The sequence below is a fragment of the Salmo salar genome, chromosome ssa17 (genome assembly GCF_905237065.1).
Source record: "Salmo salar chromosome ssa17, Ssal_v3.1, whole genome shotgun sequence".
NCBI classification, from domain to species: domain Eukaryota; kingdom Metazoa; phylum Chordata; class Actinopteri; order Salmoniformes; family Salmonidae; genus Salmo; species Salmo salar.
The window spans coordinates 14,383,103-14,527,281 of NC_059458.1; the positions used below are offsets into that span (position 1 = coordinate 14,383,103).

The 144,179-nt window shown below is 44.0% G+C and overlaps 4 protein-coding genes across 5 annotated transcripts; all 4 read left to right on the forward strand.

Annotated features, from left to right (window-relative positions):
- Window positions 1-21,099: 21,099 nt before the first annotated feature.
- dph3 (DPH3 homolog) lies at window positions 21,100-21,968 on the forward strand. The gene is given in 3 exon segments (NM_001141662.1): window positions 21,100-21,293; window positions 21,378-21,452; window positions 21,652-21,968. Coding segments are annotated over 3 exon segments (258 nt in total). The 5' UTR covers window positions 21,100-21,185; the 3' UTR covers window positions 21,727-21,968.
- A 1,437-nt stretch (window positions 21,969-23,405) lies between these two features.
- LOC106575249 (cytoplasmic protein NCK2) lies at window positions 23,406-80,863 on the forward strand. 2 transcript variants are annotated; one of them, XM_014151641.2, is made up of 4 exons: window positions 23,406-23,620; window positions 69,985-70,223; window positions 78,483-79,237; window positions 79,533-80,863. In XM_014151641.2, exons 2-4 carry the CDS (start codon window positions 69,998-70,000, stop codon window positions 79,725-79,727), a joined length of 1,176 nt encoding a protein of 391 aa, XP_014007116.2. In that variant the 5' UTR covers window positions 23,406-23,620; window positions 69,985-69,997; the 3' UTR covers window positions 79,728-80,863. The 2 variants fall into 2 exon arrangements, with proteins under 2 accessions (XP_014007116.2, XP_014007115.2); XM_014151640.2 differs by having other exon boundaries at window positions 23,408-23,620; window positions 69,982-70,223.
- A 2,495-nt stretch (window positions 80,864-83,358) lies between these two features.
- otos2 (otospiralin 2) lies at window positions 83,359-88,003 on the forward strand. The gene is made up of 4 exons (XM_014151643.1): window positions 83,359-83,516; window positions 83,825-83,897; window positions 85,748-85,780; window positions 87,206-88,003. The coding sequence occupies exons 2-4, from the start codon at window positions 83,834-83,836 to the stop codon at window positions 87,397-87,399; spliced, it is 291 nt and encodes a 96-aa protein (XP_014007118.1). The 5' UTR covers window positions 83,359-83,516; window positions 83,825-83,833; the 3' UTR covers window positions 87,400-88,003.
- Window positions 88,004-97,320: 9,317 nt separating this feature from the next.
- LOC106575251 (augurin-B) lies at window positions 97,321-103,850 on the forward strand. Its single transcript, XM_014151644.2, has 4 exons — window positions 97,321-97,507; window positions 99,517-99,564; window positions 100,712-100,872; window positions 103,299-103,850. The coding sequence occupies exons 1-4, from the start codon at window positions 97,438-97,440 to the stop codon at window positions 103,446-103,448; spliced, it is 429 nt and encodes a 142-aa protein (XP_014007119.1). The 5' UTR covers window positions 97,321-97,437; the 3' UTR covers window positions 103,449-103,850.
- The last annotated feature ends 40,329 nt before the right edge of the window (window positions 103,851-144,179 follow it).

Here is a 144,179-nt window from a genome sequence, read left to right on the forward strand (position 1 = left end):
AGAGTAGGGAGGGTGTAATACTGTCTGATGGGAGGTGTAGAGTAGGGAGGGTGTAATACTGTCTGATGGGAGGTGTAGAGTAGGGAGGGTGTAATACTGTCTGATGGGAGGTGTAGAGTAGGGAGGGTGTAATACTGTCTGATGGGAGGTGTAGAGTAGGGAGGGTGTAATACTGTCTGATGGGAGGTGTAGAGTAGGGAGGGTGTGATACTGTCTGATGGGAGGTGTAGAGTAGGGAGGGTGTAATACTGTCTGATGGGAGGTGTAGAGTAGGGAGGGTGTAATACTGTCTGATGGGAGGTGTAGAGTAGGGAGGGTGTAATACTTTCTGATGGGAGGTGTAGAGTAGGGAGGGTGTGATACTGTCTGATGGGAGGTGTAGTGTAGGGAGGGTGTAATACTGTCTGATGGGAGGTGTAGAGTAGGGAGGGTGTAATACTGTCTGATGGGAGGTGTAGAGTAGGGAGGGTGTAATACTGTCTGATGGGAGGTGTAGAGTAGGGAGGGTGTAATACTGTCTGATGGGAGGTGTAGAGTAGGGAGGGTGTAATACTGTCTGATGGGAGGTGTAGAGTAGGGAGGGTGTGATACTGTCTGATGGGAGGTGTAGAGTAGGGAGGGTGTGATACTGTCTGATGGGAGGTGTAGAGTAGGGAGGGTGTAATACTGTCTGATGGGAGGTGTAGAGTAGGGAGGGTGTGATACTGTCTGATGGGAGGTGTAGAGTAGGGAGGGTGTAATACTGTCTGATGGGAGGTGTAGAGTAGGGAGGGTGTAATACTGTCTGATGGGAGGTGTAGAGTAGGGAGGGTGTGATACTGTCTGATGGGAGGTGTAGAGTAGGAGGGTGTGATACTGTCTGATGGGAGGTGTAGAGTAGGGAGGGTGTAATACTGTCTGATGGGAGGTGTAGAGTAGGGAGGGTGTAATACTGTCTGATGGGAGGTGTAGAGTAGGGAGGGTGTAATACTGTCTGATGGGAGGTGTAGAGTAGGGAGGGTGTAATACTGTCTGATGGGAGGTGTAGAGTAGGGAGGGTGTAATACTGTCTGATGGGAGGTGTAGAGTAGGGAGGGTGTTATACTGTCTGATGGGAGGTGTAGAGTAGGGAGGGTGTGATACTGTCTGATGGGAGGTGTAGAGTAGGGAGGGTGTAATACTGTCTGATGGGAGGTGTAGAGTAGGGAGGGTGTAATACTGTCTGATGGGAGGTGTAGAGTAGGGAGGGTGTCATACTGTCTGATGGGAGGTGTAGAGTAGGGAGGGTGTATTACTGTCTGATGGGAGGTGTAGAGTAGGGGGGTGTAATACTGTCTGATGGGAGGTGTAGAGTAGGGAGGGTGTAATACTGTCTGATGGGAGGTGTAGAGTAGGGAGGGTGTGATACTGTCTGATGGGAGGTGTAGAGTAGGGAGGGTGTAATACTGTCTGATGGGAGGTGTAGAGTAGGGAGGGTGTAATACTGTCTGATGGGAGGTGTAGAGTAGGGAGGGTGTAATACTGTCTGATGGGAGGTGTAGAGTAGGGAGGGTGTAATACTGTCTGATGGGAGGTGTAGAGTAGGGAGGGTGTAATACTGTCTGATGGGAGGTGTAGAGTAGGGAGGGTGTGATACTGTCTGATGGGAGGTGTAGAGTAGGGAGGGTGTGATACTGTCTGATGGGAGGTGTAGAGTAGGGAGGGTGTAATACTGTCTGATGGGAGGTGTAGAGTAGGGAGGGTGTGATACTGTCTGATGGGAGGTGTAGAGTAGGGAGGGTGTAATACTGTCTGATGGGAGGTGTAGAGTAGGGAGGGTGTGATACTGTCTGATGGGAGGTGTAGAGTAGGGAGGGTGTAATACTGTCTGATGGGAGGTGTAGAGTAGGGAGGGTGTGATACTGTCTGATGGGAGGTGTAGAGTAGGGAGGGTGTAATACTGTCTGATGGGAGGTGTAGAGTAGGGAGGGTGTAATACTGTCTGATGGGAGGTGTAGAGTAGGGAGGGTGTGATACTGTCTGATGGGAGGTGTAGAGTAGGGAGGGTGTGATACTGTCTGATGGGAGGTGTAGAGTAGGGAGGGTGTAATACTGTCTGATGGGAGGTGTAGAGTAGGGAGGGTGTAATACTGTCTGATGGGAGGTGTAGAGTAGGGGGGGTGTAATACTGTCTGATGGGAGGTGTAGAGTAGGGAGGGTGTAATACTGTCTGATGGGAGGTGTAGAGTAGGGAGGGTGTGATACTGTCTGATGGGAGGTGTAGAGTAGGGAGGGTGTAATACTGTCTGATGGGAGGTGTAGAGTAGGGAGGGTGTGATACTGTCTGATGGGAGGTGTAGAGTAGGGAGGGTGTAATACTGTCTGATGGGAGGTGTAGAGTAGGGAGGGTGTAATACTGTCTGATGGGAGGTGTAGAGTAGGGAGGGTGTAATACTGTCTGATGGGAGGTGTAGAGTAGGGAGGGTGTAATACTGTCTGATGGGAGGTGTAGAGTAGGGAGGGTGTGATACTGTCTGATGGGAGGTGTAGAGTAGGGAGGGTGTAATACTGTCTGATGGGAGGTGTAGAGTAGGGAGGGTGTAATACTGTCTGATGGGAGGTGTAGAGTAGGGAGGGTGTAATACTGTCTGATGGGAGGTGTAGAGTAGGGAGGGTGTAATACTGTCTGATGGGAGGTGTAGAGTAGGGAGGGTGTAATACTGTCTGATGGGAGGTGTAGAGTAGGGAGGGTGTAATACTGTCTGATGGGAGGTGTAGAGTAGGGAGGGTGTGATACTGTCTGATGGGAGGTGTAGAGTAGGGAGGGTGTAATACTGTCTGATGGGAGGTGTAGAGTAGGGAGGGTGTAATACTGTCTGATGGGAGGTGTAGAGTATGAGGGTGTAATACTGTCTGATGGGAGGTGTAGAGTAGGGAGGGTGTAATACTGTCTGATGGGAGGTGTAGAGTAGGGAGGGTGTAATACTGTCTGATGGGAGGTGTAGAGTAGGGAGGGTGTGATACTGTCTGATGGGAGGTGTAGAGTAGGGAGGGTGTGATACTGTCTGATGGGAGGTGTAGAGTAGGGAGGGTGTAATACTGTCTGATGGGAGGTGTAGAGTAGGGAGGGTGTAATACTGTCTGATGGGAGGTGTAGAGTAGGGGGGTGTAATACTGTCTGATGGGAGGTGTAGAGTAGGGAGGGTGTAATACTGTCTTATGGGAGGTGTAGAGTAGGGAGGGTGTGATACTGTCTGATGGGAGGTGTAGAGTAGGAGGGTGTAATACTGTCTGATGGGAGGTGTAGAGTAGGGAGGGTGTAATACTGTCTGATGGGAGGTGTAGAGTAGGGAGGGTGTAATACTGTGCGATGGGAGGTGTAGAGTAGGGAGGGTGTAATACTGTCTGATGGGAGGTGTAGAGTAGGGAGGGTGTAATACTGTCTGATGGGAGGTGTAGAGTAGGGAGGTGTAATACTGTCTGATGGGAGGTGTAGAGTAGGGAGGGTGTAATACTGTCTGATGGGAGGTATAGAGTAGGGAGGGTGTAATACTGTCTGATGGGAGGTGTAGAGTAGGGAGGGTGTGATATTGTCTGATGGGAGGTGTAGAGTAGGGAGGGTGTAATACTGTCTGATGGGAGGTGTAGAGTAGGGAGGGTGTAATACTGTCTGATGGGAGGTGTAGAGTAGGGAGGGTGTGATACTGTCTGATGGGAGGTGTAGAGTAGGGAGGGTGTAATACTGTCTGATGGGAGGTGTAGAGTAGGGAGGGTGTGATACTGTCTGATGGGAGGTGTAGAGTAGGGGGGTGTAATACTGTCTGATGGGAGGTGTAGAGTAGGGAGGGTGTAATACTGTCTGATGGGAGGTGTAGAGTAGGAAGGGTGTAATACTGTCTGATGGGAGGTGTAGAGTAGGGAGGGTGTAATACTGTCTGATGGGAGGTGTAGAGTAGGGAGGGTGTAATACTGTTCGATGGGAGGTGTAGAGTAGGGAGGTGTAATACTGTCTGATGGGAGGTGTAGAGTAGGGAGGGTGTAATACTGTCTGATGGGAGGTGTAGAGTAGGGAGGTGTAATACTGTCTGATGGGAGGTGTAGAGTAGGGAGGGTGTAATACTGTCTGATGGGAGGTGTAGAGTAGGGAGGGTGTAATACTGTCTGATGGGAGGTGTAGAGTAGGGAGGGTGTGATACTGTCTGATGGGAGGTGTAGAGTAGGGAGGGTGTAATACTGTCTGATGGGAGGTGTAGAGTAGGGAGGTGTAATACTGTCTGATGGGAGGTGTAGAGTAGGGAGGGTGTGATACTGTCTGATGGGAGGTGTAGAGTAGGGAGGGTGTGATACTGTCTGATGGGAGGTGTAGAGTAGGGAGGGTGTAATACTGTCTGATGGGAGGTGTAGAGTAGGGAGGGTGTGATACTGTCTGATGGGAGGTGTAGAGTAGGGGGGGTGTAATACTGTCTGATGGGAGGTGTAGAGTAGGGAGGGTGTAATACTGTCTGATGGGAGGTGTAGAGTAGGGAGGGTGTAATACTGTTCGATGGGAGGTGTAGAGTAGGGAGGGTGTAATACTGTCTGATGGGAGGTGTAGAGTAGGGAGGGTGTAATACTGTCTGATGGGAGGTGTAGAGTAGGGAGGGTGTAATACTGTCTGATGGGAGGTGTAGAGTAGGGAGGGTGTAATACTGTCTGATGGGAGGTGTAGAGTAGGGAGGGTGTAATACTGTCTGATGGGAGGTGTAGAGTAGGGAGGGTGTGATATTGTCTGATGGGAGGTGTAGAGTAGGGGGGGTGTAATACTGTCTGATGGGAGGTGTAGAGTAGGGAGGGTGTAATACTGTCTGATGGGAGGTGTAGAGTAGGGAGGGTGTGATACTGTCTGATGGGAGGTGTAGAGTAGGGAGGGTGTAATACTGTCTGATGGGAGGTGTAGAGTAGGGAGGGTGTGATACTGTCTGATGGGAGGTGTAGAGTAGGGAGGGTGTAATACTGTCTGATGGGAGGTGTAGAGTAGGGAGGGTGTAATACTGTCTGATGGGAGGTGTAGAGTAGGGAGGGTGTAATACTGTCTGATGGGAGGTGTAGAGTAGGGAGGGTGTAATACTGTCTGATGGGAGGTGTAGAGTAGGGAGGGTGTAATACTGTTCGATGGGAGGTGTAGAGTAGGGAGGGTGTAATACTGTCTGATGGGAGGTGTAGAGTAGGGAGGGTGTGATACTGTCTGATGGGAGGTGTAGAGTAGGGAGGGTGTAATACTGTCTGATGGGAGGTGTAGAGTAGGGAGGGTGTAATACTGTCTGATGGGAGGTGTAGAGTATGGAGGGTGTAATACTGTCTGATGGGAGGTGTAGAGTAGGGAGGGTGTGATACTGTCTGATGGGAGGTGTAGAGTAGGGAGGGTGTAATACTGTCTGATGGGAGGTGTAGAGTAGGGAGGGTGTAATACTGTCTGATGGGAGGTGTAGAGTAGGGAGGGTGTAATACTGTCTGATGGGAGGTGTAGAGTAGGGAGGGTGTAATACTGTCTGATGGGAGGTGTAGAGTAGGGAGGGTGTAATACTGTCTGATGGGAGGTGTAGAGTAGGGAGGGTGTAATACTGTCTGATGGGAGGTGTAGAGTAGGGAGGGTGTAATACTGTCTGATGGGAGGTGTAGAGTAGGGAGGGTGTGATACTGTCTGATGGGAGGTGTAGAGTAGGGAGGGTGTGATACTGTCTGATGGGAGGTGTAGAGTAGGGAGGGTGTGATACTGTCTGATGGGAGGTGTAGAGTAGGGAGGGTGTAATACTGTCTGATGGGAGGTGTAGAGTAGGGAGGGTGTAATACTGTCTGATGGGAGGTGTAGAGTAGGGAGGGGTCATACTGTCTGATGGGAGGTGTAGAGTAGGGAGGGTGTGATACTGTCTGATGGGAGGTGTAGAGTAGGGAGGGTGTAATACTGTCTGATGGGAGGTGTAGAGTAGGGAGGGTGTGATACTGTCTGATGGGAGGTGTAGAGTAGGGAGGGTGTAATACTGTCTGATGGGAGGTGTAGAGTAGGGAGGGTGTAATACTGTCTGATGGGAGGTGTAGAGTAGGGAGGTGTAATACTGTCTGATGGGAGGTGTAGAGTAGGGAGGGTGTGATACTGTCTGATGGGAGGTGTAGAGTAGGGAGGGTGTAATACTGTCTGATGGGAGGTGTAGAGTAGGGAGGGTGTGATACTGTCTGATGGGAGGTGTAGAGTAGGGGGTGTAATACTGTCTGATGGGAGGTGTAGAGTAGGGAGGGTGTAATACTGTCTGATGGGAGGTGTAGAGTAGGGAGGGTGTAATACTGTCTGATGGGAGGTGTAGAGTAGGGAGGTGTAATACTGTCTGATGGGAGGTGTAGAGTAGGGAGGGTGTAATACTGTTCGATGGGAGGTGTAGAGTAGGGAGGTGTAATACTGTCTGATGGGAGGTGTAGAGTAGGGAGGGTGTAATACTGTCTGATGGGAGGTGTAGAGTAGGGAGGTGTAATACTGTCTGATGGGAGGTGTAGAGTAGGGAGGGTGTAATACTGTCTGATGGGAGGTGTAGAGTATGGAGGGTGTAATACTGTCTGATGGGAGGTGTAGAGTAGGGAGGGTGTGATATTGTCTGATGGGAGGTGTAGAGTAGGGAGGGTGTAATACTGTCTGATGGGAGGTGTAGAGTAGGGAGGGTGTAATACTGTCTGATGGGAGGTGTAGAGTAGGGAGGGTCATACTGTCTGATGGGAGGTGTAGAGTAGGGAGGGTGTAATACTGTCTGATGGGAGGTGTAGAGTAGGGAGGGTGTGATACTGTCTGATGGGAGGTGTAGAGTAGGGAGGGTGTGATACTGTCTGATGGGAGGTGTAGAGTAGGGAGGGTGTGATACTGTCTGATGGGAGGTGTAGAGTAGGGAGGGTGTAATACTGTCTGATGGGAGGTGTAGAGTAGGGAGGGTGTGATACTGTCTGATGGGAGGTGTAGAGTAGGGAGGGTGTAATACTGTCTGATGGGAGGTGTAGAGTAGGGAGGGTGTAATACTGTCTGATGGGAGGTGTAGAGTAGGGAGGGTGTGATACTGTCTGATGGGAGGTGTAGAGTAGGGAGGGTGTGATACTGTCTGATGGGAGGTGTAGAGTAGGGAGGGTGTGATACTGTCTGATGGGAGGTGTAGAGTAGGGAGGGTGTAATACTGTCTGATGGGAGGTGTAGAGTAGGGAGGGTGTGATACTGTCTGATGGGAGGTGTAGAGTAGGGAGGGTGTAATACTGTCTGATGGGAGGTGTAGAGTAGGGAGGGTGTAATACTGTTCGATGGGAGGTGTAGAGTAGGGAGGTGTAATACTGTCTGATGGGAGGTGTAGAGTAGGGAGGGTGTAATACTGTCTGATGGGAGGTGTAGAGTAGGGAGGGTGTAATACTGTCTGATGGGAGGTGTAGAGTAGGGAGGGTGTGATATTGTCGGATGGGAGGTGTAGAGTAGGGAGGGTGTAATACTGTCTGATGGGAGGTGTAGAGTAGGGAGGTGTAATACTGTCTGATGGGAGGTGTAGAGTAGGGAGGGTCATACTGTCTGATGGGAGGTGTAGAGTAGGGAGGGTGTAATACTGTCTGATGGGAGGTCTAGAGTAGGGAGGGTGTAATACTGTCTGATGGGAGGTGTAGAGTAGGGAGGGTGTGATACTGTCTGATGGTAGGTGTAGAGTAGGGAGGGTATAATACTGTCTGATGGTAGGTGTAGAGTAGGGAGGGTGTAATACTGTCTGATGGGAGGTGTAGAGTAGGGAGGGTGTAATACTGTCTGATGGGAGGTGTAGAGTATGGAGGGTGTGATACTGTCTGATGGGAGGTGTAGAGTAGGGAGGGTGTAATACTGTCTGATGGGTGGTGTAGAGTAGGGAGGGTGTGATACTGTCTGATGGGAGGTGTAGAGTAGGGAGGGTGTAATACTGTCTGATGGGAGGTGTAGAGTAGGGAGGGTGTAATACTGTCTGATGGGAGGTGTAGAGTAGGGAGGGTGTGATACTGTCTGATGGGAGGTGTAGAGTAGGGAGGGTGTGATACTGTCTGATGGGAGGTGTAGAGTAGGGAGGGTGTGATACTGTCTGATGGGAGGTGTAGAGTAGGGAGGGTGTAATACTGTCTGATGGGAGGTGTAGAGTAGGGAGGGTGTGATACTGTCTGATGGGAGGTGTAGAGTAGGGAGGGTGTAATACTGTCTGATGGGAGGTGTAGAGTAGGGAGGGTGTAATACTGTCTGATGGGAGGTGTAGAGTAGGGAGGGTCATACTGTCTGATGGGAGGTGTAGAGTAGGGAGGGTGTGATGCTGTCTGATGGGAGGTGTAGAGTAGGGAGGGTGTAATACTGTCTGATGGGAGGTGTAGAGTAGGGAGGGTGTGATACTGTCTGATGGGAGGTGTAGAGTAGGGAGGGTGTGATACTGTCTGATGGGAGGTGTAGAGTAGGGGGTGTAATACTGTCTGATGGGAGGTGTAGAGTAGGGAGTGTGTGATACTGTCTGATGGGAGGTGTAGAGTAGGGAGGGTGTGATACTGTCTGATGGGAGGTGTAGAGTAGGGAGGGTGTAATACTGTCTGATGGGAGGTGTAGAGTAGGGAGGGTGTGATACTGTCTGATGGGAGGTGTAGAGTAGGGAGGGTGTGATACTGTCTGATGGGAGGTGTAGAGTAGGGAGGGTGTAATACTGTCTGATGGGAGGTGTAGAGTAGGGAGGGTGTAATACTGTCTGATGGGAGGTGTAGAGTAGGGAGGGTGTAATACTGTCTGATGGGAGGTGTAGAGTAGGGAGGGTGTAATACTGTCTGATGGGAGGTGTAGAGTAGGGAGGGTGTGATACTGTCTGATGGGAGGTGTAGAGTAGGGAGGGTGTGATACTGTCTGATGGGAGGTGTAGAGTAGGGAGGTGTAATACTGTCTGATGGGAGGTGTAGAGTAGGGAGGGTGTGATACTGTCTGATGGGAGGTGTAGAGTAGGGAGGGTGTAATACTGTCTTATGGGAGGTGTAGAGTAGGGAGGGTGTGATACTGTGTGATGGGAGGTGTAGAGTAGGGGGGTGTAATACTGTCTGATGGGAGGTGTAGAGTAGGGAGGGTGTAATACTGTCTGATGGGAGGTGTAGAGTAGGGAGGGTGTAATACTGTCTGATGGGAGGTGTAGAGTAGGGAGGGTGTGATACTGTCTGATGGGAGGTGTAGAGTAGGGAGGGTGTAATACTGTCTGATGGGAGGTGTAGAGTAGGGAGGGTGTGATACTGTCTGATGGGAGGTGTAGAGTAGGGAGGGTGTAATACTGTCTTATGGGAGGTGTAGAGTAGGGAGGGTGTGATACTGTCTGATGGGAGGTGTAGAGTAGGGGGTGTAATACTGTCTGATGGGAGGTGTAGAGTAGGGAGGGTGTAATACTGTCTGATGGGAGGTGTAGAGTAGGGAGGGTGTAATACTGTTCGATGGGAGGTGTAGAGTAGGGAGGTGTAATACTGTCTGATGGGAGGTGTAGAGTAGGGAGGGTGTAATACTGTCTGATGGGAGGTGTAGAGTAGGGAGGTGTAATACTGTCTGATGGGAGGTGTAGAGTAGGGAGGGTGTAATACTGTCTGATGGGAGGTGTAGAGTAGGGAGGGTGTAATACTGTCTGATGGGAGGTGTAGAGTAGGGAGGGTGTGATATTGTCTGATGGGAGGTGTAGAGTAGGGGGGGTGTAATACTGTCTGATGGGAGGTGTAGAGTAGGGAGGTGTAATACTGTCTGATGGGAGGTGTAGAGTAGGGAGGGTGTGATACTGTCTGATGGGAGGTGTAGAGTAGGGAGGGTGTAATACTGTCTTATGGGAGGTGTAGAGTAGGGAGGGTGTGATACTGTCTGATGGGAGGTGTAGAGTAGGGGGTGTAATACTGTCTGATGGGAGGTGTAGAGTAGGGAGGGTGTAATACTGTCTGATGGGAGGTGTAGAGTAGGGAGGGTGTAATACTGTCTGATGGGAGGTGTAGAGTAGGGAGGGTGTAATACTGTCTGATGGGAGGTGTAGAGTAGGGAGGGTGTAATACTGTTCGATGGGAGGTGTAGAGTAGGGAGGTGTAATACTGTCTGATTGGAGGTGTAGAGTAGGGAGGGTGTAATACTGTCTGATGGGAGGTGTAGAGTAGGGAGGGTGTAATACTGTCTGATGGGAGGTGTAGAGTAGGGAGGGTGTAATACTGTCTGATGGGAGGTGTAGAGTAGGGAGGGTGTGATATTGTCTGATGGGAGGTGTAGAGTAGGGAGCGTGTAATACTGTCTGATGGGAGGTGTAGAGTAGGGAGGTGTAATACTGTCTGATGGGAGGTGTAGAGTAGGGAGGGTCATACTGTCTGATGGGAGGTGTAGAGTAGGGAGGGTATAATACTGTCTGATGGGAGGTGTAGAGTAGGGAGGGTGTAATACTGTCTGATGGGAGGTGTAGAGTAGGGAGGGTGTGATACTGTCTGATGGGAGGTGTAGAGTATGGAGGGTGTGATACTGTCTGATGGGAGATGTAGAGTAGGGAGTGTGTAATACTGTCTGATGGGAGGTGTAGAGTAGGGAGGGTGTAATACTGTCTGATGGGAGGTGTAGAGTAGGGAGGGTGTGATACTGTCTGATGGGAGGTGTAGAGTAGGGAGGGTGTGATACTGTCTGATGGGAGGTGTAGAGTAGGGAGGGTGTGATACTGTCTGATGGGAGGTGTAGAGTAGGGAGGGTGTGATACTGTCTGATGGGAGGTGTAGAGTAGGGAGGGTGTAATACTGTCTGATGGGAGGTGTAGAGTAGGGAGGGTCATACTGTCTGATCGAGGTTATACTCTCTCCCCCTCTCCTGCTCCTCCTGGTATAACAGAGATCCTCAGCACCTGTCCTCAGGGCTTTGTCTGCGTCTCACATGGCATTTCACAGAGTTTGTGGATCTTTACCAGGCCTGGGGGGTCGGGACCTTGCACCCATCATCAATTAACACACAATTTCCAACAGCAAAATGTGTCTAAATTTCCCCCATTGGTCTGTGGTGTCAATATCTAGTACTAGTCCACATGCCATGTTGACTATAGTCTACAATAAGCAGCCAACCACTGACCATTCCTCACAGTAATTCATTCATTCACTGTGACGTTGCTCAGACCATACTGAACAGTCCCTTTGTGGTGTGTGTGTGTGTCTGTGCAATGTTTATATTAGGGCCTTTACCATATGAACATGGGTTAATGATAACCAACCAATACAGATTGGTTTAACTCCAATACGAACACATGATTACATGGAATTTGTCAACTGACATTGAATGCTTCCGGGGACCCTAATCCAAACTGAAGGGCTTTTTTATTTTTTACAACATTTTAAATCCAACGTTAATCACATTTCATGGTTTTATACCTTGTTAGTCATGCGGAACCCATTAAGAGCTGTTTCGTAAACAGGCATTACATAAACATTATGTGTCTTATTATCAAATGAAGGTTTTTGGCCCACCTTCCGAAATTCTTCTCTGCCTTGGGACGTTCACTCCAACAATGTTAAATGGTCCTGGGTGCAGCGAGATTTTTCTCCTCCTGTTTAAATGTCATCTAGCACTCATGATCCTGGAGAAACCCAAACCATGAGGGTGGTTCCAAACATAGCCTGGACCTAATGTGATAAGGGGAACGTTAGAGTCGTGACACAGATAAGCTTTGAGAGCGACAGTGCGTATAGACTTGTATGACTCTAGACAGTTCCTTGGCCTTGGAAACATCTATTGAGGAAATGAAAGAGAGTGACTGAGTGAGGACATGTTGTGACTGCTGGCCTCTTCTCTTTGCAGTGAAGTGCTGTCTTGTCAACACCTACAGCGTAAACAGATTTGGGACCAGGCTAGTGAAGTGCTCCTAGATGACCCCTCAGTGTAGTATGTACTTTGCATTTTGGCAGCGCTCCTATACAGGTAACTGCCCAAAAAATGGAAACACTTGAGTAAATGAGGGATACAAAGTATATTGAAAGCAGGTGCTTACACACAGGTGTGGTTCCTGCGTTAATTAAGCAGTTAACATCCTATAATGCTTAGGGTCATGTATAAAAATGCTGTGCAGGCCATTATTTTGGCCATTATTTTGCTACCATGGCTATGCCCCCATAGCATGACAATGCCCCCATCCACAGGGCACAAGTGGTGACTGAATAGTTTGATGAGCATGAAAACAAGGTAAGCTATATGCCTTGGCCGACTAAGTCACCAGATTTCAACCCGACTGAACACTTTTCTGAGACTCTGGAGCGGCGCCCGAGACAGTGTTTTCCACCACCATCAACAAAACACCAAATGATGGAATTTCTGGTGGAAGAATGGTCTCAGATCCCTCCAATAGAGTTCTAGACACTTGTAGAATCTATGCCAAGGTGCATTGAAGCGGTTCTGGTTCGTGGTGGCCCAACGCCCTATTAAGACACTTTATGCTGGGGTTTCCTTTATTTTGGCAGTTACATACATGTACATGACCCATACATTAAGTGCATACATTTCACCCATACGAGGTGTTGGCAGAGGCCCATGTCACAGCCTGGCATCTTATAAGCACTGCCTGATGGGTAGCCTGGTGACAGATATGTTTGTTCCAAAGTGTGACAATGACCATATGGCAAGAGAGTACAAACAGATCTGAGACCAGGCCAGCTGATGGGAGCCACAGTGAGTGCCTGGCCTGCCAGGCTGCCTGCTCTCCCAGCATGGCCGCACCGGCTAGATGTAACATAGTAAACGTACATTTGTATCCCTCCAATTACTATGATATGTTTGATTTGGTATGGTTACGTAAGACAGAAGGTTTCTTAAGCCAAAAATGAAAGGAAGGACATTGGTAGGGGAGGATAGGTGGGTTTATAAGGCAAACTTCTAGCAACCCAAAAGGTTACGTGTTTGAATCAAATCCATAGACATTAAAACCAGCAGCTATAACGATAGTGCCGACGTCATCCACGTAGTCCTATGGAAAACTCCTGATGGCGTATGAAGCCGGGAGTATTTGAATTTAAAGCGTGCCATATTGCTGAATGGGGCTGAATGGCACCAAAAAAATTGCACAGGTTAATGGTTTAAAGTGGCCGTAACAAGCAAAGGATCATGGTCGATGTAATCGTTTTCATCCTGCCTGAGCGAGTCAACCCCCGAGCCTCCTCGTAGCCTGCCGGCCCGTGATTGGTCTGTGTCAGCATGTGTGATGGCAAATGTAGTAGTCAGAATGGATCACTATTTCATTAAATATCTCCAACTTTAAAAATAAATCACAGTGGGGATTGAACTTGATCATAATAAACACATTTTAGACCCCAAAACGTCTGTAAAAATTCTGCCGATCGATTCTGGCGATCGTAATTTACATAGGCTTTCTAGGGCAGACCAGGGCTTCTGGTACCGCTAAGTTGCTATGCAGTAGCCAACCAACAAAGCTGGTGACTGCCCACTGCAGACCAGACACTGGGGGCCTGATCGAATCACAGACAACTTTAGCATTTTAGGTAATTAGCAACTTTGTAACCACTTACTACTTTTAAGCTACTTTGCAACTACTTAGCATGTTAGCTAATCCTTCCCCTAGCCCTAACCTTAAAACTTAACCCTAACCCCTAGCCTAGCTAACATTTTGCAAATGTGTAAGATATCATATGAATTGGAATTGGTAACGTATCATACGAATTGAAGAACGTAATATATCATACCAAATGGATGATGGACATCCACAAATGAAAACATATCATACTAAATGGAGGAAGACAAATGTACATTTACTATGTTACTTTGACCCCTGAGTCTACGCTGGCTTTCCACAGCAGCTGATAAGGCCTCTGGATATAGAGTGCAGATTAGACTACCAGAACTTAATACTTGCACCTCTGATAATTTACAGAGAAACAGGCCTGGTTAGGGTAGAGCAGTAAATCATTTACACTGGAAAAAGATCTGTAGCCAAGGCTGGATTAATACTGTATATCTACACACTAAAAACAAATGGTTCTATATAGTGCCAAATAACATTTCTATGGCTCATAATGAACCATGATCATATGGTTCTAAATGGAACCTTTATAATGATATAAAGAACCCTTTCGTAAGGTTCTATAAAGAAAGAAAAAGGTTCTATATAGCACCAAAAAGGGTTCCACTATCATCATAACCCACGACTTCAACACCATCATTAAGTTTGCTGACAAAACAACAGTGGTAGGCCTTATCACCGACAACGATGAGACAGCCCATTGGGAGGAGGTCAGAGACCTGGCCGTGTGGTGCCAGGACAACACAATAAGCTCTCACAAAGCTATGAGGAAAAGCATGTTTGGTAAGTGTTAGGTGGGTTCCCGAGTGGCACAGCGGTCTAAGGCACAGCATCTCAATGCTGGAGGCGTCACTACAGATCCAGGTAAGATTCCATTCTGTATCACAACCAGCCGTGACTGGGAGTCCCATAGGGCGGCGCCAACTGACCCAGCGTCGTTAGGGTTTGGCCGGTGTAGGCTGTTATTGTAAATAAGAATTTGTTCTTAAATGACTTGCCTGGTTAAATAAAATAAAAGGTGGATCAGGGCAACAGTTATCTTTTGTGTTGGTGAGTGGAGTGCATGCCAGCTTGTGTTCTGACGCACTCGCTCAAGAGGCCAGCCAGCACAGAGCTATGCCAGGACGCCAGGACAGAGTCCCTGTAGGGAATAGACTGTCGACTTGAGGGGCCTGGGCCCCTGCTCCAGTAACTCCCCTGATCCCACTGCCACTTAAAACTGTGCTACACCAGTCCAGGGGTAGCCATATCAAAGGACTGACTTCCCATAATGTTACATGACCCACTGTCTAAGTGCCCTGTTCTTCTGATGATGAACATACACTGAGTACACCAAACATTAGGAACACCTTCCTAATATTGAGTTGCAACACCCTTTGGGTGGTGGACCATTCTTGACACACACAGGAAACTGTTGAGCGTGAAAAAGCCAGCAACGTTGCAGTTCTTGACACAAACCGGTGGCACCTACTACCATACCCCGTTTAAAGGCACTTACATTTTTTTGTCTTGCCCATTCACCCTCTGAATGGCAGACATACACAATCCACGTCTCAAGTATCTCAAGGATTAAATATCCTTCTCTAACCTGTCTCCTCCCCTTCATCTACACTGATTGAAGTGGATTTAACAAGTGACATCAATAAGAGATCATAGCTTTCACCTGGAATCACCTGGTCGGTCTATGTCATGGAAATAACAGGTGTTCTTAATGTTTCATATACTCAGTGTATGTCAAGCATTCTACTAACAGTTAGACCCAGTCCAGAAAACGGACTCCGGTCCGGAACTACAACTTTCCTAGGGGACTAGGGACTAGGGGTTGTTAATGTACAGGACCTCAGTTCAGATAAGGCAAAGTATTGTCATTTATAAACAAATCTGTCAACAGGGTAAGTAAACTGAGGCTAATTTGTAGTGGTTAAGGTTATATTTTTATTTTATTTTATTTATTTATTTTGGGGGGGTTGTGAGTTTTTTATTGGAAAGCTCAGTTGAACAAAACAGACAGTCAAACACACATTTAAATGGTCCTCAGTCGTCAGCTGGAGTAGGATGAAGTTGTCTCTGATCTAAGGCCAGTTTTACAATCCCCTTCATCCTCATGGTTAGGGTTTGTGGATGGTAAACTGATCCTAGATCAGTAGAGCCAGCTGGTAGAGCAGCTAGTGTAGCTACAAAGCTCCTCAGGTTTGAACCACAGGTTGATCTCTGTGTTGGCACTCTCTATTGAGTCACTGCCATGGATGATGTTCCTGCCCACTTGGATGCAGTAGTCCCCTCGGATGGTGCCGGGTTTGGAGTCTGCAGGGTTGGTCTCTCCCAGCATTACTCTGCCTGTCTTGGGTGAATCCTAAATGGCACCAGATATCCCTTTCTAGGGCCACGGGTTTATGCAAGGCTGTGTCTAGTCTTGTCCACCAGCCGGCTCCATAGCAATTAGCCTGGGGACGAGGTTATGCTGGTAAAAGTAATGTAGTGTATAAGGAATCGGGTGCCATTTCGTGTGAAGCCTTGGTTCCCTCATCTGAACTATCCTTTTCAGCGGTAATCCAACGCATCTCCCGTTTGTATTAGCATTAAGTGTCTCTGTAGAGGTGATGTAACAAAAGAAGAGAATGCATTCTCAGTCTAATTTCCTGGTCACAAAAAGAGTTTGATACAACATACAGATGAATCACAGTATATTGAATTTCCTTAAAGAAACCCATGTTGGGTTTACATAACACTTAGGCCACTAGAACCAGTGATTCGGTGATGAATGGCAACCACTGGCCAGCTGCCTGAACATTCAAAGTTCACAATACTGATACAGACTAAGTCAACTTTAATTTGCTGGAAAAACAAGTTCAAAGTGTCCCAATTGAATCTCAGTCTATCATGTGTATACTCATCCCTTTTAGAATTTGGGATGATGTTTTTCCGTTGAGCGTAGTTGAGCCTTCTCAAGTCTTAATTGACATATCCACTTAATTCACCCTTGCTGACTCTGCTTATGCAATTATCATCTCCGGGTTTGTTGTTTACGACTGATGATCACATGAGGCTGGTTCTCTTGTTGTTTCCCCTATTCATGTGTTCATCCTTCCTCACGAGTTCCATCCAGCCTCATAACATGAATCGTCTTATTTCGTAGTTCCACTCCGCCAGCAAATATCTTAGGGCTTTGTGCACTGATCTTCCATCAAAAGTTCTCAGAATCAAAATGCATCGTGTGTGTGTTTTTTTTTAACTGACTTGGCATTCTCTGACTGGAAGACATTCTGATGAAGCTTGTGGGACTACAGTGCTGACATTAAGTTTCTAATGGGGTTGACTTAATTCATTGTGGGTAATGTGTAAGAGGTCATGTTCTTTTGGGGATTAAAGGTCGCTGAAACATAACCCTTTGACCAGCTGGTGGGCAAAGACAAGTTGTAGGAGTAATGATGAAACCATTATGTAGCCAAACCCGAGGGTCTGTTATAATCTAATTGACCTCCTATGTACGAACTTTGGGTCCTTGAAAAAAATGGTATTTTCTTCTTGAATGCTTGGATTCATGTATTCAACAACGTGACTAGAATTTGAAACAAGAAATCATTCGACTTCATAAGCGTTTCGACAATGTATTTTTTTTCTCTCTCCCTGTGCAGGCAGGTGCTTATTAATCTGTTATGACGTAACCCATAAGCTTTGTTAGTCAACTAGGTAACATTTACATTGATAAGTTAAAGCGTTTATCCACTGAATTATTGCACACAGGAGGTATTTCAGAGACAATATCCAATTCCTATGAATTTGTTTTGTCAGGTGTGACATCTGAATTTGATTAGGATGTAGATTACTGGATCACACTCACATAATCACGGCAGATACAGACCATTCTATTCTCAAGTCCCAATTAGGAACATTGGCATATAGTGCATTCGGAAGTATTCAGACCCTTAGACTTTTCCAACATTTTGTTACTTTACAGCCTTATTCTAAAATTGATTCATCAATCAGCAACTTTCCCAAGCCTCCCCCATTTCTCCTTCACCCAAATCCAGATAGCTGATGTTCTGAAAGAGTTGCAAAATCTGGACCCCTACAAATCAGCTGGGCTACACAATCTGGACCCTCTCTTTCTAAAATTATCCGCCGCAATTGTTGCAACCCCTATTGCTAGCCTGTTCAACCTCTCGTATCGTCTGAGATCCCCAAATATTGGAAAGCTGCCGTGGTCATCCCCCTCTTCAAAGGGGGAGACACTCTAGACCCAAACTGTTACAGACCTATATCTATCCTACCCTGCCTTTCTAAGGTCTTCTAAAGCCAAGTTAACAAACAGATCACCGACCATTTCGAATCCCACCGTACCTTCTCCGCTATGCAATCTGGTTTCCGAGCTGGTCATGGGTGCACCTCAGCAAAGCTCAAGGTCCTAAACGATATAACCGCCATCGATAAAAGACAATACTGTGCAGCCGTATTCATCGACCTGGCTAAGGCTTTGACTCTGTCAATCACAACATTCTTATTGGCAGACTCAACAGCCTTGGTTTCTCAAATGACTGCCTCGCCTGGTTCACCAACTACTTCTCAGACAGAGTTCAGTGTGTCAAATCAGAGGGCCTGTTGTCCGGACCACTGGCAGTCTCTATGGGGGTGCCACAGGGTTCAATTCTCGGGCCGACTCTTTTCTCTGTATACATCAATAACGTCGCTCTTGCTGCTGGTGATTCTCTGACCCACCTCTACGCAGACGACACCGTTCTGTATACTTCTGGCCCTTCTTTGGACACTGTGTTAACTACCCTCCAGATGAGCTTCAATGCCATACAACTCTCCTTCCGTGGCCTCCAACTGCTCTTAAATGCAAGTAAAACTAAATGCATGCTATTCAACCGATCGCTGCCCACACCTGCCCGCCTGTCCAGCATCACTACTCTGGACGGCTCTGACTTAGAATAAATACGTAGACAACTACAAATACCTGGGTGTCTGGTTAGACTGTAAACTCTCCTTTCAGGCTCACATTAAGAATCTCCAATCCAAAATTAAATCTAGAATCGGCTTCCTACTTCGCAACAAAGCATCCTTCACTCATGCTGCCAAACATACCCTCGTAAAACTGACTATCCTACCGATCCTTGACTTCGGCGATGTCATTCACAAAATAGCCTCCAACACTCTACTCAGAAAATCGGATGCAGCATATCACAGTGCCATCCGTTTTGTCACCAAAGCCCCATATACTACCCACCACTGCAACCTGTATGCTCTCGTTGGCTGGCCCTCGCTTCATATCCGTTGCCAAACACACTGGCTCCAGGTCATCTATAAGTCTTTGCTAGGTAAAGCTCTGCCTTATCTCAGCTCACTGGTCACCATATCAGCACCCACCTGTAGCACGCGCTCCACCAGGTGTATATCACTGGTCACCCCCAAAGCCAATTCCTCCCTTGGCCGCCTTTCCTGACAGTTCTCTGCTGCCAATGACTGGAACGAATTGCAAAAATCACTGAAGCTGGAGACTCATATCTCTCTCACTAACTTTAAGCATCAGCTGTCAGAGCAGCTCACAGATCATTGCACCTGTACATAGCCCATCTGTAAATAGCCCACCCAACTACTTCATCCCCATATTGTTATTTTTTTTCTCCTTTGCACCCCAGTATCTCTATTTGCACATTCATCTACAGCACATCTATCACTCCAGTGTTTAATTGCTAAATTGTAATTACTTCGACACTACGGCCTATTTATTGCCTTACCTCCCTAATCTTACTTCATTTGCACACTGTATATAGATTTTTCTATTGTGTTATTGACTGTATGTTTGTTTATTTCATGTGTAACTCTGTGTTGTTGTTTGTGTCGCACGGCTTTGCTTTATCTTGGCCAGGTCGCAGTTGTAAATGAGAACTTGTTCTCAACTGGCCTACCTGGTTAAATAAAGGTGAAATAATAATACAATAAAAATAAAAACACACAATACCCCATAATGACAAAGCAAAAACAGGTGTAGAAATGTTTGGACATTTTTCATTAAAAAAAACGATATATCACATTTACATAAGTATTCAGACCCTTTACTCAGTACTTTGTTGAAGCACCTTTGGCAGTGATTACAGCCTAGAGTCTTCTTGGGTAGGGCTCTAAAAGCTTGGCACACCTGTATTTGGGGAGTTTCTCCCATTCATCTCTTCAGATCCTCTCAAGCTCTGTCAGGTTGCACAGCTATTTTCAGGTCTCTCCAGAGATGTTCGATCGAGTTCAAGTCTGGGCTCTGGTTGGGCCACTCAAGGACATTCAGAGACTTGTCCCGAAGCCACTCCTGCATTGTCTTGCTTGTGTGCTTAGGGTTGTTTTCCTGTTGGAAGGTGAACCTTCGCCCCCAGTCTGAGGTCCTGAGCGCTCTGGAGCAGGTTTTCATCAAGGATCTCTCTGTACTTTGCTCTCTTTCCCTCGATCCTGACTAGTCTCCCAGTACCTGCCGCTGAAAAACATCCCCACAGCATGAAACTGCCACCACCATGATCACCATAGGGATGGTGCCAGGTTTCCTCCAGACATGACACTTGGCATTCAAGTGTCATTCAGACCAAAGAGTTCAATCTTGATTTCATCAGAACAGAGAATCTTGTTTCTCATGGTCTGAGAGTCTTTAGGTGCCTTTTGGCTAACTCCAAGTGGGCTGTCATGTGCCTTTTACTTAGGACTGGCTTCTGTCTGACCACTCTACCATAAAGTCCTGATTGGTGGAGTACTGCAGAGATGGTTGCCCTTCTGGAAGTTTCTCCCATCTCCACAGAGGAACTCTGCAGCTCTGTCAGAATGACCATCGGGTTCTTGGTCACCTCCCTGACCAAGGCCCTTCTGCCCCGATTACTCAGTTTGGCCGGGCGGCCAGCTCTTGGAAGAATCTTGGTGGTTCTAATCTTCTTCCATTTAAGAATGATGGAGGCCACTGTGTTCTTCATGACCTTCAATGCTGCATTTTTTGGTTCCCTTCTCCAGGTCTGTGCCTCAACACAATCCTGTCTCAGAGCTCTACAGACAATTCCTTTGACTTCATGGCTTGGTATTTGCTCTGACATGCACTGACAACTGTGGGACCTTATATAGACAGGTGTGTGCTTTTCCAAATCATGTCCAATTGAATTTACCACAGGTGGACTCCAATCAAGTTGTAGAAACATCTCAAGGATGATCAATGGAAACAGGATGCCCCTGAGCTCAATTTCGAGTCTCATAGCAAAGGGTCTGAATACTTATGTAAATAAGGCATTTCTGCTTTTATTTTCAAATACAGTTGCAAACATTTCTAAAAACTGTCTTCACATTGTCAGTATGGGGTAGTGTGGATTGACGATTTTTTTTTTTTTATTGCATTTCATGTGATCCATTTTAGAGTAAGGCTGTAACATAACAATATGTGAAAAAGTCAATGGGTCTGAACACTTTCCGAACACACTACGAGCATAACCATCTGTAATTGCGAAGGTGTAAATGCCCATGCCAACAATACTGTCCTCAGTTGAGGATTCACGACTCTATGGTACCCCCTGATGGTCATATTTGGCATTACTTTTAATGACGACATGATGTGCGACTGCGCAGAGATGGTACATCACACTTTCGCTTAACAGAGTAATGTCGTCAAGTAGTTAGCTAGCTGGGTACGAATTAAATAATTGTACTGTAATAATGTCGGTCTATCACGACGAAGTTGAGATCGAGGACTTTGAATATGACGAGGATGAAGAGACATACTATTTTCCCTGCCCATGTGGCGACAGATTTGCCATAACCAAAGTAAGTACAGCGTGAGAAGATCCCCTGCGAGGCACGTTGTGCCAACTAGCCTGTGACGGTTGTATTTAATCTCTCTACTTGCAGGAGGATTTGGAAAATGGTGAAGAAGTAGCGACGTGTCCGAGCTGCTCGCTCATTGTTAAAGTCATCTACGACAAGGTTGGTGTTTAGATAGCCTTGGTGTCTCATGTTCTGATCGAGTCAACGAGACTAAACGAGAATTAGGAGGCCTCGCGAGACTAGTGCATTGATGGCCCCACCCTACTAGCTACTTGTCATTTAATAGATTTATTTTTATCTTTCTCTGATATTGTAACTATTGTGTTCATGATGTCTAATGTATTTCTCTATTAACCAGGAGGAATTTATGTCTGGGGAGATAATCGAAGCACCGACTACAGAGAGTAGATTGGAACTGACTCAGTCCTCCTGACAGTGATGACACACCTTCAGTTTCTCATCTCCCATCAGTAAAAGTGGACCCTGTTGCATTTGTATGTGCTCCCACACAACACAAAGACACATTATGAACGATATGCTTCACTGGTGAGGTCTGGGATGGAGGATTCTCAGCATTCATTCACATGTTCCTGGCATTGATTTTGCAGAGTTACATAAAGGACCCTTAACTACTACTATTTGCACAACGTGTTTGAATAAATCCTTTATTCTTTTAAGTCTTTCACTCCCTTTTTTATAAACATGTTATGTATTTTTGTTGATTTTTATTTTCTTGTTAACTGCTTGTAGTTTTTCTGTTTGAACAGCAGGGGGGGCAGATGTTCAAGGAAAAATACAGGCCTACTTACTGTACAGGGAATAAATAGAGTGCAGTTGGAAAAAATGGGTCTATAAGACTTCTCTCTATTCTAACCTACAGATACTATCCTTTGGATTTCTGAGATTGTTTAAATTTAAAAGCTATGAGCTGGTGTAAGATGTATGGTGGAAACTCTTTAGCCTATGCTTAGACCAATCTTACATAGCCTTACATACCCTTTACTTGAACATATTTCAACAGTGTAGTGCTCTGCCATTTGTAATGCCATGTTTTAAAACAAAGGGATTTGGTTTCGGTGGTTATGTGCGAGCCAGTGATCTTCTTGACCCTTACATTTTAATCTATGAGTCATACGAGAAACATGAATTATTCATATTGGCTGTTCATTATGATGTGTATGTTATGGATGGACAAGTTGCTGAATTACAATTCCCTATTTACCTACCCTTCTCTCCCCCTCATGGATTAAAAAAAAAGCATTGGATCGGCGTAAGCTGGGTCTAGCACGCAAGTTCTCACCATACTTCTCATACACAAGTCCATTCCTTTAAATCCAGGAAGAGTACAGAATCGTCCCTCAGCCAATACAATAAAGTGACTAATTCCAAAGCCCCACATAACCATATATTACAATATTGACTGATACTGTGTCAGCGTAGCTACTGTTTCACACCACCAGCTCTCCTTATTGGCTCCTTCGCAGCAGGGCCTGACCTGTCAGAGAGAGGAGCTTCGTGTTCCAAATGGCAACCTATTCCCTATATAGTGCACTACCTTTGACCAGAGCCCTATAGGCTCTAGTCAAAAGTAGTGCTCTATGTAGGGAATAGAGTGCCATTTGGGACAAATCCAGGGAGAGAACATGATGGTGTCCTTCACATGATATTGAAGGCCCTGCCTGTCTATTTATCCAATATCCAGTTAGCTCTGTGGCTGATGCTGTGGCGAGGGAGGAGGCTGAGCACGAGTCAATACGTCTAACTGCATCTCCCAACAGGGGGGCCACAACAGCGGCAGACAGTCATTGACAAACACACCAGCACTCAGTCAAAGGAACCTCACAGAGCAGGTCACTGCTGACTGAGAGAGAGTGTTAGAGCACTGAGCAGTAGCGTTCATGATGTGGGGATGTTTGTGTGGTGTGTGGATGGTATTATGTACTGTTACTCCCTCACATCTGGAGGAAAATAGTCATTATTCATGTGATGATAATCAGTCACAAACAGTCATGAATTGCTCTGTTGAGAGGGATATACATTATACAAGACAATGCAAATGTGATGTAATGTGTGTACAATAATTGTGTTGTGCTCTGTGCTCCCGACCCACTCCTTTTGGCAGGCGTGACGTCACATTTCAAGGCAGTTGGTTGAGCTGGAGGTAGAGGAGGAGACGAGCAACCCAGCGAGTTGGAAAAAAAGAGAAAAAAGATAACCAAACGTATTGGTTTTTAAACGTCAACTTTTAGACCTCGAAAGTGAATATCGAAGACTACTTTTGCAAATTCCCCATCTGATAATCAGATTCAACTGGAGAAACCACCAAGGTAAGAACACAACGAAACGCTGACGAACTGAGAGCAAAGTTATGGTTGCTTGCTTGACGGGAGGTGCGGTTGGTAATAACTGGCATTTGTGGATTTTGGTTAATGACACCGTTACGAGCGGATTCAGATAGTTATTTTTTTTTAGATGATAAAAATACAACAGTCAGAATAAGGCTCGTGGATTCGGCGCTGAGAAAGTAGAATAGTATTGTTGTGTTTGTCCATGCGGTTTTCTGTCTCCTCCGTGGCTTTGTCAGTGGCAGTACAATACAATAAGCCCATTCCCGCTTGGTAGGCTACGACAGACATGGGTGTTTGCGCTTTTGCTAATATTCTTTGCAACATTTGTATTAGTTGTTTCAAACTTTAACATTTATATCTGTTGAATAATACACTCCGTTCCGATTTTCATTCGTTTTGCATACTGTAGTTAGACGGTCTTGGTGAGCAACATGTAGGCCTATTTGCAATAAGCGTTTAAAAAAAAAAAAATCTGTAAAACGTGCTCATACATGCCCTGTGTAGTTGTTGAACTACAAACCCAATATAAAATATAATACATTCTGCCTATCGGTTTCTGTTGTTTTCACATTGTGAGGTGATAGTTTTTTGATGGCTTTGATAAGATGTGGTGTACCTGTTTTTGCTCAACTGTAACAACCTGAAAAACTGTGGCGATGAAGAAGATACAAACCATTATTCTCTCTATGTCAGAGGGTGTAGGCTTGCAAGATGGGACTCAAACCTTTTCGTGCAGTGAACACCTTCAGATCTTAGGCCTACATTTTCTTTGGCCACACCTAAACCACTGGAGGCAGTGAATTTCATTAAAATAGTAAAACATTAAAAGTGATCATTTTTAGATAAAATTGTAAATATAGTCATGTCACCAAATAATTGATTAAACACACTGTTTTGCAATGAAGGTCTACAGTAGCCTCAACAGCACTGGGGCGGCAGGTGGCCTAGTGGTTATAGCGCTGGACTAATAACCAGAAGGTTGCAAGATCAAATCCCTGAGCTGACAAGGTAAAAATCTGTCATTCTGCCCCTGAAAAAGGCAGTTAACCCACTGTTCCTAGGCTGTCATTGAAAATAAGAATTTGTTCTTAACTGACTTGCCTAGTTAAATAAAAAAAACTCTAGGATAGCACCACGGTGTAGCTGGAGGACAGCTAGCTTCCGTCCTCCTCTGGGTACATTGACTTCAATACAAAACCTAGGTGGCTCATGGTTCTCACCCGCTTCCATAGACTTACACGGTAATTATGACAACTTACGGAGGATGTCCTCCAACCTATCATGTTGTCCACCCAATCAAAGGATCAGAGAATGAAAGCAAAAGCTACAGCTATCTAGTGCTGCAGTGCATAAAATGTGAACAGTTTTGAACAAATTCATTTGTTCAAAAATGAAGGAAAGCTATATATTTTTTTTCTTCTCACTTTCACTTACTTAGCTAAAAAAATGCAGCTAGCTAGTTTAGGCAACTCCAGTCCTTGTGGGTCTGATTGGTGTCAAACTTTTTCTCCATCCCTAGCAAACACAGCTGATTAATCAAATTGCATTCTAAACTGAAGATCATGATTAGGTGATTATTGGAGTCAGGTGTGTTAGCTGGGGCTGGGGCAAAACTGTGACAACAATCAGGCCCTCGAGGACTGGAATTGCCCACTCCCTGGCCTACTCAAACACCCGGCTCAAACAGAGTGATGCTATGTTAGCTAGCTGGCTATGACTATCCAACAGATAGTCATAGCCAAGTCAAGGTAAGCTTTTGGTTTTACTAATTTATTACTAAACTGTTTACTGACCTGCTTACTTACTGTACACTGTAACATTACTTCATGATTGTAGCGGGTTTGCTGTTAGTTCTATTAGGTGTGTTGACTATGACGTTACTTTAGCTAATATGGTGACACCGATGTAGGCTGTGTGTAGAGGTTATGATATGGTTTGGCTTGTAAAGGTTTTTTTGCCTGGTCACACAGCTGATGTGTTCTGCATTGAAGTCCACAAGCAAAGGGAAAAGGTGAGAGGAGGAGAGCCCATAGATGAGAAGGAATACAACGTGGCTGCTATGAAAGTGAACTGTGTGTACGTGTGATCAGGGCTGTATTCATTCTGACGATTCTGTTAAAACGTTTCTTAAATGGAATGAAATGGGGATAAACATACCTGAATTTGTCCAATAGAAACTCTTGCTTGCAACTGTTGGACTAATGATTACACCCTAGATCAGCTAGATGCAGGCAAGAGTGTGCAAGGCAGTGTTGAATGTGTCACCGTCTGTCACCTCAAATCTTTCTTTCAAACTGTGTGCACCTATGTTGTAAACTTTCATTCCTAGGCTAGTTTGTAGTAACCTCATGATGGGTATAGGGAAAATTAGAATATCATGTAGTAGCCTAAACCTATCGATGATACATTGAACTGGGTGAATGGAATGTGAATGACAGTCATAAAATATGATGTAATAGAAATAAGGCCATGCTCATGAAAAAAAAAATGTCCTCCCTCATCTTAAACGGCACCAACCACCCAGCTGACCTAAACATAACAATTTTTTGGGGGCCACAACCATGTCATCACAAAGGAGTGACAAACATACAGCTTGTCCTCCTGACCAGCATTTAGGAAGCACTAACCTATACTAACCTCGTTGTCTGTTCAGTCAGTCTTGATCTTAACTAGCTCTATATAGGAGACTTAATTTGCACCACTATGGCAGCATTTGTACAAGCTGCCCAGTTTTTATATTTCTTTCCCACTAATTGATCTTTTGACCCGTCACATAAGATCTTTTTCAGAGCTGATCTGATTGGTCAAAAGGCTAAGTGGAAAAAAATATCAGAATAGGGCTCCCTGTGTAAACGCAGCCAAGGAATCTTCTGCACCTGTGCTAGAGATTCCAGAAACTCACTCTCTCAGTTCTTCTCACTGCACATTATTTCCTCTACCTGCGCAGGACTAACTTAGAGTATAGTAATATCCTTCACAGACATACTATTTTCATCTGTCTGCTACAATGGATAATTGAAATCCAATAATTCATGAATTAGTTATGTACCACATAGGGTGGTGCGAAATGTCACTGGTAACATCATTTGACTCTCAAATGCATTCCAACAGTTCTGCTTCAGTTCTCATGCTGCTATTAAAAGCAAATCAAAATAGCAGTCTAAACTATAAATAGAGAGAATTAGTCTTTTGGATGTAGACTGACTAGTTGTTGAATGACCTATGAATGTAGGCTAGATGAATCATGAAATGATTATGGTTAAACTTGGTCAGTCATAGTATTTTTAAACATAAATAATGATATGACTCTTAGATGGATATTTTGGAAATGGGGCCCTTTATGTACTTCCCCAGAGTCAATAATTTTTGTCTTTGTGTGTGGTTTGAAGGAAGTTGCTAGCTAGTGCTAGCACATTTGCTCATTAGTGCTAGCATAATTGCTAACTATTGCTAATAACTATTGCTAACTAGTGCTAATAACTATTGCTAGCCCAATTGCTAACTATTGCTAGCCCAATTGCTAACTATTGCCAGCCCAATTGCTAACTATTGCCAGCCCAATTGCTAACTATTGCCAGCCCAATTGCTAACTATTGCCAGCCCAATTGCTAACTATTGCCAGCCCAATTGCTAACTAGTGCCAGCCCAATTGCTAACTAGTGGAAAATACCCATAGACTTCCAGTCATTGTGCTATGCTAGTTAGCAATAGCTAACGACACTACGTCAAACTTCCTTCATACTGGACACAGAGACATAAAAATGATATCAAGCTCCAGGTTTGAAATGTCTCTCTGCAGAGCGTTTAATTGCCTGTAAAACGCCTCCTCTTGAATGACGTTAGCTGCCTCTTGACTGTGATATTAGCACCCAGTCTAGTTAAGCGTTCAGCTAGTTCACAATGTGTCAACTTAACAGGCTACAGTAGACGGCACATGTTTCACAAAATGGACTGGTTCCAACTCCCAAGAGCAATATTGTTAGAACTTCATTAGCTACATAGTTGTAGCAAAGCAATTACACTCAACTGGCTTGCAAATTTTGTGTAGTGCAAAGTCCATGACCAATCCAAGCCAGCTCACAGCACAATCAGGCAGGCCATTATCGATAAGAAGGCCTCCCTCTACTCTGCTTTATTTCCCCAACAGTTGGGTGAAGCAGAACGAGAAGGAGAGTGATGTTGATGGAGGTCTGGAATAAGTCTTTTTTTTTTATTATTAGAGGTCGACGTGGAAAAAGTAGCCTTTTAATATTTAATCGCTGTGCAGTGAATCATCGATGCCATGAACAAGGATGAGTGAGAGTAATGGTACTTTAAAGTATTGGAGGAAACTTTGACTTTACTTTTACATGAGGTAAATGTTATCCAGCACATAAAGCAAACTCCTGTGCCAGCGGTTACTGAGACAGAGCTGTAATACAACCTTAATGCTCAGGGTCTGCACTATGTAGGGAATAGGGTGCCATTGGGGATGCGGCCAGTGAATCCAAGAAAACCTCGGGCTGAACCACATCCTGGTCAGTATGACCCAGAACTAACCCAATGGTAGTCCAGATTTTGCACAGGGCATTTGATTACCCTAGTGCACTCAAACATGGTTTCTTTCGTCACATGAGAGATTATCCCAATAGCGTGCTGTAACCTCTGAACATGAGGAGGCATGGTCAGGGGAGGCGCAATAATCCGCTCTGTTTGGTAGTGAGGGCTGACGCACTTCCCGGACCCTCATGTTGGGAGCATATGTCTAGCTGATTTGGATGCGGAACTGCTAGTTCCCCTGGCAGTAGTAGGATAGTTCTGTGTGGCCCCACTTGCTCTATCTTTTCTCCATTGCAAAGGGGTTCATTTACGTGGCTTGCAGTATAACACTAGTTACCGGACCTTATGTTACCGGACCTTATGCCTGGTCTTTATTTCCTTCCTCTCTCTCCATTTGTCCTTCACCTTGGAGAATGTAGTGTGGTAATATTTGATGTGTGCATACGCTATATTGTGTATATACCTCACATGCAATTAATCTATTAAAAAGTATATCTGACTCCGTAAAGATTATTTAGCAATATGCAAGGTGCTATGTAGACCATGTGCAAGTATTATGTTTTCTAAGTGTATTTCATTACTTTGTAAAAATGAACAATACATTATACAGGGCATAAAGCTTAAGTTACAAAGCATTACAAGACACTGTTCTAGGCATGATCAGAGGGAGAATCTCACCACAGCAGGTCAGGAACAAAAAAGAGAACCAGACAATGAATCTAAGACCTTTAATAACATCTGAGTTGGTTGGATTCAAAATCTGAGTTGTTGACAAATAGCATTACTGTAAAGTTAACGCCCAATCAGATATCAGACCTACGTGATGTAATCACAACAGAACCTCAGCTTCTCAGAGGTGTGACAATGGGGGTTGGTGAGATCAACACAGAGAAGGCTGAATTCCTGAGAAGATGATAGTAGCTTTTGCATAGAGTGTTAATAAGAAGAGTCACTGCAGGGGCTGCTCTACAACAATATTCTCTAGCACTTCTTACTAGAGGAAGGAGTTCAACTTCCTCTATCTTTCAGAACACCATTTGAACCAGTCTTTGATTCTGCCTGTGGGATCTTGGTAGTGCGCTAACTTTTAGGGTAGCTGTAAAACATGTCACTAGTTGGCGAGGAGCAGTGTTGCTAATTTGTTATGAGGATTGTTTACCGAGTGAGTTTTTAACCCAGTTCCAGTAGCCAGGAATATTTCCAGTATCGGGGCTAGAGTTGGAGTCTCGCCTCTCGAGTGAAGGTGCTATTTGAGCATTCTCCATTTTGGAGTTGAAGCGGGCAAGCATAGACAGTGCATGTGTTGGTGTAAGTGAATACAACTGGGTTTGAAACATAAAACCTTGGGATGCTTGTGATCTTGAGGGCTGCTTGCCGGAAGAGAACATTGTGTTGGGGAAGAAATCCTCACCGCTCTTTCTTATCGTGTGAAAGGGTCCTATCGGGGAGTTTCTGCTTGTAGACAGGTAACAAAAAACGCAGACGCTGGATTTACTTGGCTTCTAGTCAAAGCCAGTCAGGAAATCCATGGGCTGTAGTGCGTAGGCAGACCAAAGGGCTGTCAAGGGGAGGCCACTTTTTGGATTATGAAGGCGTCTGTAGCTTAAATATGATAGCCTAATTGCAGTGTGTTTGCATCTGCATCTTTGGTCTGCCCTGTTAAGCCTGAAGACAGACAGTGTTCCTCCACCCCGGAGCTCTGAGATTGGTAGTCATTAGGGAACTCTGATACATCGTGGTTCCTCTGCTTCATGCGCCGGCTACATAATGATGTCGTTGCCGCGTCCCCACAGGGCCACAACGTTGCTTGTTCAGGTGTGCCAAGACAGAGACTCATCCAGAGAGGAAAAACAGAACAGCAGAGGGAACCTTTCGACATAACAAGAAAGGGTTGTTCCTTTTTCGAGGGGAGCAGATTCCAAGAGAAAAGGGGAATCTACAACATTGACTCTCCAGTGAATCAGAGTCAAAGTGAAAGAGGATGTTATGTAGCCTAACAACGTAAACTAGTGTGTATGACTAAGTAAGTAAGCCGTATGCAGATAATATATACACACCCCGTTCCGTTTCCAGTTTGTACGCTTCTTTGTGTTGACCTAGACTAGAGCAGGCCTCACAACAGGCTGGATGACACTGGGATTACTCTACCGTGGTAATGTGAACTGCAACAGGAGCACAGTATAACGCAGGGACATTTTTCTGTTGCGTAGAGTGTGCGTGTCAGAGTGGTTCTGTCAGAGTAGGAATTTTACACTCCGAGGTCAAAGAGCAATCCTATCAGTGAAGCAGAGCCTGGTGTCACCAGATCATAATCATTGTCACAGAACACCTTTGTCACTTGTGACTCTGGCTGTCGATGCTAAATGGGACAAAGTGAGGGAGGGAGAGATTGAGAGGGGGAAAAAGGCGAAGGGAGAGAAGGAGAAACAGCCCCTGTAGAAATGTCTTGTCTAACAAAATCTGACAGTTACCCAAAAGTTGGCACGTTTGGCAATTGATCCCTTTAAGATGTGCTGACCTCAGAAGCATTATTCCTTAATTGGTCTGCGCTAATAAAAGATTTTCACTAGAAGATGGCTCATGGGTAGGTTACAGTGTCTCTGGGAACCTCGTTGCTAGCTTGCACTGTTTCCTCTACTTTCATGTGGTGGTGGAAATGTCAGTTGTTGTGTTTTGATAAGAAGTCATTTGAAAATTCTCCATCTGTTCTATCTTCCACCGGTATGTTTGTGAAATGGTTGATTTTCCCATCTGTGATTCTCTGAGACGTACGGCATCTGCTTCTGTTCTGTCTCTAGGCGAATAGTAAGGACTCCTCCGACTCCACCAATGTGAGATATTTGAATATTTCATGAGTATGTCTCTTTACCTGCTTTGTCCCACTTTTCCTCTGAAATATAGATTTCGCAGTTTCTCACCGTCTCTGTTTTCTAAGCACCTCAGGTCAGAATGACAGATTTTAACACCATTTTGGAGGCGGTTGCTATCACAACAGTCTCAGGATGTGCAGTGGATGCCAGATTTCCACAGCAATCACGTCACTTCAAATCTCAACATCTTAGTTCGTACCTGGGAGAGTGACTAGAGTTTTTCAGAAATTGGGGCCAAGACGAATTCCCCAACATCTATTTTGTTACCTCACGTAAATCAGGTTTACACATGCAGATTTCAATCACGGGAGAGATCAATGAGAACCTGAAGATGCCTGTCAGTCAGACGGCCACAGTCTCTGCTAACCCAGTATACTGGCAACAGAAATGCTTCGAGCTCCAGTTCTTTCAGTTCAGGTTCATTTGATGAATACTAGAGAGTACAGGGGCTTTAACTCCAAACTGACCGCTGTGTGCAGTCAAATGAGGGATTCCTCTTCTAGGAAACGTCAGGATGGTCCTGGTCATCACCAAAACAACCTCTGTCTGGCCGAGGCATCCACAGCGTCCTGCTATGATGGCCAATTGCACAGATTCATGTGGACTTTCATAATGGCTTTTAAAACAAGCCCTTTCTGAGCTTGTTTTTAGGCTAACTGCTGTGGAGATGGGATGTTAGATTCCACTGCTGTGTCATTTTGAATGAACTTAAAGGATCTGAAAAGCATAATCTTGCTAGCTACCCTTCATAGCAGCCGCCAATTCAAGTTTAGGCTAATACACTAATAGCACACATCGTAATTACTTTTATTGCCACTTAAAAGCCTTTTCGCTCAAAGTTATTCAGAGATTTTGCAGTCATTGACCGCGGCCCCAACATGTAGATTAGGACTACCCTTACATTTGACATTTTAATAATCTAGCAGACACTCTTAACCAGAGTGACTTACAGAACCAATTAGGGTTAAGTGCCTTGCTCAAGGGCACATTGAACTTTTTTTTTTACCTAGTCGGCTCTGGGATTCAAACCTGCAATCTTTCGATTACTGGCTCAATGCTCTTCTGAAGTTTGAGCCACGAGGATGGCAAATTCACTTTTCAGATGCAGCACCTGACAGCACACACTACTTTTAGATGGTTGTTTTGTGACTATGGACAAAGAAAAATACTTTGTAGCATGCTTGTCATAGATGAGAATAGGCCTACGTCGTGACCTGCGCCTGACCTCATGAACTATCCATTCGATCACGATGAGTCATGAGTCTGACCTTTAACGGAATGTCAGAATGCCTCATGGAACTGGTCATCCAGTGTTGAGCAGATGGGATGCTTGCTGTGAAAATTAAACTGGGGACATTGTTCTTGTAGGTATGTTACCTGATGGCTCTAATAGCCTACTGTGCTCATGACACTAATACCCCGACTACACCGCTCGCGTCACGTGCGCGAGCGTTGCAAAATAAATGTAGGAATCTATGTTATTCAAAGATTGCACCCACAATGCCAACGAGCGTCTGCGTTGCCAAGGGCTAAAATAGAAGTGAGTTCTATTTCTGACGCAGATCGCGCCGCAAGTCCCGCCTCTCCCATCTCCTCATTGGTTTATAGAAGCAGGTACCCACGTGCCATCTCCTCATTGTTTATACCCATGTGGGTGATTGAAAGACGGAATGTTTTGCCGGTTGTCGTGGTAACACTATGAAAGTGTAGATGCCAATCACCATATAAGTTCAAAGATGAAAAAGCCTGGAAGGAAGAGAGATGACTAGAAACGATTCGGTTGGCCGTTTTATGTTTGGATTAATTGTCGGAGTAGAGGACCTTGTGCATTTCAGGTAAAATAACAACTCAATGTTTATATCCCAGGACAAATTAGCTAGCAACAGCAAGCTAGCTGAATAGGACAAATTAGTTAGCAAGTGCAAGCTAGCTAGCTAGCTAAATTGCCATAAATGTTTAATGCTTTTCTACCTATTCCCAAATTAATGTCATTGGTTCAGAGTTTGTTTTGATATTTTAACCTGCGTGTCGTGATCGCGTTTGGTGTAGGGGGACAAAATACATTTATGCACGATAGCGCACAATGGCGCATGCGCACAGCCGGTTTGGGTTCCGTGTAACAGTGTGATAGTGTGTTATTTTGGCCATGGAAGAAGCTAAATCGGACAGACATCAAGATTACATTTTGGTCTACTGTTGGAGGCTATAACGAAATACTTAGTTATGTTTCTGTTTGTGTGCCACCATGCCTCACTGTCAACAGAGGCAGCAGGGTAGGGTGAGGCAGAGCCTGCCTCTGAGTCTAACTGTGGAGTGATTATTTCCTCTAGAACGTTCTAGAGCTGTCTCTCTCTCTCTCCCTTTCCCTCTCTCTCCTCTTACCCTCTTTCCCTGTCTATCTCTCTCTCTCTCCACTCTATCTATGCACTCTCTCCACTCAAACCTCCATTCCGAGCAGCTCTTTCCAACAGAAGCATGTTACAGTGCTATTTTTACTAGCTAGCAGGGAGGGATATGGCACAAGCCGTGGACAGGCTGAACAGGAGTCGGGACCACATTTGAACTGAGAAGTGGTTCCGAAAGGTTGGTTATGTAAAAAAAATATCTATATTTATTGGAAAGGATTGGTTTATGTAAGAGAGCTTGCTGTTGTTGATGGGTCAATATGTCTTTTCCCACTGGTTTCTAAGAAGGGCAGGATCTTCAATTCAGCAAGGCAGGCTCTTCTATTCAGAAGGGCAGGATCTTGCTCCCTTGCACTTTCTGGGCAGACCCTGAGATGTTTTGTCCGCTTTGCTGTTCAGTCTCCATGTTCTTCTTTTCATAGAATAAAGATGGGTTTTCTTTGAATGAGGCTACTTTCTCTGCTCTTTGTATCTGCTTCCTGCAAACCCTTTCCCGCACCAGACAGTGAGTGCAAAAAAAACATTGTTTCTGAATATCAGGCCTAGACTCTCTCCTCGCTACTGAATGAGAGCCTTGGGGTGAACCAGACTGCTGCAGTGTTCTGTCTCTCTCTCCTCACCTCTCGCTCTCCTCACTGGGGAAATAAGACGTGTTATACATCCAATAAGACTAAAAGTATGTGCTCTAGCAGCAGACGTGAACGTTGTCACACTGTCTAAAGGTCCTTCTAAAGCTCTCAGTATGCAGACCATGATCTGGAGCCAGAGACTTCACTGGAAATCCAATTTGAGGAAAGTGGAGACTGAAGGGGCAGATTAGGGCATTTAGGATGACGAGGTGAAGTGGAGGGTGTAGCTGAGACTAGGGTTGCACATTTTGGGGAATATTCAGAGGTGGAAACTTTCTGTGGGAATTAACGGGAATATATGGGAATTAACTGAAATGTATGCAAATTAATATTAATACCATTTAAATGTAGATGTTTTTTTGCATTGGATATAGTCACCATATCATATGGAGACAGAAACATAAACCTTTTACTTTATCATAAGTAGATACAATTGCAAATTAAATCTTTCCAATTGAAATAAAAAAACAAACAATTTAGTTACGAATTTAACTTTAATTAAATGATTTGACTCTTCACATGGGATGGTTTCACTGAACAACAAAAGAAAGGGAATATTGAATGATCCCCAATGATCCATCGCATCTCCCAAAAACATTTCCAACCAACATCTGTAAAACCATAGTCTAGAAACTAAAGCTTTGGTTGTCTTCCTCTCAGGCTTCCATGTCTTCTCCCTGGACCTCCTCAATGTCCACCTCTTGAACATCAGACTCTGAGGCTTCATCTTCACTGTTACTTTCCAACCTTGTTGAGGATGGCTCGTTGTCAGGCTCAAAAAGCCTCAAATTTGCCTCGATGGCCACCAATTTTTCAACCCCTGTATTGGTCAGCCTGTTGTGTGCTTTGGTCTGTGTGTTCCCAAACAAGGACCAGTTGCGCTCTGAGGCGGCTGATGTTGGTGGGATTTGGAGGATGATGGAGGCAACAGGGGAAAGAGCCTCAGATCCACAAAGACCCTTCCACCAGGTGGCTGATGAGATATGTTGGCATGACTGCCATATTGCTCTCTATCCCAAAGCCCTTGCTTGGAAGTATACTTCACCAGACTGCCAAGAACCTTGCCCTCATGCAGGCCAAGGTGGCGAGACACGGTAGTGATGATACCATAGGCCTTGTTGATCTCTGCACCAGATAGGATGCTCTTGCCAGCATACTTGGGGTCCAACATGTACGCTGCAGCGTGTATGGGCTTCAGGCAGAAGTCTTCACACTTGTTGATGTATTTCAGAACTGCAGTTTCCTCTGCTTGGAGCAACAGTGAAGTAGGGCAGGGCAGTATGGATTTCTTCTCTTACATCTGCAGGCAGAGTCTGAACATCAGACTGGCATTAAATGGCATTGTCTCCCTCAATCCGTGCAATGGCTACTGCTATAGGTTTCAGGAGTTTCAGGCTTCTTACCACTCTCTCCCAAAATACATCATCCAGGAGGATCCTCTTGATGGGGCTGTCCATATCAGCAGACTGTGATATGGCCATTTCTTGGAGAGACTCCTTCTCCTACAGGCGACTGTCAAACATGATGACAACACCACTCCCAATGGGTGTTGCTGGGCAGCTTCAATGTGGTGCTCTTATTCTTCTCACTTTGCTTGGTGAGGTAGATTGCTGCTATAACTTGATGACCCTTCACATACCTAACCATTTCCTTGGCTCTCTTGTAGAGTGTATCCATTGTTTTCAATGCCATGATGTCCTTGGGGAACAGAATCAATGCATGAGCAGCATAGCTAATGGGCGTGATGTGAGGGTAGGACTCCTCCACTTTAAACCAAGCAGCCTTCATGTTCGCAGCATTGTCTGGCACCAGTGCAAATACCGTCTGTGGTCCAAGGTCATTGATGACTGCCTTCAGCTCATCTGCAATGTAGAGACCAGTGTGCTTGTTGTCCCTTGTGTCTGTGCTCTTGTACAATACTGGTTGAGGGGTGGAGATGATGTAGTTAATTATTCCTTGCCCACGAACATTCGACCACCTATCAGAGATGATTGCAATACAGTCTGCTTTCTCTATGATTTGCTGGACCTTCACTTGAACAAATTCCAGGGCTTAACTTCCCATGGAAGAATTCAGGAAATTTACTGGAAAGTTTCCTACCCCTTTGCAACCCTTGCTGAGACAGAGGGGGTAGTCAGACATTTTGACATGCACCTGCCTTAATTGCTCTCATAATCTCGTGTGGACATAAATGGTACCGTAGAGCTGTCACGATACAACCGGATGCGTGAGGTAACGAGCAGCATTACTTCCGGTGCTTTGGACAAATCACAATTTCCAAGGCAAATTCTGAAAGGGGAGGGGACGTTTGATCAATAGACTTGCAAAGAGAGATGGTGGAGCTCTTCCTTCCGGTTCCGATCCTCATTCTATCTCTTCTTTTAACCTCTATGGGCTAGGCGGGACGAATTCGTCCCACCTACGTAACAGCCACTTGCAGCCTGTGGCGCGATTTTCAAAACCTTAAAAATCCTATTACTTCAATTTCTCAAACATATGACTATTTTACAGCTATTTAAAGACAAGACTCTCGTTAATCTAACCACACTGTCCGATTTCAAAAAGGCTTTACAACGAAAGCAAAACATTAGATTATGTCAGTAGAGTACCAAGCCAGAAATAACCAGACACCCATTTTTCAAGCTAGCATATAATGTCACCAAAACTCAGAAGACAGCTAAATGCAGCACTCACCTTTGATGATCTTCATCAGATGACAACCCTAGGACATTATGTTATACAATACATGCATGTTTTGTTCAATCAAGTTCATATTTATATCAAAAAACAGCTTTTTACATTAGCATGTGACGTTCAGAACTAGCATACCCCGCAAACTTCCGGGGAATTTACTAACAATTTACTAAATTACTCACGATAAACGTTCACAAAAAGCATAACAATTATTTTAAGAATTATAGATACAGAACTCCTCTATGCACTCGATATGTCCGATTTTAAAATAGCTTTTGGTGAAAGCACATTTTGCAATATTCTAAGTACATAGCCCAGGCATCACGGGCTAGCTATTTAGACACCCGGCAAGTTTAGCCCTCACCAAAATCAGATTTACTATAACAAAAATGTTCTTACCTTTGTTGTCTTCGTCAGAATGCACTCCCAGGACTGCTACTTCAATAACAAATGTTGGTTTGGTCCAAAATAATCCATCGTTATATCCGAATAGCGGCGTTTTGTTCGTGCGTCCCAGACACTATCTGAAATGGTAAATCAGGGTCGTGCGCATGGCGCAATTCGTGACAAAAAAATTCTAAATATTCCATTACCGTACTTCGAAGCATGTCAACCGCTGTTTAAAATCCATTTTTATGCCATTTTTCTCGTAGAAAAGCGATAATATTCCGACCGGGAATGTCCATTTAGCTAAACTGAGGAAAGTAAACAAAGCTTTCGGTCGACGCGGGCACGCGCCTGAGTCTCACAGTACTGTAACCAGCCACTACCCAAACGCGCTACTTTGTTTCAGCCAGAGCCTGCAAAGCCACGATTCAGCTTTTTGCCGCCTTCTGAGACCCTATGGCAGCCGTAGGAAGTGTCACGGGACAGCTAAGATCCTCACTCTTCAATAAACAGAGACAAGAAGAACGACACCTTGTCAGACAGGCCACTTCCTGCCTGAAACCTTGTCAGGTTTTTGCCTGCCAAATGAGTTCTGTTATACTCACAGACACCATTCAAACAGTTTTAGAAACTTTAGGGTGTTTTCTATCCATGTGTAATAAGTATATGCATATTCTAGTTACTGGGTAGGAGTGGTAACCAGATTAAATCGGGTACGTTTTTTATCCAGCCGTGTCAATACTGCCCCCTATCCTAAACAGGTTAACATGTATCGACCCAGTCACGACACAGGAAGTACAGGTTCCCAGGCCTCTTCCGTTAACCGTATGGTTTAGTTAACATATAGGCCTATGTTAATATGCATGTCCAGGTGTCTTTGCTGCTCCAATAGCCAGCAACAGTCTCCAGAGAGAGGCCTGAGGAGCCTGTACTTCCTGTATTGTGGTTATACTATGGGAGAGAAAGGGACATTTCTTGGCCCCTGAGGCTCCCTAAGGCACAGTCTCCAGCTGTTGTGGTAACCTTTGACCCCTCCTCCTTCCTGTTTAGGTCATGGATCTCGTCCCTCTTGCCTCCCATTCCCTCCAGACAGCTGATCTGATGTGATAGGCCTGTTCAGTCATGCTTTCATGCATATTTCATCTCCATGTTTGAGCGGTAGCCGACGTCATCAGTTCTTGTCTGTTGGAAAGAGCCGTTCTGTGAACATGATGGATCCCACAACTTTCCATTTCTGGTGGCTTCACTATCTCATCATCGCTCTCTGCTAGACCAGTTGAGGAAGCTGGAGATCACACGAGAAAGACCCAGTCTAAATATGGACTATGTGTTGATTGAATGTGGTCTCATTTGAAACCCTCAGCTCTCCAGCCTGCTTGGCAGAGACCGATAACGGAGATTAGCATAAGGACTGGTTGTATTCTCTTTTTAACGCAGCTGGCAGCTAGCTCGTCCATAGGATGGGTTCACTCTGAGGTGTGGGTGTCACCAGGCCCCTCTGAGCAAATCAAGTGGAACGCAATTACCGTATGCATCCTCGTTCTGATAAGGCTTTTAAAAGCTTTCTCTTTCCCTCGCTCTAGTCTTTTTCTCTTGCGCTCTCTCCCTCTTTCCTTTCTCTCTCCTTCCATCTCTCTCTCTCACCCATCCATCACTCATCTACGCTGTTGCACGCCCAACAGAATTACCAAGGATTCATTGTTTCATGTCTTTTAGTTAGGGAACCTGTCACCCTTGACTGTGTAACTGACAACACGGAAAGGCCCAGTGGAAGCCTGTGGTCATCTTACTGCTCTACCAGGGCTTGACCATCAGTCAGCAGTTAAGTCACGATATGCTTTATCTGATCTAGGGCCGACGTCTGGAGCAAGTCGTGCACAGCAGGGATATTTGGCTGCTCCGAAATATCCAAGCGGGCAGGGAAAAGGATGGCCGAAGATGACATCATTCCTTGCTCACACAGTGTGTGCGTAGGAGTGTGCGTGTGTGTCAGTCCACCGTTAGTGTGGCATTGCGCTCCGTCGTCTATTTAAGGAGAATAGTCCGTCTCCCGCCTGGGACCGTGCTGTGTTGTCAGAGAGCCTAGTTGGATGATTAGACCTAGACGGTAAGTTGGCAGTCACACAGACGCACACACTCGTCCCTCGCCCACTGTGGGCCGAGTCCAGATCAACAGATGTAGCTGGACCAGCTCCCCTCCCTCTCTCTCTCTCTGTGCCGTGACTCTTCCTGCACTCTAGTTTAGCCTCTAATACAGATGTACAAACCAGACTGTCACTGCGTGGGTACAGTGAGGGTCACGATGTGTATACTCCTAGCGCTGACTCCCACTCAGCAGCAGTAGCAGCAGCTCCCTGGTCCGTACTGACTACTGAAGGAACCGAAATCACTAGCACTATGCTAATGCTAATATTGTCCTCTTTCAATAACAATCAATGACCATGTGATCTCTTTAATGAAAAACTCCTTATTTCACTTAAGATTGGACACTACAAAACCCCTGAATGTATTAAGCTATGCTTAAAATATCAAAGATAAAAATAAAAAAAATCTGAGTAATTGGAATGGATTGTGTTCAGTTTAATTTACTTTTATAAGCTGAGAGCAACTGTTTAACTGTTGCAAATTCCCCTGGCCCTGTCAGCCAATAGGCTAATTCAATTATCAGTGTTTACGTTCCTGTCTGTAATAAGTAGCAACGTGTGTCCTCCGGCTTGTATATCACTTCATTCTGCTCCCTTTGTCAGGCTGCCTCTTCTGCCTCCAATTATCTGTACTCTATTCTCTCTCCTTGTTTCTGGAACATTCCACATCAGCCTGGACCTATTGTTCAACTATTGAGGAGAAACATTGGGAAATACATATTGTACGGGGTTGTGTGATGTGATGTTGTGATGTGTGATATTGAGCAGTGAGATGTTAGCTTGAGGGGACAAACATCATTGTACATTCTTGCAGAACAGAATGTTACAGCTGTGACTTGTCTTGCTAACAACACAGAGTAAGTCTACCTCTTCACCTCCCCATCATAACCTCCCTATGTGGCTCTGGGGCAACAGTGGGACACTAGTCATATTAGGAACACCGAGCAAACCGACAGACAGAAACCGAGGCCCAACTTTGTTGTGTTTTAGCCTTGTGTAGCCTATTTTCTTGGATTAAAGTGATATCTCACACAGGGTACTTTTTGTCAAGAATATGGCTATTCCAAGTTGCAGGCAACAAATGGGCTCGTATTCAGTTGGACGACACAACCATTTCCAGAACAGACATTGTGTGTGGGAGAGTGTTAGAAAGAGGCAGAGAGAAGAAAGACGCAGAGGGAAAAATGACCAAAAACTTGTCATTTTGGATTTCTTTTAAATGACGTCCTTAGCCAGGATAAACATGGCTCACTCTCTGGGCAGAATCTACAGTAATTGAAAAGGAAGGAGGAGGTAATGCTGAATCTGAGAGGGGGCAGAACAGAGGCCTACATTTTCAGTTGTATCCTCTATGGGCTATGTGGGACGCAAGCGTCTCACCCCTGGTACACCCTATCAACAACAGGTGAAATATCAAGAGCGCCAAATTTGAAAACAATTAAATGTCATAATTCAAATTTCTCAAACATACAACTATCTTACACCCTTTGAAAGATAAACATCTCCTTAATCTAACCACGTTGTCCGATTTCAAAAAGGCTTTACGGCGAAAGCATAAAGTTAGATTATGTTAGGAGAGTACATTGACAATAGCTGTGTGTAATGTTTTGTCAATTCAAAGACAGGCGTCACCAAAAGCAGAAAACCAGCTAAAATTATGCACTAACCTTTGACAATCTCCATCAGATGACACTCCTAGGACATTATGTTAGACAATACATGCATTTTTTGTTCTATCAAGTTCATATTTATATTCAAAAACAGCGTTTTACTATGGTGTTGATGTTGAGGAAATCGTTTCCCTCCAATAACCGCCAGTCAATCAGCACAACAAATTAGATAATTACTATTCGAAAACATTGGTAAAATATTATATTGTCATTCAAAGAATTATAGATTTACATCTCTTGAACGCAACCGGATTTGCCAGATTTAAAAATAACTTTACTGGGAAATCACACTTTGCAATAATCTGAGCACTGCGCCCAGAAAAATACGCTTTGCAATACAGACTAACCGCCATGTTGGAGAGAGTATTTTCGATTTTAGATATGTAAATAATCCATTACCTTTGATTCTCTTCATCAGATGTCACTTCCAGGAATCCCAGGTCCATAACAAATGTAGTTTTGTTCGAAAAAGCTCATAATTTATGTCCAAAAAGCTCCGTGTTGTTAGCACATGATCTATGCTCGCCGGACTTCTCTTCATGAAGCAAAACATTAGATGATGTCAGGAGAGTGCCCAGCCAGAAATAATCAGACACCCATTTTTCAAGCTAGCATATAATGTCACCAAAACCCAAACCACAGCTAAATGCAGCACTAACCTTTTATGATCTTCATCAGATGACACACCTAGGACATTATGTTATACAATACATGCATGTCTGTTCAATCAAGTTCATATTTATATCAAAAAACTGCTTTTTACATTAGCATGTGACGTTCAGAAAAAGCATACCCCCTGCAAACTTCCGGGGAATTTACTAACAGTTTGCTAAATTACTCACGATAAACGTTCACAAAAAGCATAACAATTATTTTAAGAATTATAGATACATTACTCCTCTATGCACTCGATATGTCCGATTTTAAAATAGCTTTTCGGATGAAGCACATTTTGCAATATTCTAAGTACATAGCCCAGCCATCACGGCTAGCTATTTAGACACCCGGCAAGATTAGCCTTCACCATAATAACATTTCCTATAAGAAAAATGTTCTTACCTTTCCTGTTCTTCGTCAGAATGCACGCCCAGGACTTCTACTTCAATAACAAATGTAGGTTTGGTCCCAAATAATCCATAGTTATATCCAAATAGCGTCGTTTTGTTCGTGCGTTCTAGACACTATACGAATGGTAATCCACGGTCGCGCGCATGGCGCATGGCGTGACAAAAAATGTCTAAATATTCCATTACCGTACTTCGAAGCATGTCAACCGCTGTTTAAAACCAATTTTTATGCCATTTATCTCGTAGAAAAGCGATAATATTCCGACCGGGAATCTGCAATAAACTAAACAGCCGAATTAAAATACTCCACGGGGGCTAATCGCGCACGCGCCTCATTCCATTGTCACCTAATGGGACACTTGGATAAGGTGATAATCTGTTTCAGCCTGAGGCTGCCTCGTCAACCTTCATGATTTTCCCGGGTCCTGAGAGCCTATTGGAGCCCTGGGAATTGTCACGTTACAGCTAAGATCCTTACTCTTCAATAAACAGATGCAAGACGCACGACTCCTTGTCAAACAGGCCACTTCCTGCATGAAACCTTGTCAGGTTTTTGCCTGCCATAGGAGTTCTGTTATACTCACAGACACCATTCAAACAGTTTTTGAAACTTTAGGGTGTTTTCTATCCAAACCTGAACAATAATATGCATATTCTAGCTTCTGAGTTGGTGTAGGAGGCAGTTAAAAATGGGCACATATTTTTTCCAAAATTCTCAATACTGCCCCCTAGCCCAAACAGGTTAAAGGTAATTCAACACATCAGGTATCCACTTCCTGTCAGAATTTGTCTCAGGGTTTTGACTGCCATATGAGTTCTGTTATACTTACAGATACCATTCAAACAGTTTTAGAAAATTCAGAGTGTTTCCTATCCAAACCTGAACAATAATATGCATATTCTAGCTTCTGAGTTGGTGTAGGAGGCAGTTAAAAATGGGCACATATTTTTTTCAAAATTCTCAATACTGCCCCCTAGCCCCAATTAACCTCTTACATCTAGACGTTCCGCTAGCGGAACACCTGCTCCAATATCCAATGATAAGCGTGGCGCGAATTACAAATTCCTCAAAAATACAAAAACTTCAATTTTTCAAACATATGACTATTTCACAGCATTTTAAAGACAAGACTCTCCTTTATCTAACCACACTGTCCGACTTCAAAAAGGCTTTACAGCGAAAGCAAAACATTAGATTATGTCAGCAGAGTACCCAGCCAGAAATAATCAGACACCCATTTTTCAAGCTAGCATATAATGTCACAAAAACCCAGAAGACAGCTAAATGCAGCACTAACCTTTGATGATCTTCATCAGATGACACACCTAGGACATTATGTTATACAATACATGCATGTTTTGTTCAATCAAGTTCATATTTATATCAAAAAACAGCTTTTTACATTAGCATGTGACGTTCAGAACTAGCATACCCCCTGCAAACTTCCGGGGAATTTACTAACAATTTACTAAATTACTCACGATAAACGTTCACAAAAAGCATAACAATTATTTTAAGAATTATAGATACAGAACTCCTCTATGCACTCGATATGTCCGATTTTAAAATAGCTTTTTGGTGAAAGCACATTTTGCAATATTCTAAGTACATAGCCCAGCCATCACGGGCTAGCTATTTAGACACCCGGCAAGTTTAGCCTTCACCAAAATCAGATTTACTATAACAAAAATGTTCTTACCTTTGTTGTCTTCGTCAGAATGCACTCCCAGGACTGCTACTTCAATAACAAATGTTGGTTTGGTCCCAAATAATCCATCGTTATATCCGAATAGCGGCGTTTTGTTTGTGTGTTCCAGAAACTATCTGAAATGGTAAATCAGGGTCGCGCGCATGGCGCAATTCGTGACAAAAAAATTCTAAATATTCCATTACCGTACTTCGAAGCATGTCAACCGCTGTTTAAAATCAATTTTTATGCAATTTATCTCGTAAAAAACGATAATATTCCGACCGGGAATCTCCTTTTCGGCAAACAGAGGAAAAATCACAAAGACGGGGGCGGCCAGGGCACGCGCCTAAGCCCACAGTCCCTTGATCGGCCACTTGAGAAAGGCGATAATGTGTTTCAGCCTGGGGCTGGGATGACGACATTCAGGTTTTTCCCGGGCTCTGAGCGCCCATGGAAGACGTTGGAAGTGTCACGTTAGAGCAGAGATCCTTTGTAAAAGATAGAGATGGCAAAGAAGTTCAAGAAATGGTCAGACAGGCCACTTCCTGTAAAGGAATCTCTCAGGTTTTGACATGCCATTTGAGTTCTGTTATACTCACAGACAGTTTTAGAAACTTTGGAGTGTTTTCTATCCAAAGCCAATAATTATATGCATATTCTAGTTACTGGGCAGGAGTAGTAACCAGATTAAATCGGGTACGTTTTTTATCCAGCCGTGAAAATACTGCCCCCTAGCCATAACAGGTTAATGAGATTGGGGAATGAACCTGGTAGTTCAGAAAAACCTCTCTCTTTCTCCTATATTGAGTAATGCTGGAATGTTCTCTTAATTCTCTTTACATATAACCCTTATTTAACTAGGTAGGTCAGTTAAGAACAAATTCTTATTTACAATGACGGCCTACCCCGGCCAATACCGGACAACGCTGAGCCAATTGTGCGCCGCCTTATGGGACTCCCAATCACGGCCGGATGTGATACAGCCTGGATTCGAACCTGTAGTGACGCCTCTTGCACTGAGATGCAGTGCCTTAGACCTCTGCGCCACTCGGGAGGCCCATTCTACGGGTGTAGAAAGACGGTGTCTTCTCTGTCTGTTTCTGCATAGTAGTTGGATTGCAAGATTAAACCAATGAATACCAATTAACAATCAGCAATTGCTCAAATGGAGCCAATAGCATAATAGCATTCTAATGAGATTCAGATCTGTTGCAGAATCACAAGATAAGGAGATAACTGTTAGAATTGGCCTAGCTTCTGGGAACAGTTAGAATTGTCCCAGCTTCTGGGAACGGTGGTAATTGGCCCAGCTTCTGGGAACGGTGGTAATTGGCCCAGCTTCTGGGAACGGTGGTAACTGGCCCAGCTTCTGGGAACGGTGGTAATTGGCCCAGCTTCTGGGAACGGTGGTAACTGGCCCAGCTTCTGGGAACGGTGGTAACTGGCCCAGCTTCTGGGAACGGTGGTAACTGGCCCAGCTTCTGGGAACGGTGGTAACTGGCCCAGCTTCTGGGAACGGTGGTAACTGGCCCAGCTTCTGGGAACGGTGGTAACTGGCCCAGCTTCTGCCACTTGGGTGTTCTGTCATGTTTTGGGAGAACAGCTGCATTTTACGAGATGTTGTGTGAAGCTCTGGATCTGCTGACAGCGCACACACACGCCTGCAATATAATCTCACGGGAGATGCTCGTTTTCTTGCACAACAGCCCGTCTCTTCTCTTTTCGCTCAGGGCTAGGCTAGGGATTTATTGTGATGGGCCTGGAAACAATACTGCTGTATCCGTGCCAGTCTCTCTCAGGCTAATGATTGCCTGCCGACGGGCCCCGGCTCCCCCGGTCCTTGCTTGTAAATGGATGCATGTTCACAACAAGTGAACGCTCTATGGAGTGTTTCATTGTGTCCCTGGCTGCCTGCGGCCATGCGTCTCCCTGACAGTCACGATCTGCACTCTCAACGGTCTGTAGGTACATTAATGATCTGGCCGGGGTCTGATCTACCTTTTTAATGGTGTCAGTGTGGATTAAAGATGCAGATGCTTTGAGTCGTAGGGAAAATACGCTGACATTAAAAAGGAGTACTGACCACTAGCTTATCTGTGTACGTGCAAGGACAGGATACATATCCCCTTTTAAAGCAGGGGCCAAAGGGTGTGTACAAGTTCACCTTTTTCCCGAAGAGTGGGCCATTCAAGGTCTGTGGCTTAGAATTGGAACTAGGTCCGTGTCCCAGGTGAGTGAATGAGAGCCTGTAGTCAAGGCCACCAGGAGGAGGAATGCCCAGTTGTTTTGACAAGTGCTTAGCTTGCTGCTACTGTAGCGGGTCATTTTTGTGAGCTCTAACTGAAACCAGACGTCGGCCCAGAGGTTTAGGGGAAGAGAGAGCGCACTGGAAGCACATGCTGCTGAGAGAGAGGGAGAGAAAGAGAGGTCAAAAGAGACAGTAGACACACTTTGTGTTCAGTGTTGATGAATTAAGGAGACACTTTTTAATCAACGTGCGCACATGTTCATGGTGTGTGCGCTTTCCTATTTTGTGTGGAAGGAGCACACCTATCGCTCTCGCCTATATTGCAGGAGCCTGATTTTAATGTGGTGGAATACCGCAGGCATCTGCATAACCGAGAGTAGTAATGGTTGGACTTTATCATCATGAAGGGTACCGGTATCAGATCCACGAATCCCTGTACTGACTGGAGCTTTGGACGAAGTCGATAAGCACGGAGGTAAAAAAGTAGGCTTTCAAGAAAAGGTTTGAAGGGTTTTGTTTGAATTCGTTTTTTCTCTCAAGTACGATGTATTAATAATTCTGGTTAGTTCACTTTTCATGGCCCAAGATGTATTTATACCTTGTATATCCTCTTCCAGCTGCTTCTAGTACCAATGCCGTCCTTAGACTAGGCAACTCAGACCGCGGGCCAGGTGAAGTCAGGAGTATTCCACAAACATAGTTCTGCAATCTGCATAGAATATTTACAATGCCCGGAGAACAGTTGAACGTCTCAAGAACCAGATCAATATGATGTGATCAATCATTTATGTACCCCCCCCCCCAAAAAAAACCACTTCCAAAACAGACCTGATTTAGTCATAAAAATGCATCTGCAGCAGCAGCTTTGACAGAGTTATTTTAATGCCATTGCGGTGGTACTGGGTCAGAGTCACACACGGTGTTGAGGGAGGGAGAGAGAGACAGAGAGCTCTGCCACTGAGGGTGAATAGCATTGACTGTGCAAGCCTCTGTTTATTATAATAATCATAATACATTATTTATTCAACTTTTTAAAGTGCTATTCATTAAAATAATCTCAAAGCGCTTGAAAGCAACAACAAAAGACAATCAATTTAGAAAAACCACATCATTCATGAGGTGGAAGGTCATGAGAGGGTCAGGAAAGTTCATCGGAGGGAAGTGGTCGTAAGGGGGAGGAGCGAGCAAAGCTGGTCTGTGTCATCAAGGTGTCTCGCTGTCCCTCCCCTCTGTGTGACTCGGAAGAAGTTTGAGCTCAACCGTTTCAGTTTGTGGACTCCGGAGTAGGTCTAGGCTAGCTGCCCCTTCACTATGACCAAAATGAAGCACCCGCTTGGGTGAAGATACGGCAGTCAGCTGGCACCAGAAAGCACACCACATTTAAAATACAATTAAAGAGTAGCGTTAGTCCTCTCTACAATCCTCATCACTCCACACCTCTGCTGTGCCATCTTGATTTCGGGTTCAACATCCTCAAACTCAGGACACTGTTTATGAGTACTGTGTGTGTTTATGAGTACTGTGTGTGTTTATGAGTACTGTGTGTGTTTATGAGTACTGTGTGTGTTTATGAGTACTGTGTGTGTTTATGAGTACTGTGTGTGTTTATGAGTACTGTGTTTTATGAGTTCTGCCTGCGTCCGTGTCGGAGAGGAGAGTTAGACTGAGGAAGGACAGTTACAGGGAACATGAGGTACGACAGAGCCAATAATGCTCTGTGCGTCACAAGTTGCGAGCAGCTCCTCCAGATCAAAGACTAACACTTAGGGGCATTCAGGGAAAGCGAGAAGGGGAGGATGGGCAGGGGAGGAAAGAGATGGGGGGGGGGATTTTGGGCCAAGCAACCACTGACTGTACTTGGAGCCCTGGCAGTAAAACTTGAATGATTTCTCTTTTCAAACAGGGTCAGCGTGGACATGTTTGTTCTCCTTGTATTTTTTTTGGGGGCTTGAAAAAAACTTTTAAAGCATCCAAAAGGTTTACTAGGGTGTTTTTGTTGTTGACTAGCCTACGTGGTTCTGTCTAGGGCTGGGCGATATGACGATATATATCGTGTGACCATAGAAAAACCTCTATTGTTTCATATTATGCTCGATCGTTTATTTCGTCGTCGCAAATCACACTTTACGGCAATATTTTTCGTCAATTGGACGACGCTTTGCGTTCTTCCACACGGCACTTTGCAACACAAACAAACATGGAGCACAAAACACGGAGACACGGCGCTCGTACCTAAAAGAGGGGCTACTTTGGTCGCATGGACGTGGTTTGGGTATGAAAAGTCTGACACGGACCAGAAAACCGTCCTCTGCAAAATATGCCGCAGGCCGGTCCCGACAACAGGCTCAAACACCACTAACCTCTTTTACCACCTACGCAAGAATCATGTGAAACAGTACGGAGAGAGTCTACGGATGAGACCTAAAAAAGTACAGTTGAGTGCTCAAAACAAACTCCCGACTCAGACGTGGCAAGAGGCTTTTGCCCGCGGCACACCATATGGCAAAGAATCAGGAAGATAGGAGATAACAGCTGCCGTTACAACTTGCATCTGCGAAGACATGGCCCCAGTTTCCACGGTCGAGAAACGGGGGTTTCGTGAGTTGGTGCTGACACTCGACTCAAGGTACTAAATGCAAATTGATATGTGACACGTATTAATGCCAAAATAATATGCAAAACAGGCAAGCCCCCCCTAAAAATATAGATATTTTAGGCCTATATTTATTTTGTTTGCAACTATAGTTGAATTGTTCTCTATTTAGCTTTTTTCGATTTTATACATTAATATTTATATTTTGTTACATGCTTAATTGAAAATTTGCACAAAGGTTCTAAATAAAAGGAGAAATAATAAAATATGACTAAGTACCTTTTTATTTGTTGAGTATAATTCAAAATATAATAAGAAATAGTTGATATAAAATTACCACATGTAAAGGCCTATTTATTAATTGAATTTACAGAAAATGTGCTATATCGTGATATGTATTGTTGTCGGGATATGAAATTACCTATATTGGGATATGAGATTTTGGCCATATCACCCAGCCCTAGTTCTGACAGCCACTGGGACGCTCCTGTCTCTCCTCAACACTATGACCCCTGACCCCTAACCCCTAGGTCCCTTCACTCCCATTCTATTTTTACCCAACAATCCTCCTAACTGTTGCTCTCATCCCAACAGGCTACACACACTGTGGTTTGTCAATGCTAATCTTCCCACAGCTGCCTCAGAGATCTGTTTGGGATTAAATGGCTGTTTCCTCAGAGCCACCAAGGTTTTCACATGTCCTCAAATGGCTTGGGTGAAATCTGAAATGTGGGACAGGTCAACATCATTGGGGTCTGATAGGCTCCTATGTACTCAATCTCTTACACAAATGAATGATTTGTAGGCTAATAGTGAAATGAAGTGATGCTTACCATTAGGGCAGCACAATTAATTTAAATTGCATTATTGAGATGTGCAATATCCATATCGCACGGGGCTGCAATTTTTTTAAATGCCATGAATGTAACATTCAAATGTAATAAGGGTCCCCTGGGAAACTGACCAAACACTTTGGTTCCTACCCTGTCACAACAACTTCTACTGTGCCTGGCTTTGTCATTAGTTATCATGCCAAACAACACCAACCATAGAATCAGAATACACATTTTATGTATTTGATTACAACAGTTCATCCAAGTGTTTTAATATAAATCGCTGGTAAAATCACAATATATGGTTAAAAAAATCTCAATTGTAGTGCAGCCCTACTTACCATGTTTAATGGTAGCCTGATGGTCCCAGATCTGTTTGTGTTGTCTTGCCAACTCACGTATGGTCATTGTAAAGCCAAACACACAACAGATTTGGAACCAGGCTATAGTTAAGTGGGTCAAGCTTTAGGGTTGCAAAGGGTCGGAAACTTTCCGGGAAATTTCCTGGAATTCTTCCGGAAATTTTTCATGGGAAGTTAAGCCCTGGAATTTGGGGAATTTTGCTTAAATTCATCAAAAAAGTTAGCTTATAACAGTGAACCTTTTTTTGTGGGATACACATAAGACAATTCTAGGTCTTGTGGCATATTTTGGTTAAACTATCCCCAATTCAATGGAAGTTCAACCCTCTGCATGCACAGTGCACTCTTCCATCACATGTACAGCTGATTCTCAAGATCTTGCACACTAATGAGATGCTATTGAGCCCACATTACTACACTGTCTGAGCCAAGGACTACATGCTTTCTGGTAAGTTTTCATTACAATACTGGGTGGGGTGAATATATTTTGTGACATACATGATTTTTTTGTTAACTAGTAAATAGTAGCCTAGAGCAAAGTGTGTTTAAATCATTTCTAACTTGTTAACCATTTATATCTAGTTAGTTTTTGCTACCGTGTGGGTTTTAACTTGCTTGAGCCTGCTAAGTGAGGAGTGTTAATTCATGGAATTGTATTTTTTTTAATTTTTTTCCTTATTTTTTTCTAATCTTTACAGGAAAATGCCACAGGCACTATCTGATGTGTGGAGACATTTCACTGCAGCTAATGTAGAAGGAAAAACTGTGTACATTTGCAAATACTGTGCCAAATCATATGTCAAGTGCATAAAGTTCCCTCAGCGTTCACACCAAGCAACCTCTGACAAAAGTCCCTGTACTTCTATTCCGGGTGAAAATGATTAATCTTATCGATAGCAGCAGATCATGGTCCTGCAATCACAAGTTCTTTTGACTCAATGGAGGAACGTAGTCAGAGAAATGCTGATGAATATCTTTCTCGAGCTGTGTATGCAACTGGTTCACCTCTGATGCTCACAGGCAATGTGTATTGGAAGAAATTTCTGAATGTTCTTCACCCAGCATACACCCCTCCAACCAGACATGCTTTATCTAGTTATTTGCTGGATGAAGAGTTCAACAGAGTTCAAGTGAAGGTCCAGCAAATCATAGAGAAAGCAGACTGTATTGCAATCATCTCTGATAGGTGGTCGAATGTTCGTGGGCAAGGAATTATTAACTACATCATCTCCACCCCTCAACCAGTATTCTACAAGAGCACAGACACAAGGGACAACAAGCACACCGGTCTCTACATTGCAGATGAGCTGAAGGCAGTCATCAATGACCTTGGACCACAGAAGGTATTTGCACTGGTGCCAGACAATGCTGCGAACATGAAGGCTGCTTGGTCTAAAGTGGAGGAGTCCTACCCTCACATCACGCCCATTAGCAATGCTGCTCATGCATTGAATCTGCTCCTCAAGGACATCATGGAACTGAAAACAATGGATACACTCTACAAGAGAGCCAAGGAAATGGTTAGGTATGTGAAGGGGCATCAAGTTATAGCAGCAATCTACCTCACCAAGCAAAGTGAGAAGAATAAGAGCACCACATTGAAGCTGCCCAGCAACACCCGTTGGGAGTGGTGTTGTCATCATGTTTGACAGTCTCCTGTAGGAGAAGGAGTCTCTCCAAGAAATGGCCATATCACAGTCTGCTGATATGGACAGCCCTATCAAGAGGATCCTCTTGGATGATGTATTTTGGGAGAGAGTGGTAAGCAGCCGGAAACTCCTGAAACCTAGAGCAGTAGCCATTGCACGGATTGAGGGAGACAATGCCATTTAATGCCAGTCTGATGTTCAGACTCTGCCTGCAGATGTAAGAGAAGAAATCCATACTGCCCTGCCCTACTTCACTGTTGCTCCAAGCAGAGGAAACTGCAGTTCTGAAATACATCAAAAAGTGTGAAGACTTCTGCCTGAAGCCCATACACGCCGCAGCATACATGTTGGACCCCTAATATGCTGGCAAGAGCATCCTATCTGGTGCAGAGCTCAACGAGGCCTGTGGTATCATCACTACCGTGTCTCGCCACCTTAGCCTGGATGAGGGCAAGGTTCTTGGCAGTCTGGTGAAGTACACTTCCAAGCAAGGGCTTTGGGATAGAGATGCAATATGGCAGTCATGCCAACATATCTCATCAGCCACCTGGTGGAAGGGTCTTTGTGGATCTGAGGCTCTTTCCCCTGTTGCCTCCATCATCCTCCAAATCCCACCAACATCAGCCGTCTCAGAGCGCAACTGGTCTGACCAATACAAGGGTTAGAAAATTGGTGGCCATCCAGGCAAATTTTAAGCTTTTTGAGCCTGAGAAGGTTGGAAAGTGACAGTGAAGATGAGGCCTCAGAGTCTGATGTTCAAGAGGTGGACATTGAGGAGGTCCAGGGAGAAGACATGGAAGCCTGAGAGGAAGACAACCAAAGCTTTAGTTTCTAGACTATGGTTTTACAGATGTTGGTTGGAAATGTTTTTGGGAGATGCGATGGATCATTGGGGATCATTCAATATTCCCTTTCGTTTGTTGTTCAGTGAAACCATCCCATGTGAAGAGTCAACTCATTTAATTAAAGTTCAATTCGTAACTAAATTGTGTTTTTTATTTATATTGGAAGGATTTAATCATTTGCAATTATGTCTACTTATGATAAGGTAAAAGGTTTATGTTTCTGTCTCCATATGATATGGTAAATGTATCCAATGCAAAAAAAACATTACATTTTAAATGGTGTTAATATTAATTTGCATATATTCCCGTTAATTCCCCCAGAAAGTTTCTTCCTCCTGAATATTCCCCAAAATGTGCAACCCTAGTCGAGCTTGAAGAAAACTTGGGGAGGTAGAATTTTTTTTCGGGAGATAGGATAGGCTTGTCCCTGTTTGCTGGAAGCCTTGTTAGCTGGATGGATGCCTGGCGGTGTGGAAGCGGACAGACGGTGATTCCAAACTACCTTGATCTCCACTGTGCTGCCGTACTGTAAACGCACCATCATCCCAGGCTACACAGGATGTTTCTCCCGTAGCGCCTCGCTCCCATAAACATTCTCTCTCTCTCTGTGTGGAGGCATGACGCAAGCCCAGCTCAACCCTGTCACACACACACACACACACACACACACACACACACACACACACACACACACACACACACGGGGACACACACGGGGACACACACGGCACGTACGCACACACACACATACCTGCAATAATTCATTCCTATCTGCAGGCATTCTGCCTTCAGATGTGTGACAACTGCTCAGTGGGCCAATTCACACTGAACAAAAATATAAACGCAACACGCAACAATTTCAAAGGTTTTACTGAGTTACAGTTCATATAAGGATATCAGTCAATTGAAATGAATTCATTAGGCCCTAATCTATGGATTTCACATGACTGGGAATACAGATATCCATCTGTTATTCAAAGATACCTTAAAAAAAGGTAGGGGCGTGGACCACCATTTGCCTCATGCAGCGTGACACATCTTCTTCACATCGAGTTGATCAAGCTGTTTATTGTGGCCTGTGGAATGTTGTCCCACTCCTCTTCAATGGCTATGCGAAGATGCTGGATATTGGCGGCAACTGGAACACACTGTCGTACACGTCGATCCAGAGCATCTCAAACATGCTCAATGGGTGACATGTCTGGTGAGTATACAGGCCATGGAAGAACTGGGGCATTTTCAGCTTCCAGGAATTGTGTACAGATCCTTGCGACATGAGGCAGTACATTATCATGCTGAAACACGAGGTGATGACGGCGGATGAATGGCACGACAATGGGCCTCAGAATCACATCACGGTATCTCTATGCGTTCTAATTGCCATAGATAAAATGCAATTGTGTTCGTTGTCCATAGCTTATTCTTGCCCATACCATAACCCCACCATAGGGCACTCTGTTCACAACGTTGACATCAGCAAACTGTTCGTCCACACACCATACACACTGTCCGCCATCTGCCCGGTACAGTTGAAACCAGGATTATTCCGTGAAGAGCACACTTTTCCAGCGTGGCAGTGGCTATTGACGGTGAGTATTTGCCCACTGAAGTCGGTTACGACGCCAAACTGCAGTCAGGTCAAGTCGCTGGTGGGGACAACGAGCACACGGATGAGCTTTCCTGAGATGGTTTCTGACGGTTTGTGCAGAAATTCTTTGGTTGTACAAACCCACAGTTTAATCAGCTATCCATGTGGCTGGTCACAGACAATCCGTCAGGGGAAGAAGTCTGATGTGGAGGGCGTGGCGTGGCTACATGTGAGGCCGGTTGGACGTACTGCCAAATTCTCTAAAACAAAGTTGTAGGCGGCTTATGGTAGAGAAATTAACATTAAATTCTCTGGAAACAGCCCTGGTGGACATTCCTACATTCGGCATGCCAATTACATGCTCTCTCAACTTGAGACATCTGTGGCATTATGTTGTGTGACAAAACTGCACATTTTAGTGGCCTTTGAAAGTCTCCACCACAAAGTGCACTTGTGTAATGATCATGCTGTTTAATCAGCTTCTTGATATGCCACACCTGTCAGGTGTGATGTCGTTCTTGCTGCTGGTGAGTCTCTGATCTACCTCTACGCAGACGATACCATTCTGTATACTTCTGGCCCTTCTTTGGACACTGTGTTAACTACCCTCCAGATGAGCTTCAATGCCATACAACTCTCCTTCCGTGGCCTCCAACTGCTCTTAAATACAAGTAAAACTAAATGCATGCTCTTCAACCGATCGCTGCCTGCACCTGCCCGCCCGTCCAGCATCACTACTCTGGACGGTTCTGACTTAGAATATGTGGACAACTACAAATACCTGGGTGTCTGGTTAGACTGTAAACTCTCCTTCCAGACTCACATCAAACATCTCCAATCCAAAGTTAAATCTAGAATTGGCTTCCTATGTCCCAACAAAGCATCCTTCACTTATGCTGCCAAACATACCCTCGTAAAACTGACCATCCTACCGATTCTCGACTTCGGCAATGTCATTTACAAAATAGCCTCCAATTCCCTACTCAATAAACTGGATGCAGTCTATCACAGTGCCATCCGTTTTGTCACCAAAGCCCCATATACTACCCACCACTGCGACCTGTACGCTCTCGTTGGCTGGCCCTCACTTCATACTCGTCGCCAAACCCACTGGCTCCAGGTCATCTACAAAACCCTGCTAGGTAAAGACCCTCTTATCTCAGCTCACTGGTCACCATAGCAGCACCCACCTGTAGCACGCGCTCCAGCAGGTATATCTCTCTGGTCACCCCCAAAGCCAATTCCTCCTTTGGCCGTCTCTCCTTTCAGTTCTCTGCTGCCAATGACTGGAACGAACTACAAAAATCTATGAAACTGGAAACACTTATCTCCCTCACTAGCTTTAAGCACCAGCTGTCAGAGCAGCTCACAGATCACTGCACCTGTACATAGCCCATCTATAATTTAGCCTAAACAACTACCTCTTCCCCAACTGTATTTATTTATTTATTTATTTTGCTCCTTTGCACCCCATTATTTCTATTTCTACTTTGCACTTCTTCCATCTACCATTCCAGTGTTTTACTTGCTATATTGTATTTACTTTGCCACCATGGCCTTTTTTTTGCCTTTACTTCCCTTATCTCACCTCATTTGCTCACATTGTATATAGACTTATTTTTCTACTGTATTATTGACTGTATGTTTGTTTTACTCCATGTGTAACTCTGTGTTGTTGTATGTGTCGAACTGCTTTGCTTTATCTTGGCCAGGTCGCAATTGTAAATGAGAACTTGTTCTCAACTTGCCTACCTGGTTAAATAAAGGTGAAATAAATTTTTAAAAAGGTGGATGGATTATCTCGACAATGGAGAAATGCTGACAAACAGGGATGAGAAATAATATTTTTGTGTGCATGGGACATTTCTGGGATCCTTTATTTCAGCTCATGAAACACGGGACACAACACTTGACAGGTTGTTTATATTTTTTGTTCTGTATATAATCATTTCTCCACAGTGGCAATTTGAATGGCTTATACTTGTTCAGCCTCACAGTGGGATAACAGTAAACTCCCTTTACGTCACTGGATTACCTCCTTTTAAGGGGATACTGCTGCTTTCACCCTCAAAGTATAGCCGGATTAGCCATCTTTTAAGCGGCTACAACTGGTCAGGCCACATGGTCATGAAAAACTATCGGTCTTGGTTTTTGGTCCCTGGTGTAAAGAAATCATGGGAATGCTGTGACTCCGAGTGGGAGACAGAGATGGAGAGAATTCTCTTTCCCCTCCGCTACCCTAGAGCACGATATAAGACAGAGTCCACGGTCAACTTATTTGGGTTTGGCAGCGGTTTGGACAGCACTGTACAATGATAGACAGTCTGTTCCTCAAACGAGCTGGAACTCTGTCTGTTCCATTGAGGTTGAGGGAAATGGCATTGGCTGGGTTGTAAAATCAACTCAAGGCACAGTGAGATTGATCACAGAGGAGCTGGCGGCTGGCTGGCATGCAAACAAATGTCCCCAGCTTTAGAATTGATTTGCCTCTTGGCAGCAATGCTTTCACTCCTACTAAAGGATCTTTGTCATTAAGGAAGCAGGCAAGTGAGGCAGCGAAGCCGAGAACATTCCTCAACACTTACAGTGAGATCAAAATGTGTGTTATGTGTCAAAAGTTATTACATCCCTTAGTATACTTCTGTTTCTGTTTAGATACTAGATGTAGAAATATGTGTAATCTCGGCTCTTTTAATTTCTGTGCCTCTTCAATATTACGATAGAGGTCAAATGAAAGTGTGCACGCTTGTTTTAAACCACAGCTGTGCCAACATGGGATAGGCCTGGCCATATAGCAGCCAATGTGTGTCAGCCAGCCTCTTCTGGTCTGTCTTCTGATATTAGTGGGCTGCGTTTAGCCAGGCAGCCCAATTCTGATCCTTTTTTTTTTTTTTACCGATTCGGTCATTTCACCAATCAGATGAGCTCTTAAAGATCTGATGTGTGAAAATATGATGTGATTGGTCAAAAGACCAATTAATGGAAAAAATATCCAAGTTGGGCTGCCTGTGTAAACAGTGCCGTGGTGTCAGTTTGCACTGTGCTCTCTTGGCCCAGGGTCAAACATGTGACACCTGGCTGCCATGAACCAGCTGCTGGGAAAGACCTGACCCTGGAGGGAAGTAGGGATTCATTGGAGGAGGGGAGGAGACGACCCTGGGGAGACAGGAAGTGACTGTGGCAGCAATACAAGCGGACCTCTGCACACAGGAAGTCAGAAACATGACCTCGGTGACCCCAGGTCCAGAGAGCACCATGGGAGCTGTCATAACACAAACAGCCTCTACAGACCAGTGCTATCAAGGCAGGCACCGACAGATAGACAGGGTCACTAAACAGCAACTAAAACAGTTGTCAGTCTGCGGGTGGCGCAGCGATCTAAGGCACTGCAACTCAGTGCTAAAGGTGTCACTACAGACCCTGGTTCGATTGCCTAGTCAAATTAAAAAATAAAATTGTCTTGAACCAGCCTAGTGTTGCGATATGTTGGCTGTGTCTGATCAAACAGCCTCGGCAAACTAATATTACAAAACAGCACAATGTAGCCTCTAAAGGAAAATTATTAATAAAAGAATAACAATTAGAATCAAGCCATACATCATTTGTTAAATTGCAGTCTTCGGCCTTCCTCTTATTCAAGGACAGGCTTTAGAAAGTCAAAGAGAATCGGCGAGAACCGAGAACAGATAAGACCTTCCTATTACAGCTGGTAGTGAGATCCATATCTTTAATAGACTACAACTGAGTAAGGCAAATGGGAGCGCTCAGAGACATTTATGGGTTATAAAAGCCAAACCGAACCTCACTTCAATTAAGAAATTGCTGCGCGGTGAGGAGAGGGAGGGAGAGAGAGGGAGAAAGAGAGGAGCTGTATTAAAAATGTTGACCTTTTAAAAAAGCCATTCAGCATGGTACTGTGGGCTAAGTGGAACTGAATGCTGTTGGACCATCACATTACTTATTCCTCATCCTTTAAAACTGTCTGGTCTCCGGGTCTCAACTGCATGGGGAAATGTAGTGATTTTAGCAGGTCAAAACTTCTCTGAGTCCGAACACAACTGCCTCTCTTAGGGAAGTGCAGTTTGGGAGCAGTGCTCATGGTGCAGCAGTGAGTATAGGGACGGTTCCCAGTCCAGTCACTGTAAGCCAGCACAGAAATAGCCTGCACTTAAATCTGTATTCACATGAATGTCGAATATTAAACAACCCTTTTTAAATCTGTAGTATCACATCAATCCATAAGAGTCTGTAGAGTTTCAACCATGTGAGAACGATAGAGAATGTGTTTTACCGTCCAATAAGACCCGGTCTAATGCTTCACTGAGTCTCTCAGTGGTGGAGTAGTCTCTAACTCAGAGAGCAGCAGGTCCATCTGCACAAAGTAATGAACCACTCAACACCTCCATCGGTGCCTAAGTCTGTGTGTGTGTGTGTCCATGTGCATGTCCAAGACTAGCCTTCCCTACGTTAGCAGGTATGTCCCTAGAGTACGGTACTTTGGGACGTGAGGAAAAGTTTTTAGTGGACTAGCCTACATGAGTGCAGATGTAGGTCTGACTCTTCCCAGAGTATTTATTTTGTCTGTTGACACTCATGCCAACAACCGTATTAATGTGCTGAACATCACAGTCTGCACACACTTACCCCTCGTACCTACACTAAAGCCTGCAGCGTGCAGCAGCAGCACACCGGAGTGAACCGGTCTGTCTGCTCCTCTGTGAACCAGAGCATGGCTAAACCCGGCTCTCTGTAGCTCTTCTAGACTGGGAAGCCACAAGCTAGTGCACACCACTCTACTACTGTGGCCTGCACAGCAAGAATACGCAGACTTAAGCCAAATCATCAAACCTTTTATCAAGACAGTTTTGGATAAGGTCCAAGTCCTGTTTATGTAAATAGTACAGTTAACTTGTAGGCTAGCAGCTGATTCCACTCACATAGGGTTGTCGTTCCCCTCCCCCTTTGCCTTGAAGAACCAACATTTTGATAATTTGTAGGCCTTCATCTTTATTTTTCAAATTGGAGGGATGTACAGTTGAAGTCGGAAGTTTACATACACTTAGGTTGGATTCATTAAAACTCGTTTTTCAACCACTCCACAAATTTCTTGTTAGTCAGTTAGGACATATACTTTGTGCATGACACAATTTTTCCAACAGTTGTTTACAGACAGAGTATTTCACTTATAATTCACTGTATCACAATTCCAGTGGGTCAGAAGTTTACATACACTAAGTTGACTGTGCCTTTAAACAGCTAGGAAAATTCCAGAAAATTATGTCATGGCTTTAGAAGCTTCTGATAGGCTAATTGACATAATTTGAGTCAATTGGAGGTGTACCTTTGTATGTATTTCAAGGCCTACCTTCAAACTCATTGCCTCTTTGCTTGACATCATGAGAAAATCAAAAGACATCAGCCAAGACCTCAGAAAAAAGAATTGTAGACCTCCACAAGTCTGGTTCATCCTTGGGAGCAATTTCCAAATGCCTGAAGGTACCACATTCATCTGTACAAACAATAGTACACAAGTATAAACACCATGGGACCACGCAGTCGTCATACCGCTCAGGAAGGAGACGCGTTCTGCCCCCTCAAGATGAATGTACTTTGGTGCGAAAAGTGCAAATCAATCCCAGAACAACAGGAAAGGACCTTGTGAAGATGCTGGAGGAATCGGTTACAAAAGTATCTATATCCACAGTAAAACGAGTCTTATATTGACAACCTGAAAGGCCGCTCAGCAAGGAAGAAGCCACTGCTCCAAAACCACCATAAAAAAAGCCAGACTACGGTTTGCAACTGCACATGGGGACAAAAATGGTACTTTTTGGAGAAATGTCCTCTGGTCTGATGAAACAAAAATAGAACTGTTTTGCCATAATGACCATCGTTATGTTTGGAGGAAAAAGGGGGAGGCTTGCAAGCCGAAGAACACCATCCCAACCGTGAAGCACGGGGGTGGCCGCATCATGTTGTGGGGGTGCTTTGCTGCAGGAGGGACTGGTGCACTTCACAAAATAGATGGCATCATGAGGAAGGAAAATTATGTGGACATATTGAAGCAACATCTCAAGACATCAGTCAGGAAGTTAATGCTTGGTCGCAAATGGGTCTTCCAAATGTACAATGACCCCAAGCATACTTCCAAAGTTGTGGCAAAATAGCTTAAGGACAACAAAGTCAAGTATTGGAGTGGCCATCACAAAGCCCTGACTTTAATCCTATAGAATTTTTGTGGGCAGAACTGAAAAAGTGTGTGCGAGCAAGGAGGCCTACAAACATGACTCAGTTACACCAGCTCTGTCAGGAGGAATGGGCCAAAATTCACCCAATTTAAGCTTGTGGAAGGCTACCCAAAACGTTTGACCCAAGTTAAACAATTTAAAGGCAATGCTACTAAATATTAACTGAGTGTATGTAAACTTCTGACCCACTGGGAATGTGATGAAAGAAATAAAAGCAGAAATAAATCATTCTCTCTACTATTATTCTGACATTTCACATTCTTAAAATAAAGTGGTGATCCTAATTGACCTAAAACAGGGAGTTTTTACTAGGATTAAATGTCAGGAATTGTGAAAAACTGAGTTTAATGTATTTGGCTAAGGTGTATCTAAACTTCCGACTTCAATTGTTGTGTCAGATGTGTTTGATTTTGTAATCTACACACGTTCTGCTAGCTTATCCATTTGCATCTTCATATTAGATATACACAACTACACATTAACCCCTCGACGGGATTGTGGACCCGTCTGGACAGCAGAGCAGAAATGAATTCATCACATCCCAGTCTGACATATCCACGGGTATTTATTATTACGATGATGACGATGGGGATTACTCTGTCTGCCTGGGCATCAGCACACTCAGCCTGTCTAAATGTCATTTCCCTCATGCTCAATGGACATTTATGGATGGAGGATATTTTTCTCCGTTTTTCTCTTCCTCTTTCTATCGTTTCCCCCCCCCCCTCGCTTTTCCAGATGTAGAATGATCCCTCTCTTTGCCCTCCCCCAGTGCAGTGTTTTTGGCTGCTGTACACCACGCTCTGAGCATTATGTTGCTGTAATAAAAATGGAAGCCGCCTTTCGGGCTACTGCCGTGTTCAGCTCTGGCTCTGCATATCTCATCCTTCTGTTCTGCTGGTCTGTGTAGACTCTAGCTGTAGGCCCGGTGTTTGAACAGGTGTTCAGACCCGGTCCTCCAGGACCACAATCCTGTTTTTTTTGTTGCTCCCAGGCAAAGTGTAAATGTAGCGCTCATTCAAATGCAATAAGGAAAGGTAGCAAACTCTGGCCCTCAAGGACATGAGTTATTTATCCTTGTGTTGAGAGAGGCCCAGAGAAGCTTAGCTGGCTTCTACAGGGCTATCTGCAGGGGTTGATGGGTGGCTCAATGTTTCAAATGGGTTCAACATGTCTGTGTAACTGTATGGGGAGTAGTGGTGTGCTTGAAGACTCTACTTCACCTCTGGTGTCCCATCAGACATGGTTGCTGCAGGATACCTGTTGGAGATCAGAGGATGACAGAGTAGTTCATGTAGTGGTTGTGAAAGAGTGGATCCTAGGGACTACCTGTCTCCTGTTACACACAACCGGGTTTTCAGTTAGGAAAATGTGGCCGGCGGCATTTTAATTTACCGGACTCGTATGCATCGGGTGTGTCATCTGATTGGGGCGTCCACCCACGGTGCTCAGCATCACATTTGAGATTATTGTAATTCACATTAACAGAACATGCAAGTCTATAGGATTCAACAATGTTCGGTCCTCCTTACCAAATTCTGATTCGCACTTTGACGATTTTAGAATAATTGTGCACGTTTACTTTTCCTCCGCCAACAAGATGAGTAACAAACTGCAAAATCACAAGCCTATTTTTAATCTACTATCCCACGTAGTAGAAAAGTTGACGTATTCTATTGGTCAGCTTGTTGAGAAAGAAATGGCCTATTCCAAACAGACTCTGGGACAGTTGTGGCATGATAGATTCCAAAGTCATACAACCAGAAGGCCCAGGCGACATAAATGCAACAGATCAGAACGTTTAGCATAAAATGTTGATAAACTATTATTTCTATACATTATAAGCGCAGCAATGCGCACAAAGCATAATGCAATTAGCGGGAAAACACCAGTCACCACCGCACGTGCAAGCAGTTTCATGTGACAGATGAAAATATCAGTTCGAAGAGGGGAGATGTAATATGTAACAACTAACATGGGTTGCTAATATGACTAGGATTGTGCCTTTGCCTACTGGATAATGAAATAAAGTTGATATAAAATAATTGACTCCATGGATATGGTCAGATTTTTGGCTCGTTGCTACATATTATGAGGAAGCAAGGTAAGGCATGCCTCATAATATGTAGGAAAACGTTCAGGTTTCAAACATATAAGTATATGTTTTGAAAACGCCTACTCCATCCAGCTCATTGCAAAGTGGTGTGTGACGTGCTGAAGAAGCCTGCCTTCCGTTGCCTGTGCATTTGCTGTTTTGAGACGGTGTAGCAGCAGCTCTCGCGCTGTCTGACAGATTTTTCCGCTCAAAGACTCTGAATGCTGTATGCATGAAATAAACGAGATGCGTAACGAATATACTGTACACGCGCACCAATTTAATACCACTAAATGATGCTAATGAACCTATAGACCAATAAGCATGACCAGTCAAATGTATTTACACTGACTAGTATTTCCATCAATCAATAGGATAAAAACCATTCTTTCACAATGGGATTTTTTCTTCTTCTCCTGGACAATAGGCCGGTGCCAATTTTGTTTAGCAGCTTTTGTATTTTTTTGCTATTACAGGTTTACAGAAACCCTGACACACACACACACACACACAAAATGAGTCTATTAGTTCCACACTTGTCACATGCCCTCCCCTTGGCATGGCATGACATGGTACCCTGGCAGTGGTCCCTGCTGTCAGGGCTGGTTAGGCCTAGGTGAGCTGAGACATGCCACCCAGCCAGCAGGGGGGTTGAAGGGGAAGCAGAGAGCACAGCTGGCACTGGGAACTGTGCTGAGCCTCTGTGCCTTACTGGGCCTCTGTGTGCTCTGCCTGCTTTTATAACCTCTAATCCAGTCGGGACTGGAAGCTCTGCACTGCATCCCGGTCTGGGTCCACAGGTTTCCTGTTTGAGGTCGATGTCTTTATAGCACTCTGCAGCTCTCATACTGAGTCATACAGTGGCATGGTGACGAGCCTCTCTTCCAGGCTCTCTCCCATTGATCATCATTGGTCCTCCTGTCCTCCTTTCTCTAATGAAATACATCACTCTTTCTTTCTCCCTCTCTGTCTTTCTGCCCCCTCTCTATCCCTCTCCCTTTGTATTACTCGCTCCAACCTTCTCTCTCACCTCCCCACCCCATCTTTCTCTTAGTCTCCCCCGCTCCTCCCCTTCTCTCCTGGTTCTCAGACGAATGAAAAGGATCCTCAAATTGGATTACAGAGCTAGGTGAGATGGGGATGAAGGAATTGGTTAAGTTGGGCCTGGTTAAACTTGTTAGGAATCTCTCTCTACAGGCAGCTCCGACCCTGCTGCACATTTATGCAATTACACTGAAAACTGGTCCACATCCTGTCCCCTCCAGGGTAATCTCTGCTCTCCTGACCTCCATAAGCACTCTCTGCTATTGGTTAATACATGCTTTGTGCCCTAATGATCTATTGAAGACTTTAATAATAACTTTAAATAATACCTTCTTAACCTTCCTCTCAGTTCAGTATTATATTTGTGGAAATGCACAAGATGCACAATAAGAAATAGTGATTTTTGTAGACCAGTGTGTGTGTGTTGTGTGTGTGTGTGTGTGTGTGTGTGTTTAGATGAGGCTGAGATCTTGACCGTCTGTCTCAGTTCTCTTCTGAGATGCCAGTGCAGGTCACGATCTTCCAAACCCTCCTGAATAAGCCTCGGACAGCTTGTCTCCATCTTCTGAGAAGAAAATGCACTATAGTTATTTCTCCATGTTGTCAGATTCCTATACTCTACCATAACTGTTTTGACTGATTTTAAGGTGTGAGAAATGTTCTATTTCCCTGTTATGAAATATTACATCTCCTGAAGAACGTGCCACGGCACGATGCAGGCGTTCCACTGCAAACCGAGCTGAACAGGGTCTGAACAGACGGAGCAGAGCACTGATGGTACAAGACGACAACCTGTACGTCTCAGGTCAAAACATGGATAGCCATTGCTATCCATAACGATCATTTTGAAAAGATTGTCAGTTACATGATTACTTTAGAGAGGAAAAACGACCGTTATGGATGTTACGCCCTCCGTTATGGATGTTAGGCCCGCCGTTATGGATGTTAGGCCCTCCGTTATGGATGTTAGGCCCTCCGTTATGGATGTTAGGCCCGCCGTTATGGATGTTAGGCCCTCCGTTATGGATCTTACGCCCTCCGTTATGGATGTTACGCCCTCCGTTATGGATGTTAGGCCCTCCGTTATGGATGTTAGGCCCTCCGTTATGGATGTTAGGCCCTCCGTTATGGATGTTAGGCCCGCCGTTATGGATGTTAGGCCCGCCGTTATGGATGTTAGGCCCGCCGTTATGGATGTTAGGCCCTCCGTTATGGATGTTAGGCCCTCCGTTATGGATGTTAGGCCCGCCGTTATGGATGTTAGGCCCACCGTTATGGATGTTAGGCTCTCCGTTATGGATCTTACGCCCTCCGTTATGAATGTTAGGCCCGCCGTTATGGATCTTACGCCCTCCGTTATGGATCTTACGCCCTCCGTTATGGATGTTAGGCCCTCCGTTATGGATGTTAGGCCCTCCGTTATGGATGTTAGGCCCTCCGTTATGGATCTTACGCCCTCCGTTATGAATGTTAGGCCCGCCGTTATGGATGTTAGGCCCGCCGTTATGGATCTTACGCCCTCCGTTATGGATGTTAGGCCCTCCGTTATGAATGTTAGGCCCTCCGTTATGAATGTTAGGCCCGCCGTTATGGATGTTAGGCCCTCCGTTTTGGATCTTACGCCCTCCGTTATGGATGTTAGGCCCTCCGTTATGGATCTTACGCCCTCCGTTATGGATCTTACGCCCTCCGTTATGGATGTTAGGCCCTCCGTTATGGATGTTAGGCCCTCCGTTATGGATCTTACGCCCTCCGTTATGGATGTTAGGCCCTCCGTTATGGATGTTAGGCCCTCCGTTATGGATGTTAGGCCCTCCGTTATGGATGTTAGGCCCTCCGTTATGGATGTTAGGCCCTCCGTTATGGATGTTAGGCCCTCCGTTATGGATGTTAGGCCCTCCGTTATGGATCTTACGCCCTCCGTTATGGATGTTAGGCCCTCCGTTATGGATGTTAGGCCCTCCGTTATGGATGTTAGGCTCGCCGTTATGGATGTTAGGCCCTCCGTTATGGATGTTAGGCCCTCCGTTATGGATGTTAGGCCCGCCGTTATGGATGTTAGGCCCGCCGTTATGGATGTTAGGCCCGCCGTTATGGATGTTAGGCCCTCCGTTATGGATGTTAGGCCCTCCGTTATGGATGTTAGGCCCTCCGTTATGGATCTTACGCCCTCCGTTATGGATGTTAGGCCCTCCGTTATGGATGTTAGGCCCTCCGTTATGGATGTTAGGCCCGCCGTTATGGATGTCTATATATAGACATTGAAATCTTAAAGATTTCTTGGCTCAAAATCTATCTTAACGCATTTGTCATTTTGAGGTTTTAAAAAAAAATCTGCAGTAGGCATAGTACATCATGATCGTATAATTACAGGCAGTCTGAATATAGTGTTCAAGGCCAGGCACCACAACCTAATACATTATCTTTTTTTCTCTTCATCAGTATGATTTGTATCCAAGATACTGCCAATCCACTTTTCTGGACACTGAATGAAGTCTTTATATTTTGGGGTGCTTTCAGTTGAAAAGTCACACCAGGGCTTTTCACAGATTATTGATAAATACTCTTCTCATCGTTCTGTCAAAAAAAAGCAGTACTGCCATGTATGAGAAATGCACTTCAGCATATATTTGGCAAGAGAATCTTAGCTAGAACACATACATATTCAAGATATCAAAAATATTCAAGATATCAACAATTTCAAGATATCAACAATTGCTTCAGGAAAAGTCTGTAAAGACTACTTCTCAGAACCGGCACACTAAATCTGGTGACTGCAAAAGCTTCTGAAGCTAAGATATCACATCAATAGTGATGGGGAAAATTGATGCAGTTACATATCGAGAATACTTTTGACGATATATTGTATCGTTTTGACTATCGCAATATTCTTTTTGCTAGTTGACTGAACCTGAACCAAAATGTCTGTTTTTCCTTCATAGCTTTTTCTCCATCTTATTTTTTAAATAGAGAGCCAATTTGTTTTCAGCACTTTTATTTCCATCAAAACTGGTTTTCTCAGGGCTGTCTCTTGTCCATCTGCAGCAGACATATGGTGAACAATATGTTTGGACCGTGGAATCGCAATAAAATCACAGTATTGACTCGCAATAAATATAGAATTGTGAGATTTGCAATATCATATCATATCATATATGCACCTAAGTATCGCGATAATGTCATATATTTACAAGACAGAAGAACACGCAAACAAAACTCAGAACACTTACATTTGTTCTGTGTTGCTTCATGAACACTTCATATCCATAACTAACACTGGGTGACAGCTGTGAGTGGAAAAACAAGCTCTGTGAGCCCTTTCTAAAAGCCATGATATACAAAAGTCAACAAACCAAAAAATTTGAGACTTGGCCTTCATGCAATTTCCTCATTTAAACTGGTAAAAAAAAAAAAAAAAATGGCGAACTGCAACGTTTAGACCTTAAGCATAATTGTGAATGTAGTTTCGTTTAGAAATGCCTAACTTTATTTATATATGCTTAGGTTGACTTTCCCACGGAGTCATCCAATGTTTGGGATAAAACCAGAAGGTTTTTTAAAGAAAAGGAGCTTAGGGTTAAATCAGACAGACATCTAGTTGACTAACTAAAACTGTATAATCGATAAAGATGGTTTAATATGCGTTGAGGCAGCTTCTGCTTGAAAAGAATGTACTATGTTTGTGTCTTTAACCCTGCCAGTTGATGAGAGTAGACTGACAGCATTTATCAGGCTCTTCCTGCCCTACGGTCATGGATGAGAGAGGAAAGAATTCCAGTAGTGTGACATCATCACTCTCAGACAATGGTGGCTTTCTCTTGCTGGGTCACTGAGGTTCTTTACTGTAGCCTTACCGAGTCATCTCAAACTCAATGGGCTGTAGAAATAACAGCGAATCCGTAAGGAGACAGCCCTTGCAGCCCCACATACTTGTTCCCTGGACCCTGGTTAAACCTATTCTTAGACTAAAGAGCACTTTCAATCGAGGTGCGCGTGCTTTTTATTCAAAGAGTTTGATCTGGGTCTGCGACACTGTCCTTCCGAGTTGAAAAGAAAGACCGTATGAACTGTGAATAAGGCGGTCTCAGTCAGCCGGGGAAGTGGCCAGTGGTTAGTGTGACAGCTCTGAAGTGTGTGCATTATCATTTTTGCTTGGCGCCTTGGAACCCCCCTCCCTGACTTGTCAAGGCCGTCCCGCTGAATGGTGATGGGTGAGAGGGCTGGGGACTCCGGTGCCGGCTGGCTCACAGCCTCATCCCTGTGGAGGGTGTCAGGACGATGTGGGAACGCACCTCTGACTGGCCCTGGAAGGAAAAACAGCCTGTCACTGCAATATCTCTCAGACACCACACAGTCTTGCTGGAGACACCATCCAGTAAAAGAGAACGCCATATTGTCTCTCTCTCTCTCTCTCTCTCTGTCTCCTTTTCTACTCCCCCTCTCATCTCTTTTACTTCCCCCCACATGTCCCTAATGTCTCTATCTTGGTATCTCACTCTCTTTTTTTCTCTCCCATCCCTCCCTCCATCTCTCTCCCATCCCTCCCTCCCTCCATCTCTCTCCCATCCCTCCCTCCCTCCATCTCTCTCCCATCCCTCCCTCTCTCCATCTCTCTCCCATCCCTCCCTCTCTCCATCTCTCTCATCCTCCCTCCCTCCCTCTCCATCTCTCTCTCATCCATCCCTCCCTCCCTCTCTCTCTCTCTCTCTCTCTCTCTCTCTCTCTCTCTCTCCTCTCTCTCTCTCTCTCTCTCTCCCACCCTCTCTCTCTCTCCCATCCCTCCCTCTCTCTCTCTCTCTCTCTCTCTCATCCCTCTCTCTCTCTCCTCCCTCTCTCTCTCTCTCTCTCTCTCCCTCCCTCCCTCCCTCCTCTCTCTCTCTCTCTCTCTCCCATCCCTCCCTCTCTCTCTCTCTCCCTCCCTCCCTCTCTCTCCCATCCCTCTCTCTCTCTCCCATCCCTCCCTCCCTCCCTCCCTCTCTCTCTCTCATCCATCCCTCCCTCCCTCTCTCTAACATACCTCCCATCCCTCCGTCTCTCTCCCATCCCTCCCTCCCTCCATCTCTCTCCCATCCCTCCCTCCATCTCTCTCTCCCATCCCTCCATCCATCCATCTCTCTCTCCCCATCTCTTTCCTATCCCTCCCTCCCCATCTCTCTCTCTCCCATCCCTCCCTCCCCATCTCTCTCTCTCTCTCTCCCATCCCTCCCTCCCCATTCTCTCTCTCTCTCCCATCCCTCCCTCCCTCCCCATCTCTCTCTCTCTCTCCCATCCCTCCCTCCCTCCCCATCTCTCTCTCTCTCTCCCATCCCTCCCTCCCTCCCCATCTCTCTCTCTCTCCCATCCCTCCCTCCCTCCCCATCTCTCTCTCTCTCTCCCATCCCTCCCTCCCTCCCCATCTCTCTCTCTCTCCCATCCCTCCCTCCCTCCCCATCTCTCTCTCTCTCTCTCTCCCATCCCCTCCCTCCATCTCTCTCTCTCTCTCCCATCCCTCTCTCCTCTCTCTCTCTCTCTCTCTCTCCATGAATAGACACCAGTCCTTGTGCTGTTTATCCTCAGTGTGCAGCAGCACTAGATATCTCCTGGATCAGTTTGATTTATTCCTTATTAGACCTGCAGGTGCTGGCTGCCCTCCCTCCCTCCCTCTCTCTCTCTTTCTCTACTCCCTTCTCTCTCTCCCTACCTCCCTCCCTCTCTCTCTCTTTCTCTACTCCCTCCCTCCCTCCCTCCCTCCCTCCCTCCCTCCCTCCCTCCCTCCCTCCCTCCCTCCCTCCCTCCCTCCCTCCCTCCCTCCCTCTTTCCATAAGCCGTGTTTGATAGACACATTTAACATAGACCAGTGCTCTGCTCAGTGTGTCGCTGAATAATTCAGTACATTTAAGATGAATAAGAGAAGCTGGTAAAAGGGAGAGGCTCTTGTGTGGTTTGGAAGTAAAGCGTGAACTCCCAGCTTAGTGGTTCATTTGATTACTTACCTCGAGTCCTGAGTGTCACACACACACACACACACACACACACACACACACACACACACACGGTAGGTCTCAGCCAACCTGGATTACAGGGCAGAGAGGCTCCGCTCTGCCAGATGTCTTACAACAACAGCTGTGTGACAGACACTCGAGGGCCAAGCCTAGGCCTGCACACAGTCAGTCTGAGACCCACACAGACCATAGTGGTGGATGGCACCACCCCTCTGAGATTGGCTTCATAGTGTATGTGCGTGTGTGTGTGTGAGAAACATGTTCTCCTCTCTCTCTCATGTTTTTCTAGGGTTGCACGGAAACGGCTCACCTCGTCATTTTATTCATGCGTGTGTATTGCCGGTGTTCGTCTGTGTGTGCATTTTCGCGTGTTAAGTGCCTTGCTAACTAGGGCAGAGACGATTCCTTAGTATCGTGGGAAGGAAACAAAACGCAAAGTGGATTCAACTTCTTCAGGAAAACGGCGCTAATATTGTAAACAAGCATCATCGTGTTGTCATCCAGAGTCACATTGACTTATTTTCCTAGCTACAGCACACAATATTTTACATGCAGCAGGTTTTTAAAGGACCAAAGACTTTTTGCGTTTTCATTTTTGCCATGGAAAGAATATCGCGATAAGGGCATCGTCACAGCCCTACTGTTAACCCCACCCTGACCTAACAGTATCTCTCTCTGTGTCTCTCTCTGTGTGTGTCTCTGTGTGTCTCTCTCTGTGTCTCTCTCTGTGTGTCTCTCTGTGTGTCTCTCTGTTCCAGAAGGACCCCATGAAAGATGACGGAGGAGGTGATCGTTGTAGCCAAGTGGGACTACTCGGCTCAGCAGGAACAGGAACTGGACATCCGGAAAAACGAGCGTCTGTGGCTCCTGGATGACAGTAAGACGTGGTGGAGGGTGAGGAACACCTCCAACCGCACCGGCTACGTCCCCTCCAACTACGTGGAGAGGAAGAACAGCTTGAAGAAGGCCTCGCTGGTGAAAAACATCAAAGACACACTCGGTGAGTTGGGTTAAGTGTGTAGGTGGGTGGACGAGGGTGGGTGGGTGGGTGGGTGTGTGTGTATGCGTGTGCGTAAGACAGGGCATCTCTCTTCTGTTTTCTAGGGGTGCACAGAGGCGGCGCGGCACACACAATCTCTACTTTGGGCTAAGTAGTGTGTGTGTGTGTGTGTGTGTGTGTGTGTGTGTGTGTGTGTGTGTGTGTGTGTGTGTGTGTGTGTGTGTGTGTGTTTTCTTCTCTGCTGTTTTCTAGGGCTGCCTCCACAGAGGCGTCTCACCTCATGTGATTAATGCGGATGAAACACTGTTAAATGCTTGACTACCTCACACACTTAACAGTCTCCAGTTAGCAATGATTTCTCAAGGATGGTGATTTGTAAACAGTATGTTTTAATACAGAACAGTTTTGTTTTGTAAGGCATCCCTTAGGCTGTTAATTATCAAGCCAGGGAAAGCTGGTGTGATCGATCTGGAGAAATTCCGGCGTTGAAGCATCTTTTTCCAAGGTCAGAGGAGGTAAGGACTAATTAAATAGGAAGTGCAGGGGTTTTCTTGGATGGACAACCGCTAGGATTAGCTGATCTCTGGTAATTCTCGCTGTGGAATAATAGGGTAGAACTCTCACCCTTATTAGGCTAATGAATTCATCTCCGGTGCTACAAACTAAGATGTTCATACTCACAGAGAATTGGAGATTATTTCCAATGGAGCGAAAGAGCAAGATAATGCCATTTTCATTTTTTACATTTTTTTAAATGGTCGACACTCAAGAGTGATACTAGGCAATAGGAACTGACGTTGTGATGAGATGGAACCTTGCCATCCAGTGTTATCAGTGAAGAATAGACGCTTGCATCAGAAATGCACAAGATGGATGAGACGTCTAACTGAAAGATTAGGATAACTAGCCAAGAGGATTTCTCCCACTGCTTTGCCTAGTTGTCAGAGGTCTTGACAGACAATGCAATTAAAAACCTGCAGATTGTCTATTCCCAGTGCACACACACACACACACACACACACACAGAGAGAGAGAGACCCAGCCGTTCGTTCTAAATGTTCCATTGCCATACTGGCTGGCAACGTTCTTATCCCTTCCTTGCTAGATAGCCAACTACGGCTAACTTACAGTCACGTCAAGAAGCATCCAGAATAACAGCGAAGTAGCTGCATTTGCGTTTGTTTAAGCTGTTTTCTAGTGACATTTATTTGGGTACATCCATAACAATGAGCTAATGATGCACAATTTCGCCTGGCATAGAAAATGTGCTCTCTCGTCAGGACACTTGTTCAGAGGAGCTAGCTAACACAGATCACTTCCAACTGAAGCTGGAAAGACTGCAAACTATCTGCACTACGTTTCCTTTTACCTTTTTTCAATTGACATTTCTTTGTATACGTCTATAAAAATGATGCTGATTCATGATTTCGACTGGCTGAGAAAAGCTGCCCGTCTGTCTCGTCCTGACTACCGACCCCGACGCGTTCATTACTACGGGACAGCTGGAGATCAAATGTATAAATTGTCTGGCTGGGCTGATGAGACCGTAGATTGTGCAGTGAGATGGAACAGTGTAAATAGGCATTTCCACGTCATAGCTTTAGCCGGTGGTAACTTGTGGAATTAACACCGGCTGGAATGCGGTTTTAACCAATCCGCGTCCAGGATTAGACCCTCCCGTTGTGTAAATAGTGAGCGACCTGAGGGTGATTTGTGCCGCTAACAGTGACACATGCTCTTCCCTATCAATCCAACTATTGATCATTGAATATAACCCTGGAGATAGTGTTTAAAGGGGGAACTCTAAATCCACTACAGCTCTCTTTGTTCTCTGGGCCCAGAGCGCTGAGAGCACTGAAATAATGTTGTCAGGCCTGTAGTGAGACAAAGAGCTTTTTAGCTTTGCACGCACGCACGCCACACACACACACACACACACACACACACACACACACACACACACAAAGCCAGATCACAAGAGCATAGCTGGAATAGTTATTGAGTGTTCTCTCTCTTTGAGATCGAGGCAGATGAAGTGGGAGGTGAGTGTTACAGCTTTGTGCATTCCTCGCACTCAAATACCATCAGCTGTACACCGTGATTCCTAATGCGGACACGCGCTTAAACATACGCTTAAACGCACACACGCCTTGAACGCAACCCCACACACGTGAACTTGCTGACTGCTATGTTCTTGTTGTATTGAATTGGTTGCATCCCCAGTGGGGATGAGTAGAAATGTCAGAACATAAACCAATCATCTCCAGCCACCTGCAACAACCTTGGCTTCCTCCAAGGACAACCCCTGTATGTGTATGGCTGGACCTCCATCTGTTTTCTGATTGGTTATTACCAGGGTTACTTCAACCAGTGACACGTATGCCTTCTCCAAGGCAGGTGTTATGCGATGTTTTCACTGGAATCACCTAGAGAGACAATATTTGCTTTAGTCACCAGTTGATTTGAATCCTACTTATTTTCTATGTTTATTTAGTCAGAAAGCTGTGTGTGTGTGTGTGTGTGTGTGTGTGTGTGTGTGTGTGTGTGTGTGTGTGTGTGTGTGTGTGTGTGTGTGTGTGTGTGTGTGTGTTCGTTCCTTTGTAGCGATTGAAATGACCTCCGTTTCTGTTTTGGCGCTGCGTCTACTGATAGGCTTCCAGTGTGTTCTTAGCTCTCCATTGGGTGCCTGTCAGTATAATGCTCTGCCTGTGGAAACGTTGGCTCCATTCACCTTCCCACAGAGAATGACCTGGTGCCAACCCAGCTAGGATGAAGCTCAACTCAATGTCCTCAGTTCATCTCAATGGAACAGTTCACATTGGGTGCATCAGAAATAGGCGCCCTGTTCCCTATATAGTGCACTACTTTTTTTTTTACCAGAGCTCAGGCCAAAAGTAGTGCACTATATAGGTAATAGGGTGCCATTTGGGACACAGACAGTCTTGCCAACGGGAACCTTTCAAAACAACTAAAACTATAATCTACCTTAACGTTTCTTTACGGGCTATTGAATAATCATGACATTAAACAAACAAACATGAGCTGGGTAATGAACCAATAAGGCTCGAGGGGGTCTGGTATATGGCCAATATACCACAGCTAAGGGCTGTTCTTGAGCACGACGCAACGCGCCTGGATGCAGCCCTTAGTCGTGGTATATTGGTCATATACCATAACCCGCTGAGGTGCCTTATTGCTTTTAGAAACTGGTTACCAACGTAATTAGAACAGTAAAAAGAAATGTCTTGTCATACCCGTGGTGTGAGTCCGATATACAACGGCTGTCAGCCAATCAGCATCCAGGGCTTGAACCACCCAGTTCATAATGACAAATAAATAATGTTTGCCAGAGATGAGGCTAGTTTTTAAAAGTGGTTGACATAAGGCAGTCAAGTAGATTGAATTGTGTTTAAATTAACCCTCCAAGTCTGATGAAGATATTTTTAAGAAATGACTCTTGCTTATCAGTGATTCTGTAAACAAGGTGGTTAACAGAGGCCTTTCCTCTTGATTAACTACGTTCTCTATGAGTCTTGACACTCTGCAGACCTCATTCTGGTGTGCTACTTCCGTTTGATTTGATGTTTTTGCTCTCATGATGTCATCGTAATGACGGTTGTGTTCAGGCCACTGTAAACGCCATAGGTCAGTGGCCTGTTGCTCTATCAGTACGCCGTTCAACCATTCAGGGCTGGCAGATGGACATTGTTGTTACGGATTGATTTGTTGCCATGCGATGTATATGGTCACGTTGTCTTTGCTTCCAACTTCCGGGGCCCAATTTAGTATGCTGCTCAGCTAGGGGATGTGTCTTCTAGTTTACCAGTGTTGCTGGTCAGTGCTAAATGTTAGCGTTTTGAAAATGTGTATTTTCAAGCTGATCGTGTTGCAGTCCTGATATAAATATCAATCCTCCGTTAGTGTTTGTCTGGAACCTGTGAAATGCGTTTGACGAAAAGTGGTCTCTGCTTACTCTGAGCCAGATGCTGATACTGCTGAGGTTACTTCCTATCTGATTGAAGAGAGTTGTCAAGGGAATTGAGTCTGGGATGGGCGATCTGAGGACAGTAGAACGGACAGAGAAATGGCTGCTCAGACAAGAGCGACTGAGGCTCGATTTGACAAGTGACAGAGAGCGATGGGGACCCGTAGAGGGGTGTAGAGTTAACCGATAAGAGTGTTGTCTGGGAGACGAGCACTCTCCTCGTCTACTCGCTCCATCCTACCACACTATCTTCCTCTCCATCTTCCTCCATCCGTCTCTTCCTCTAAGTACATCCACACAGCTTTCCCAGCTATCATCCAGGAAAGAAAAACGCCATTTAGAGAAAATGAGTTCCCGTCAAACCTCAGATAATCATCTTACTCTGTTATTCATCAGTGATTGTGGGGTAGATATAGGTAGAAATAGCCTGGGTATTCGTTTACAGTATATCCTCCTTGTGCTGGAATTCAATTTCAGACCGAGGCATGGAGAAGAAAATCAGCTTTATGAAAATTGAATAAAGCGAAAGTTGTTGGCGAGTGATTCATTGGTCTCATACCACACCTTAAGTGAAGTGTCTCATCGGGAGAGAGAGAGAGAGGAAGGAGGGGGAGAGAGACAGAGTGGGAGGAGGGAGGGAGGAGGGAGCGAGACAGGGTGGGAGGAGAGAGAGGAGGTAGGAGAGAGAAGAGGGAGCGAGTGAAAAGAGCGAGACAGAGCGGAAGAGAGCATCGCTGCTTTCATGGACACTAAGTGCCACCTGGACTCACATTCTTCTTGTGGATCACACTGCTACTTAATTGGTCCACCGCCCACCATGCTATTATCTATTATTGGAGACCATCAGCTTTATATTGCAAAGAGAACATTCTGACTAAGCACGGCCTGTTCCATTCGTCAGCACATGAAAAGGGCCTATATCTGGGATTGATACTGAATAGCTTGGCATTCACTTCTCATCGAATGACTTTCTTTTCTCACTCCTCCATGATTAGTGTTACTCTGCAATCACCATTGTGCTACATTGAACAGTTGTCCCCAGGTCCTCCACATTGCTTCCCTGCAGCGAGCTGGATGGGGTTGTCCCTGGCTGTTCTCCTTAATCAGCGTAAATTAAGAGCGTATCGTTAAGCATCGACGAGTCAGCTGTATGGGTCCACACTGTGACTCGCCTCGGGCCTCGCCTCGGGCCTCGCCTCGGGCTCAATTGAATGGATGACTTGGTGAGGGCCCAGTTGAATGGATGACTTGGTGAGGGCCCAGTTGAATGGATGACTTGGTGAGGGCCCAGTTGAATGGATGACTTGGTGTGGGCCCAGGTGAATGGATGACTTGGTGAGGGCCCAGTTGAATGGATGACTTGGTGTGGGCCCAGGTGAATGGATGACTTGGTGAGGGCCCACTCTTTATTTTTATCTTGTCTCATCGCTGCCACCCCAACAGGCTCGGGAGGCGAAGGTTGAGTCATGCGTCCTCCGAAACATGACCCGCCAAACCGCGTTTCTTAACCCAGAAGCCAGCCGCACCAATGTATCGGAGGAAACATCGTTCAACTAACGCCCAAGGTCAGCGTGCAGGCGCCCAGCCCGCCACAAGGAGTCGCTGGAGCGCGATGAGCATAGTAAAGGCCCCCCCAGGCCAAACCCTCCCCTAACCCGGACGACGCTGGGCCAATTGTGCTTTAGGCTCTCAAGGCACTTCCTCACGATTTATGCCTACTTAATAAAAAAAAATATCTTTAAGGTTCCAATTAGCGCTTGTTGTTGTCTAATTAGTATTGTCACTGTCATCGCAGTGTTGCTTAGTGGGGGCGACTGTGAGTTAGTGTGTCGTTACTGTTGTGGCGTGTGAGAGCAACACAGAGTACCTCGTTTGTTGTTGCATGCTGCAGAGGAATGAGCATGAAAGTCATGGATCAGCTGTCCGTTTGCTAAGGAAGGAAGGTATATGTGTGTCATCGCTTAGAAAAGTTGCGTGTGTGTTCATAGACAAGTGTGTGTGTAAATGCCAATCTCCCTGCCTGCCACTTGATCTACAGCCCTTGAAATCGGCCCTACCATGTCAAACAACAGCCCAGTACGCTCCAGTGAAGCCAATGTTAGCTTTTTCCTTTATTTCTGTGAAAGCTATAAATAGTGACCGTGCCTCCTCCTCACAGTTTGTTGTGTGAGGGGTGGACTGGCCTGTTGATGGGGGATAGTTGTGACAGGGGCTAAGTGATGGTATTTCACCATCCTCCGCCCCTCCCCTACCACCGCTCAAGGTCACTGTTTCCCAAATCCCCCCCCCAGGCTGAAACAGAAGCAGCTTCTTACCCCAGTTGTCCCTGTGACGCTGCCACTGGCCTTTCTGTGTCATGATGGAGGCTGATTCATGGAGACGAGGGCTGTCTGCTCGTCATTTTAACTCTGAGGGAGTATTATTACATTTGTTGTGGGTCTTATTTGACTCAGTCGGCCCGTCATGCTGTTCGTCTCCGTGTGTGTGTGTGTGTGTGTGTGTGTGTGTGTGTGTGTGTGTGTGTGTGTGTGTGTGTGTGTGTGTGTGTGTTTCTCAGTATGTACTGTAGGATCTAGTCTATGATTGAACCAGTATCTGGGCAAAGGAGCCTCTTCCGGACCAAAACAATACATTGAAATGTTTTCGCTTCCTTGTGAATGTTTATTTAGTCCTTTATTTGGAAGTACATACCGGTTGTAACGGCAGTAAATGACGATAGGTGCAGCAGGCAAGGCGTATTTAGTGAGTGACATGTATTTTGACATTCTAGCGCTGGCGGAGCTGATGAATGGTAGCTTTCTGGGCAGAGAGGAGCTCTCGTCATATCGTCTCCTCTTTTCACGAGCGTAGAACTATTACAGGAGACGAGACGAGGTCTACGATTTAATCATGTTTCTTGGTCCCTGTATTGCGTGTAACTGGGCATGTGTAAAACTATGTGACGCTTCCCATGAGCAGGTGTGTTTTGTAATTGGGAGTTGAGTTCCACATTTGAATACAGGTGTATGTCTCTGTGTGCGTGCCTGCAGTCCATCTCATCTCCAGGTTTGCTTGCTCTTGGAAGTCTGCTAAGAACGGAGTGTTGCTGTACACTCACAACAAAGACGCTCCCTGGTTGGCTGCGTGCTCCGTCAGAGCAGAAGGCCAGTTAACCGTCAAGAACACAGAATGTCAGGAAGCCGCCTTGTTTCATGCATGAGATGGAGAGTGGTGTAGGACGAAGAGAGAGGGGGGGAGATGGAGGAAAGGGGTTGTTTGTGACCTTTCAGGGTGCTCCCCTACCTGGCTGAGAGGGTTGAGGTTAATTCTCTCTGACACTAGGCTTTAAATGGCAGTGATTCTCTTCCTTCTGCTTGCATTAGAGATTCTCTATATTGTCTTAAATAGATGTGTAAATGTTCAGAGAGCGAGTTAGGGATTGAGAGTCTAAAGTGAAAGGAGTAACGAGAGAGTCTAATTTTACGGGGGTAGTTTACAGTGGGGGAACGGTTTGGGGGGTTGTTATTGAAAGAGGTTAAAGGTCAATATTTTCCAGCGAGAGAGCCAACCCGAACAAATGGCACCCTATTCCAAATGACACCCTATTCCCTACATAGTGCAATACTTTTGACCAGAGCCCTGTGTTTTGACCGATACCCATAGGGCTCTGGTCAGAAGTAGTGCACTATGTAGGGAATAGGGTGCCATTTTGGATGCAGTCCATGTCCACCCTCCCGACCCACCTCAGTGTCATCCGATCTGCGTTTCCTGTCTCCTAAACAGCCTTCCTGCACAGTGGTCTGTTCAGTAGCTGCCTGAGAGGAATTAACATCGCCTGTCAATACCCAGAACCCCCCTTGTCTCTCCTCTGGCCTTACCTCCAGTTTCCTTGCAGCACTAATTACCCAGACCCCCTCACTCTAGCTGAAGTGTTTGCCTCCCTGGCTGTAGCCTCAGAGAGAGGTGGTGACCTCCTAACCCCGGACCGTCCTCTACCAGCAGTACTAGGAGCTAATTAGCTCAGCTTGCTGCTGCACTTCACTTGCAGGCTGTTTTTTGAGTAGCGTAGCTGCCTGCTCAATCTCAATGACCACGTAGGGCTTTCTGTTTGGAGCAATTTTCTCTAGATGCACGACACTCTAGCCTCAGGACTTTTAACCTAATATGTTGAAGGGGGACTTTTTACTATGTTATTCTGCTCTGTTGTGGAACTACTGCTGAGATCTTCACTTTGTGGTATAGATATTTATTGTCTATTGTACTAAGTTATTTCTCTCTCTCTCTCCCTCTCTAAGGCCTGGGGAAGACGAAGAGGAAGACGAGTGCCCGCGATGCCTCGCCAACGCCCAGCACGGACGCAGAGTACCCGTCCAATGGCGGCGGAGGTAGCGGCGGCGAGCGTATCTACGACCTCAGCATCTCAGCCCTGGTCAAGTTCGCCTACACGGCGGAGCGGGAAGACGAGCTGACACTGGTGAAGGGGTCAAGGGTCATTGTCATGGAGAAGTGTAGCGACGGCTGGTGGCGAGGGAGTTCTGAAGGTCAGGTAGGCTGGTTCCCCTCTAACTATGTCCTGGAGGAGGGGGAGGAGGAGGCCGTCTCGGGGGACCTAAGCGGAGGTTACCCAGGGCAGGGGGCAGGGTTGGGAGGGGTGATCAACGGGACAACCAGGGCGCTCCACACTGTCCAGACGCTGTACCCTTTCAGCTCTGTGACAGACGAGGAGCTGAACTTTGAAAAGGGCGAGGTGATGGAGGTGCTGGAGAAACCGGAGAACGACCCTGAGTGGTGGCGGTGTCGGAACGCCCGTGGACAGGTGGGCCTGGTGCCAAAGAACTATGTGGTTATCCTTAGCGACGATCCGGCCCCCGGGGGTGGGATGGGCTCGGGCCCCCACTCGCCCCACATCAACTACACAGGGCCGGCCCGCGTGGGAAAGTTTGCCGGGAAGGACTGGTACTATGGGGGAGTTACCAGGCATCAGGCAGAGTGTGCGCTCAACGAGAGAGGAGGTCAGGGAGACTTCCTGGTCAGAGACAGCGAATCATCGGTGAGTGGTCGAGAGAGTATTGTGATTGGTTGAAATGGGGGGAGAACAGTTGATTTGTGTTCCTGATTATGTATATAATAATGTACTTTATGGTTTACAATAGCCTTATCATACTGTGTTTTGAGCTGTTTTTATTGGGAAAGCTGTCTTGAGGGAAACTGCATTATTCAGTGGGATGGGTGGACTTTACAGTAGATCTATAGCCCCCTCTAGTGGCTTAAGAATGAAACATCATGGCAATAATCGTCCATTTCTTATCTCTCTCTCTCTCTCTCTCTCTCTCTCTCTCTCCCAGCCCAGTGATTTCTCCGTGTCCCTCAAGGCGATGGGAAAGAACAAGCACTTCAAGGTTGCACTGGCGGAGGGGGTCTACTGTATCGGCCAGAGACGCTTCAGCAGCATGGATGAACTGGTGGAGCACTACAAGAAAGCCCCGATCTTCACCAGCGATCATGGAGACAAACTCTACCTGGTCAAACCGCTGCTGTGACCACACACATGCTCGCATACATTTACATACACACACACTCACACACACACAATCCGTACCCCGGTGCTCGGCCTGGCCTAACAACAAGCCTTATTACTGGACTTGCCACTGACTGATTGAGCACAGCAATATCCACTGGTCTGCCCATGCCCCTTCAATACAGGAGCTAACAGTCACCATAAACTCAACAGAAAACAGTTAGCACATAGAAAGACTCAAATGGTACATGTTGGCCACCGTAGCTCAGATTCCTTTCAGAATAATGACATTGAGTCCTGTCCAGAAGTGTCCAGAGAACGCCTACACTAAGGGGCCATCTCTAAGCCTCTGCTCTTTGCCTTGGCTGACAACTCCACCTCCTAGTATAGCCCTGCCGGTGCCTCTAGGTTTCTGGAGTGAGCACGGATGGGGAATTACAGTCAATGGTTCCTTCACAACAGCTACATGCACCATGAACGTGAATATTTAATGTGTTGACATTGACATCACATTATCACTGGAGATCTTTAGATTTTTTGGGGAAAACAAACTAGAGGAGAGAAACAGCTCTTCTCTTTTTGCTTGTCTCCAGCAGGTGTTGTTACTTTGTCAGTCGTTATCAAGCGACCCGTCGCTTGCAGAAAGTAGCATTACGTTTCCATAAAGACTGTTGTACCAGAAAGAAAGGCACCACAAATGGTACTGTATTTACCAGGTAAGGAAAGGACGCCCTCTGTAGGTGTATTGTGGAATGGACACCGTCAGTAAGCTGTGTTTGAATGTCCGTGGATGTAAACCAACCGATCATGTGCCACACCCCCATACTGCTCAAATGTTCCCGGAACGTTCTCTTCCAATCCACCGCTTTCCTCAACGTCCGACGGAGGTTCAAGAGCGATAGGAAAACGTTTTGTTGGTTCTGTTTGCCAATGAGTCTGTTCAACATTTGTTTCCTGCTTTTAAAAAAGAAAAACTGTCTTAATGTTACTGAGCACTGTTATTTAAATCTTGTTTTCAGCTGTGTATGTATATTTAAAAAGAAGAATAAGGTGAATATTATATGAATTTAGATACAGCTAAAAGGTACTGTACTCCAAGACGGTGTGGTGACTGAGGAATGAAATCCTTTTATTCAATTAAAAGTTTTTCCAAAATAAGCTTTCTGGTTGCACATTTGTCTGCAGTGTGTCATTTTTTTCCCTTTCATCTTCTTAAATTCAAATTGCATTTCTTTATTTACCATCTTCCACCAACAGATGGCAAAGTTACTGTAGGTAGGATTTCATCATTTCAGGACCTGAAGGCCCATCCTGATGCAAGAGCTTCGGTTAACCACAAAAGTGCTTGAATGCGACTCCTTAATCCTGATGTGGCATGAGATCTGGGGGGGGGTGGCACCCTATGGGCCCTGGTCAAAATTAGTGGACTATTTAGGTAATATGCTGTCATTTGGGAAGCTGACACTGCTTCTGATACCTTACAACCTAACTCATGGTAGCCATGTTGTCTGTCTCCTAGAGATAAATGAGTAGATATAAACTCAGCAACAAAAAAAACACCCTCTCACTGTCAACTGCATTTATTTTCAGCAAATTTAACATATTTGTATGAACATAACAAGATTCAACAACTGAGACATAAACTGAACAAGTTCCACAGACATGTGACTAACAGAAATTGAATAATGTGTCCCTGAACAAAGGGGGGGGGGTTCAAAATCTAAAGTAACAGTCAGTATCTAGTGTGGCCACCAGCTGCATTAAATACTGCAGTGCATCTCCTCATGGACTGCACCAGATTTGCCAGTTCTTGCTGTGAGATGTTACCCCACTCTTCCACCAAGGCACCTGCAAGTTCCCAGACATTTCTGGGGGAAATGGCCCTAGCCCTCAGCCTCCGATCCAACAGGTCCCAGACGTGCTCAATGGGATTGAAATTCAGGCTCTTCGCTGGCCATAGCAGAACATTGACATTCCTGTCTTGCAGGAAATCACGCACAGAACGAGCAGTATGGCTGGTGGCATTGTCATGTTGGAGGGTCATGTAAGGATGAGCCTGCAGGAAGGGTACCACATGAGGGAGGAGGATGTCTTCCTTGTAACGCACAGCGTTGAGATTGTCTGCAATAACAACAAGCTCGGTCCGATGATGCTGTGACACACCGCCCCAGACCATGACGGACCCTCCACCTCCAAATCGATCCCGCTCCAGAGTACAGGCCTCGGTATAAAGCTCATTCCTTCGACGATAAACGCGAATCCGACCATCACCCCTGGTGAGACAAAACCGCAACTCGTCAGTGAAGAGCACTTTTTGTCAGTCCTGTCTGGTCCAGCGACAGTGGGTTTGTGCCCATAGGCGACGTTGTTGCCGGTGAGGACCTGCCTTACAACAGGCCTACAAGCCCTCAGTCCAGCCTCTCTCAGCCTATTGCGGACAGTCTGAGCACTGATGGAAGGATTGTGCGTTCCTGGTGTAACTCGGGCAGTTGTTGTTGCCATCCTGAACCTGTCCCGGAGGTGTGATGTTCGGATGTACCGATCCTGTGAAGGTGTTGTTACATGTGGTCTGCCACTGCGAGGACAATTAGCTGTCCGTCCTGTCTCCCTGTAGTGCTGTCTTAGGCGTCTCACAGTACGGACATTGCAGTTTATTGCCCTGGCTACATCTGCTCTCCTCATGCCTCCTTGCAGCATGACTAAGGCATGTTCACGCAGATGAGCAGGGACCCTGGACATCTTTCTTTTGGTGTTTTTCAGAGTCAGTAGAAAGGCCTCTTTAGTGTCCTAAGTTTTCATAACTCTGACCTTAATTGCCTACCGTCTGTAAGCTGTTAGTGTCTTAACGACCATTCCTCAGGTGCATGTTCATTAATTGTTTATGATTCATTGAACAAGCATGGAAAACAATGTTTAAACCCTTTACAATGAAGATCTGTGAAGTTATTTGGATTTCTACGAATTATCTTTGAAAGACAGGGTCCTGAAAAAGTGCCGTTTCTTGCTGAGTTTAGCTAGCCAGATCCAGTACCGGTGTTGCCGAGATGTAATCCTCCTGTACAGCTCCTCAGGGACAAACGGAGGTAAATGTGGACTGTATTTGAGGCCCCCGTTGTGGTCGTCTGTGGTTGAGGCGGTGGAGACGTACATAAAGGGGAACCAAGAGAGAACACAATCCTTGGCTCCCAGTTACAGTATGTGAAAGACCATGTAGTGTTTGTATAGTTTGTCTTTTAGAATATTATAATGTATGCCATTTAGCAGATGCATTTATCCAATGTCACCAATGCATACATTTTCTTATGTAGGTTATGAACTTTTGTCACTTTCAAGATCAAGATGTGCAGGTATTGATCGAACGTTTTACTGTACATGAAAGGATGATTGATGATTGTGTTTTATTAAATGAATGGACAAATTTTAACAGCCATAATATTGCCATGCTCAGGAACATAAGCAGTGGTAAGTTATCTAGACGGGAACGATTTGTCTGCATCGGACCTAGCTGGTGAGGGGTAAGAGAGTGTTGACATTCCCCTGCTCCCATGCTCCATCTCCCCTTCGTCCACAAAGGAAGCCTTTCAGTCCGTTGACATGTCTGCTTCAGGTGTGAGAAGTGGAGACTGGGTAGAAAAGAGAGGGCGGTTGGTTCGGAGTTGAGGTATGGCATGTGGATCTGAAGTGTGAAGGACCAACATATCCTGGACAGCTCTGTTTACTGTATCTGTCCTCCCATCCAGGGTCTGGGTATATCTGGACATATACGCCCAGAGCAAGAGGACCAAGAGCCCAGATCCAGATCCAGCACCAGGTACCTGTATCAGTGGAAATGAAGATTGTTTATTGATTTTGTTTTGGGTGTTTTATCTGTTTACTGGGGGAAAAAAATGCCAACGTTGCACCTGCTGCAAAATCTGAAATGTACCTTGAAATGTTACAAGTCTTGTTTCCTGATTCAAACCTTCTTTGTTGTGTCCTTCTGTTGTTCTCTGACACAACTCCTCTCCCCAAGAGAAACCTTAAGATGTTACAGAACAAGCAAAACCATGCGGGGGTAAAAGCTGTGACAATATCTCACTGTTTGTGGTTGTGTTTCTGTCTTTGTGCGGCCTACCACAGTGTAAAACCATGCCTCGTCTTTGTGCCTCAATGCTGCTCTGGGTCGTCCTGCTGGGTCTCCTCTCTCTAACAGGTAAGTCAGTCTGTTAGCACGCCACAGAGGGGAGAGCCTCGGAGCCTGTGCCATTTTCATCAGTGATAATGGAAGGCATCCAAAAGGCCCCGGCGAGCACAAGACATCTCTTCAACGTCATTTTAACCTATTTTGCGCATAAGGTATTGGATTGTGATGTGTTGGATTGTGATGTGTACTTGGATGAAACTCAAGTGTGAAGTGGTGGCGGCAGCCTCCTCTCTTCAATTCATCTCTCCCAATATCTCTGTGGGCTGATGTGAAAGAACTGAGAAAAGAGAAAAGTTCACTAGCTCTCTACTGGGTTCTCGGCTCTGGGTGCTGTAGATGGATAAGAGGAGATGGATAGAGGAATCCTCCACTGTTGAGACGTTAAAAGTGAGTTAAATTTGACATCTGAATGAGACTGTTATTGGCCTGCTGTTGTCTCTTACTGCAGTCTGGAGCAACTCTCAGAAACTGTCAACTGGAACTAATTACCTTGGAGATGCAGCCGGACAGTCAGTCAATTTGTTTCTCTGGAGGGAATGTCGTCCATTAGTTCACTAGGAATGTAACCTTCTGACAAACTACTCTGACATTTCAACAGCCGGTGCAGTCAACAGCAACAAATAAAAGACCAGTATTGATTATAGTGTTTTTACTGGGTTCTGTCTCGATGCATCAAATATGAAGTTTAGTCCTCAACATGTCTCTTTACATTGTTTATAGTCACACATTGTTCTGTCAATTTGGATTTTATTGTGGGATATGAGGAGAACGTTTTGAAGCTTTTTCTTTCAAATGAAACGGATGCCCTCCCATGATATACGGTGTTCTTTGTATTGGTATAAGGACAGTTGGTACCATTTCTTCAACAGTACACCACAATACTGTGTATTTAATTGAACAGAGCTTCTTCCTGCGTGCCTTGCCTACATAATGCATGTGCAGTATTGGCTATTCAGAGACATAGAGCCTTTGTCACAACATCACTCCGAGACATTTGATTGAGTGGAAATGACGTTGCTTTGATGAAAAGCATCTGGTTGTGGGTTATGTGGGTCAGAATAGACCAGTCGTAGTTCGTTCCCTTCTTTTGCTTTCTCCCTTTTTTCGTTTTCATTGAGACGATAGAACTATTACACTGTGTGCCTACCTTGCTTAGCTCTCTCTAGTCTCTGTTGACCAAGCTGAGCGTTTACCTTTCCCCTTCCCTATGTGTCCTCCCAGACCTGGGTCCAAATACTACTCAAGATTTTTCTAATACGTTTAGCGTTTGCTTCAGTCTGCCTGGAGTGCCAGATGGGCAGGGTTTGTATTTTTTCGACTATTCTATTGGTTCTATTGTGCCAGGCATGCTCAATCAAGCCCAGATAAAGTATGTTGAAATTTATTCAAATAGTGTTTGAACCCAGGTCTGTTTCTCTAGACTGGGCTTTACCTTCTTCTTTGATCTGCCCCGACCTTCCTATCCTCTGAGGAGATTTAATAAAGGCTGTGAATGTCTGAATGTCAGAGCAGTCCAGGGCCAGGGGCAGCACATGGCACTTAGCAGTCAGAGCCCCCATATCCTCTTCATCCCCTGTCTTACACCTCACTGCCTCTGTCTCCCTCTCTCTGTCTGCAACACCCCGTCTGCCAGTCTGCTGCTGCCTGCCCAGTGTTTTGGGCAATGTCAGCGATAGAGACAAGGAGGGAGAGAGAGTTGATAGACAGAGATTTAAAAAAAAGCACTCCTCAGTTAGACTAATTCACTTTATCTCTGTTTTGTCACAAGTCACCCATCAACAGGGCTGTGTGAGTCACCATGAAGACCCATATGGTGCCTTCGGTCTGAATAATTCCTGTCTTTTCTCCCTCGAACTCAGGGGCTGAGGAAACAGCAGGAGAAGAAGGCAAAGGTGAGCGTGGGAGACTGGGTAACCAGGGGTTACCAAGATGGGGTTGGATTTAACCAAACCAGACCTAGCAATGTTGATTCAATATTTTGAGTTGTGCAACTATAGCTTGAAGATGTACACTGAGTGGACAAAACATTAAGAACACCTGCTCTTTTCATGACAGACTGACCAGGTGAATCCAGGTCAAAGCTATGATCCCTTATTGACGTCACTTGTTAAATCAGTGTAGATGAAGGGGAGGAGACAGGTTAAAGAAAGATTTTTAAGTTTTGAGACAATTGAAACATAGATGTATTGTGTATATGTGCCATTCAGAGGGTGAATGGGCAACACTACATATTTAAATGGCTTTGAACGAGATATGGTAGTAGGTGCCAGGTGCACCGGTTTTAGTTGGTCAAGAACTGCCACGCTGCTGGGTTTTTCACACTCAACAGTTTCCTGTGTGTATTAAGAATGGTTCACCGCTCAAAGGACATCCAGCCAACTTGACACAACTGCGGGAAGCATTGGAGTCAACATGGACCAGCATCCCTGTGGAACACCTTGTAGAGTCAATGCCCTGACGAATTGAGGCTGTTCTGAGGGCAAAGGGATGGGGGGGTGCAACTCAATGTTAGGAAGGTGTTCTTAATGTTTTGTACATTCAGTGTATGTACACACACAGCAAGGGACAAGGAGAGAGGTCAGAGGGACAGATGTAAGAGATGACTTCCTTGGTGCCTCCACACTACGTGGTGTTGTTCCTTATCATATTCCTATAGTCTCTCACTCACAACGTTGTTATGTTTGAGTTGGGAGCTTGTGGAGTGTTGTTGTCCTAGCCTGCTTTCCCAGCGTGGACCTGGCCCTCTCTCCCACCACCCCACAGTGAGAGGCCTACCTCTGGGCTTAGGGGATGTCCGGCGCCCCTCGCCCCAGACTGGTCTTTAATCAACCATAAGCCTGAGATGCTCAACGGGGGCTTTGGTTTCAATTTGAAGAAGAGCCGTTTTTTTACAAGGTATTTTATTGACTTTGATTAAAGGAATGCGGCTTAAAGATCAGGTTGTAGTGAAGGGGTGACAGAGAGGTGAACACTGAGAAATGAACGAGGCTGCTATGGTTGGTGTAGCAGGGAGGAAGGCTGGGAAGTGGGAAAATTGCCAGGGTAGATTTTCCCATTGGTGAGGAAGACTTCCCTTTAGCAAAGGTTCCGTACAGTGGTTCTATCACTGTCACAAACACACATGTGTAATCAATGAATACAGATTGTGTGTTGATTTGTGTATTACACTGAAAAGAATGTATGTAGTAAACGGCTATCAATCCATGTCAAGTTGTGTCATGTGTCCAGTCTTAGTGAAGTGCAGTATCATTCACTCAGCCTCTGATTGGTTCCCTTTTGACGTCCTCTTCTCTTCTCGTGCTCTCATTGGTTCCCAGCAGCAGATTTGGGGCGTGAGAAGCGCAGCATGCCCAACTGGGCTCTGACCTCCTCTGACTTCTTCGGCTGGGTGGAGGCCCTGCGCGAGCACGCTGGTTATGAGAAGATTGAAGACCTGGCCAGAACCTTCTGGGCTCACTTCCCCTCCGCCAGCCGCCTGGGCTATGAGCTGTCCGACCCTGACGAGGAGTGAGGAACCAGAACCACAACAACAACGACGTATATAAAAACTGGTGAAGGATCAGTTTTGCCTTTTTAGATCCAAAAGAATAAGAGTATATGGACAGGGGGAACCTGAGCCTAGATCAGAGTAGGAATGCTGATCTAGGATCAGGCCCCCCTGTCCATGTAATCTACTGAATTGTGATCTAAAATGAAGAAACTGACCCTAGATCAGCACTCCTATTCTGACACACTTTATGATTACGGGACCAGAACTAGAACCAACATCTCTCTACTGCATGCAAGTAGTGTAAATTGTATATAGAGGCCTACACTATATACTTGTAGGCCTACTTGTATATAGAGGCCTACTCTGTCCTCAGAGGACCCTGGAAAAGACATGTATTGACATTCACCAAAGAGGAGAAAGGGAAGGGATGGAATGTCTGCATGGAGGTCATGTGATGCTCAGTGTAGGTGGGATAGACAGAGAACACACGTTGACAGCAGATCAGGCCTCTCATACACTTGACTTTGCCTTGTTTTGTGTCCATGAACAATAAATCTGTATGCGTTCTGTGTGTGAAACTGCTTTTCCACGACCCAATTAAACTCCCAGGGCCCTGGAGATTTAATTCTTGTGAATAGTCTGTTTCTTTAAACTTGTCTTGAACAGCCGTTGCATGCAAAGCTCTCCTCCCAAAAGATGTGCTTGGCGCAGAAGTTAAAGTTGTTAAACAGTTGATTGATGGAAAAGTACAATCGTGCAGCAGCTATCAACATGTTTGTCTGTCAGAATCCTGGCTCGCTTGAAACTACTACTCAGGTCTAGTTTCCTGAACACAGATTTAGTTTATTCTTGGACTAAAAATAACTTGCTTACTAGGCTTAATCTGTGTAATCAACCATATGCAAATCCACATACCAGAGATGTCTGTAACTATTGAGTGATTCAAAGAGCAGGGATGTGGGTGTGTTTGAATACTCCAAGAATTCATCTTTTACCTCTTCATATCTGTGTGTTCTTTCCCCTGGCGGAGATCAGAGAGAGGCCGTGTAGCGCCGTGCGGGGGCAGGGAACAGGACATGCTGTGTAGTGGTGTGCGGAGTGATCACGCAACACGGGGGGGGGGACTTTACCATTAATAACACACTCTTTAAAGAGGAAGCCCTCCCCCAGTTGCCATGGTAACCGAATGGACGGAGGGGATAGGATAGGTGGATGTAGAGTTGTTATAAGGATGGGCCCCAGACCCAAGGGGATGGTGTCAGGTTAAGATGGGAGTGTATCATCCCCATTGCCATAGATACACAGTACACCTAAACACTTATCTACGGCTGCCGGTTCGAAGAAATCACGGGCAAAAGGAGCATTGAGAAGCTGTGTGTTGTGTATAAATCTCATGAAGCGTGACCTTTCTCCTATTTCTTCGAATCTACCCAGCTTAAGTGTTAGTTATTCCACAAGTGAGTGTGTGTGTGTGTGTGTGTGTGTGTGTGTGTGTGTGTGTGTGTGTGTGTGTGTGTGTGTGTGTGTGTGTGTGTGTGTGTGTGTGAGAGTGAAAGAGCGCTTTTTGCCCATCTCTGTGACTTCTCTTTGAAGCCTGTTTCACAGCAAAGACCAGCCCTGAGCTGAGTGCAGGTGTTCCTTCCTCTCACAGCAGCACATTCAGGAATGCAGACTGAGCCTCTCACTCTCAGGGTACGTGCCAGGCAAACCATTCAAACCCCAAGGTTAAGGTGTGTTCCATCCCAGTTTATAATGCTATTCACAGATTATCACATACTAATCACAAGGGGAATCTCCCCTGTGTGTATGTTCCTTACAGACAGAGGGGTCTATCATGTGACTCCCATGCAAGCTACAGCAGCTGAGTTCTCTGTGTATCTTGACTCTTGGGGAAGAGTCAGTTTGCACGCTGACAGATGTTTGCCATATTGTCCTCTGTCGATTGGTGAAGCAGTGGCTCCCTGAAAGCCTAATCGACCATTAACTGAACATCGCCCGCTCAAGGATGGCTTGCTTTGAAGCGCAGAGAAATACTTTCATTAATTTCATCTTGCCATAGTAAACAATGGAATGTGATCAAATGCTTGCGTTGGTAAATGTATTAGATCTAATTTACTAACAAGGTAAAGAGAAATATTTGATCCCACAGACAATGATATATACAGTAGAAGTCGGCAGGTCACATACGTACACCTTAGCCAAATACATTAAACTCAGTTTTTCACAATTCCTGACATTTAATCCCAGTAAAAATTCCCTGTCTTAGGTCAGTTAGGATCAGCACTTTATTTTTAAGAATGTGAAATGTCAGAATAATAGTAGAGAGAATTATTTATTTCTGCTTTTATTTCTTTCATCACATTCCCAGTGGGTCAGAAGTTTACATACACTCAATTAGTATTTGTTAGCATTGCCTTTAAATTGTTTACCTTGGGTCAAACGTTTCGGGTAGCCTTCCACAAACTTCCCACAACAAGTTGGGTGAATTTTGGCTCATTCCTCCTGACAGAGCTGGTGTAACTGAGTCAGGTTTGTAGGCCTCCTTGCTCGCACACGCTCTTTCAGTTCTGCCCACAGATTTTCTATAGGATTAATGTCAGGGCTTTGTGATGGCCACTCCAATACCTTGACTTTGTTGTCCTTAAGCCATTTTGCCACAACTTTGGAAGTATACTTGGGGTCATTGTCCATTTGGAAGACCCATTTGCGACTAAGCTTTAACTTCCTGACTGATGTCTTGAGATGTTGCTTCAAAATATCCACACAATTTTCCTCCCTCCAGATGCCATCTATTTTGTGTAGTGCACCAGTCCCTCCTACAGCAAAGCACCCCCACAACATGATGCTGCCACCCCTGTGCTTCATGGTTGGGATGGTGTTCTTCGGCTTGCAAGCCTCCCCCTTTTTCCTCCAAACATAACAATGGTCATTATGGCCAAACAGTTCTATTTTCGTTTCATCAGACCAGAGGACATTTCTCCAAAAAGTACGATCTATGTCCCCATGTGCAGTTGCAAACTGTAGTCTGGATTTGTTATGGCAGTTTTGGAGCAGTGGCTTGTTCCTTGCTGAGCGGCCTTTCAGGTTATGTCGATATAGGACTCGTTTTACTGTGGATATAGATACTTTTGAACCTGTTTCCTCCAGCATCTTCACAAGGTCCTTTCCTGTTGTTCTGAGATTGATTTGCACTTTTCGCACCAAAGTACATTCATCTCTAGGAGACAGAACGCATCTCCTTCCTGAGCGGTATGACGGGTGCGTGGTCCCATGGTGTTTATACTTGTGTACTATTGTTTGTACAGATGAACGTGGTACCTTCAGGCGTTTGGAAATTGCTCCCAAGGATGAACCAGACTTGTGGAGGTCTACAATTCTTTTTCTGGGGTCTTGGCTGATTTCTTTTGATTTTCCCATGATGTCAAGCAAAGAGGCACTTACTTTGAAGGTAGGTCTTGAATGTATCCACAGGTACACCTCCAATTGACTCAAATTATGTCAATTAGCCTATCAGAAGCTTCTAAAGCCATGACATCATTTTCTGGAATTTTCCAAGTTGTTTAAAGGCACAGTCAACATAGTGTATGACTGTAGTGTCTGAAAACTTCTGACCCACTGGAATTGTGATACAGTGAATTATAAGTGAAATAATCTGTCTGTAAACAATTGTTGGAAAAATTACTTGTGTCATGCACAAAGTAGATGTCCTAACCGACTTGCCAAAACTATAGTTTGTTAACAAGAAATTTGTGGAGTGGTTGAAAAATAAGTTTTAATGACTCCAACCTAAGTGTATGGAAACTTCCGACTTCAACTGTATTTACTAACAACAGACTGGTAGCCAATTAGTGTGTATTACAGACATATGGTATACATTGAGTATATAAATAAATATTGGGATTGAGACAGACAACAGGCCTGGAGGTGAGTCTTGTTCTGTTTTTAAGTTGTGTCCTGTGCTTTTTATTTACTGTTGATATACAGTCTGTACACCACAGTAAGAAATAGACCGGTAGCTGTACCGTCTCTCCCAGGGACAAGGACAAAGATGGTTTGTCCATAATGCGGAATAGACACAAACACTTTTTCACAATGCCACACTAACAAACACAGCATTGCTTGATTTGCAAGCTGCAGAGAGGTTCAATGAGGTATTCAACACAACAAAAGAGGGCACATTGTTGCCTTGCCTCCTGGCCCCATCTGCAATGAAGAGAAAGATAACTGGTGGCAAATATCCAATTATTGATTTCACATATAATGCCTTTAACACCTCTCCTACCTTCAGTTCAGTGAGCGGACAAGGACGAGGTTATAGTATGTCTTATACATGGTGGTGTCATCTTGGTTGACAGGAATCAAAAGTATGGAAATATATACAGTACCAGTCAAAGGTTTGGATACCGCTACCGCTCATTCCAGGGTTTTTCTTTATTTTTACTATTTTCTACATTGTAGAATAACAGTGAAGACATCAAAACTATGAAATAACAAATATGGATTCATGTAGTAATCAAAAAAGGGTTAAACAAATATATTTTAGATTCTTAAAAGTAGCATCCCTTTGCCTTGACAGCTTTGCAAACTCTGGACATTCTCTCAACCAGCTTCATGAGGAATGCTTTTCCAAAAGTCTTGAAGGAGTTCCCACATATGCTGAGCACTTGTGGGCTGCTTTTCCTTCACTCTGTGGTCCAACTCATCCTAAACCATCTCAATTGGGTTGGTCAGGTGATTGTGGAGGCCAGGTCATCTGATGCAGCATCATCAATCTCCTTCTTGGTCAAATAGCCCTAACACAGGCTGGAGGTGTGTTTAAGGTCATTGTCCTGTTGAAAAATAAATGATAGTGCCACTAAGCCCAAACCAGATGGGATGGCGTATCGCTACAGAATGCTGTGGTAGCCATGCTGGTTAAGTGTGACTTGAATTCTAAATTAATCACTGACAGTGTCACCAGCAAAGCACCCCCACACCATCAATCCTCCTCCATGCTTCACGGTGGGAACTATACATGAGGAGATCATCCATTCACCTACTCTGCGTCTCACAAAGACACAGCGATTGGAACCAAAAATCTCAAATTTGGACTCATCAGACCAAAGGACAGATTTCCACCGGTCTAATGTCCATTGCTTGTTTCTTGGCCCAAGCAAATCTCTTCTTCTTATTGGTGTCCTTTAGTAGTGGTTTCTTTGCAGCAATTCGACCATGAAGGCCTGATTCACACAGTCTCCTCTGAACAGTTGATGTTGAGATGTCTGTTACAGTGGTGATTTTAGCATGTAAATTTTTTTGATGCATGCCAGCAAAGACACTACACAACACAACACTAAACAATGCAACTCTAAACAATACATGAATTGCACTTTATAAGCGACAAGCGGTGCCCACAAACTGTTAAAGCTGTCCGAACAGCAGACCTTTCCTTCCAGCACAATGGAGTGAATCCTTACCACTGCTACACCTGGCTATCAGCGGAGCCTTGTCTGGCAGCGAAACAGTTAATTCAGCCTCGTTTACTGCCTTTAAAAAAAACATAGCTGATATGACTGACTTGCTTAACCTATTACATCTAGACGTTCCGCTAGCGGAACACCTGCTCCAATATCCAATGATAGGCGAATTACAAATTCCTCAAAAATACAAAAACTTCAATTTTTCAAACATATGACTATTTCACAGCTATTTAAAGACAAGACTCTCGTTAATCTAACCACACTGTCCGATTTCAAAAAGGCTTTACAACGAAAGCAAAACATTAGATTATGTCAGCAGAGTACCCAGCCAGAAATAATCAGACACCCATTTTTCAAGCTAGCATATAATGTCACAAAAACCCAGAAGACAGCTAAATGCAGCACTAACCTTTGATGATCTTCATCAGATGACAACCCTAGGACATTATGTTATGCAATACATGCATGTTTTGTTCAATCAAGTTCATATTTATTTCAAAAACCAGCTTTTTACATTAGCATGTGACGTTCAGAACTAGCATACCCCCCGCAAACTTCCGGGGAATTTACTAACAATTTACTAAATTACTCACGATAAACGTTCACAAAAAGCATAACAATTATTTTAAGAATTATAGATACAGAACTCCTCTATGCACTCGATATGTCCGATTTTAAAATAGCTTTTTGGTGAAAGCACATTTTGCAATATTCTAAGTACATAGCCCAGCCATCACGGGCTAGCTATTTAGACACCCGGCAAGTTTAGCCTTCACCAAAATCACATTTACTATAACAAAAATTTTCTTACCTTTGTTGTCTTCGTCAGAATGCACTCCCAGGACTTCTACTTCAATAACAAATGTTGGTTTGGTCCCAAATAATCCATCGTTATATCCGAATAGCGGCGTTTTGTTCGTGCGTTCCAGAAACTATCCGAAATGGTAAATCAGGGTCGTGCGCATGGCGCAATTCGTGACAAAAAAATTCTAAATATTCCATTACCGTACTTCGAAGCATGTCAACCGCTGTTTAAAATCAATTTTTATGCAATTTATCTCGTAAAAAAGCGATAATATTCCGACCGGGAATCTCCTTTTCGGCAAACAGAGGAAAAATCACAAAGACGGGGGCGGCCAGGGCACGCGCCTAAGCCCACAGTCCCTTGATCGGCCACTTGAGAAAGGCGATAATGTGTTTCAGCCTGGGGCTGGGATGACGACATTCAGGTTTTCCCGGGCTCTGAGCGCCCATGGAAGACGTAGGAAGTGTCACGTTAGAGCAGAGATCCTTTGTAAAAGATAGAGATGGCAAAGAAGTTCAAGAAATGGTCAGACAGGCCACTTCCTGTAAAGGAATCTCTCAGGTTTTGACCTGCCATTTGAGTTCTGTTATACTCACAGACACCATTCAAACAGTTTTAGAAACTTTGGAGTGTTTTCTATCCAAAGCCAATAATTATATGCATATTCTAGTTACTGGGCAGGAGTAGTAACCAGATTAAATCGGGTACGTTTTTTATCCAGCCGTGAAAATACTGCCCCCTAGCCATAACAGGTTAAACAAATGTAGTTTCTACTGACAATTGAGATGTACAAACTATGGCATACGGGAACAATGAGCGGATAAGAGGCATTCTGTAATTTCGATTAAGACAATGAGCGAGCGACGACGGACGTAGGCAATATAACTATATGTTCAGCACTTTTGAAATGTACAGCGACAGAATGCAGAACATGGGCCACTCTTCCAGTATTTTCCCTGTACGCGAAGTCAGATAAGGGGGGCATATAAGCAGACATTAAAATCTCTTACGATATTAGATGATGACATTTCTCAAAAACAGGTTACATGAGTCAGAACAGTAATGTTAGGCAAAATTAAGAGGTGAAAATAGCCCAAATGATTAGGGTTACTAACATCTTACTACACAACATCCACTTAGCTACAGTATACATATCTCCCTGGCATATTACAGCGTTTATGCAGCAGCATACAATACATTTTTCGACTCACTCCTTGGCTTGTGATGTGCTCACTTAAACATGAAGGTGGCGCGGCGGTTTTGTCATCAAAGTCTGGCATTCTCTGGTGCGAACTCGGGGGAAAAAAACACACAGCCACTCCATTGAATAGCAGGCTACTGTTACTGATTGTTTTGCACTGCTTGCAGTTAGCCACTGATTCCTTCCAAATGACTCATTGTTGAATTTGCAATTTCTAACTTGTTGTGTAATCTTTATGTCCAATAGCCGTTGAGCACAGATACGTTTTATCTATAATTTCTCTTCATAATTTCTCTTCATATGACAAGGATTAAAAAGGATTTGCTAGTAGATTGTCGAATGATGACTGCTAGCTAAGACTTTGAAAGTAAGATGTTGACATGATCAGTCCAATCAAAGCTACTGTAGATATAACGTGATTTGATGTCATTCTATCTGTGGCCAATGACCTTAAGCCTTCTTGGATGGGCACTTCTAATATAACTCTATGGGAGTACCCAAGGGGCAAACATTTTCAAGCTCTAACGTTAGACTTGGGGGTGACGTACTGTCCCATGAGTGAAAGAAAACTGAGCCAATCATGACAGAAAACTGAGCCAATCAGGCGCAACGCTCTGTATTTTCTGCTGGCTTGCCCCACCACCACAGAAAGCACTGAGCTAGGCTGAAACACCTACATTTTGGAACTGCCTTACTCAAGAAAGCAAAAAAGAGACCATGTTTGTATGATTTTATTAACGAAATGAAATATTATTTTTTTATATTGTTTGCAAACTGATATGTGACACGTATTAATGTCAAAATAACAAGCAAAACAGGCAAGCCTAAAAATGTGGGGCCCTGAATGATGGGTTGCCACTGGTCTGTTACTTGAACACTGTGAAGCATTTATTTGGGCTGCAATCTGAGGCTGGTAACTAATGAACTTATCCTCTGCAGCAGAGGTAGTTCTGGGTCTTTATTTCCTGTGGCGGTCCTCATAACAGCCAGTTTCATCATAACACTTTTGCGATTGCACTTGAAGAAACTTTCAAAGTACTTTTCCATATTGACTAAACTTCATGTCTTAAAGTAATGATGGATTGTTGTTTCTCTTTGCTTATTTGAGCTGTTCTTGCCATAATATGGACTTGGTCTTTTACCAAATAGGGCTATCTTCTGTATACCACCCCTAATTTGTCACAACACACCTGATTTGGCTCAAATGCATTAAAAAGGAAAGAAATTCCACAAATTAACTTTTAACAAGGTACACCTGTTAATTGAAATGCATTGACTACCTCATGAAGCTGGTTGAGAGAATTCCAAAAGTGTGCAAAGCTGTCATTAAGGCAAAGGGTGGCTACTTTGAATAATCTCAAATATATAATATTTCGATTTGTTTAACACTTTTTTAGTTACTACGTGTTTCCATATGTGTTATTTCAAAGTTTTGATGTCTTCACTATGATTCTACAATGTAGAAAATAGTACAAATAAAGAAAAACCCTTGAATGAGTAGGTGTGTCCAAGCTTTTGACTGGTACTGGGAAAAGGGTGCAGAATTGGGACAATTTAAAATCAAATGTACTGCCCCCTACCTGTGTAGAGAGGACTAGTCTCCATGATCTTGGGGCTCTGACAAACTTCAAAGAAAAGTAAGGAAATTTAATTTAATTCAAACGTTTTTTTTCTCTGTGGGGATGTGTTTTTTCATGTTCAGAAGCATCTGTCCTTCCCTTGAGATATTTTGCTCTTTCTGCATGGAAACATGCACTTCCTTGAGCGGTGTTCCATAAATATGGTCCCAGATTTGTTGATTGCAGCATCATGATGCTATTTAAGTTACTACTTGGTCTGAAAAAAGCACACAGGAAAATTATAATTTATTGCTGAATGTGTGGAGGAAATATGATATGGAGGTTTTCTGTGTTGTCTTTGAGTGTTTCTGTTCTCAGTGTTTCTATGACATCATTGGTCAGGCTTGACAGTTGTTTGACAGTTACAATTTCCACTTTCTGTGTAAAGACATTGGACAGAAAAACAACAAAATATCTCAGTAAGAGAAAGCACAATATCTTAGCTGGACACTACTCTAGATGTAGCAATGCTCGGTCACACTTTATTTGGATAGTCCATCTGTACATGCTCTACAGATAGTTTGTTGATAGTATGACAATCTGTTGATAAGCAACTGCTTGCTATGGTTAGGGCTAGGTTTAGAATAAGGGTTAGGGGTAACGGCTAAGGTTAGGGTAAGTGTTAAGTTTAGGGTTAGGATAAGGTAATGGTTAGTAGATAGTTGAAGTGTTACTGATAGCTTGTAGATAGTCTGTAGAGCATCTTCAGATGGACTATCCAAATAAAGTGTTACCCATCCAACAAACATATCACCCTCACATTAAACGAGAGAGAATAACTGAGTGCTTCTGTTTGGCTGGGTCTTCCTTTTACGACATTCCTGAACCGGCACAAGCAGGTTTTCCTCCAGGAAAGAATGTTTGTTCTCTGGGCCTGTGGGGAGACTCCTTTCCACTGCTCCTGCTTCTCCTCCTGCTTCCTCTAACCACTGCTTCCCGAGACTCAGAGAGACGTCTGGGACTGAGACGGAGACCATGGCTTTCCACAACCTCTGTCTGAAGGTTCTACTGCTAACTGCCTTCCTCTCCTACTGCGCTCACTCAGGTAAAACCCTTCCGTGACTCACATCCATATTGTACATTTGTGATTGAGTGTAGTCACTGACCCATCACATTTATACTGTAAATTTGCAGGTTGATGCATTCAAATGTCATAGTATGTTGCCACGTGACAAAATTGTTACAAAGAATAGAGATTTGGAAAGGGGTGCCTGCATGCCTGTCTCGATACATTTTCCCATCTCACTTTTTTTTTGAGATTGCTGAGATCAGCCGAGACTGGATTTTTTCTTCTTCCTGAGGACAGTGTGACATCTGATTTTGAAAGAGTTCAGTGGCTATTCTATCCACCTTGTAGCCACCATCTTGGATTCTCTGTAGGAAGCTTTGATTTTTGAAGTTCACCGGGAGAAAGAATAATGGGAGAGGGAGAAAAAGGAGAGGTAAAACCAAGAGAATAGCAAGAGGGAGGGAGAGTAAAAAAAAGCGGTTGAGAGAGAGAGAGAGAGAGAGGGATTGAAGTATTTCTGTGTGGAGGACAAAAGGAGGTCAAACCAAAACACAGCTCCTGGAGGGAGGATTTCACACCCTCGTGTCACATTGTTTGTCCGTGAATATCACCCTCCTACCGTCTACTGTCTGCTAGCTAGAGGAAGGTCTCCGCTCTCTACCTCTCTAACCGGCTGTCTAATATCAAACCAGACCCCACTACATTTAAAAAACTACATCGATTCAACCCATCCATTACCCTTTACACTTGTGGGAATTGGCCTATATGGATAGGGCTACATCGAAATGTTTCTTACAGAATAAATATGAAAAGCATACGCATAATCGTGGTAACAGTTGAAAGGGAACAGTTTGGAGATAATGGGAAAATGATTAGACCAAAGTTGGGCTCACTTGACACAAGACTGAATCCAAACATTATACTGTTGATTTTATGTGCATTTTACTGTACTTTTTGCCACATTTGTTGAAAACAAAATCTGAAAATACTCTGGATATATTCTTGTAACATGACGATAATATTTCTGGAGAATGTGGGGTAGGTGCAACAAAAACATTTAAAGGGTTTGAGTGAGAGGTCTAACTGGTGTCTCTAAGTGGTCACACTCCTCTCCAAAGTGGGCACAGTTCCTAAGCAATGTCAATGCACTTTTATGACTCAAAGAAGAGTCTTCATTTATACGTTGTTGTTTTTTTGCGCTCCTAGCTGTGCCATTGAGGAACTAGAGCAAGCTTACTTGTAGTTGTTTCATTTGGAACACAACCCCGCATCCCTGCTTTGGTAACACTTTGATTAACTGGAGTGTTTTTCAAGTATTGGTATGGTGAATGGGTATGAAGGGAGGGATATACTAGGTTTTTGTATACTGCACAGGTCTGACGTCTTGATAGGAGAATTGTAAACACTTAAATGTTTCAGAATTAGATTTGTTAGATACTCCTTTCATGAACTCTCTCTCTGTCATAGGGCATAACAATGATATACACTGAGTGTACAAAACACCTGCTCTTTCCATGACATAGAGTAGACTGACCAGGTGAATCCAGGTGAAAGCTTGAATCCATTATTGATGTCACTTGTTAAATCAGGTTAAAGAAGGATTTTTAAGCCTTGAGACAATTGAGACATGGATTGTGTGGATATGTGTGCCGTTCAGAGGGTGAATGGGCAAGACAAAAAGATTGAAGTGCCTTTGAACAGGGTATGGTAGTAGGTGCCAGGCGAGTGTGTCAAAAACTGCAACGTTTCCCGTGTGTATCAAGAATGGTCCACCACCCAAAGAACATCCAGCCAACTTGACACGACTGTGGGAAGCACTGGAGTCAACATGGGCCAGCACCTTGTAGAGTCCATGCCCTGGCGAATTGAGGCTGTTCTGAGGGCAAAAGGGGGTGCAACTCAATACAAATATTTTGTACACTCACTGTGCGTCTTTCATAGTAATGATATAACAGTTGATACAAAGTGATTGTAATGTTTAGATCAAGTAGAATGTATCTGATTTGTCTTTATTTAACCTATTTTTGTCTGTGCGTCTCCAACAGATGGCGCAGGGGAGAACAAGCTCCACAGACTACTGAAGAAAAGAGATGGTAATATGGATTATGGCTGTTTTTCATGAGAAACATCTCACAGCTGAGACTACACACACACTGACTACACTGAGCCACGCTACTGTAACGTCTGCTTCCAACTCACGCTCTCAAACACATAGATCCCCTGAACGCAGCTCACTTTCCAGCTCACACTCTCAAACACATAGATCCCCTGAACGCAGCTCCCTCTCCAGATCCTAATCACCTGAATTCTGATCACCTGTTCACACAACTGTATGTCATTTACACACACTATTTAGTTCAGTTCATTGCACCCCATCATTGTGAGGTATTGTTTGTTTTTGTCCACATTCTATTCAGAGCTCTGTTTATTTCCGTATTAGTCCTCCTGTGTATCGTAGTTTTTGGCCATCCTCACTAACGACGCCTTTTTGCCTGTTCCCTGCCTGTACTTTAACCTATCAGATTTCCTGTCGTCAACCTCTTTCCTGATCTCCCGGACTATGTTATTAGCCTTTTCCCTGCGTGTTCTGTTACCTTTTTGGATTCCGTGTGTATGACCTTCTGCCTGTCCCTGGACACAGCTACCTGCCTCCTCCTGTGATCCTTTGCTAACAAACACCTGCTGCGCCCTGCGCTTTAAACCAGCTCTCTGTCTCCAATCGTATTCATTACAACTACATCCACATGTCTGCATCATTAATGTCAGGAAAACAATTCACCTTTCACTTGCCTAGTTAAATAAAGGTGAAATAAAAATAAATAACTTTATCGACAAATCCACCTCAGGCGGTAATCTTTTCACACTTGTCTAGCTTTGAATAGCCCTGTCAAGTTCAGACAGACCTCCATGGCACGCAGCACACGCAGTCCTCTGTGGGATGAGTGCCTGGACTGATAAGTGACAGTCTCAGATGATGATAGCTTCATGAGTCTTATTAATAATATAAAAACACCCGTTGATATTTATAGAGTGTCGCTGATGCAGCCTTAGGCTCCTCTCCTGTCTGTCCTGGCTGCTGCTGGTCGGTCAGAACCACTCTCTCTCTCTGTCACTGACAGCTCCCCTGCTTCCTACACACTTCCCCTGCATCTGACCCTGCTGTAGGCAAACAGGTGTGCTTATTGACTTCTTTACATCCACACCTTGACCCATGACCTCTCCTTACCTGTATTTCCTTAGTGGGCGGAGGTACGAAGCCTGTGTGGGTGGCGGTGGCCCCCTCCAAGGCCAAAGAGTTCCTGACATCCCTACGGAGGCCCAAGAGGAACATCTGGGACCGCAGCAGGCCAGATGTGCAGCAATGGATCATGCAGTTTATGCACATGGGGTATGACGAGGCGGTAGGTGCACTGCACACTGCACCCTTCACAATGCACTGCACTCTGCACACACAGACGCTTTACCCATTGGTCAGTAAAGCATTCCTACAGTCCTTAGAGTAATCCGATCTAGTAAACTACAACTGCATCATATACTATCATGTATTATAAAGTGGGTGGTTTGAGCCCTGGATGCTGATTGGCTGACAGCCGTGTTATATCAGATGGTATACCACGGGTATGACAAAATATTTATTTTTACTGCTCTAGTTATGATGGTAATCAGTTTATAATAGCAATAAGGCACCTCTGTTGTTTGTGGTATATGACCAATATACCACGGCTAAGGGCTGTATCCAGGCATAATGCAAGAACAGCTATTAGCCGTGGTGTATTGGCCATATACCACACCCCCTCATGCCTTATTGCTTAAATATACAATTCCATGTAACATTACAAATAACTGGCTCAAAGGAAGAATGACCAGCACAGTACCGGCACATTCCTATTATGTTCCTTATACCATTAATCTAATCGGAATTATTTTCCTTTAATATGGTTATAGAAACTCTGACTATTTTTCCTTCCTTGTATAAGTCCCATGGTGGCATTTACAGGAATGATAGGTAAACATATGAAAAGGTCAGTCTTTGTGTTTGCTTCAGTCTCATACAGGCTGTACAGAAACATGGCTTCCCGTCTACAGCAATGTCTTAGCAACACAATGCAACCACTCTCCGCCGTCTAGACAGCTCGATTAGAAAGTGTGTGTGTGTGTGTGTGTGTAACCTCTCTACACTGTCCAGACAGCTCTATTATAGGGTGTGTGTTGATATTTATATGAAAGCTAGCGAGGCTGTGTGATTGGATTAATGTCGGTATCTGTGACACATGTCTCTTACCGGGCCCAGCAGCTGCCCCCTGTGTGTGTCAGTTCATTCCAGCTCCAACATCAGTCGATGAAGGGCCGTAATATTTCCCTCACGTCTGCGTCCATCGTCCAACAGCGGCGGACCTGTCCAAACCTTCTCGTCACATAAAGCCTAATAGAAAATGTGTCAGTTAATTATTCAAGACAAACAAGCACAAACGTAAGTCTGCCCTCTAACTCCAGTCATACTCTAACTCAGACACACCGTCCCTTCCAAGACTTCACCTATTCAGACATATTTACACTACTTTAACTTCTTATGGGCAGGTGGGACGGTAGCGTCACACCTGGCCAACATCCAGTGAAATTGCAGAGCATGAAATTCAAACTACAGTATTATAAATATTTAACATTCATAAAATCACAAGTGTAATACATCAAAATAAAGCTTAACTTCTTGTTAATCCAGCCGCTGTGTCAGATTTCAAAAAGGCTTTACGGCGAAAGCATACCATGCGATTATGAGGACAGCGCCCCGCATACAAACACATGAAAAACATATTTCAACCAGGCAGGTGCGAGTCAGAAATAGCGATATAAAAAATGCCTTACCTTTGATGATCTTCTTCTGTTGGCACTCCAAAAGGTCCCAGTTACATCACAAATGGTCCTTTTGTTTGATAATGTCCTTCTTTATATCCATAAAAACTCAGTTTAGCTGGCGAGCTTCAGTCAATAATCCACCCAGTTTCCCTCCATCAAAATGCATACAAAATGAATCCCAAACGTTACTAATAAACTTTTCCAAACAAGTCAAACATTTATAATCAAACCTTAGGTACCCTAATACGTAAATAAACGATAGAATTTAAGATGGAGAATCATTATTGTCTTTTCCGGAGAAAAATACCAAAGAACGCGCTCTCTTCTACGTGCTTGGAAACACTACAGCCAAAATGGGAGCCACCTAGAAAAACTTCAATTTCTGGCTCATTCTTCCAAAAACCAGCCTGAAACTCTTTCTAAAGACTTTGACATCTAGTGGAAGGACTAGGAACTGAAATCTGGGAGGACTTTTTGTGGGGGGGGGATGGTTTGTCCTCGGGCCTGCCATATCAGTTCTGTTATACTCACAGACATAATTTTAATAGTTTTAGAAACTTTAGAGTGTTTTCTATCCAGATCTACCAATTATATGCTTATCCTAGCTTCTGAGCCTGAGTAACATGCAGTTTACTTTGGGCATGCTTTTCATCCGGACGTCAAAATACTGCCCCCTACCCTAGAGAGGTTAAGTTGATTTCCCGCTGGGGTCATACATTATATACAACAACAAAAATATATGCACTCAATGTACTGCAAGTCACTTTGGATCAAAGCATCTGCTATTATGATATTATTTCATTGTATCTCCAGTTGTCCTTGAGTTGGATCTCTCCAACTGCATCTGTCACACAAATACACACACTGTGTCTTCTAACAACTTGTCTCTATTCACTCTCATTCAAACAAGTTCACGAGTCTTCTAGCTTGATTTTGTTAACGTTTTATCTCTTGTTGTCCATCCATCCCACAGAGGCTTGAGACTGACCTGTCCTACTGGATGGACCTGGCCCGGTCGTCAGACCAAGGTCGCCAGCACCATTATGACGAGAACGCCCCCATCGTGCCCCAGGACCCCGGTTCCTACAGACACGGCGCCAATGTCAATTATGACTACTATTAATTGGCCCGCAACAATCACATGAGCTTAAAGAGAGAGTTCTGCGATTTTACATAGTAAGATATATGTTCCCTTAGACGACTTCAAAGTAAGGAAACAAATATGTTGTTTTGTAAAATCGCTGAACTGTCCCAATCACATGAGTGCCTCCCTCTTCTGCCTTCTACAACGTATCCCTCTGATGTTATTCTGCACACATACAGTAATGTAGCCTTCTCTGTAATGCAAGAAATGGAGCTAAGACATGCCTGTCCCAGACTATGGATTGGGTCTTACTGTCTCTACATTGTATCCTTTGCTGTCTGGGAGATTGAGACCTGCTGGTGTACATGCTGTGATGGGACCACAATGCATTGGGTTGATCTGTCTGAATAACTAAATAAAGACAGTCAAAACCTTTAATAATTCATGACTCTTGTACATGTGTCCAGTGTGTGGTGAACCAGCAGACTGTACAGATACAGGCAGTACCTCAACCAGCCTGTAGATTGGATGCCAATCTATCCCTAAACTGATGCAGAAAAACAAACCATCATGGTGAAATAAAGGCAAAGGAGGGGCGACACAGCAAGCTGAGGAGACAGCAACACCAACCACAGTCAACAGTTTAATGGAAGAAAAAGACAGAGGTTAAAAGAGGAGAGAAACTAGGTAGTGAATGCTATCCCTTCTAACCTGTGGTTTGTGCCACTGAAATTGATTTTCTGTGTGATTGGGAAGAGTTAGTGCTATTTTGAATCCTTGGGATGTCCCTACCCTAAACCCTAACCTTAACATTAACCCTTAACTTAACCATTTAAAATGTCAACTTCATTGTGTTCAAGTCAGAGTAGGGACATCTCAAGGTTCCCAGATAGCACTGACCGATTGGGAAGGTTTCTGCCACTAATGTGTAATTAAAGTATGTTCTGTTTGAGTTGTTTGAGTTGCTCTCTGTGATAGGGCTGCCTTATACAACTGTCAACAGTCAGAAACAAGCAACAGTGGATGATAAATGTTCCACTCTGAAGCACAATGGAATATCTGTCAGTGATTTGTTCATGTCCATTGTCTCTTACAGATAAGACAGAGTCTTGTAGTTAACTATTGAATTTTGCAGTTGCTGTACACCCACACACTAAACAAATCTGTAGAGGGGGCACGACTTTGTAGACAAACAGCAGTATGGACCGGGAGTAAAGTTCTGAGCGGTATGTTATTGCTTTCATATCCCTAGCTTACTGTACATCTCATAAGTTCTCCTGACCTGCTGCGAAAGTCATTTCTGAAATAAGCTGTGTACCATCTTGTCAAAACTACTTCTCTGTCAACACTACACCAGGGAGGTTGCTCCCTGCTCTGTCCGCCTCACCGCAGGGACAGAAGTCAGAATATTTCCTCTGATAATAGCTACATTCACACATCACTGTTTCCCATCTTTCTATTTCACACAAATCAGCCTTATCGCAGCCAGTTAGAGTTCCTGCCTCTAATTTATAACACAAACAAGTTGATCTGTCATAGATTTGAATAATGATGTATACTAATGTTCAAAAGTTATGGGGTCACTGAGAAATGTCCTTGTTTTTGAAAGAAAAGCACATTTTTTGTTCATTAAAATAACATCAAATTGATCAGAAATACAGCGTAAACATTAATGTTGAAAAATGATTATTGTAGCTCGAAACGGCAGATTTTTATGGAATATCTACATAGGCGTACAGAGGCCCATTATCAGCAACCATCACTCCTATGTTCCAATGGCACGTTGTGTTAGCTAATCCAAGTTTATCATTTTAAAAGGCTAATCGATCATTAGAAAACCCTTTTGCAATTATGTTAGCACAGCTGAAAACTGTTGTCCTGATTAAAGAAGCAATAAAACTGGCCTTCTTTAGACTTGTTGAGTATCTGGGGGGGGGGAGTAGACGGGAGTAGACGTGACACCAGAATTGGAAAGAATACAACTGGAAACCTGCTATAAAAGAATGAGAGACATCAGGGAGAATGTATTGCCTTAAAGCTAGAATCCTTAATTGAAACAATAACAAAGCACCCCCCTGACTCTGTTTTGGTAAAAAGCTGAGGGATGGGCCTGGAGAAACATAACCACTCTCAAATTCATGTAGAGACCTGTGGATGCAAGGACTGAATATCCATGGTATTAACGTTTTAGTTTTAACCATATTTTGATGCTTTACAGTGTTTTATATTGTTTGCAAACATTGGTGTAAAAAAAGCTTATAATTTGTGTTCTGATGGGGTATGACAGTTGAACTAAGGCATTTATAAGTTCTATTCTTTGACAATCAATGGGTATATATCATTAATTTATTGCTAAAAACATTTGATGTAGCAACTAAGGATTATAGCTTTAAAAAATGGCATGTTGACTATCATTTAATCAACGGCCTTGGATGCATGCCCCTGGGACACTATACAACCCAGCAAACAGCTCAGCCCATCAGCACAACATAGCTTCTACATGACAGTTTCAGTTCATTAGACAAATGCTCTTTCAGAGCCGTAGATCTCAGGGGGGGTGTCATGGATTAATTTAATTGATTTGGGTTTGTTTATCAGCGCTCTGCTTAGTGGAGGATGTGTATTGCACGGCCATAGGCTACAGAGCTAAACAAGGGCCGAGCCAGAGGGCTCAATAGCTGTCCGTCTCACATGAGAAGAGGTCTAAGAGGCAGGTGTTGTAGATAAATACTAGCAAGGCACTTGGAGACTGGAGTGTTTAATTACTGTGTAGAATATAGGGTCTAACAAGTCATTCTATATTAATGTTGAATATAGGATCATTGGAATATAGGATCTATCTTTATTTTCAAACAGTCCATCATATTATAGATTTGTGTGATGAGATTGGAGAAGCGGTGGGCCAATACAGTAGAAATGTGGCGGTTAAAGTAATGTTATATCGTATTTGTGTTCTATCGATTCCCGGGGTCATTTCATATTTTCATGTGTATCTGAGTGCTTCGCCGGTATGACGCATCATACTGGCTGTATTTCTGCCTGCTTGCATGGTGAATAGCTCAAAGATGCACAAATACGATATAACATTCAAAATGGGTGAATCTTTACTTTAACTAAGTTGATAGAACTGATGCCACACGCACACAAAGAGAGACACACCGAGAGACACACACGCACACATTTTTATGATGCACTAATTAAAGACAATATAACTGCGAGTGTCACTGACATGCTTCCTGCAATTTATAAAAATAGAATAGCGGTATAAATTTTTTTCTATCAAGGATGATGGAAGTAGGTCCCAGGTTCAGTCAATGTAGATGAGTTTGAAAATGTACAGTTGAAGTCGGAAGTTTATATACACTTAGGTTGGAGTCATGAAAACTAGTTTTTCAACCACTCCACAAATTTCTTGTTAAACTATAGTTTTGGCAAGTCGGTTAGGACATCTACAAGTAATTTTTCCAACAATTGTTTACAGACAGATTATTTCACTTATAATTCACTGTATCACAATCCCAATGGGTCAGAAGTTTACATACACTAAGTTGACTGTCTTTAAACAGCATGGAAAATTCCAGAAAATGATGTCATGGCTTTAGAAGAGCTGTGACAAGCCGAAGAACACCATCCCAACCATGAAGCACGGGGGTGGCAGCATCATGTTGTGGGTTGCTTTGCTGCAGGAGGGACTGGTGCACTTCACAAAATAAATGGTTCATGAAGGAGGAAAATTATGTGGATATATTGAAGCAACATCTCAAGACATCAGTCAGGAAGTTAAAGTTTGGTCGCAAATGGGTCTTCCAAATGGACAATGACCCCAAGCATACTTCCGAATTTGTGGCAAAATGGCTTAAGGACAACAAAGTCAAGGTATTGGAGTGGCCATCACAAATCCCTGACCTCAATCCCATAGAAAATTTGTGGGAATAACTGAAAATGCATGTGCAAGCAAGGAGGCCTACAAACCTGACTCAGTTACACCAGCTCTGTCAGGAGGAATGGCCCAAAATTCACCCAACTTGTTGTGGGAAGCTTGTGGAAGGCTACCAAAAACATTTGACCCAAGTGAAACAATTGAAAGGCAATGCTACCAAATACTAATTGAGTTTAAGTAAACTTCTGACCCACTGAGAATGTGATGAAAGAAATACAAGCTGAAATAAATCATTCTCTCTAATATTATTCTGACATTTCACATTCTTAAAATAAAGTGGTGATCCTAACTGACCTAAAACAGGGAATTTTTACTAGTATTAAATGTCAGGAATTGTGAAAAACTGAGTTTAAATGTATTTGGCTAAGGCGTATGTAAACTTCCAACTTCAACTGTATGTCATTCAATCCTTGTTTGACTCCAGCACAGCTTGCTAACAGCCTAAGCACTTCCTCTCTGCACCACATGCTATGAAGTAAAACCACTTTGGGATGAGAATCTGGCTCGTCAAACAGACAAGTTAGAACAACTGCAGTTGGAGCTCCATTGACAGATCATCTACCTCTACCGGGATGTGAGTCATTTTCTCTCAAACTCCTCCATGGTTGAGGATGCCTGCAGATAGAAAAACAGATCTTTTCATATGATCCCTGCTCCTCTAGTTTCGTTCATTTTGAAAAATGACAATAGCTCAAATTGAAGAAGTTTATGATGGTCCAGATAGATGGTTCCTATGCATCATCATAATCCACACAGGACAGGCAGAACTTGATGAAAGCACCCCCCTGAAGCCACAGGCGATGTGGTCACACGACACTGGAGAATAATCAGCAAAGATCAGTGTTGCTTATTGACATGTGAGATGAGGTAACGGGAAAGTGGATATGATGTTTCTGTCATGTCTCATCAGACAGAACTATTTCTACAACGATCCCTAGGCCTCTGTCACAAGCTTTCATCCTAAATGGCACAAACGTCTATTGAAAACAATCACTTTCATCATAAACTTCATAGACTCAAAACATCAGACATAGCCTACATCTGCATGAAAGGTCTACTCTAACTAAATCACCCTCTGCCCTCCAGGACCTTAAGACCGAGTCCTGGTTAGAAGCCAAAGAGGAAACAGAAGAGATTTAAAGTCCTCTCTCTTTTCACATCCAGTATTCATCCAGTATTCCCCTGGGCTCACACCAAAGTCTCTATGTGTGATTGGCAAACCATGTTCCAACCCCAAAGAGAGATACTGGTCATGTCTGGCTTTTATGCAGTATGCAGTGAAGACCGGCCACTAAATTACTGACAGGGACAGAGGACAGTCAGGTATACATTGACTCACAGGGAATTTTTTTATGACACTTCAGAATTATTTGAGAATGACAAAATGTGACATTTCAACCATAGAGGGAAATAATAGAGGATAATAAAGTTTTGTAATGTAATCTAAAACCAAATCATAAAAAAGAATGGTCACATGGGTGCTCTTTGGCCTCTACTGGTCCGGGTTGAGGTTTGTTTTCTCACCAGAGCGTGGGCGAGCGTGGGCGAGCGTTGTAGTGTGAGTGACCTTGTCTAATAGCCGAAGGGCAGCCCAATGCCATGCCTAGTTACCACCTCAGCGTTTAATGAACTTATTCTGACTCTCCGGCCTCCTGATGCCTTCTCTGGACATGGCATATGCTATGAACATATTTCACTTAGATGCTCTGGGCGGAATACAGACATGGAAACCAAACAGAGGTAACTGGAATATGAAGCATAAATCTATTGAAGTGACATATGAAAGTTTTTCTTTTGTCATTTATTATTTAAATAAAATATTGTATTTATAGTATCTCTTAAAAAAATACAATTTAAAATATAATTTATCAGAAGCAATTGGAAGCTTGTCCCAACAATATAAAATATAATTTATCAGAAGCAATATGAAGTTTGTCCCAACAATATAAAATATTGTTTATCAGAAGCATTATGAAGTTTGTCCTAACAAAGTTGTCTTTTGCGTGATTTGTGATATCTTATGTTATAGTCTTGTTCAGTCAATCATGAAGACAATAACAATGGTGACCTTTTAAAATGAGGGATCAGACTCATTTCACAGAAAAGGGATTGATGTTTTGAATTTCAGGAAAACCGAACAAATTTGAAGTCCTGATGGGTTTTTTGCCTCAGAAAGGTAATCTAATGATTGTGGCACAAAATCGATTGAGTCATCTTGATGAGCCATTAGAGTCTGTCACTCTTTTGTATCCAAACGATGAGAATTTAAAACCAACTATTAAACAACAGACAGATTTGTCTGGAAACCTTTTGATAGCACCTTTTGTTTATGAACTTTCTTTCTGCTTCACCAAATACCTTTTTATTGCACTAGCAAACCTCAAATTACAAGAAATGTTCAAACGCTGCATTGAGATCCTGAGTGGCGCAACAGTCTAAGGTGCTGCATCTCAGTGCTAGAGGTGTTGTTACAGACCCTGGTTCTATTCCAGGCTGTATCACAACTGGCCGTGATTGGGAGTCCCATAGGGCGGCGCACAGTTGGCACAGCGTCGTCCGCGTTAGGGTTTGGCCGGGGTAGGCCGTCATTGTAAATAAGAATTTGTTCTTAACTGACCTGCCTAGTTAAATATAGGTTAAATAAATCATTAAAGTGTCCTTAACCCAATGAGTCCCACCACGACGCCAGCACGTTTTCGACTTCTAACTCCTTTTAAACATTGTGCGTTTGAGCAGACTTCTGGGCTGTAACATTTGATTTGTCTGTTTCTTCCGCATCTGTTGGTACCACTAGTCTGTGTGATTAACAGGGGCTGAGCTAAAGCTGTGTTTGTGAGACAAGGGAGGATGCCTGTAGGGGCCCGGGGCCCGGGGCCAGGTCTTTTTATTATAGTATATAGTGTCTGAATGATTTGAACTAAAAACTATTAAAGGCTGTCTATGAAAGGCTGAGACTCTCACGAACACAAACATATTTGCTCTATGACACTTCTATATAGAAGATAATAGTAAATCCCAGGACATAGTATCTGTAATACTGTAATAAACTTACATTCTTGCTGTCACAAACTCTAAACTCAATACAGTTGTCACTGACTAGTTGGATATTCATTTCGCACTGAGCAAACCATTTCTGTACTTACAGCATTCATCAATTCCTTTTTATCAGGGGTTTTTATTGACATTTTTCAACATTTGTCAATAAAATTCATGAATGCAACTGTTTATGTCAAATAGCTGTGTGTTCTACTTGTAGCCCTGGTTGTCCTGAAAAGAAAATGGTAAAACATTTAATTGTGAGTTTAAATATAAGGGCTGGACATAAATGTGTTTTTTTGCTGGGGTCTCAGGACTGACGGGGTTAAATAATCCTCTCACTTTAGGTCTTGGTGGGGTGTACAAAGAGCTCTCATCACCTCCAAACAGAAATAAACCCTTTCTTCTTTGTCTGAGACGTCATAGATCGGATCATACGTCATTCCAGGTCACAGTATGTCATAATGGTTGCCCTTGATTAACTCTGTGTCCTCAACTATCTTTCCAAGTGCTTAAATGTCGTCATCGTCATTCTCTTTCAGTCTCTATACAGGTCTCTGCAGCAGTCTTACAACCATTTACATGCAAAGTGCAACACTTTCCGCAACCTTCTAACACCCTACCACACCACCTCTCTCTCCACCACACTGTAAAACTGTCTTGTTGTTTTGACAGTATTATACAATAAAACTAACAGTAAAGTATCATATTCATTATTTTCAGTAAATTGCCATAAATGACAATGCACTCTGGGTGATTTTAGGCGTAAACAGTAAATTATATCGTAAATTCCAAAGAAACGTTGGTTTTACAGTACATTACTGTAACTGCACAGCATTGTTGGATTGGCAACTGGCAACTTTTCAAACAGTTCTGAGTGATAGGATTGAAAGATGTCTGAATATTACACTGTAATGGAAAACTGTGATCTACATGGTACATTTTTACATTTATCAACAGTAAAATACTGTGAAGCACTACACTCCAGCATACTGTAAATTATGGTGCATTGTGGGAAAATGTTGTGGGCAGGGAAATAATTGCTGTATTTCAAAAGGGTACTGTAATTCCACCCCATAGAATACAGTACTGTACCATATTTTTGGAGCGCCAAAAACCATTTGACCACACTGTAAAAATGTTAACTTGTTTTTACGGTAACTTATTGGCAGCCTGTTACCTGTAAGTTACTGTATTTTTTTTACAGTATGTTACCGTTAATTACAAAGAAATTGGTTTAAGATAAGTTATTTTGTGGGTATAAGAAGTTATTTTGAGCCAGAAAGAAGCTACATTTGCGCTACACATTAGTGAGAGTGCTGTACCAATTTAACTGATATGTGGTAGTAGTGCCACAACAATTAAATGTGTATTGGGGACAGATTGAAGTGGCAGCAAGTCTCAAACCTTTAATGGTTGAGTACAATATTTGCCATGTCGTTTGCCCTGTAGTCACCTCCAGTTTGGAATACCAAAAGGTGGTATTTTATAGCACTTGCACTTTCAGAGGCCTTAGCAAAGACTTCCAAACTGGCATTCATTGATATTCTGTAATATGTAAACACATTACCTAGCAGCCAACATACTTTCACGAATCCCATGCAATTACTGTAAAATACTGTAAAATATAAACCCCATCTGCTCTTATTGAGTTTAATTCATCCATTCGTTACAATTACCAAAATAAGATTACAATTATGCACTGTACTGTTGTTTTATGGTAAAACAAATATTACAGTAACACTATTGGATATTTTCAGCATCTTTCTTCCCACGCCAAATATGGTGATGGATCTTTGATGTTATGGGGCTATTTTGCTTCCGCTGGTCCTGGGGCCCTTGTTAAGGTCAATGGTGTCATGAACTTGACCAAGTACCAAGACATTTTAGCCCAAAACCTGGTTGCCTCTGCTAGGAGGCTGAAACTTGGCCACAAGTCGATCTTCCAGCAAGACAATAACACCAAGCACACATCAAATCCACAAAGGAATTTCTATTGACCATCACAGTCTCTGGACTTGAACACTGTTGATGGTTTGAATTGAAGAGGGCAGTCCATAAGAGCAGATAAAGGATATCAAGGATCTATATGGAGGAATGGTCTAAGATCGCTCCCAATATGTTCTCCAATCTCAAAAAACGTTTTAGAAAAATAATCTGTGTCATTATTCTCACTTGGGGAGGGTGCTGGAGCATTCAAAACAGGGGTGCCAATAATGTTTTCTCATCTTTATGAAGGGTGCCAATCATTTTGGACCTGACAGGTTATACAGTGCATTCGGAAAGCATTCAGACCCCTTGACTTTTTCCACATTTAGTTACGTTACAGCCTTATTCTAAATGGATGAAAAATATATAATCAATCTACACACAATACACCATAATGACAAAGTGAAAACAGGTTTTTAGAATTTTTTGCAAATGTATTAAAAATAAAAACAGTATTACCTTACTTACATGAGTATTCAGACCCTTTGCTGTGAGACTCGAAATTGAGCTCAGGTGCATCCTGTTTCCATTGATCTACAGAAGATGGCAAGTTGGCGCCGACAGACATGGCAGCTCTACTTCTAGCTCCTAAGCAACTTTACAGTATTTCGTTTTTTTGTGTGTTATGTACATTATTAGCGCAGAACGTTTTTTTTGCTATAACATACAGCCGGAAATAACTTGTGGATACCAGAACGGCGTTAACTCCCAGCATTACGACCAGGAATATGACTTTCCCAAATTGGATTCTTTGTTTGTACCCACCAGAGCAATTGATCTCATCCCAGAGGCTGCTCCAAGACACCGCCAGCGGAGAAGAAACATTCGGAGTGGACTTCTAGTCCGACTCAGGAGACATGCACACCATCCACTGCTTCCGAGCATATTACTCGCTAATGTTCAGTCTCTGGACAATACAGTAGACAAGCTCAGGGTGAGGATCTCCTTCCAGAGAGACATCAGGGACTGTAACATACTCTGTTTCATGGAATCATGGCTCTCTGTAGATATACTTTCCCCGTCCATACAGCCAGCTGGGTTCTCAGTACATCCCACAGACAGGAATAAAGAACTCTCCGGGAAGAAGAAAGGCGATGTTGTATGTTTCATGATTAACTACCCATGGTGTGATTGTGATAACATACAGAAACTCATGTCCTCTTGTTCACCCGACTTAGAATACCCCTCAATCAAATGCCGACCATATTATCTCCCAAGAGAATTCTCTTCGGTTATAGTCACAGCTGTATATATTTCCCCTCAAGCCAATACCACGACGGCCCTCAAAGAACTACACTGGACTTTATGTAAACTGGAAACCACATAACCTGAGGCCGCATTTATTGTAGCTGGGGATTTTAATAAAGCAAATTTGAGGAAAACGCTACCAAAGTTCTATCAACACATTGACTGTAGTACTCGCTCTGGTAAAACACTTGAATACTGCTACTCTCCCTTCCGGGATGCCTACAAGGCCCTCCCCCGCCCTCCCTTCGACAAATCAGATCATGACTCCATTTTGCTCCTCCCTTCCTATAGGCAGTCACTCAAACATGAAGTACCCGTGCTAAGGTCTATTCAACGCTGGTCTGACCAATCGGAATCGATGCTTCAAGATTGTTTTGATCAAGTGGACTGGGATATGTTCTGGGTAGCCTCTGAGAATAGCATTGATGTATACACGGACACGTGACTGAGTTCATCAGGAAGTGTATAGGGAATATTGTCCCCACTGTGACTTTTAAAACCTATCCAGTTTGCAATCAAGGATTACAAAGGGAAAACCAGGCACGTCACAGATACCGACGTCTTGCTAAACACCTTCTTTGCTCACTTTGAGGATAGCACAGTGCCACCGATACGGCCCGCTCCCAAGGACTGTGGGCTCTCGTTCTCCGTGGCCGACGTGAGTAAGACATTTAAGCGTGTTAACCCTCGCAAGGATGCCGGCACAGACGACATCCCTAGCCGCGTCCTCAGAGCATGCGCAGACCAGCTGGCTGGAGTGTTATACGGATATATTCAATCTCTCCCTATCCCAGTCTGATGTCCCCACTTGCTTCAAGATGTCCACCATTGTTCCTGTATCCAAGAAAGCAAAGGTAACTGAACTAAATGACTATCGCCCCGTAGCACTCACTTCTGTCATCATGAAGTGCTTTGAGAGGCTAGTTAAGGATCATATCACCTCTACCTTACCTGCCACCCTAGACCAAGTTGATGCAATCGCCATCGCCCTGCACACTGCCCTATCCCACCTGGACAAGAAAAATACCTATTTAATAATGCTGTACATTGACTATACTGTAGCTTAGCCTTGAACACCATAGTACCCTCCAAGCTCATCATTAAGCTCAGGGCCCTGTGTCTGAACCCCGCCTTGTGCAACTGGGTCCTGGACTTCCTGACGGTCCGCCCCCAGGTGGTGAAGGTAGGAAACAACACCTCCACTTCGCTGATCCTCAACACATGGGGCACCCACAAGGGTGCGTGCTCAGCCCCCTCCTGTACTCCCTGTTCACCCATGACTGTGTGGCCACGCATGCCTCCAACTCATTCATCAATTCTGCAGACGACACAATAGTAGTAGGCCTGATTACCAACAATGACAAGACAGCCTACAGGGAGGAGGTGAGGGCCCTGACGGAGTGGTGCCAGGAAAATAACCTCTCCCTCAACGTCAACAAAACGATGGAGCTGATCGTGGACTTCAGGAAACAGCAGAGGGAGCACACCCCTATCCACATCGACGGGACCGCAGTAGAGAAGGTGAAAAATCGTCAAGTTCCTCACTGACAATCTGTAATGGTCCACTCACACAGACAATGTTGTGAAGAAGGAGCAACAGCGCCTCTTCAACCTCAGGAGGCTGAAGAAATTCGGCTTGGCCCCTAAGACCCTCACAAACGTTTAATGATGGGCTGTACAACGCCTGCAACTGCACTGTCTGCAACTGCACTGTCTGCAACCGCAGGTGTCACCAGAGGGTGGTGGGGTCTGCCCAACGCATCACTAGGGGCACACTGCCTACCCTCCAGGACACCTACACCACCCGATGTCTCAGGAAGGCCAAAAAGATCATCAAGGACATCAACCACCCGAGCCATGGCCTGTTCACTCCCGGTTACTCAACCCTGCACCTTTGATGCTGCTGCTCTATATACATAGACACTTGCCACTTTAAAAATGGAACACTACTCACTTTAATAGGTTTTACATACTGCTTTACTTATCTCATATGTATATACTGTATTGTATTCTACTGTATTTTAGTCAATGCCACTCCGACATTGCTCGTCCTAGTATTTATATATTTCTTAATTCCATTCTTTTACTTTTAGATTCGTGTGTATTGTTGTGAATTGTTAGATACTACTGCACTGTTGGAGCTAGGAACACAAGCATTTCGCTACACCCACAATAACATCTGCTAAATATGTGTATGTGACCAATAAAAGTTGATTTGATTTTAGAAACATCTCATGGATGATCAATGAAAACAGGATGCGCCTGAGCTCAATTTTGAGTCTCATAGCAAAGGGTCTGAATATTTGTGTAAATAAGGTATTTGCAAAACAACCTGTTTTCGCTTTGTCATTATGGTGTATTGTGTTTAGATTGATGAGGAAAACATTAATTTGTTCCATTTTAGAATATGGCTGTAACGTAGCAAAACGTAGAAAAAGTGAAGGGGTCTGAATACTTTCCGATTGCACTATATTATGAAACTGACCCTCTTCTTCTTCTCTCTCCTCAGTGGCACCACCACACATTGGACAAGGCTCCTTCAGCTTTATTACAGATAATTGGCAGACAAGACATGGAATAGCTTTCCCCCTGATGGTAATAAGACCCACACACACAAACTCCTCAGCCTTTGTTCTCACTGCTGCTGGACCAACTAGTCTTAATGAGAGACTGTCAGTCTTCATGTGTTCAACCACATGCTGCTAATGCCGCTTGGCCCCTAAAGCTGTTCCAAAACCCAGAAGAAATCAGAGAATAATGTTTCAGGTCCTATTGCTCTCATATAATCAGCTCTGGAGAGGTTAGGTTAGCATTGCTGCAACAGCAAGGATGTGTATGCGTTCATATCTTTGAAATCTGTCTTCGTACTCTTCACCAGGTCTCCACAGGTGTTAATCTGATAATGCGTGCCCTGAAGCTCTGCCTACGTATCAATCAAGGTTACGCCCAGCACTCTCATGAAGTTCCTAATGTTCCATGGAGATAGTCATGATAGGGTTCCACAGTGTGTGTGTGTGTGTGTGTGTGTGTGTGTGTGTGTGTGTGTGTGTGTGTGTGTGTGTGTGTGTGTGTGTGTGTGTGTGTGTGTGTGTGTGTGTGTGTGTGTGTGTGTGTGTGTGTGTGTGTGTGTGTGTGTGTGTGTGTGTGTGTGTGTGTGTGTGTGTGTGTGTGTGTGTGTGTGTGTGTGTGCGCGCGTGTGTGTGAGGGGTAATAACCAATCTGTGGAGAGGTGTAGAGCAACATGAGATAGAATGTGTTAGAGCAGAGCTGTTTCTATAGGAGAAAAGCTGTCCCTATAGGAAATAAAGAGAGGAATGCTCTCAGTCAAACACCAGGTGTACCAGCTCAAACTTATGTGCTGTTCAGACATATTTAGAATGTTGAACTTATGGCACGACGTGGCATTTTCTTTCCATGACAAATGAGGTGTACAGGTATACCGTATGTTGTATTATGTTACACGATTCCACAATGCTCCACATGTACCCACCAGGGGTTTATCTCCACTGGTACAGCATGAAAAGGTCATGGCCCTTGACTAATACCCCTTACATTCTCAACAATGCCTCGATATATAAAAAATCAAATAGGAATTCCATGATGTCGGCAGTGTTACAAAGTGTGAGGGGATTAGCAAAGGAATACAGGAAATAGCGGACAAAGATGATGGGAGAGTCTCACTGTCATGTATACTCCCTCTCCGGCCTCTAGGTCACCAGGCTGCTGATCATTTCGCACACCTGTCACCATCATGCGCACCAGCGCTTCATGACTCTCACCTGGACTCCATCACCTCCTTGATTATTTTCCCTATATCTGTCACTCCCCTTGGTTCTTCCCGCAGGTGTTATTGACTTTGTTCCATGTCAGTGCGTTGTTCCTTGTTTTCTGGTCCGTTTATTTATTAAACACTCTGTACTTGCATCCCGACTCAGCGCATTTGTTACAGATCAACACCTCACCAAAGGGAAGCATCAGGGAGTTCTTTTTCTTTTTATGTTGGAGGTGATGTTGGGTCTGGGTTCTGCTGCCGGAGCAACCGAGGATGCCTCAGCCGACTCATCAGGCTTTCATGCCTCAGCCGGTACCTCGGGGTGTCAAGACTCGTTTGGCGGGTCAAGTGTCTGTTACCGAGGATGCCTCAGCTAGCTCGTCAGGCTTTCATGCCTTAGCTAGCTCGTCAGGTTCTCAAGATTCGGTGGGCTCGGTAGGCTCCCATGCCACAGCTGGCTCAACAGGCTCCCGCGCCCCAGCCGGCTTGACAGGTTCCCGCGCTTCAGCAGAGGTGACCGGTCTGCTCCTGATCCCCGGGATCGTCCCTTTTGTCAGCGTCCTGCGGCTGGAGCCACGCTTCAGGGAGGGGGTACTGTCATGTATAATCCCTCTCCGGCCTCTAGGTCACCAGACTGCTGATCATTTCGCACACCTGTCACCATCATGCGCACCAGCGCTTCATGACTCTCACCTGGACTCTATCACCTCCTTGATTATTTTCCCTAGATCTGTCACTCCCCTTGGTTCTTCCCGCAGGTGTTATTGACTCTGCGCCATGTCAGTGCGTTTTTTGTGTTCCTTGTTTTTCTGTTTTGTTTATTTATTAAACACTCACTACGTGTACTTGCTTCCCGACTCAAAGCGCATTCGTTACACTCACAATTATAAGCAAAATCCCAAGAGCCTAAGGTAACATAACAACGTCGTAAACTCTATGCAGCACAAACCCATGGAAAAAAACTAAGGGCCAAGCCAACAACAGTTGGACAACGTGTTATTGCTGGAAGAACAGTGACTTGTTAAATTGACTAACAGCCAATCCACTTACAATCTGAATCTCTAAACTATCCCCTCTTCTGCTGTGAGAATATGCACCAATAGTCACATAGCGATATGAGGGGGATTTGGAAGAAGTGGGGAGAGGGGAGAAACCTCATCTGCCTTGCCCTACAGCAACAGTGTGACTAAATGTGTAGAACTCAGAGGGAACTATTCAGAGGGGACTCCAAGTTTTGTAGAGCTAGTTGAGAGGGCCTGATGAATTGATCTCATTTTCAGTTATTATTGATGCCGGATTACAAGACGTCTCATGACAGTGAAAGTCCGATTGACCTCAGGCTCAGTTTAATCCACTTTATAGTGCGACTCACAATTAAAGGCAATGTTCCCAGGGTCGCAGAGACTGCAGATTGAATAATATAATTCATCAATGCATTTCTTGATAGTCCCCCAGAAATGTAAATCGTGTGGTAAATCACAACTGGCCTGGTACACTGGTACGTACAACCAAGGCTAGGAATGTCTATACACTCAAACTAGCAAGGGCAATGATCACAAGTCAGTCATAACGTGGCTAATAGGCGAGCGCACATGTGTCAAACAAGACCAGCGATCCCAATAGGACACACAAGCGAGTACAAATAAATCAACAGATGGGTAATCTACTTCATGAAATTACAGCCTGACGCACTCGCATCAATTAATTCATCTTCAATTGCGCTGCTTTTGTGTGTCCCGCGGCGGATAGATGGTATACAGACACATGCCACAGTCCTAGCTAGGCTACTAAAATGTTGCAGTCTGGCTTGGGCTTTTAAAGCTGGACATTAATAACCAAAAAACTAAACCTGCAACAAAACATCATGCAAAGGAGAAACATGTAGGTCTATTACAGCAACATTTGAGCATTAGCCTAGGCTGGCTACTCAACTACATTACATTTTGAGTGCACCATACATACAGCAATGCTGCATTCAACCGCACCAGTGATCCATGCACTGCAAAAAAATGTAAAACATGTATACATTTTACAACAACCAATAGCAACTGTTTTGTAATTTAGAGTTATTAAATACTTTTTGTTTAGGGTCGCAGCATATTATGTACATCTGCAAGCAGCAAAGGCTGGACACATTATTTATCTCTTCTTTTGTTTCAATATGTTAAAATGCTATATACAGCAACCTATGTACAGAAGTAGACATTATAAAGGGACATTTTCAAATAAAACAATGGCCAGTTTGGGTCGCAGTTGCAAGTTTTTTTTGTAAAATTAAATAGGCTGTCACGTCCTGACCAGTAAGGGGTCATTTTGTTATGATAGTTTGGTCAGGGCGTGGCAGGGGGGTGTTTGTTTTGTGTGTTTTTTGGGGGGGGGGGGTTGATCTATGTTATTCTATTTCTATGTTTAAATATCTAGTTTTTCTGTTTCTATGTTGGAATTGTTTGGGGTTGGTCTCTAATTGGAGGTAGCTGAATCTCATTGCCTCTGATTAGAGACCATATTTATGTAGGGGTTTTCTCATTGTGTTTTGTGGGTGGTTCATTTCTGTTTTGTATTACTTACCTGACAGAACTGTTTGGCTGTCGTTATTGGTTGCTTTGTTTCACTATTCAGATCAAAATAAATACATGATGAGCACTAACCACGCTGCACCTTGGTCTACTCCTTCAGACAGCCGTTACATAGGCCATGTCTGGCCCGCGAATTCATAGTTTTTTTCAATATGGCCCATGCGCTGATTGAGTTTGACACTCCTGAGCTAGCGTATCTATTTATTTAGCAAGCTAAACACTTGGAGCAAGCTGCAGAAGGCCTACTAGCTGAAAAAGTTTGAGAGGGTGTATCTAACGTTCCCTTGTTACATTTTATCTCATCTTGCTCTGGCTAGCATTAGTTGTTAATCTTGTTGTTGATGATGTGCATAAACAACTGAGTGGACTCCAGTGGTATTTGCAGAAATCCATTCAGGTGTATTTTGTGGCTCTTTGAAAATACATTTAGGTGATCTAAAGTCATGCTGTTGCTACTGCCTGTAAACACACAGTCCAGTTCAAACTGAATGATGGCAGGCCCGTGTGGCAAATGGCTTATTTGCATATATTGGCCTACAGTAGCTCTGATTGACTAGACTCCGGTCCTGGACAAGACGTTTTTATTTGGTTTTATTTACTGCAGTGTCTATTAATTGTCCAAATGCACAGGCGCTTTCCCACTCTATATTGCTATAGAATTTTCACAAATGCCTTACTTTAAGTCATTCTCAAACATTCTATGAATTGATGAAAACGACCATATCTTAAGTGCTTGCTTGTCAGAAAATGTAGGTGTCATATTCTTCCTGGGGTTGTATATGAACAAATTTTAATAAGATTTCATGTTGCTAAAATGCTGTTGGATTCACTTTAAAAATAAAGATGAATCACCTTTAACCTTGATGTGTCCCTCCATCCATACTCTTCATCCACCAATTAACAGAATTATGAATTATTTCACTCTGCATTAAACGCACAGCAAATCAAACCCTGGCTCCTCTGTCGGCTGATATTACTGGGGAAGACTGATGATAAAAGTGTTGTTTCCTTCTTATACTAATATATTACATTGGAGAATGTGACGAGTATAAGCTAAGACTAATGATTAGCTTATACACTAGCGCATTCTCCATACTGTATCTTCCACTCCATGCACATTCAGTGCAAGCCCATACACCCTCAACTCACACCCTCTGTGTTTGACAAATAATGATGACCCAGATGATTCAGACTAGATATCATATATAAGTTGCTCTTATCATGGAGACAAAGCTCTGACATCTTTTCATGCTCTGACTGATATTGTGCCACTACCTAAGTATTACACCTATTCCTTTATTAAACATGTATCACTGATTAACCCCTTCAAATAGTGTTAAACAGCTTAAACAACAGCAAAAACCTTTATCAGTTCACAACCAGCTTGTGTCTGTGTGTGTGCGTGCATTAGTGGAGGCTCCTCAGAGGGGAGGACCATTCTCAGTGAATTTCATAAAAATAAAACTTGTAAAACATTAAAGTTATCCTTTTTAGATAAAACTATACTAAATATAATCATATCACCAATAGCACTGTAGTGTAGCACCATGGTGTAGCTGGAGGACAGCTAGCTTCTGTCCTCCTCTGGGTACATTGACTTCAATACAAAACCTAGGAGGCTCATGGTTCTCACCCACTTCCATAGACTTACACAGTAATTATGACAACTTCCGGAGGACATCCTCCAACCTATCAGAGCTCTTGCAGCATGAACTGACATTGTCCACCCAATCAAAGGATCAGAGAATGAATCTGGTACTGAAAGCATAAACTACAGCTAGCTAGCACTGCAGTGCAATACATGTGGTGAGTGGTTGACTCAATGAGAGAGAAAGACAATATTTGAACAGTTTTGAACACGTTAATATCTTCCAAAATGAAGGAGAAGCAAGAGAGTAAGACTTAGTTAGCTTCTACGGGATCGGTGTCCCTATACCGGGACGTTTGAGCTAACGTGTGCTAATGTGATTAGGATGACAGTTGTAAGTAACAGCAAACTTTCCATGGCAGAAATCTTAAATTCTTGTTAGTCTAACTGCACTGTCTAATTTACAGTAACTATTACAGTGAAAAAAATACAATGCTATTGTTTGAGGAGAGTGCACAACAACAAAACCTTTTATCACGGCAACTGGTTTGATACATTCACCTCTGAAGGTAAATAATGTACTTACATTCAGTAATATTGCTCTGATTTGTCATCCTGAGGGTCCCAGAGATAAGATGTAGCATAGTTTTGTTTGATAAAATCCATTTTTATATTAAAATGTAGGAACTGGATTCTACAGTTTGAACCCCTGCTGTCTCTGGTTCCAAACCCACCCACCCCGCCCGGCCATCTGGATGTTTGAAAGTTAGTAAATAAGCTAATGATCCATCATGTATGACATTCCTGGAAGTGTGTAAACTTAAATGTTGTATGTTCTCTATAGTTTTGTACTTGAAAATGTATCAATTGACCAATTCAGCACATTTGGGCAGACTTGAAAATAAATATTGTCCAGTATTGCAATGCTCCACTGGATCAATCTGAAACTTTGCACACACACTTCACAAGCTGCTCTGGCTTGGCATACTCACTGGTCAGCAAGTTGGTCGGTGTGGATCACAAACGGCTCCAGCAACTTCAAAAGCTGCTCTAGTTTGGCCCAGTCACGCTCCGTCGCTCACCCTCAAATTTCTTCCCTGTTAGCTAGTGATGGAGATGCACAAGCTAGGCCTTTCTGAAACATCGGCATCTACTGGTAGCATCTACCCGACAGATTCAGAAGCTTGAAAACCCCATTCAAAAAAAGCTTGAAAACCCCATTTGATTTTTGGCCAGTTTAGAAGAAAAAAACTCGAATTAAACATATAATTGTTTTTTTCGTTTTGCAGTCAAAGATAATAGCAGTCTCGCTGAGGTCATTCCGTTCCTACTGTCTAGTAATTGTCAGGTGACTATTCCTGTCAAAGGGGCGCTAGTGAGCTGACTACCTAGCTGACGTGTTAAGCATTTTTCCTGTCAGAGGCGCTAGTGAGTTCACAATTAATTGATGTGTATGACAGGGTGGCACTCTTGAGTATTCTCACTGATGTGTAGTCATTAATATGAACACAGTTTGGCACTCGTGAGTACCCAGTTGCTTTTGAGCACCTACTTATACCATAGAAGAGAAGAAGCTATAGAAAATGGTGCATTGTATTTGTTCTAGAAGAGACTGTTGTTTTTATAGCTCAATGGAAGAGACAGGGCAGGACTTCATAGGTATGTTTTATTGAAAGCTAAGGTAATTATTTAATTTGATGTCAATACATTGAAGTGGCAGTGTTAGCATGATTTATCTGTAGAAAACACTATGTTAATGAAATGTAAATCTGAAAAGAAGTGTCACAGCTGTCGTGGAAGAGAGAATGGGACCAAGGCGCAGCGGGTTGTGTGCTCAACATATTTATTAAATAAAATGAGAACACCACGGAAAAACAATAAACAAACTAAAGACAGGAACAGAGAAGCAGGCTCAACAAAAACAGCGCTCTCAAACAACTACCCACAAGTGACAAACAAAAACACACACCTATTTATAGGACTCCCAATCAGAGGCAACTAGAAACACCTGCCTCCAATTGAGAGTCCAGCACCCAACCTACACATAGAAAACTACCCTAGAACATATACAACACAAACCCTCTGCCACGTCCTGACCAAAACTAATACAATTACTCCCTCTGGTGGTCAGGAAGTGACAAGAAGTGTATGAAAATCAGTGTGCATGAACAGCGACTACTTAGCTAGTTAGCTAGCTATTTCACGTTAGCTATATTATTAGACTGTAGGTAGCTAATTGTCATTATAATTACATGCTTTGTCTCGTAGTAGCTATGTCTTGATATTCATATTCAACAAATATTCATATACATTTGCATGAATGCATCTGAAGACTGGGATGTATTCTTTAGTGAAGACCATAGCCAACTGTAGCGAATCATTTTGCAATGTGCAAACATTTTGCAAGGAAAGTCTGATTTATTGTACAAATTCAGATTATTCCCTCCCCGCTTCAATCCATTTGCTTCTGTTTGGTTCCTAGTGAATCCAAACTTGAAAAATATGTCTGCACTCTTGTGAGGCTAGCCATTGTGAACAATCTGATTGCTACATATATGGTTTATTGATTAGGTATTCAGGCTGTATGATCTGATTGCTGAACTCTTTAGAATGCAACAATGGTTTCAGGACAGGTGGGTGAGATATTTATGATGATACAAAAACTATGGTGATTTGAGTTGTTTGAGACAAGCCCTGAGTGGCTGGAGTGATATAGCTAGAGTAGCCAGCTAGCTAGCTAGCTGCTAGTTAGCCATCTCAAGCTACTGTTACATTTGATTAAAAGTTATTCTTAGGTCGTTTTTTGCCTCTTTAACTACCTGGCTATTGATTTGAAATGTCATTCTCATCTACAGTGCAATCAGAAAGTATTCAGACCCCTTCATTTTTCCACATTTTGTTACAATATAGCCTTACTCTGGAGCTCTGTCTGAGTGCCCATCGCGTTCTTGGTCACCTCCAAGGCCCTTCTCCCCCGATTCCTCAGTTTGGCCAGGAAGAACCTTGGTCGTTCCAAACTTCTTCCATTTAAGAATGATGGAGGCCACTGTGTTCTTGAGGACTTCCAATGCTGCAGAAATGTGTTGGTACCTTTCCCCATATCTGTGCCTCAACACAATCCTGTCTCGGAGCTCTACGGACATTCCCTTCGACTTCATGGCATGGTTTTTGCTCTGACATGCACTGTCAACTGTGGGACCTTATATAGACAGGTGTGTGCCTTTCCAAATCATGTCCAATCAATTGAATTTACCACAGGTGGACTCCAATCAAGTTGTAGAAACATCTCAAGGATGATCAATAGAAACAAGATGCACCTGAGCTCAATTTAGAGTCTCATGGCAAAGGGTCTGAATCCTTATGTAATTAAGGTATTTCTGTTTTTAATACATTTGGCAACATCCAAAAACCTGTTTTCGCTCATTCATTATGGGGTATTGTGTGTAGATTGATGAGGAAAAACATTAATTTAATCGATTTTAGAATAAGGCTGTAACGTAACAAAATGTGGAAAAAAGTCAAGGGGTCTGAATACTGAATGCACTGTAAGTACCAGGTAATAAGTTGAAAATTTGCTAAATGTAGATTACATTTACATTCTTAAGACAGCTAGGTGGAAAACCACATATCAGTAAGTACATTTTTCCTCAATAAAGTAGTTATCTGCAAAGTCAGAGCTAGTACAGGGGAAAAAAGTTAAGTGCGAGTGTTAGTTCACAAAAGTCTTTTTTTTGGGGGGGGGTGGGCTCCAGGGGGAAGCTGGTTCCACCATTGGGGTGCCAGGACAGAGAAGAGCTTGGACAGGGCTGAGCGGGGTGGGAGGGCCAAGAGACCAGAGGTGTAGGGTTTGAGCATAGCCTGAAAGTAGGGAAGGACAGTTCCTCTTGATGCTCCGTAGGCATGTACCATGGTCTTGTAGTGGATGCGAGCTTCGACTGGAAGCCAGTGTAGCTGCATGACATGGGAGAACTTGGGAATGTTGAACAACAGGCGGGCTGCAGCATTCTGGATAAGTTGCAGGGGTTTGATGGCACAAGCGGGGAGCCCAGCCAACAACAAGTGGGAGGGGGACACCGTGGAGTTGTCAACCGTGATGGAAAGGTAGTGGAGTGGGTAGAGACCTATCCTCTCCACGTCACCTGGTACTGTAGGAGCAGCCTGCCAGCTAGGATGCATTACAAGAATGTGCAGAGCATGAGACACCCAGCCCTGAGAGGGTGAAGAGGAGGATCTGATGATTCACGGTGTTGAAGGCAGCAGAAAGATCTAGGTGGATAGGAGAGAGAGATTGAGTCAGCTTTGGCAGTGTGTTTAGCCTCCATAAGAAAAGCAGTCTCGGTTGAGTGACCCGTCTTGAAGCCTGACTAGTTAAGGTCAATAAGATTGCTCTCAGAGAGATAGCCACAGAGTTGGTCAGAGACAGCATGCTCAAGTGTTTTGGAAAGAAACGAAAGAAGGGATACTGGTCGGTAGTTTGATGGCAGAGGAGTCTAGTGTTGGTTTCTTGAGGAGGGGAGTGACTCGGGCCATTTTGAAGTAAGAGGGGACACAGCCAGTGAGGAATGGGAGAAGGTCCACAGAGATGGTCTGGAGAAGGGAGGAGGGGATTGGGTTAAGTGGACAGGTTATCGGGCAGCCGGACCTCACTAGTTTCAGGATTTAATCTGGAGGAGAGGGGAGAAAGAGGTAAAATGTAGGGTAGTTCTGTGCGAGTGGGACCAGTGGACTCAATAGGCTGAGTGAATGAGGAGCGGATGTCGTCAACCTTCTTTTCTAAGTGGTTGACAAAGTTGTCCACAGAGAGGGAGGAAATTGTTTACTAGGGTCAGAAATAGAAACTTGAAATCTTGATAGTGATAGAAAGTGGCTTTAGCAGCGGATACTGAGGAAGGTAGAGGAGAGTAGGGTCGAAGAGGCAGAATTAGGTGGTTGGAGAAGGGTTTAGCTAGGGTTGGAGGAGTAGCTAGGGTTGGAGGAGAGGAAGACAGGCAAATAAACGAAATAGTGATCAGAGACCTGGAGGGAGGAGGGTTACAGTTTGTTTAGTAGACGAACAGCCTCTAGTAAAGATGAGGTCAAGCGTATTGCCTTCCTTGTGAGTGGAAGAGGATTGGGAAAGGGTGAGGTCAAAAGAGGCAAGGAGGGAGGAAAAAAATAGTTGGAAATAAATTAATCAAAGACAGACGTCGGGAAGTTTAAGTCGAAGTATTAAGAGGAGTGAGCCATCGTCAGGAAATTATCTTATCAAGGTGTCAAGCTCATTAAGGAACTCTAAGGGAACCTGGTGGGTGATAGATGACAATGTTACGCTTGAGTGGAAAAATGACAGTGACAGCTTGGAATTCAAATGAGGAGATGGAGATGGACAGGCGAATGAGGGAGAAAATATCAAATCTCCACTTATAAGAAATGAGTAGCCCTGTGCCACCACCGCGACGACCAGACTGAAGGGACTGAAGGGCAGCACAGGCTGCCAGAGACCAGCAATTCCATATGGGTTGTGCACGCAGGGTACACTAAATTAGAAGGGTTGCTGTACGGCTGGGAGTGTCTCTAAAGCCTACAGAGAAGGAGAAAACAGGTATAGAAAACACACACACACATAGTTACCAAAGCTACAAAAGAGATACATTAGATGATCTGAAAATAACTAGGTAAGATACTGAAGTGAGAGAGTGGTGTGGGGCCTTCCTCTCTTTCCTTCCTCTAATAACTCGGCAGAACAACTCAACAGAACTGTCTTAGTTTTGCTACAAGACCGCCGCTGACACAGCCGCCACTGAGGAAACAGGGGAGACTGAAGAACTAATAGTAATTGCCTTGCAGAGGTGAAGAGCCTACCTCCCGGAAGTAATTGCTGATTGCCTGGGAGAGGAGACACCACTTCCCCTCCAGTACGGCCACTGATTACAGAAACAACAGTCACAAATTGCCCTGCCCCTTAATCCTGGTTGATGTGTTAACAGCCTTCTGCAAGTTATGAGCAGTCAGCAGTTCACATACCAGGTAAGCTACTGGGAACACAGGCAGCACGTAAAGTATAGGCCCTAGCTAGCAAAAAGACAGTACTAGACAACAACAGATTAAAAAATATATATATACTTATCACTTCTGGAGATATCAGGAGTCCTCTAGCTATAGAACACAGGAGGTTGGTTGCACCTTAATTGGGGAGGATGGGCTCGTGGTAATAGCTGGGTGGGCTCGTGGTAATGGCATTCTATAGCCTCCACTGCTATAGAATTAAGCCAGTTGTGCTGTTGTGTCTGCATTGCAAATAGAGTCCTATTTGTAGATGGTCAATTTCAGTACAGATGTGGCAGACAATAACCTATGTGAGATGAATAAATGCAAGTTGTTTGAAATGTATATTTTTATTTAACATTTATTTATCCAGGTTAGTTTTATTGAGCAAAAATCAATTTTTCAAGAGAGACCTGGTCCAACCAAGACAGCAGATATTAGACGTACCATAACAGACATACACACCATAAACACAATATAGAAGTAGACGCACATACATTACCATAACAGAGTATTTGGAATGATTATAACAAAAAACACTAACAAACAAACAGAAGCGCATGAAACACACGTGTTGAGTTGCCGTCTTGATAGGATGAGATCTAAGCCTTTGCTTCTTACTACACTGTGTCTCCATGTTGCCTGTTGCCCAGCATTGTGCCAGTGTCTCATACCCTGCAGCCTGCAAAATTGCATGGCAATAGTTGCTCAACAACTTGGCAGTAGCTCAGTTGGTAGAGCATGGTGTGTGCAATGCCAGGGTTGTGGGTTCAATTCCCACGGGGGGCCAGCACAAAAAAAAAAAGAAAAATGTATGCATTCACTACTGTAAGTCGCTCTGGATAAGAGCGTCTGCTAAATGACTAAAATGTAAAAATGTAATGGGCTATATTAAAAAAGAGTCTATGCTAAACAGATTTGTGCATGGAGGATGTTGTCACGTCCTGACCAGTAAAGGGGTTATTTGTTATTATAGTTTGGTCAGGACGTGGCAAGGGGTATTTGTTTTATATGGTTTGGGGTGTGTGTGTGTATGTAGAGGGGTGTTTGGTTTATGTATTCCGGGGTTTTTGTCATTGTTCAATGTTAGTGTATTTCTATGTTCTGTCTAGTCATTTCTATTTCTATGTTTAGGTAATTGGGGTTGGGGCCTTCAATTGGAGGCAGCTGTCTATCGTTGCCTCTGATTGAAGGTCCTATAAATAGGAATGTGTTTGTCATGGGATTTGTGGGAGGTTGTTCTTTGCATAGCTGTGTGTTGCCAGCAAGACTGTTTGTCGTCCGTTTGTTTTTCTTGTTTCGGTGTTCTAATAAAATTAAAATGAGCACCCAACCCGCTGCACCTTGGTCCATCCACTACGAAGGCCGTTACAGAACCTCCCACCAACCACGGACCAAGCAGCGGGCCCAGGAGGAGGAAGGATCCTGGGCCAGGGAGAAAAGGGAGTGGAGGACATCGTGGACATGGGAGGAGATAATGGCAGGGGACAAGACCCTGCCATGGAGACAGGTGGAGACAGCAAGAGAGGAATGGAAAAAGTGGAACGAAGACCGGGACTGTTACAGGGGTACACGGTTGGCATTTAAGCCTCAGAGGCAGCCCCAATAAATAAATACAAATTTTGGGGGGGGGCACACAGGTAGTTTGGCAGGGCCAGGATTAAGCCGCAAGCCAACTCCCCGTGCTTATTGGAGGCAGCCTATTACTGGTCAGGTCCCGTGCGTTGGAGTGATGCGCACGGCGTCGAGGCCAAGCATTTATAGGCCGGTGTGCCAGCGCCCCGCATTTGCCAGGGGGAAGCGGGCATCCAGCCAGTAAGGGTGGAGCCAGTACTGCGCTCGAGACCGCCAGTGCGCCTTCACGGTCCAGTGTATCCTGTTCCCGCTCCTCGCACTAGCCGTGAGGTGCGTCTCCAGTCTGGCACATCCGAAGCCAGCACCACGCACTAGGCTTCCAGTGCGTCAGCCCAGTCCAACTCGTCCTGTTCCTGCTCCTCGCACTAGCCCTGTGGTGCGTGTCCTTAGTCTGGCGCGTCCTAAGCCAGCCCCACGCACCAGGCCTTCCGGCAACGGTGCCTCGTCCAGAACTTCCGGCAACAGTGCCTCGTCCAGAGTGTCCGGCAACAGTGCCTCGTCCAGAGCCTCCGGCGACAGTGCCCCGTAGAGAGACGGCCCACTGTCCGGAACCAAGAGAGACGGCCCACTGTCCGGAACCAAGAGAGACGGCCCACTGTCCGGAACCAAGAGAGACGGCCCACTGTCCGGAGCTCCCAGAGTCGTCCTACAGTCCGGAGCTCCCAGAGTCGTCCTACAGTCCGGAGCTCCCAGAGTCGTCCTACAGTCCGGAGCTCCCAGAGTCCAGTCCAGGGTCTACAGTGACAAGCTTCAGGCCGAGGTATTCAGTGGGGGTGGACTGGTCAGATAGGGGACTAAGGCCTGAGCCTGAGCCACCTCCACTGTAGGAGGTTTGGGGAGGGGGGGTGTAGCACGGGAGTCATCGGTGATGGCAGCCACCCTCCCTTCCCTCCCTTTAGTTTAAGGGGTTTATTTTAGTACGCTCATTTTTTTGTTAGGTTTATCTGGGGTCTGCACCTTTTTTTTTGGGGGGGGGGTACTGTCACGTCCTGACCAGTAAAGGGGTTATTTGTTATTATAGTTTGGTCAGGACGTGGCAGGGGGTATTTGTTTTATATGGTTCGGGGTGTGTGTATGTAGAGGGGTGTTTGGTTTATGTATTCTGGGGTTTTTGTCATTGTTCTATGTTAGTGTATTTCTATGTTCTGTCTAGTCAATTTTATTTCTGTGTAGGTGGTTGGGGCCTTCAATTGGAGGCAGCTGTCTATCGTTGCCTCTGATTGAAGGTCCTATAAATAGGAATGTGTTTGTCATGGGATTTGTGGGAGGTTGTTCTTTGCATAGCTGTGTGTTGCCAGCAAGACTGTTTGTCGTCCGTTTTGTTTTTCTTGTTTTGGTTATAAGTGTTCTAATAAAATTAAAATGAGCACCCAACCCACTGCACCTTGGTCCATCCACTACAATGGCCGTTACAGACGAAAAGGAATGTGTGTGTGTTGCCAGTCTCTTACCTACAATTAAAGATGACATACCATTTTGAGACCCCTGATTTTCACTACTTTTAATTCCTTCTACCTGACACTTTGTCTTCCCATGAGGATACTGTATGTATGGGATTGCAGCAACTCTGTGTGTAGCAGCAGAAGCATAACAGAGGACAGCAACACTGTTTTCAGTCTAAGAGAATTGTGGCTTCACTGATACCTCGCTACTAATATTGATGCTTTCTGTAATTCTACACGTTTTACTTGTTCACTTAACACAGTCAAAACTGTAGTTATGTACAACTACTACTCAGTCAGTAGATTACAAAATGTTTTTTTTACGCTGCAATCAGATGGAGAAAGACAGTGTTGAATAGGTGATATTTTAAGCTCGATTTCCCTCCTGTCCTGGCACACGAAATGAAACATCCAATGTTAATTCTAAAGCCATTGTTATGAAATGTCCTTCAGGAGCAGGCGTCTTTCAGGAGATGAAGGGAACGAAGCAGAGTGGTTCTGGAAGAGGACACGCATGGAAACATCCAGAAGGTTCCATCACTGCAGTACTTCTATGCAGATCTTTAAGAGCATGGGACATGTGGGCTACCTTCAGCAGCAGCAGTGCAATGAGGTGATGGATAGACACTGCAATGTCTTTGAGTCCGCTATGGTAAATTCTTATCCTAAGATAGGAAGTGTTCATGTGTTTTTCATGTGGTTCAGGTGATCAAAGAGAAAGGACACTTGTTGCTGAGACAGGACATTCCAAGCTGTCAGTGTATTCATGGTTTAACAGGCTTATTTCAAATGTAACATGTCAACTACAAGACTTTTGTTCAACTGAATTCTGTACATGTAATTGAAAAAAGTATTTCCTAATGTATCTTTTCCGAAACTCAATATTAGACTATAAACATTTTCAATTGTAATTTTGGGAGCCTCTGACTGTTGGGGTAGTTCCCTTCTGTTATGTTAACGGAGTATTATTTTCTCCCAGAAAGCAGAGCAGACAGAACTGTCCATCTGGCGTTTGTTCCGGAACCCTCAGTCTACAGGTAAAGGTAATATCTGGACACTCATTTCAATAGCAGCTGGCAGCCCAACTCAAACCCATTACACATTATCTGTCTCTAGTGGAGGAATATAAATGTTCCTGTAATACCTGGTCACTGCAACAAATGAAAACGCATGATGTTCGGTTTCCAGTTTGCTCAAAGTCCCATATAGTTCCTTGAGTGCCGCCGTGGTGTCGGCTTGAGGGGCAGATAACGGCCATGACAATAACCGATGTGAATTCTCTTGGGAGGTAGTTGAGTCGGCATTTGATGGTGAGGTATTCCAGACCAGGAGAGCAAAGGGTCTTCAGTTTTTGTACGTTGTTTCAATCACACCATGAGTGACACTCAGGGGAGCAGAAAGCTGCAGCAAGAAAGGATTTTTTTTTACAGCAATCTTAAGGCATCTAGCATACCGCAAAACAAAGATTCACTGGATGTTGACTGATCTTCCATCGAGCCAACTGGAGAGGGAAGAGCAGCCGACTGACCAGGGTAAATTAAAACACTTCATTTTAAATAAAAAGCATGCCGAGATAAAATGCTGATTAACAGCCCCGCTTATCTAATTTTCCTCCGTAATAATGCCAGAGTCTGACAACTACATAGGCAAGGAAGGAGTTTCCACACTTGAGTGCATTAACTGTTTTCTTTCAATAATATAAGGCAATTAGCAGCAAGCTAGTAGGTGTACCACTCACCAGACCATTAGAAAGAGCATCTCAAGAGCACCCAACATCAAAAATGACATTATGTAAATTGGTGGCTCACAAATCACTTTATTTGCATTATTTATGTGACAGGGCCCATTGAATCAGCGCCCCTCTGGTTGGGAGAAAATGTATATCTGCACATATAGGTACAGTGCCTTCAAAAAGTATTCACAGCCTGAATTAAAATGGATTAAATAGAGATTGTGTCACTGGCTTACACACAATACCCCATAATCTCAAAGTGGAATTACTGTATGTTTGCACATTTTTACAAATGAATTAAAAATGAAAAGCTGAAAAGTGTTGTGTCAATAATTATTCAACCCCTTTGTTATGGCAAGCCTAAATAAGTTCAGGAGTAAACATTTGCTTAACAAGCCACATAATTGTCACGCTGTAAAATGATAGGAGACATGCACAGAAATACCAAATAGGGGGTTTTATTTTCTCCAGCCAAACAAAAGAGTGAGGCGTAAACCTCTAAATAATACACGGGACGAGACCCGTAAAACAAGTGCATAATAACACGTTGCATGGAAGCCGATACAACAGCACAGGTACTCACAGGACCACCCCATATGGTAATAATAACCAACAAGGACAATGGGGAACAGAGGGCACATGTATAACATACTAATCAGGGGGAATGGGAACCAGGTATGCGTAATGAGACAAGACAGTCCTGGGTTGGTGGTAATGAATCTAATTCAGTGATGCCTAGAAGGCTGGTGACGGTCAGTAGACCTCCAGAGCTGGTGAATGGAATGAGCTGCAGTACCGGGGGGATCCGTGACAATAATCAGCTGCGTGGACAAACTCTGTGTGCAATAATAGTGTTTAACATGATTTTGGAATGACAACCTCATCTCTGTACCCCACACATACAATTATCTGTAAAGTCCCTCAGTCGAGCAGGGAATTTCAAACACAGATTCAACCACAAAGACCAGCGAGGTGTTCCAATGCCTCGCAAAGAAGGGCACCTATTGGTAGATGGTAAAAATAAACAAAGCAGACATTGAATATCCCTTTGAGCATGGTGAAGTTATTAATTGCACGTTGTTGCTCAGTTGCCGGAGATGAAGGAAACTGCTCAGGGATTTTACCTTGAGGCAAAGGGTGACTTTAAAACAATTACAGAGTTTAATGGCTGTGATAGGAGAAAACTGAGGATGGATCAACAACATTGTAGTTACTCCACAATACTAACCTAAATCACAGAGTGAAAAGAAGGAAGCCTGTACAAAATAATTCCAAAACATGCATCCTGTTTGCAATAAGGCACTAAAGTAAAACTCCCCAAAATTTGGCAAAGAAATGTACTTTATGTGAATACAAACCATTATGTTTGGGGCAAATCCAACACAACACATCACTGAGCAGTGGTGTAAAGTATTTAGGGGTTCCTCCTTTAAAAGTTGCGTCATACTGTGGCACACCTTGCGGGCTGCTGCAGCATTCTGTGGCATGTCATTTAATTGTCAGCCATTTTTTCTGTTACTGCAAGTTATTGCTAGTTTGACCACCAGAGGGCATCTTTGAGAAGCATTTGATAGTATTCCGTATTGGCATTACCAGAGAATTTAAAACCTTTTTTGTAATAACATAGTATATGGGATTGATTTTAAGAAATGTGGCTTAATTAATTTGATTAATATTATGGCGTTTCTATTCAGAGAAAAATGAAAAACGAAACCTTCAGGGTTTCCGTTAGGATGGAATGGAAAATATGGATTGGAGGATTCTAAATTGTTTGCCTTCATTAGACAACTTTGTTCCAATATTTCTGTAAATCAGTGATATTTATTCCCATAGTAATTCATTATGGATCCATAACTAAATCAACATCTGCATTTTGAAAGAGTATTTTTTTATCATTATTTTATTAACGAAATGTGTTTATTTGTTTATTAGGCTACTGTGCAGTCTACAATACATACTGTAGTAAACATGGGAAAGTGACTAATTCCTTACATAAGGGAGAGCAGGCCATGTCTGTACTACAGAATGCAGGGCACGCGGGAGACTGGGGTTATTTCATAGTTCTGATGTCTTCACTATTATTCTACAATGTAGAAAATAGTAAAAATAAAGAAAAATCATGGAATGAGTAGCTGTGTCCAAACTTTTGACTGCTACTTGCTTAATTCATTTGATTAATATTATAGTGTTTCTATTCCATGAAAAATGAAAAACCCTCTGGGTTTCCGTTAAGATGGAACAGAAAATATGGAGCTGTACAACGTGACGCTCATAAATTCAGAGCGTTGTCAGATTGTCAGTTTGTAAATTCAGACCGTTTCGCGCTCGGAGCGCACACTGGACGTTCGGGCCGAGGAGTAGGTTTGATTTGAGCGTTCTGGCCTTACAACGGCAGTCAAGCACCCAAGCTAACGTTGGCTAGCGTGCTAGATACTTCCAGACACAAATGTACCATTCTACTTGCCCAAGCAGAGCTGATGAGGCAGTTTTTGTGTTAACCAGAGCGTTGGCTGACTGTGCTGCTGGAAACAATTTAATTACACTTTTTTCCGATGTTTACTGACACCGGCCATATTCAACGGGTGTTGAGCGCTCGTAAATGTATTATTCTGCGCTCTGGTACACTCAGACGAGAGTGCTCTGAAATCCGTGTAGATAGTAGGCTGGACGTAAGTAAGCATTTCACTGTAAGGTCTACCTACACCTGTTGTATTCAGCATTTCACTGTAAGCTCTACCTACACCTGTTGTATTCAGCATTTCACTGTAAGGTCTACTACACCTGTTGTATTCAGCATTTCACTGTAAGGTCTACTACACCTGTTGTATTCAGCATTTCACTGTAAGGTCTACTACACCTGTTGTATTCAGCATTTCACTGTAAGGTCTACTACACCTGTTGTATTCAGCATTTCACTGTAAGGTCTACTACACCTGTTGTATTCAGCATTTCACCGTAAGGTCTACTACACCTGTTGTATTCAGCATTTCACTGTAAGGTCTACTACACCTGTTGTATTCAGCATTTCACCGTAAGGTCTACTACACCTGTTGTATTCAGCATTTCACTGTAAGGTCTACTACACCTGTTGTATTCAGCATTTCACCGTAAGGTCTACTACACCTGTTGTATTCAGCATTTCACCGTAAGGTCTACTACACCTGTTGTATTCAGCATTTCACCGTAAGGTCTACTACACCTGTTGTATTCAGCATTTCACCGTAAGGTCTACTACACCTGTTGTATTCAGCATTTCACCGTAAGGTCTACTACACCTGTTGTATTCAGCATTTCACTGTAAGGTCTATTACACCTGTTGTATTCAGCATTTCACTGTAAGGTCTACCTACACCTGTTGTATTCAGCATTTCACTGTAAGGTCTACTACACCTGTTGTATTCAGCATTTCACTGTAAGGTCTACTACACCTGTTGTATTCAGCATTTCACGGTAAGGTCTACCTACACCTGTTGTATTCAGCATTTCACTGTAAGGTCTACCTACACCTGTTTTATTCGGCGCAAGTGACAAATAAAAATGTCATATGTCAAATCAAAGTTTAACATTCTTTTCTGATAACTAGTTCATTGCATCCGCCGTGAAGCCCAGTTTCATAATATGACCATATTTCCCAGCTGCTTGCCGTCGCTTTGAAGGAATCGCGAAAAAACAGGCCTTATTTTAGTGCATTTTTTCCACCCTGCCAGCTCCGATTAGTTCTATTGAGCACCATGGCACCAACTCGCCTCCAGAACGTTCTATTCCCAGTTTAATGTTCAACACCACAACGCCTGCTTCGCTTTTGTTGGCAATGAGACCTGCTCACGTTGTTTTATAGTTAAAATGTAAACCACAAAAAAATTATATTGAACTATGTGGTCTTCCCATTGTTTCCTATGGGGAAATATAGGCATGTCTGTCTATTTCGCCAAATATATTCAAATGTGTATATTTAGATTTTTTTCAAGTCGGATGCCATTTTAATCATGAGAATCTCCTCTTTCTAATTGTGTAAGCCTGGGCAGCTAGCTCGCTTGTCATCAAATGCTAGCCCCCAAATACATTTTGCCCTTGGAATGCTGAGCTCCCCCTATTGTTTTCCTATGGAGAGGCATGCCGGTCTATTTCGCCAAATATCTCACTGTGTATATTTTGTTTAGTTCAAGCCCGGGCACCATCTTAATCAGGAGAATCTCCTCTTTGTAATTATGTAAGTCTGGACAGCGAGCTCGTCTGTCATCGATCGCTAGACCAGAAATAGTCAGAAGTGTTATTATTTTTTCCCTACTTTCTCATTACGCAGACATAGGCACAGTTGACACCATCGAAGTGCGGATATTTATTTTCTACACAAGGTGTTTTTTTCCAGTTTCGTCCGACAAAACAGATTGTAGTAGTAAAATAAAAAGGGATACAGGCTCTGTGAACATTCGATTCAATTCATTTGCTATGGGCTCACGCTAGTGTTCCAGTTTAGACAACGTTCCTAAACCGTTTTTCAGCCTTGGGTGAATTTTGACTCGTTCTATTGTCCAGCCTATAGATATCCAGAGCGAATTTACGAAAGCACCCGAATGTCCATTGAGAAAGCACAATGACTATACCATTTATCTTAGCTAAGAACGACGGGAATAATCAAGTCAATAAAAGTTGGGTAGATAGCCTATAGTTAATATACTGGTAAGTTTGATGTATAACTACTAACATTAGGTAGCTAGATTAAGTCGTTTTTGGGGGATATCTGTACTTAGTCAGTTAAGAACTGTTAAAGTTGCGTCTATTCGTTTCTGGTATCAGAACAAAATAGTCAGCACATAGTAACTTCTGATTTATTTGTACTTTAATTAATGCAAACACGTGTGTGGTAAATGGGTGGTTCATATATATACGGTCTCTCTGTGACACCTCGCAGGGCAGACAGAAAAGAGAACGACACATCCTTTGTTTCTCTCTTATATACTCTGACAGAGATAGTTCCCGCTCAATGCTGGCCTGTCAGAGGGAGGAGGAGCGTGGTTTAAACTTGCTCCTCCTATCGTCGGCGTGCAGGCTGGTCCCAGCCTAGTGACGCACTTCCTGTCGCCGGGTGTCGTTCTTCCTGTCTTCAGCAGTTGATTTATCCGTAGCTTATATACTTAATATTGTAGCATAGCTTCCCCGGTATATTATAAAGGTTATGCATACAAATAGCCAGTTCAACCCTAACAGAACAAATTCTTATTTACAATGACGGCCTAACCCCGACGACACTGGGCCAATTGTGTGCCACCCTATGGGACTCCCAATCACGGCTGGTTGTGATACAGCCTGGAATCGAACCAGGGTCTGTAATGACGCCTCTAGCACTGAGATGCAGTGCCTTAGATCGCTACATTCCTAAAGAAAATAATGTACTTTTTACTCCTTACATTCCCTGACACCCAAAATTACTATTTACATTTTGAATGGTTAGCAGGAAAATAGTCTAATTCACACTCTTAAAACAGAACCTCCCTGGTCATCCCTACTGACTCTGATCTGGCAGACTCACTAAACACAAATGCTTTGTAAAGACTGTAAATGATGTCTAACACGGAACCCAATCCGGCTGCCATCGTGCATACATTTATTTTGTCCCCCCACACCAAACACGATCACGACACGCAGGTTAAAATATCATAAACTCTTAACCAATCATATTAATTTGGGAACAGGTCGAAAAGCATTAAACATTTATGGCAATTTAGCTAGTTAGCTTGCACTTGCTAGCTAATTTGTCCTATTTAGCTAGTTTGCTGTTGCTAGCTAATTTGTCCTGGGATATAAACATTGAGTTATTTTACCTGAAATGCACAAGGTCCTCTACTCCGACAATTAATCCACACATAAAACAGTCAACCGAATCGTTTCTAGTCATCTCTCTTCCTTCCAGGCTTTTTCTTCTCTTGACTTTATATTGCAATTGGCAACTTTCATAAATTAGGTGCATTACCGCCACTGACCTCGTTCGTCTTTCAGTCACCCACGTGGGTATGACCAATGAGGAGATGGGAGAGGCAGGACTTGCAGCGCGATCTGCGTCAGATATAGAACTGATTTCTATTTTAGCCCTTGGCAACGCAGACGCTCGTTGGCGCGCGTGAGCAGTGTCGGTGCAATAATTGAATAACATAGATTTGTACATTTATTTTGCAACGCTCGCACATGCGACGCAAGCGGTGTAGTCAGCCTGTGAGTGTTGACGTGTCCCCTGGCTATCCGTCAATAAAAAAATAAAATAAAATCATGCTGTCTGGTTTGCTTAATATAAGGAATTTTAAATCAATCAATAAAATGTATTTATAAAGCCCTTCTTACATCAGCTGATGTCACAAAGTGCTGTACAGAAACCCAGCCTAAAACCCCAAACAGCAAGCAATGCAGGTGTAGGAGCACCTGAGAAATTGTGCACAAAATTTAAGAGAAATACGCTTTTTGTGCGTATGAAACATTTCTGGGATCTTTTATTTCAGCTCATGAAACATGGCACCAACACCTTACATGTTTGCTTTTATACTTTTGTTTAGTGTATATTTAAAATTTTATTTGGAGTAAAACTAATTATGATTGGAAGGCTGTCTGAATCATACTTACATCATATGCCAAACACTGAGGCTCATAACGAGGAAATAATTGTGTGCTCCCATTGTACCAGATGTTTTTGGGTCCATTTAACAAGCACCATGCTAACACCTTTCTACCAGATGCTTTCAGGAACAATCCAATGATTAATACCTCCGGAACTCCAGATTTACAACATACAATAGCTCACATATCTATCTCCAATATTGTGAGGATTTCAGGAGTATTACCTTCTCTGTTGATTCGATTTGAAGTAAATCGAAGCCAATGTTATAGCCTTGAAAAGTGTACAAATAATAAACAACAGAAGTAAAAGGAAATATGCCTACTTGCTTTCCTTTGAGTCGTTTCTTAGTTCATAAATTTGATATGAAGAGCAGGATTATAAATTACTGACAGCCATAATCCCTTTTAGATCTAACCCTGCACTTTGAGCATGAACTGTGAATGTGTAATAGTTTACTTGCATATATTAAGATTTATGAAATACTTGCTAATTTTGTACTCTACAAAGTCACTCTATATGCCATTGAATATAATGATTTCCCTCACAAAAGAGGCACTGATATGAGATCCTTAAAGAAGACTGTATTCTCACAGACCTGTGTGGCCTTGTCCAATAGACTGGAGGATATTGGAGTATCGACTGAATAGGTCTAAAAAGTGGACTTGGATATTGGCGCACAAATGTATTTCCTGCAGCAGCAACATTAACGTAGATTGGGAATGAAGTGCACACCCTCATTGTGTATGTACAGCAGACACTGGAGCAATACAGATTCTGTTAAGGGACCTGGGGGCAAAATAATATAATGACATAGAATGCAGAATTTGATCCATTCAAGGTTTTTGTCTTAATTTCCCTCTGTGATCTCCACCGGCTGTCCAAGACCAGTCTCAGGTCTCAGAGCCACTGCAGTGATTAAGAAATAGAACATTTGGTGCTCTCGATAGGCTTGTATGGCATGTGGGATCCACTGCTACTTTGAGGGAGATTGATTGTATTTGTTTTGATATTTTCTGGACTGGGAACTGGACTGAACTGGTTTTGTCTCAGGGGATGGGGAGAAATAGAAGATGCAATTTCCGTTGTCATGAAAGGTTAAGGGCATGTTCTGTTTTTTTCTATTAAGCAATAGTCACAAGGGTCATTAAAAGTCCAATACAACACTACAAGGTAATGTATGCAGCCTTGGGCAAGGCAACTGGCAATATTGGTTGTTATTTTCTCGGAATGTTCCATCTGCATATATAATAGCATTTCACATCCGACAAGTTATCAGTTAATTTGACAAATGTGTTTTCAGAAATGTAGACCGAAAATTATCCAGGATACAATCATGCAGAAAGTGTCAAAGTAAACCAAATCACTGTTTCCCCTTCATAGGCAATCTGCACCACAAGCGTACGCTGGTTCAGACAGCCCTGAATAGTTCATCTCAGACAAAATGTGACTTATCTCTGCTGATTCATGCTGTTATCTGAGGATGGGCTTGTCAGATAGCTGGAATAGTCATGTTACCTCAAACAGCTTCTGATCCGTCTACTTTACAGTGTTCCACAGTGTTCCGGAACTCTTGCGGCTCTCCCTTACCCTCCATTTGTCAAATCTTGCCATAATTCTATTCTACTGATTCCTGCTTACAAGCAAAAACTAAAGCAGGAAGCCCCAGTGACTCGCTCAATACAGAAGTGGTCAGATGACGCGGATGCTATGCTATAGGACTGTTTTGCTAGCACAGACTGGAATATGTTCTATGATTCATCCAATGGCATTGTGGAGTACATGACCTCAGTCACCGGCTTCATCAATAAGTGCATCGACGACGTTGTTCCCACACTGACCATACGTACATTTCCCAACCAGAAGCCATGGATTACAGGCAACATCCGCACCGAGCTAAACGCTAGAGCTTCCACATTCAAGGAGCAGGACACTAATCCGGACACTTATAAGAAATCCTGCTATGCCCTCAGACGAAGGGTCAAACAGGCAAAGCATCAATACAGGACTAAGATTGAATCCTACTACACCGACTCTGATGCTCGTCGGATACTGTACTGTCTTTACCTTATTAAATTGGTTTAGGATTAGATTTACACACACATATGCAATACTGTACTGTCTGAACCTTAGAAATTGGTTTAGGATTAGATTTACATGCACATATGCACTACTGTACTCTCTGAACCTTATTAAGCCAGAGTCACTGGCTTACTGGTGCTCTTCCATGCCGTCCCTGGGAGGGGTGCATCACTTGAGTGGGTTGAGTCACTGATGTGGTCTTCCTGTCTGGGTTGGCGCCTCCCCCCTTGGGTTGTGCCGTGGCGGAGATCTTTGTGGGCTATACTCGGCCTTGTCTCAGGATGGTAGGTTGGTGGTTGGAGATATCCCTCCAGTGGTGTGGAGGCTGTGCTTTGGCAGAGTGGGTGGGGTTATATCCTGCCTGTTTGTCCCTGTCCAGGGGTTTCATTGGATGGGGCCACAGTGTCTCCTGACCCCTCCTGTCTCAGCCTCCAGTATTTATGCTGCAGTAGTTTATGTGTCGGGGGGCTAGGGTCAGTCTGTTACATCTGGAGTATTTCTCTTGTCTTATCCGGTGTCCTGTGTGAATTTAAATATGCTCTCTCTAATTCTCTCTTTCTTTCTCGGAGGACCTGAGCCCTAGGACCATGCCTCAGGACTACCTGGCATGATGACTCCTTGCTGTCCCCAGTCCACCTGGCCGTGCTGCTGCTCCAGTTTCAACTGTTCTGCCTGCGGCTATGGAACCCTGACCTGTTCACCGGACGTGGTCCTGTCCCAGACCTGCTGGAACCCTGACCTGTTCACCGGACGTGCTACCTGTCCCAGACCTGCTGTTTTCAACTCTCTAGAGACAGCAGGTGCGGTAGAGATACTCTCAAAGATTGGCTATGAAAAAGCCAACTGACACTTACTCTTGAGTTGCTGACTTGTTGCACCCTCGACAACTACTATGATTATTATTATTTGACCATGCTGGTCATTTATGAACATTTGAACATCTTGGCCATGTGCTGTTATAATCTCCACCCGGCACAGCCATAAGAGGACTGGCCACCCCTCATAGCCTGGTTCCTCTCTAGGTTTCTTCCTAGGTTTTGGCCTTTCTAGGGAGTTTTTCCTAGCCACCGTGCTTCTACACCTGCATTGCTTGCTGTTTGGAGTTTTAGGCTGGGTTTCTGTACAGCACTTTGAGATATCAGCTGATGTAAGAAGGGCTATATAAATACATTTGATTTGAAATTTGATTTGATGAAATGGGTTTAGGATTAGATTTACAGGCACATATGCACCACTGTACTGTCTGAACCTTATTAAATTGGTTTAGGATTAGATTTACAGGCACATTTGCAATCCTGTACTGTCTGCACCATATTCAATTGGTTTAGGATTAGATTTAAACGCATATATGCACGAATGTATACATGTATGCGTAGGTACACAGAAACACGAACGCACAGACACACACACACACACACAAACTATCATGAACTGCATATGTTTCAACTTTATTATGCCAACATCCCCATTTCAAAATAATTTCTCATCCTTTTTCCATTGCATTAGATTCTTATCAAACAGGTTCATGAGAAGTTGCAAATGTAAGAAAATCCCCTTTGAATCCAATGTCATTGGCATTGGAGCGTGTATACTAAACAGCTGGTGCATCCAAAAACGGCATGATTTTATGTCAAACAGTAAACATTTAGCCTTATTTAGACATAGCACTGATAGTTTAAGCTCTGTTTAGTAAATGAGATCCTCCTTAGGGAGGGGAATACTTGGTAGACTCTACTGGCCCCTAACTCCCCATCTGGCTCAGAGGTAGCTCTCAGTCGCTTGTCAAGTAAACAATCCATTTTGATATTTACATTCCACCAATTATAAGTACTGTATCACTGGGCTCAGATGAAGTTAGAAACATTTTGTGACTGGATCGCTTGGTTTCCCAGGACCCCAATTCGTACCCCATGACAGAATGGTATACTATGATAGAACTGTTATCTATTAAACCACATATTTCAAGAGGTTGGCTAGAGTCTTCTTCTGGGTTCCCTCGTGGTGCAGTATGATTTCCTTTAGGTATGACTGGTCCAGGTTGCAGTGAGGGTCTTGGTCTGGCTAATCATGGGTGAGAAGGTTAACTAGGGACTATCTGTGAGGACGTGCAGATTGTATCACTGTGAGTGGGAGCATGGAGTGATTGTTGCTTGTGCCGGTGTTGGTATTTATTTCCTGAATCAGGCATGCATTCCTTGTTAATGATGCCCACGATGTTGCTATGCTTGCTTTTGTTTTGGTTCTAGATTAGGTATTTTTGGAGGATCTTAAAATGTGGTCGGTCAATGTTTATAGCTTTCCATTACAGTTTTGCCAGGCCGTCATTGTAAATAAATGTGCTCTAATTAACTAGGTGTTCTTAGCCTGGTTAAATACAATAAACAAATAACAAGTACTAAATCTACTACTGGATATTGTTGCTGTCCATCTAATATAATATGTTACAGGATGGGAGCAGTTGTAGTGATGTGACAGCCAGACAGATGCTTACCCCAATGCTCTTTCTAGTCTACTGAATGCTGGATTGAAAAAGTCAGGGGATTGCAACATCTTAAGCAGTGGTCTGGTCTTCAACCCTGGTCCTGGTTAGTGATTTGTGGAATCCGGTTTTGTGTAGTGTTGGGTAATGCTGGGCTAGAACCAAAGCCTGCAAATCCTGTAGCTTTAAAAAAGCCCTCTGAAGTGAAATGTCATGAAAGTTATTTCATAGACCAGCTGCCTTGAGGAACATTATATGAGAAAAGAATATCTCAGTGTTGCTTGCCAACTTAATCATGTTGTGTAAAAATGAGTTGGTTATGAAATAAACATAATCATTTATGCAGAGTTACATGTGTTTCAGTAGCACTGTGCTCATATATTGAGCAGTTGACAAGATGGCGCCAGGAAACAAGGCTGACGTTTTACGTATTCCTAACCAATTGTGTATTTTGTTAGTTTCTTTGCGTTGTTTGTAACTTATTTTTTTACTTATTTGTACATACTGTACATCTCTTATGACTGAAAATAACTTCTGGACATCAGAACTGTGATTACCGTAATTTCCGGACTATTAAGCGCACCTGAATATAAACCGCACCCACTGAATTTAAAATAAATAAA

Bases quoted from the DNA above. Each gene is read 5' to 3' on its own strand.
- otos2 (XM_014151643.1), top strand. From the start codon at position 83,834: ATGCCTCGTCTTTGTGCCTCAATGCTGCTCTGGGTCGTCCTGCTGGGT. The intron at 83,898-85,747 runs GTAAGTCAGTCT...CCTCGAACTCAG, and splicing joins GGGTCTCCTCTCTCTAACAG to GGGCTGAGGAAACAGCAGGA. The intron at 85,781-87,205 runs GTGAGCGTGGGA...ATTGGTTCCCAG, and splicing joins AGCAGGAGAAGAAGGCAAAG to CAGCAGATTTGGGGCGTGAG.
- LOC106575249 (XM_014151641.2), top strand. From the start codon at position 69,998: ATGACGGAGGAGGTGATCGTTGTAGCCAAGTGGGACTACTCGGCTCAG. The intron at 70,224-78,482 runs GTGAGTTGGGTT...TCCCTCTCTAAG, and splicing joins AAACATCAAAGACACACTCG to GCCTGGGGAAGACGAAGAGG. The intron at 79,238-79,532 runs GTGAGTGGTCGA...TCTCTCTCCCAG, and splicing joins TCAGAGACAGCGAATCATCG to CCCAGTGATTTCTCCGTGTC.
- LOC106575251 (XM_014151644.2), top strand. From the start codon at position 97,438: ATGGCTTTCCACAACCTCTGTCTGAAGGTTCTACTGCTAACTGCCTTC. The intron at 97,508-99,516 runs GTAAAACCCTTC...CGTCTCCAACAG, and splicing joins CTCCTACTGCGCTCACTCAG to ATGGCGCAGGGGAGAACAAG. The intron at 100,873-103,298 runs GTAGGTGCACTG...TCCATCCCACAG, and splicing joins ACATGGGGTATGACGAGGCG to AGGCTTGAGACTGACCTGTC.